Source organism: Pelobates fuscus, chromosome 6 (genome assembly GCF_036172605.1).
Source record: "Pelobates fuscus isolate aPelFus1 chromosome 6, aPelFus1.pri, whole genome shotgun sequence".
Lineage (NCBI taxonomy): Eukaryota > Metazoa > Chordata > Amphibia > Anura > Pelobatidae > Pelobates > Pelobates fuscus.
Genome location: NC_086322.1, coordinates 283,428,316 through 283,572,494, shown reverse-complemented (window position 1 = coordinate 283,572,494; position 144,179 = coordinate 283,428,316). Strand labels below are relative to the sequence as shown.

At 43.9% G+C, this 144,179-nt stretch overlaps 1 protein-coding gene across 1 annotated transcript; it reads left to right on the top strand.

Annotated features, from left to right (window-relative positions):
• The first annotated feature begins 29,175 nt into the window (after positions 1–29,175).
• Positions 29,176–138,056, top strand: C1QL1 (complement C1q like 1). Its single transcript, XM_063459317.1, has 2 exons — positions 29,176–30,181; positions 137,068–138,056. The coding sequence occupies exons 1-2, from the start codon at positions 29,573–29,575 to the stop codon at positions 137,245–137,247; spliced, it is 789 nt and encodes a 262-aa protein (XP_063315387.1). The 5' UTR covers positions 29,176–29,572; the 3' UTR covers positions 137,248–138,056.
• Positions 138,057–144,179: the final 6,123 nt, after the last annotated feature.

The window sequence follows — 144,179 nt, the reverse complement described above, 5'->3', positions numbered from 1 at the left end:
AATCCTTGTTACGTCCCCTATCAGGGGACGTGTATGTAAGGCATCAATTTTAGGAAGCGGGAGATGGAAAAAGATGCTTGGTCGGTCCTCCTACTTCAAATTTGGGGCACTGCGCGTGCAATCTAATGTGCCACCAGATAGGAGTAGTGTGTTAAGTAGTACTATTCCTATCAGTTTAATCCCTGTTACGTCCCCTATCAGGGGACGTGTATATAAGGCATCAATTTTAGGAAGCGGGAGATGGAAAAAGATGCTTGGTCGGTCCTCCTACTTCAAATTTGGGGCACTGCGCGTGCAATCTAATGTGCCACCAGATAGGAGTGGTGTGTTAAGTAGTACTATTCCTATCAGTTTAATCCCTGTTACGTCCCCTATCAGGGGACGTGTATATAAGGCATCAATTTTAGGAAGCGGGAGATGGAAAAAGATGCTTGGTCGGTCCTCCTACTTCAAATTTGGGGCACTGCGCGTGCAATCTAATGTGCCACCAGATAGGAGTAGTGTGTTAAGTAGTACTATTCCTATCAGTTTAATCCTTGTTACGTCCCCTATCAGGGGACGTGTATATAAGGCATCAATTTTAGGAAGCGGGAGATGGAAAAAGATGCTTGGTCGGTCCTCCTACTTCAAATTTGGGGCACTGCGCGTGCAATCTAATGTGCCACCAGATAGGAGTGGTGTGTTAAGTAGTACTATTCCTATCAGTTTAATCCCTGTTACGTCCCCTATCAGGGGACGTGTATATAAGGCATCAATTTTAGGAAGCGGGAGATGGAAAAAGATGCTTGGTCGGTCCTCCTACTTCAAATTTGGGGCACTGCGCGTGCAATCTAATGTGCCACCAGATAGGAGTGGTGTGTTAAGTAGTACTATTCCTATCAGTTTAATCCCTGTTACGTCCGCTATCAGGGGACGTGTATATAAGTCATCGAATTTAGGAAGCGGGAGATGGAAAAAGATGCTTGGTCGGTCCTCCTACTTCAAATTTGGGGCTCTGCGCGTGCAATCTAATGTGCCACCAGATAGGAGTAGTGTGTCAAGTAGTACTATTCTTTTCAGTTTAATCCCTGTTACGTCCCCTATCAGGGGACGTGTATATAAGGCATCGAATTTAGGAAGCGGGAGATGGAAAAAGATGCTTGGTCGGTCCTCCTACTTCAAATTTGGGGCTCTGCGCGTGCAATCTAATGTGCCACCAGATAGGAGTAGTGTGTCAAGTAGTACTATTCTTATCAGTTTAATCCCTGTTACGTCCCCTATCAGGGGACGTGTATATAAGGCATCGATTTTAGGAAGCGGGAGATGGAAAAAGATGCTTGGTCGGTCCTCCTACTTCAAATTTGGGGCACTGCGCGTGCAATCAGTGGCGTACATACCAGGGTCGCAGGGGTCGCGGCTGCGACCGGGCCCGGCCCACCAGGGGGCCCGGCCGCCCCTGCGACCCGGTATGTAGCCACTGGGCCAGCCTCTTCTCCTGGGGGGCCCTAGAGCCGGCCACCTCCGGGCCCCCCCGAGGCTGGCCCTGCTGCCAGCCGGCTGGCCGGTCCTGCGGACGCGCGACGGAGCACTCTCCCCTGAGTGCTTCCTCTTCAGCTCCCTCGCGCGCCGCGTAGGGATGCCGGCGCCGGAAGATGACGTCATCTTCTGGCGCCGGTATCAGTACGCGGCGCGCGAGGGAGCTGAAGAGGAAGCACTCAGGAGAGAGTGCTCCCTCGCGCGTCCGCCAGCCTGACTGCCCGCCGGGTGACCGGACCCCCAGGAGCCCAGCAGCACCACTGGACCCCAGGGAATCCCCTCAGCACTCCAAAAGGTTAGGAGGCTGGGGGGATTAAATACAAAAAAACGTTAGTGTTAGTGTGTGAGTGTTAGTGTGTGTTAGTGTTAGTGTGTGTGTGTGTGTGTGTGTGTTAGTGTTAGTGTGTGTGAGTGTTAGTGTGTGTTAGTGTAAGTGTGTGTTAGTGTAAGTGTTAGTGTGAGTGTGAGTGTTAGTGTGTGTTAGTGTGAGTTTTAGTGTGTGTTAGTGTTAGTGTGTGAGTGTTAGTGTGTGTTAGTGTTAGTGTGTGTGTGTGTTAGTGTTAGTGTGTGTGAGTGTTAGTGTGTGTTAGTGTAAGTGTTAGTGTGAGTGTTAGTGTTAGTGTGTGTTAGTGTGAGTGTTAGTGTGTGTTAGTGTGAGTGTGTGTGTTAGTGTTTGTGTCTGCTAGTGAGTGTCTGTGAGTGTGTTACTGTGTGTGACTGTTACTGTGTGTGTTTGTGTGTGTGTGTTAGAGTGTGTGTGTCTGCTAGTGTCAGTGAGTGAGTGTGTGTCTGCTAGTGAGTGTCAGTGATTGTGTTACTGTGTGTGTCTGTTACTGAGTGTGTTTGTGTGTGTGTTAGTGAGTCTGTTTGATGTCTGTTAGTGAGTGTGTGTTTGTCAGTGAGAGTGTATGTTTTGTAAGTGAGTGTGTATGTATGTCTGTCGCTGAGTGTGTCTCTGTCAGTAAATGTGTGTGTCTGTTAGCTAGTGTGTATGCGTCTGTTCGTGAGAGTGTGTGTGTGTCTTCAGCACTTACCTTTCTCCAGCGCAGGGGAACCCTCCGCCTCTCAGTTTCGAATGCGCATGCGCGGCAAGAGCCGCGCACGCATTCAAACGGCCCATAGGAAAGCATTACTCAATGCTTTTCTATGGACGTTCAGTGTCTTAGAATCGCGGAAGCGCCTCTAGCGGCTGTCAGTGAGACAGCCACTAGAGGCTGGATTAACCCTCAGTGAAACATAGCAGTTTCTCTGAAACTGCTATGTTTTCAGCTGCAGGGTTAAAACCAGAGGGACCTGACACCCAGACCACTTCATTGAGCTGATGTGATCTGGGTGTCTGTAGTGGTCCTTTAAGTGTGTGCATCTGTATGCACTGGCGTACATACCGCGGTCGCAGGGTTCGCAGCCCTGCAACCCCTGCGACCAGGTGCCCGCCGGCCCCGGTCCGCCAGAGTAAGCGCAGGGGGTTGGGGGGGGCCCACGGATCAATTTTCGCACCGGGGCCCCATGGGTCATGTGTACGCCACTGCGTGCAATCTAATGTGCCACCACATAGGAGTAGTGTGTTAAGTAGTACTATTCTTATCAGTTTAATCCCTGTTACGTCCCCTATCAGGGGACTTGTATATAAGGCATCGATTTTAGGAAGCGGGAGATGGAAAAAGATGCTTGGTCGGTCCTCCTACTTCAAATTTGGGGCACTGCGCGTGCAATCTAATGTGCCACCAGATAGGAGTAGTGTGTTAAGTAGTACTATTCCTATCAGTTTAATCCCTGTTACGTCCCCTATCAGGGGACGTGTATATAAGGCATCAATTTTAGGAAGCGGGAGATGGAAAAAGATGCTTGGTTGGTCCTCCTACTTCAAATTTGGGGCACTGCGCGTGCAATCTAATGTGCCACCAGATAGGAGTAGTGTGTTAAGTAGTACTATTCTTATCAGTTTAATCCCTGTTACGTCCCCTATCAGGGGACGTGTATATAAGGCATCGATTTTAGGAAGCGGGAGATGGAAAAAGATGCTTGGTCGGTCCTCCTACTTCAAATTTGGGGCACTGCGCGTCCAATCTAATGTGCCACAAGATAGGAGTAGTGTGTTAAGTAGTACTATTCTTATCAGTTTAATCCCTGTTACGTCCCCTATCAGGGGACGTGTATATAAGGCATCGATTTTAGGAAGCGGGAGATGGAAAAAGATGCTTGGTCGGTCCTCCTACTTCAAATTTGGGGCACTGCGCGTGCAATCTAATGTGCCACCAGATAGGAGTAGTGTGTTAAGTAGTACTATTCCTATCAGTTTAATCCCTGTTACGTCCCCTATCAGGGGACGTGTATATAAGGCATCAATTTTAGGAAGCGGGAGATGGAAAAAGATGCTTGGTCGGTCCTCCTACTTCAAATTTGGGGCACTGCGCGGGCAATCTAATGTGCCACCAGATAGGAGTAGTGTGTTAAGTAGTACTATTCTTATCAGTTTAATCCCTGTTACGTCCCCTATCAGGGGACGTGTATATAAGGCATCGATTTTAGGAAGCGGGAGATGGAAAAAGATGCTTGGTCGGTCCTCCTACTTCAAATTTGGGGCACTGCGCGTGCAATCTAATGTGCCACCAGATAGGAGTGGTGTGTTAAGTAGTACTATTCCTATCAGTTTAATCCCTGTTACGTCCCCTATCAGGGGACGTGTATATAAGGCATCAATTTTAGGAAGCGGGAGATGGAAAAAGATGCTTGGTTGGTCCTCCTACTTCAAATTTGGGGCACTGCGCGTGCAATCTAATGTGCCACCAGATAGGAGTAGTGTGTTAAGTAGTACTATTCTTATCAGTTTAATCCCTGTTACGTCCCCTATCAGGGGACGTGTATATAAGGCATCAATTTTAGGAAGCGGGAGATGGAAAAAGATGCTTGGTCGGTCCTCCTACTTCAAATTTGGGGCACTGCGCGTGCAATCTAATGTGCCACCAGATAGGAGTGGTGTGTTAAGTAGTACTATTCCTATCAGTTTAATCCCTGTTACGTCCGCTATCAGGGGACGTGTATATAAGGCATCGAATTTAGGAAGCGGGAGATGGAAAAAGATGCTTGGTCGGTCCTCCTACTTCAAATTTGGGGCACTGCGCGTGCAATCTAATGTGCCACCAGATAGGAGTAGTGTGTTAAGTAGTACTATTCCTATCAGTTTAATCCCTGTTACGTCCCCTATCAGGGGAAGTGTATATAAGGCATCGATTTTACGAAGCGGGAGATGGAAAAAGATGCTTGGTCGGTCCTCCTACTTCAAATTTGGGGCACTGCGCGTGCAATCTAATGTGCCACCAGATAGCAGTAGTGTGTCAAGTAGTACTATTCTTATCAGTTTAATCCCTGTTACGTCCCCTATCAGGGGACGTGTATATAAGGCATCGATTTTAGGAAGCGGGAGATGGAAAAAGATGCTTGGTCGGTCCTCCTACTTCAAATTTGGGGCACTGCGCGTGCAATCTAATGTGCCACCACATAGGAGTAGTGTGTTAAGTAGTACTATTCTTATCAGTTTAATCCCTGTTACGTCCCCTATCAGGGGACGTGTATATAAGGCATCAATTTTAGGAAGCGGGAGATGGAAAAAGATGCTTGGTCGGTCCTCCTACTTCAAATTTGGGGCACTGCGCGTGCAATCTAATGTGCCACCAGATAGGAGTGGTGTGTTAAGTAGTCCCCCTCATCAGGCCTTTTTAGTCGAATGTATCGCCCACTGTCAGTCCCTTCGGGATCCATCCCTCATTCATCTTAATAAAGGTGAGGTAATTTAGACTTTTTTGACCTAGGCGACTTCTCTTCTCAGTGACAATACCTCCTGCTGCACTGAAGGTCCTTTCTGACAGGACACTTGAAGCGGGGCAGGCCAGAAGTTCTATCGCAAATTGGGATAGCTCAGGCCACAGGTCAAGCCTGCACACCCAGTAGTCAAGGGGTTCATCGCTCCTCAGAGTGTCGATATCTGCAGTTAAGGCGAGGTAGTCTGCTACCTGTCGGTCGAGTCGTTCTCTGAGGGTGAACCCCGAAGGGCTGTGGCAATGCGTAGGACTTAAAAAGCTCTGCATGTCCTCCATCAACAACACGTCTGTAAAGCGTCCTGTCCTTGCCGGCGTGGTCGTGGGAGGAGGAGGATTACTTTCACCTCTTCCCCTGTTAGATTCCCGTTGTGCTGTGACATCACCCTTATACGCTGTGTAAAGCATACTTTTTAATTGATTTTGGAACTGCTGCTTCCTTTCCGACTTGCCGTAATTCGGTAACATTTCAGGCACTTTCTGCTTATACCGGGGGTCTAGTAGCGTGGACACCCAGTACAGGTCGTTCTCCTTCAGCCTTTTTATACGAGGGTCCCTCAACAGGCACGACAGCATGAAAGACCCCATTTGCACAAGGTTGGATGCCGAGCTACTCATGTCCTGTTCCTCGTCCTCAGTGATCTCTCTGAAGGTATGTTCCCCCCAGCCACGTACAACACCACGGGTACCAGATAGGTGACAACGAGCACCCTGGGATGCCTGTTGTGGTTGGTCTTCCTCCTCCTCCTCAAAGCCACATTCCTCCTCTGACTCCTCTTCTTCACAATCCTCTTCCAGCGTGGCCGCAGGTCCAGCAAGCGATGCTGATAAGGCTGTTTCTGGTGGTGATGGTGACCACAACTCTTCCTCTTCACGCTCATCTACGGCCTGATCCAGCACTCTTCGCAGGGCACGCTCCAGGAAGAAAACAAATGGTATGATGTCGCTGATGGTGCTTTCGGTGCGACTGACTAGGTTTGTCACCTCCTCAAAAGGACGCATGAGCCTACAGGCATTGCGCATGAGCGTCCAGTAACGTGGCAAAAAAAATCCCAGCCCAAATGCAATGCCGCCAACAAATTTCTTCCGTTGTCACAAACCACTTTGCCGATCTCCAGTTGGTGCGGAGTCAGCCACTGATCCACCTGTGCGTTAAGGGCGGACAGGAGTGCTGGTCCGATGTGACTCTCTGCTTTCAGGCAAGTCAACCCCAAGACGGCGTGACACTGCCGTATCCGGGATGTGGAACAGTACCTGGGGAGCTGGGGGGGTGCCGTTGATGTGGAGCAAGACGCAGCAGCAGAAGAGGACTCAGCCGAGGAGGTTATGGAAGAGGATGGAGTAGGAGGAGTAGAGGAGGTGGCAGCAGGCCTGCCTGCAAGTCGTGGCGGTGTCACCAACTCCTCTGCAGAGCCACGCATTCCATGCTTGGCAGCCGTCAGCAGGTTTACCCAATGCGCAGTGTAGGTGATATACCTGCCCTGACCATGCTTTGCAGACCAGGTATCAGTGGTCAGATGGACCCTTGCCCCAACACTGTGTGCCAGACATGCCATTACTTTCTTTTGCACAATCGAGTACAGGTTGGGGATTGCCTTTTGTGCAAAGAAATTTCGTCCGTCTTCCACTGCGGTGTCCCAATTGCTACAAATTTTTTGAACGCCTCAGACTCCACCAGCTTGTATGGTAAAAGCTGGCGGGCTAAGAGTTCAGTCAAGCCAGCTGTCAGACGCCGGGCAAGGGGGTGACTTTGTGACATTGGCTTCTTACGCTCAAACATGTCCTTGACAGACACCTGACTGTGGGCAGATGAGCAGGAACTGCTCAAGGCGAGAGACGGAGGGGCAGATGGTTGAGAGGGGGCAAGGAGGACAGCAGTGGTTAACGTGGCTGAACATGCTGGACCAGGAGGAGGATGGTGGCTTTGAGTTTGTGTGCTGCTTGTTCTCATGTGTTGATCCCATAGGCGTTTGTAATGTGCGATCATGTGCCTTTGCAAAGCAGTTGTACCTAGGTGGGTGTTGGACTTCCCACGACTCAGTTTCTTTTGGCACAGGTTGCAAATGGCATCGCTGTTGTCAGAGGCAGACACACAAAAAAAACGCCACACTGCTGAGCTCTGCAATGACGGCATTCTGGTGGTGGCAACAGCATGCGTTGATTGGCGTGCTGTCTGGCTGACCCCGGGTGCCGATGCATGCTGTCTGACTGTGCCACTAGCTCCTTGCGACGACCTCCCCCTGCTTCCAACTCGTCTCCTCCTCCTCCTCTCTGTCTCCCCATCTGAACTTTCCCCCTGTTCTTCTTCTCTTCTAGCGGGCACCCACGTGACATCCACGGACGCATCGTCATCATCAACCGCTTCACTTGTATCTGACAACTCAGCAAAGGAAGCAGCAGCGGGTACAACATCATCATCATCACACCGTACGTGTGTAATGCTGCCTGACTGAGACATATCCCTGTTATCTACATCCTCTGGCAATAATGGATGCGCATCACTCATTTCTTCTAACTGATGTGTAAATAACTCCTCTGACAGATCAAGTGAAGCGGCTGTTGTGCTAGTGTTGGTGGTGGCGGCAGGCGGGCGAGTGGTAACTTGAGAGGTGCCCAAAGCTAAGCTGGAGGAGGATGGTGCGTCAAGGTTCTGAGCGGAAGCTGTAGAAGATTGGGTGTCCTGTGTTAGCCAGTCAACTATGTCCTCAGAACTTTTCAAGTTCAGGGTACGTGGCCTCTGAACACTGGGCATTATTCTAGGGCCAAAGGGAATCACAGCACCACGACCACGACAGCTCCTGCGGGGTGGCCTGCCTCTGCCTGTCATTTTTTTTTCGATTAGTGGTACTATGCGTGCAAGCTACTGTGACAACATATATGAGTGGCACTGGTGTGACACTGTGCCCTGGCAGGCCCTGAAACGCACACTCGTGAAGGAAACTGACTGTTATTATATTACAGTCCAAAAAGTTTCGTTTTTTTTAAATGCAAGCTATTGGGACACCAGATATGAGTGAGTGGTGGCACTGGGCAGGCCCTGAAACGCACACTAGTGAAGGAAACTGACTGCTATTATATTACAGTCCAAAAAGTTTAGTTTTTTTTAAATGCAAGCTATTGGGACACCAGATATGAGTGAGTGGTGGCACTGGGCAGGCCCTGAAACGCACACTAGTGAAGGAAACTGACTGCTATTATATTACAGTCCAAAAAGTTTTGTTTTTTTTAAATGCAAGCTATTGTGACACCAGATATGAGTGGTGGCACTGGGCAAGTGGGCACAGTATACGCTGTGAGCCTGACACACACGCTGGCAGACAACTAACTGCTATTCAATCTATTACAATCCAAATTTTATTTTTTTTAAATGTACACTACTGTTACATTAGATATGAGTTGCACTGGTGTGACACTGTGCCCTGGCAGGCCCTGAAACGCACACTAGTGAAGGAAACTGACTGCTATTATATTACAGTCCAAAAAGTTTTTGTTTTTTTTTAAATGCAAGCTATTGGGACACCAGATATGAGTGAGTGGTGGCACTGGGCAGGCCCTGAAACACACACTAGTGAAGGAATCTGACTGCTATTATATTACAGTCCAAAAAGTTATTTTTTTGTTAAATGCAAGCTATTGTGATACCAGATATGAGTGGTGGCACTGGGCAAGTGGGCACAGTATACGCTGTGAGCCTGACACACACGCCGGCAGACAAGTAACTGCTATTCAATCTATTACACGAAAGAAGAAAGGACCACAGGCACTCCAAATTGAAACCGTATGCAGATTTATTAGGAAAAAATGCAACGCCAAGCAACATTTCGACCAACAAAGGTCTTTTTCAAGCACACTAGTGAAGGAAACTGACTGCTATTATATTACAGTCCAAAAAGTTATTTTTTTGTTAAATGCAAGCTATTGGGACACCAGTGAGTGAGTGGTGGCACTGGGAAAGTGGGCACAGTATACGCTGTGAGCCTGACACACACGCTGGCAGACAACTAACTGCTATTCAATCTATTACAGTCAAATTATTATTATTTTTTTTAAATGTACACTACTGTTACACCAGATATGAGTTGCACTGGTGTGACACTGTGCCCTGGCAGGCCCTGAAACGCACACTAGTGAAGGAAACTGACTGCTATTATATTACAGTCCAAAAAGTTTTTTTTGTTAAATGCAAGCTATTGTGACAGCAGATATGAGTGGTGGCACTGGGCAAGTGGGCACAGTATACGCTGTGAGCCTGACACACACGCTGGCAGACAGCTAACTGATATTGAATCTATTACAGTCAAAATTGTATTTTTTATTTTTTTTAAATGTACACTACTGTTACACCAGATATGAGTTGCACTGGTGTGACACTGTGCCCTGGCAGGCCCTGAAACGCACACTCGTGAAGGAAACTGACTGCTATTATATTACAGTCCAAAAAGTTTGTATTTGTTAAATGCAAGCTATTGTGACACCAGTGAGTGAGTGGTGGCACTGGGCAGGCCCTGAAACGCACACTAGTGAAGGAAACTGACTGCTATTATATGACAGTCAAAAACGTTTTTGTTTTTTTAAATGCAAGCTATTGTGACACCAGTGAGTGAGTGGTGGCACTGGGCAAGTGGGCACAGTATATGCTGTGAGCCTGACACACAGGCTGGCAGGCAGGCAACTGCAATTACATTAAATGAAAAAAAAAAAAAAGCAGACTGATGTTCTAGCCCTAAAAAGGGCTTTTTGGGGTGCTGTCCTTACAGCAGAGATCAGATGAGTCCTTCACGACTGTAGTGGACACTGAATACACTAGCCTAGCTATCAATCTCCCTATCAAATCAGCAGCAGCTACACTGTCCCTACTCTCACTAAGAATGCAGCTTCACAATGAATGTAAAATGGATGCTGTCCAGGAGGTGGGAGGGTCTGGGAGGGAGGGTCTGCTGCTGATTGGCTGGAATGTGTCTGCTGACTGTGAGGCACAGGGTCAAAGTTCACTCAATGATGACGAATAGGGGCGGACCGAACAGCGCATGTGTTCGCCATCTGTGGCGAACGCGAACAAGCGAGGTTCGCCAGGAACTATTCGCCAGCGAACAGATCGGGACATCACTAATTAGATGTGATAATTATCTAGACAGTAATTATCCAGTTAATCAGCTATGTTTCCTGTAGGAGTCTTCTTTCTATAATGAATTAATATTCTAGCTCTTCTTTTTTTTCTACTTTAATGACCAGATATAGAACAAACAAAAACATAAATAAATAAATTTAAAAAAAAACAAAAAAACAAGAAAATCAAACTTTATGTCTGGCCACTCTGATCAATCCATAAAATATTGATTATTTTGTGTGTAAGCAGAAAATAAATAAATAAATAAATAAGAGGGCATGTTGTGCACCCTGCTGCATCCCCCATCTCTGCCTTTAACTGTCCTCCTTAGAGTCTTGTACTCCTCCAGTCTCATAATAGGAATTTCAACTCTCAATAAAGTCTTAGCACCTAGCCAAACCCTCTCTCTCCTACTGCAATCTGAATATTCTCCTGTTTACAAAAATTGCTTACTGCATAGCTATTTCCTAGCTGAATTTCGACATCACTCTATTTTCGTTTTGTTTTTCCAGTTATTTCTCTTTACTTACCTCTGTCACATAAAGATCTCAATTCTTCATTTGTTTCCCCACTTGCCTGGTTTAGCTCCTTCAGAGTCTGTGACACCCCTCCTTTTCTCTGATTGCATTTCTATTATTTATTAGTTCCCGTGCGTTTCATAAGAAAGGGTGGATGAGACTTCTGAGCGTATTCTTTACCAAAGTGTAATTCAAAGTAGACAGGGCTTCTTCAGTCATGAAAGCCCAACCTCCAGTTAAAGGGAGAGGTATCATCTAATCTAAAGGTTTTTGTGTATATATTTATTTTTGATTGACAGTCTTGTATCAGTATATTTTTTGATCGGTGGTTATGTGCAACAGACTCAAGTTATGACTGCAGATAAACTACACACATAGTTCTTTTTAAACAGAGTGCCCTGAAATCGGAACACCCTTTCACTTAAATATGTTGGGCAGTATTCAGGGAAAAAACGTTATTTCAGGCCGTATAGCCAGAGACAATCCTAGACTGGTATGATAGAATTTTGCCCTGCAGCTTTTTCAACTTAACCATGCAATATCGACCAGGCAAACAGTAATAATGCAGATGGATTGTCCCAGTAAATGGAATTGGAAACCTAAAGACAATTATTCCAGGACATTCCCAAGACAACCTGTCTGGATTTAGCTGCGTCTAGCGACTATAGATCAAAGGGGGAGTCAAGTAGCCCCATGTAGCTAGAGCACAGCTGAGCGGAAAAGGGCCTTGACAGGGGTTAGGAGGCGGGCATAGGAGGAAGTAAGCAAGGAGTGGAGTTATGGGTAAGTAGGTTTGGCTATTTAAATAGACAGCCATTTTAGGTGAGTCATTTCTAATTTCCTACCTGGTCGAGTTTGTCCCACCCACCCTCCCTGGTGTTTTGTTTTATGTGTAGGGGTTATCCCGTTTTTTCACAGCTGTGGGATAGGGAGCTGAAGGAGAAGAAATTGGCTCCCCAGGATGAACGTGATGGAAACAAAAAATTTGTGGTCATTGGTGGTTGGTAGGTTTCGAGTCCTGTCGGTGGCTCAGAACCTGGTGGGGTAGGGGTATCCGGGTATACCCCTGCCGTGGTTAATGTATGGTTGGCACTTTAAGTTGGTATGTTTAAATAATGTTGGTGTATGTTATATATATATATATGTGTTATTTATATGGGGGTCGTTGCCTTTTATATTAACAGAGGGATTCGGATGCGAGGGCGGAGTATGGGGGGCATGACCCATGTTCTACTTGTTAAGTTATTATTATTATTATTATTATTATAATTATTAAAATGGTTATTACTTAAGGTTGTTTAATAAAGCTGTGGACAAATTTTCCCATATACCCTAGTGTCTGTGCGTTATTGGGTTAGGTATGTGGGGTGATTGTCCTGGATTCCGACTGCCCAGATGGCGACTATACACCGGTCATGTGAACAAACTGCATAAAATCAGGCAAAATAATTATTAATCACCCAGTTATGGCTCCTTACACCCATCTGCAGACACTTCCAGTCCAAACGCCCTGAAGTCCGACCACCCGGTCACTTAAATATGTCAGAAAGTGTTCCGGGGAAAAATCACTAACTTAGACTGGCTGAAGGGTAATAGTACTTGGAGTAAAGCTCAGCCGTGGCCTATCAAATCTGGGTTGCACTTCTACCACAAATATGGGATCAGGGTGCGATTTTGACAAGATAGGGCACTCGGGGACGAGCTATCTGGGGATACCAAATGTGTGGGGGTGTTTACTGTTTCTTGTGTTGTTTTGGGGGATATTCGGGTTATTCAACTGGGTCTGTCTAAGAGAAGAGCAGAACAAGTCCTGCTGATCTAATCAACCTTCAGAGGCTCCTGGGTTGGATCTCTATTGTTGAGTTAACTACCTCCTGCCAGAATTCTGTGAAAAAAAATGTGCAAAACCCAATAAAATGTTCTTGTTTTCACCCTTTAGAATGTCTCGACTGATGTTTGGGTGGGCTACTATAATTCACAAACTTGTTTGCGGGACAAGGAGAGAGGTTCTGGCAGAGATGCTCTGATTGAATATTGAAGCTCCACGACATTTATGTCTGTATTGGACAATCTGACTAATTACCTCTGCTATTTTCCCTCTCAGCCGGACTGGAACCTCATGTGATTGTAGCTCTTTTTCACCTAGTAACTATACGAGACATAGTTTTGGGAGTCATCTGGATTATTCAAGCACAGCATGCTCAATATACACACAGTCCCCCAGCATGGGTTCTTTATACAAGAATATAACAAGCTACTTCCTGGCATCCCTGTGTCTGGGAGATAATTGAGTCAGGAAACTGCAACTCAATTATCTCTCAGTTATAGGTAAACATACAAAACATATTCAAAATCCCCCAAAAGTACCCCAAATATTCACAGGAACCCTACATGCCTTTTATCCCCGGATAGCCCGGATCCGAGTGCCCAAGTTGACCAAATAGTGCTCAGATCCGTTCAGTAGAAGAGAATCGCCACCGGGTTCCATGGAAAGTGGGTCAAAGGCCAGTTTAAGGTTGGGAGTTCCTGTACGAAAGGTATCCCCTTGCTTCCTTGGAGAAAATGCTCCCCCTGGTAGATGGAATCATTCTCTTGAAGACCATTCTCCAAGCTGGTCAGGGCTCGGAGCAGTTAGCTGTAAAGTTTCCCCAATGTTCGCGATGTCGTCTATACGAAAAGGGTTCCAGGTGGTCGACGACCACGTCCTGCTACCTGTGTTCGGGAGACAAAATAGCCGCCATTCCTTCGATCACGTGTGTTCAGTTATGCAAAATGCCACCCAGGGGAAGCACTAATTAATTGGTCCTCTTGAGGTTAACATGTAAGGGGGTGGTCAGTGTTCGAATGTTATAACAAGCTGCAGGGGAGTCCCTGTTTGAGAGCTGAACCAGGTGGGTTTGGGAAAAATAACTCTTGAATATAGTAAAATTCTAACAGTACCAAAAATGGTACCTTCCGTGACAATGTCCAACTTTTCCAAATCAGGTGGGAATGTACAATATGTGGCCTTTCTTCCTTATAATTACACTGGATTATACAGCACTTTAGCAAAGCTCTGTGTACGCGAACACCTGGCCTTTCCAGCCACCTGCCATCATAGGGCATCGGGTCACTAATTTCCACCCACTCTAGCCCATCACTTCCTACCACGGTTTTATTACTTCCTATACAACTGTCTCTCTGGGTCTCTCAGTCTTCCTTACATCTTATAACATCATATGTCTCAGAGTTAGTATCTACGGAAGGACACTTAGAACTAGTGATAATGCAGTATTAGGCCTTTCTTATGTAGATTAAACAGAATGCATTTAGAACACAACTGTTAGTTTAAAACAGCAGCCAACACACCGACTAAAAAAAAGGAAGGGCTATAGAGAGCAAAACAGAACTTCCTTTATGTGAATAGACCAACAAGTTCACAGGCCTACACAAACAGTATTGTTTGTGTGATGGTTTCACGTTTCAATAGTATCGGTGAAATATATAGGGAAGTATTTTCGTAATGTGAGAAAAAAAAAAAGAAAAAAGAAAATGCACTTACAAATGAGTGGAGCTATCAAGAGCTCCACTTATAGGCACGTGAGTGGTAAGATTTCTGCTTAAGGATGCTTGTAGTGTCCCTTGGTTCCGCTTACCAATCCAGGGTTTATGCTGAAGAGAGCTGTTTAGTCCTCTTTTCAAGCTTTAAAAGTTTTTTCAGCACAAATTTATGTTCAGCTATGGCTTCTCTCCCATGTCCTTACACCTCTTGGGGTACTATGTATTATGCACCACATATATGGGGCACTATGTATTATGCACCACATATATGGGGCACTATGTATTATGCACCACATATATGGGGTACTATGTATTATGCACCACATGCGGGTCATGTGACCTTTAAACTAGCGCATTTTGGAACAGCGTATTACTTGTTTTTAACTTATATTAGGTTCGTTTTATATGAAAGTGTAACTCTAAAGGTTATACACTATGCATTTTCTATGCTATATTGTCTATTCTCTGTTTTATGTGTATGCAAATGCTATGTTTGTTCTGGTCATGTGGCCAATCTTAAATTTGTTTGTTTGCTATGTAAGAAATGTTTGTCCAGTCAGCTGTAACAATTTGAAAAAGTCTATTCTGGTGAAATGCGTCAGTGTTGCACGTTTTTTATATTAGGTTTTACTATTGTTTTCAAAGAGAATGAGAATAGATTATTCATTTTTAAATTCAGTTTGCCTTTTTGACACCACTTTTCCTTGGTAGGGAATATACCACCCCTGCTATATGGGTTGAGCAAAGCTTACATTTTGTAAGTCATTTTCCATTTGTTAGAACCTACCTTACATCACAGTGTGCACTATATATTTTTTTCTGTTTTATTATATATGCAATACGGAGAAGAATTGAGCGTGCCAGTAATTCCAGAGTGAGGATTGTACCACCCTTCGCCACACCTTAAGAGCTATTTTTTAGGCTCTATGCAACGGGAGTGTAATTTCGCTTCTATATTTTTTTACTACATTTGAATATATTACACTATATTATAATTTTCTGTTTTTGTTGCATGAACCCTGGATTGGCAAGAATAACCAAAGGACACTACAAGCACCCTTAAGCAGTAATTATACAGCTCACATGCCTATAAGTGGAACTTTTGATGGCTCCACTCATTTGTATGTGCACTTCCTTTTTTAATCGTTTCTCACATTACGAAAATACTGCACTATATATATATTTCTTAATTTGTCATCTTTTTACTCTATAACACCTGAGTATGTGCTAGACGTGCAATTCGAAGTGCCGAAGATCCGAAGTTCCGAAGCACAGTATTGCCTAAGTACTAATATACTTACCCAGTGAAAGAAGAAGAATGCTACATTGTATAAAATTTTAAATAAAAAGTATACAAATATAGCCAGGATTCACCTGTAAGCATTTGCAACACTTACAACAATCAAGTAACATACATTCAAATCAAATGTAAGTTACTTGGCCAGTCAGTGTAATGACAGGAATGAATAAGTAGATAACTCCCTAATTCCCACGGTATTAGGGAGCTATCTACTAAAATGCTGAAAGACCTGAATTGGTCTTTCAGCCAAATTTACTAATACTAAGTAAAGATTACTTAGTATTAGTAAATTATGCCCCTACTCGCTATACCGCGAGTAGGGGCATGTCTATATAACCCCTGAGTGGCGGGTGGGGGCCCTAAATCAGAATGGGGGGGGACCTAATGTCCTCCCCCTGGCCCCCACCCCTGAGCGGTGGGTGGGGGCCCTAAATTATAATAAGGGGGGGACCTAATGTCCTCCCCCCTGGCCCCCACCCCTGAGCGGTGGGTGGGGGCCCTAAATGCTAATAAGGGGGGGACCTAATATACTCCCCCCTGGCCCCCACCCCTGAGCGGTGGGTGGGGGCCCTAAATACTAATAAGGGGGGGTGACCTAATGTCCTCTCCCCTGGCCCCCACCCCTGAGCGGTGGGTGGGGGCCATACAGTAAAATAAGGGGGGGCTAATGTCCTCCCCCCTGGCCCCCACCCCTGAGTGGTGGATCGGGGCCCTAAATACTAATGGGGGGGACCTAATGTACTCCCCCCTGGCCCCCACCCCTGAGTGGTGGGTGGGGGCCCTACAGCAAAATAAGGGGGGGACCTAATGTCCTCCTCTCTGGCCCACACCCCTGAGCGGTGGGTGGGGGCCCTAAATACTAAAAAGGGGGGGACCTATGTCCTCCCCCCTGCCCCCACCCCTGAGCGGTGGGTGGGGGCCCTACAGTAAAATAAGGGGGGAGGACCTAATTTCCTCCCCCCTGGCCCTCACCCCTGAGCGGCGGGTGGGGGCCCTAAATACCAATGGGGGGGGCCTATTGTCCTCTCCTCCGGCCCCCACCTCTGAGCGGCAGGTGGGGGCCCTAAAACATTTTTACCCCCCCCCTCCGAGGTGACTAGGTGACTAATTAAAAAAATTTACCCCCTACCTACCCCCCTCACCCTAAAAATTATGAGGGGGGGACCTTTAACTAAGTACCTGTAAAAAACAAATAAAACTTACCATTCGATGTTTTCTTTCTTCTAAAATCTTATTTTTTCAGCCCCAAAAAAGGCCAAATAAAAAAACATAATAACCGACGCAATAAAAAAAAAAAAAAAATTCAAAAAAACGAGCGCAAAAAAAATAATCCTTCTTCACCCATGGAGAACTCCGCGCAGACTAAGCTCTGCAGGGTGGGGGAAGGCTTATAAAGCCTAGCCCCTCCCTGCAATTAGGCTCAGAGCACTCTGATTGGTGGGTTTAAGCCATCCAATCAGAGTGCTCTGACAGGTAAATGAAGAGACTGACAGGTAAGTCTCTACATTTATCTGTCACAGCACTCTGATTGGTTGATTTGAAATCCACCAATCAGAGTGCCCTGTGTCATTTTACACAGCGTGGGAAAATTATTTGGAATTTTACTTTACTTTAGGGCCCCCACCCGCCACCAGGCTGCTCACTGTTTACTAGACATTCCCCTACTTGCGGTATAGCGAGTAGGGGCAAAATTTACCAATACTAAGTCATTTTTACTTAGTATTAGTACATTTGTCTGAAAGACCAATTTAGGGCTTTCAGCCATTTGGTAGATAACTCCCTAATACCGTGGGAATTAGGGAGTCAACTACTAAGCGGCTGCAATAGAAGTCCCGAAGTCCCTCCCATGCCTCACTTCCCTGATCTATAGGCTGCCCCCCATGCCTCACTTCCCTGATCTATAGGCTTCCCCCCATGCCTCACTTCCCTGATCTATAGGCTGCCCCCTATGCCTCACTTCTCTGATCTATACGCTGCCCCCCATGCCTCACTTACCTGATCTACAGGCTGCCCCCCTATTCCTAACTTCCCTGATCTATAGGCTGCCCCCCTATGCCTCTCTTCCCTGATCTATAGGCTGCCCCCCTATGCCTCTCTTCCCTGATCTATAGGCTGCCCCCCTATGCCTCACTTCCCTGATCTATATGCTGCCCCCTATGCCTCACTTCCATGATCTATAGATCACTTCCCTGATCTATAGGCTGCCCCTCTATGCCTCACTTCCATGATCTATAGATCACTTCCCTGATCTATAGACTGCACCTCCGTGCCTCATTTCACTGATCTATAGGCTGCCCCCCTATTCCTAACTTCCCTGATCTATAGGCTGCCCCCCTATGCCTCTCTTCCCTGATCTATAGGCTGCCCCCCATGCCTCTCTTCCCTGATCTATAGGCTGCCCCCCATGCCTCACTTCCCTGATCTATAGGCTGCCCCCCATGCCTCATTTCCCTGATCTATATGCTGCCCCCTCTATGCCTCACTTCCCTGATCTATAGGCTGCCCCCCATGCCGCAATTCCCTGATCTATAGGCTGCCCCACCATGCCTCACTTACCTGATCTATAGGCTGCCCCCCATGCCTCACTTCCCTGATCTATAGGCTGCCCCCCATGCCTCACTTCCCTGATCTATAGGCTGCCCCCCATGTCTCACGTCTCTGATCTATAGGCTGCCCCCCATGTCTCACTTCCCTGATCTATAGGCTGCCCCCCCATGCCTCACTTCTCTGATCTATAGGCTGCCCCCCCATGCCTCACTTCTCTGATATATAGGCTTCCCCCCCACCCCCCATGCCTCACTTACCTGATCTGTAGGCTGTCTCTGGCTGCATGTGCTGCTCCCCTGCGGATTCAGTCAGGAGAGAGAACCTGGGATAAGTTGTAGCTTCCTATTTTAACACAGTAAAGGAGTTTAAGCATGCGTGGCATAGGCATAAGGCTATCCTAACTATAAGATAAGGCCAGGGACTAATGAAAGTCTTTAGAAAATTGGACAGACTAGATGGGCCGAATGGTTCTTATCTGCCGTCACATTCTATGTTTCTATGTTTCTATCCCTGTCTCTCTCCATGCGCCGTTATTGCACTGTATTTTCAATCTCACACGAAAAATAGCAGAACAAGCTGAAAAATCCATGGGTGAGGCAAGTGCCCCCCCTTGCTGATGCCCATGCATGTTTGTCCTTGCTTGCCTCCTAATCACCACGCCATATTATTATTGCCATTTATATAGCGCCAGCAGATTCCGTAGCGCTTCACAATATTATAAGAGGGGGGATTTAACTATATATAGGACAATTACAACAAATCTTACAGGAACTATAGGTTGAAGAGGACCCTGCTCAAACGAGCTTAGTCTAGAGGGATAATCTGTCTCCCCAAATCGGTTTGTCTCTGGCCCTTCTTGTCCGAGTTCTCCTCCTTTTCTCTGTCTTATATCTCTCACCCTGGGAGGGGGACCAAATTAGGAAGAGGTGACATTTGGACTTGACTTGCTCAGAACTTATACCAACATCAACATGGCAGGAACCCACAGTTAAATTATTTGATTGTAGTCTTTCAAAATTTACATAGTAATAGGTTTAACCGGGAAAGAACTGGGGGAAGGGGATTTATTGATCAGTAAGTGGATAAGCTATATAATGCCCACCAACCATCCACAATTCAGGCTAATTAGACTTACCATTTATCCATTGATTTGACAATGTTCCTTTAAACACAGGAATATACACTTGATCAATCATTGCATGTCACAGGGCAATGTTTTGTAAAACCTTTTAAGTTAACTAATTGTTCTGATTGCTTCCTACACACACTAATTGGACGCCCTATTATGACAATATGGGATCTGTGTAACTGCATTCAATGTGCATAAAAATAAATAAATACATTTTTAAAAAAAAAAAAAGCCAACATGATTAATTACTTGTATTTCTGCCATGCAACCGTCAGAGCGAGGCTACCTTAGCGTAGGAGAGAAAGTTACCTGTTGATAAAATGCTTCCGTGGTAAGACATACAAATTCCAGAAATTAGTTTGCCTTATTGCCTGTGATCTTTAGTAACTACCTATAACTTGCCCCATGCTCCTCTAAATGAGAGAAAAGGCTCTACTGCAGCAAAACTGCCTAAATTGCCCTCTAATTCAGAACACTGATAGGATTGTAGTTTAATTAGATAAACTATAGGAATCCCATGGACTGTAAGGAAGCTGGACAATAACTGCTGCCCCACAGTAAGGAGAGGACAGGGCCCCCTGTGGGGCAGTTGCGACCCCTGCGACCGCGGTATGTAAGCCAGTGCCCAGTCTTCCCTATGAGTTGATGGGAGTGGAGCAACAGGCAGCAGAGGGCCCATGTCTGGCCAGCGGTAGGAGGCCGGGGTGGTACAGACCTCCTACACGCCTTTCACCGAGTCCGGTTTGATGCAGCAGCGGAGCGGAGGTCGGAAGGCAGTCTGCACTCATCAGTGGCGTGGTGAGTGGAGGATCCCGGGCTGCCAGGAGGCAGTAGGGAATCAGGCCCAAGATGGCGGAGCACGGGAAGAGCGATTGAAGAGTCCCCCTTCTTTTCCGGCTGGGGCGGAAGTGACGGTGAGATGCAGGACGACTCCAAGCTCCGCGTCCTACCCGGTTGGGAGTTCAGTGAATGATGACATTGACAAGGAGTTCGGTAGGGTTCGGTACGCCTCCTTCGATCGGGTGCTGTTGCTGGTTAGAAGAGCGGGGGCATCGGACATTGAATCAGCATTTCGGGTGTTGCCGTTCACCCGGAATGTTTTCACCTTCTGGGTTGTCATTTTTAGGGCTCGTATTTCTTTGACATGTGCCTCCCCATGGGCTGCTCCATTTCGTGTTCATATTTTGAACTGTTTGCTTTGTTTTTGGAGTGGCTAGTGGTTCAGTGATTTAGACGTCATGTGTAACCTAACAATTTTGTAACTTTCCCATAGTGGTCGCTCTGGCATTATGGGGAGAGGATCTCCGGGATCGTGTGGTGGTTTTGCACACAGACAATATAAGTGTGGTCCATGTGATTAACCGTCTGTCGTCTGTGTCTCCTCCAGTTCTGGCTCTCTTGCAACATCTGGTGCTGCTAAGTTTAAGGTTTAATGTGTGGATGCAGGCCCAGCATGTCCTGGGGGAGTTGAAAGTAGTGGCTGACTCTCTCTTGGTTTGGGGAGACCCTAAAAGCACCACTGAAGAGATGCAATCAAGAACCCATCTAGTCCCCACTCCAAGTTCCTCTTTAACCCCTTAAGGACACATGACATGTCTGACACGTCATGATTCCCTTTTATTCCAGAAGTTTGGTCCTTAAGGGGTTAAAGGAACACTATAGTCACCTAAATTACTTTAGCTAAATAAAGCAGTTTTAGTGTATAGAACATTACTCTGCAATTTCACTGCTCAATTCACTGTCATTTAGGAGTTAAATCACTTTTTTTCTGTTTATGCAGCCCTAGCCACAACTCCCCTGGCTATGATTGACAGAACCTGCATGGAAAAAAAAACTGGTTTCACTTTCAAACAGATGTAATTTACCTTAAATAATTCTATCTCAATCTCTAAATTGAACTTTAATCACATACAGGAGGCTCTTGCAGGGTCTAGCAAGCTATTAACATAGCAGGGGATAAGAAAATCTAAATTAAACAGAACTTGCAATAAAGAAAGCCTAAATAGGGCTCTCTTTACAGGAAGTGTTTATGGAAGGCTGTGCAAGTCACATGCAGGGAGGTGTGACTAGGGTTCATAAACAAAGGGATGTAACTCCTAAATGGCAGAGGATTGAGCAGAGAGGCTGCAGGGGCATGTTCTATACACCAAAACTGCTTCATTAAGCTAAAGTTGTTCAACACTCACAGGCCTGCAGAACAATATATAGATAAATATGTTTCAGTTAAAATATTGATCACCCTAATATGATGAGCCCCTCTTTTCGGCCACTTTGTTCGTGGGTGGTAAGATGACAAATGAAACAAGCAAGTTTACCCCCCAGTAAACCAGACACAAATTGAGTGGCTTCCCACCCCATCTCTAACCTATAAAAGATGGATGAAGATGTCTATAAAAAATATAATAATTCCTATTTACTTAACCAGTGAATAAGGTATGAATGTGGAGAGGAAAAGATGTTGAGGTTTGGATGAAAGCATTGAGAGCGGTGTAGCAAAAAAAATAAAAATAAAAAAAAAAGTAAAATTTGGCAGACTCTATAGAACTGGAACAGTTAAATATAATGCATTCATTTGTTATTTTGCAATATTTCCCAATTAGACATGACAGTCGTGATATTATCTAAAAGATTCATCTAATTGTTTTCATAGAAGTGTACGTAATAGTCAGCTAGTTAATCTGTGTGCTAACATTTTCACTAGTCAGCTAGTCATCGACTAGCTAGCACACGTAACATTAGTAAAAGACGGTTCGGTTCAACATGCATCATGATACAACACCTGGGAACTCTACAATTTTGGCATCAGCTGCTATTTTTATGTTTCACAAATTATCTTCTTGATAAATCTAATTCTGAAATAATAATTAGTACATCCGCAAGGCTGTGCTACCTCTGTATAGAAGTAAAAAAAAAAAAAAAAAAAAAAGTAACTTCAAATAAAATTGGCAAGGGAAAGAGATTATATTTTCAAGAGTCTCAGTGTGAGCTTAGTTGAATAGTTCTCAGGAATGCTTAACTTCAAGGATCGAGATATATATGATTTAATACAGCAAAGTGACCTACATTGGTGAAAACCCAGAGAAAAAGAAATTAAAAAAAAAAATAGAAATGTACCGACAGATGTTTCAGGCCAATAATATTTAGTAGAAACATCATGAAAAAAAAAATAGCTCACTTTTATTTAAAGATGTTTATAAATTTGCATACCTAATATTTTGAGATGGGAGACATAGGTTCCTCAGGGAGGTGGCATCTGCATCCTAAGGAGGAATGTCAGCAAACTGTATGTGAATGTACAGGGTCACAAACACCCCAAAATAGAGAGAATTCAAGTACAGAAAGATTTGAGTTTGATAGAGAAATATTATGACTAAAAAGTACAAGTGCGATTATTGCAAAAGTATGTCAACACACACAAAACATGTGACTGAATTCTAGAATTAAAGTAATAGCTTAACACATGTTCCAAAAAAAGCATTGATGATCAGATGTCAATCTGCAGTCTGGAGGTAAAGGTTCCTTGGAAATTCTGGTCCGTGCTGCTCCGATAGCATCATATAATTGATGCAAACTTGTCCACTGTGCAATGATGCTCCAAAATCCCCAATTTCACCACATCCTAAATAAAGTCTGGTGACAGTGGATACCTTTGGACTACACTGAACTCATTGTCATATTCACAGATAATATATTCCCAAACCATTACCATCACCACAACCAGCCAGAGGTGTAGGAACTTGAAGGGGATAGGGGGGTGATAGAAGCTCCTTTAAAGGGACATTATAGGCTTCTGGACCATTATAGGCATCTCATTCATAGAAACTGCAGTGTTTATATTGCAGTGTTAAGACTGCCTATTGTCGCGGTCTCCCATTTTCACTAAGTTTACACGGAGTTTACCACCATGACAAGACGCTGGACGTCCTCACTCTTTGCACTAACTCATAGGAAAGCATTGTCTTACGCCTATCTTCTGTCCGTATACCCACCTCTGATGCTCGCCTTCAAGACTTCTCGAGGGCTGCACCGTTCCTGTGGAACTTGCTTCCCTCCTCCGTTAGATGCTCACCCAGTCTCCACTCCTTCAAAAAATTGTTAAAAACCCACTTCATAAAAGCATATCAATTAAACTGTTAATAGCTCCCGACTAATTCCTCTCTTGAAATTGTCATTAGTCTAATACTATCCTTACCTTTTTGTGTCATTTTACCCCACTCCCTCTAGAATGTAAGCTCATTGAGCAGGGCCCTCAACCCCTCTGATCCTGTGTGTCCAACTTGTCTGGTTACAACTACATGTTTGTTCGTCCACACATTGTAAAGCGCTGCGGAATTTGTTGGCGCTATATAAATAATAACATAATAATAATTGTTTTAGTAAAGGCCTAATGCGGGTGCTGATCTTACCGTGCATGCAGGTTCGCTTTTCCACCATTGCCAAGGTCAGAGGAGGTGGAGACAAAGCCAGTGCCAAGGGACCTCAGCGCTGGAATGATGTAATTGTAATGGGTTTATAGACCCTTTCCACCGCCGAGCGGAGGCGGGGCAGACAATAGCCTAATGGCTGACAGACACTATATTGTTCGCTTCAGTATTCCTAACGCTATGGTGTTCCTTTAAGGACAAGAAAGCATTGTCACTACAACAAAACGTGGCAAAACTGAGAACAACAAATGTCCACATTATTATTGTTAAAGAAACCCACACTGCAATGCTAGTATGGAACAGAATGGGTTAATGACATACATCACATCATCATTAAACCTGGTTTCTATATGGAAAAGCATTGGATTGGCTGAGATCGTCAGTGTTGATGATCTCAGCCTTGAAGGTGGAACGGCATCATGGAGGCCAGCCCTGCAAGGGAGAAAGGATAAGTAAAATGTCTTTATTTTGTTGAAGGGAGGGGGGTGGGCAGTCACTATATATTTAGGAATACGTGTTTGAATGTGCCATTTGCCTTTAAGTAGGCAAATAACAAGAAAGCACAACATCGGAAATAGTCTAAAAAGTAAAGGCTATTTATTATCTGCTCCTGTGTAAGCAACTTTGGCCTTGATCACAATTTATCATTTAATAATTCATTATTGTACATGTTAATGGCTGTCGATGAGCCATTAATAATGTTGATGCAGTCACGATCATAACATTTGTTGTTTTTAGAGAACACGTTTGGCATTACTGGTTCGACAAAAAAGGGCCTCACACCTTACGTTAATCAGTCAAGCTTAAGTGATCACAATTACTCCAGATAAGATTTATCAACACATTAATGGAGGCATCTTTCATTTATCGGATGCAAGTACGAAAAAAAATGCTCAATAAACCACTGACAACACTTGAGAAGCTACTAAGAACTCAACAAATAACCCCAAAATAATCAAACATAACAATGTGCATAAATAGAACAAATATGACATATACATTGCCATATTTCATGAGCATACGACTGTTTATTCCTGATTACAAAAATGTCCACTTTGAATTCAATGTTGAAACACAACAGGTTAATTTCACATGTCACCTTTAATCATCACTACTGTGACATAATTGCTAACACTGTGAAATCTCCATTCTAATTATTGTAGACCTTACTGTAAGGACTTTACCTGGAGGTGGGAGTCCGAAGTGGTGAGTTAAGGCACACCCTCGCAGTTTAACACAAACTGAGAAGACTCTATGAAGAAATCTCCAAGGTTGTGAAACAATGCACTGAGGCTTTGCAGGAAAAGTAATCCTGGATACGCAGAACAGACAAGGAAAATCCAACAGAGTAGTCAGGTACAGTTCCAATGGTCAGGGCTTGCGGAAATCAGGCAAATACAATAAACAGTTCTGAAGGTCTTATAAAGGTAGCTAATTAGCTACTTAACCAGGAACCACGAGCGGGTGTGAAGCAGTCCAGGCTTAGAGATGCAGATACCATGGCATTAGAAATGATGGTGAACCTATGGCACGCGTGCCACAGGTGGCACGCTGGGCCCTCTCTGTGGGCACGCGGCCATAGGTTCACCATCAATGCAGAGTAGGCACCTGCCTGTGTGTTTTGGGCAGGCGCCTACTCTGCTTCCGTGTCGGGAGGCAGGGGGAGGGATCTGTGAAGCAGCTCCCCTGTCCTCCCGCACGATGCTGTGTGGAGCGTTGCTGAGCGTTACCATGGCAACGCTCCACACAGCATCGCGCGGGAGGACAGGGGAGCTGCTTCACAGATCCCTCCACCTGCAGTGCTTACCACCACCGGACCACCAGGGATGGCTGTCCCCCCCCCCCCCTACTTCATTAAAGGTAAGAAGGAAGGAGGGGGGGATACTGACATACAGCACCCCTACCCCCCCAGAAGTACCCTTACCCCCCAGAAGTATCCCTACCCCCCCACAGCACCACCCCTACCCCCCAGCAGTACCCCTACCCCCCCAGCACCCCTACTTCCCCACAGACCGTACCCCTACCCTCCACACACAGAACCCCTACCCCCCACAGCAGTACCCCTACCCCCCACAGCAGTACCTGTACCCCCCACAGCAGTACCCCTACCCCCCACAGCAGTACCTGTACCCCCCAGCAGTACCCCTAACCCCCCACAGCACCCCTACCCCCCACAGCACCTCTACCCCCCCAGCAGTACCCCTACCCCCCCACAGCACCCCTTCCCCCCCACAGCACCCCTACCCCCCAGCAGTACCCCTACCCCCCACAGCACCCCTACCCCCCAGCAGTACCCCTACCCCCCTAGCAGTACCCCTACCCCCCACAGCACCCCTACCCCCCACAGCAGTATCCCTACCCCCCACAGCAGTATCCCTACCCCCCACAGCAGTACCCCTACCCCCCACAGAAGTACCCCTCCCCCCCACAGCAGGACCCCCCCTACACACACAGCACCCCTACCCCCCATACACAGCACCCCTACCCCCCACAGCAGTACCCCTACCCCCCACAGTACCCCTACCCCCCACAGCACCCCTTCCCCCCCTGACCCTTACCCCCGCCCAGCACCCCTACCCCCCACACAGCACAGCACCCCTCTCACACACACATTACCCCTCATACACACACATACAGCACCCCCCCACACACACACAGCACCCCCCACAAACACACTCAGCACCCCCCACACCTCCATGCAGTATGTGTGTGTATTCAGGAGTCTGTGTGTGTATTCAGCAGTCTGTGTGTGTGCGTGTATTCAGCAGTCTGTGTGTGTGTGCGTGTATTCAGCAGTCTGTGTGTGTGTGCGTGTATTCAGCAGTCTGTGTGTGTGCGTGTATTCAGCAGTCTGTGTGTGTATTCAGCAGTCTGTGTGCGTATTCAGCGGACTGTGTGTGTGTATTCAGCGGACTGTGTGTATACTCAGCAGTCTGTGTGTGTGTACTCAGAAGTCTGTCTGTATGTGTATTCAGCAGACTGTGTGTGTATCCATCAGTCTCTGTATTCAGCAGTCTTGTGTGTGTGTGTATATTCAGCAGACTGTGTGTATGTATTCAGCAGTCTGTGCATGTATTGCATTTGTTGGAGATACTAATACATATAAGCTTAATTTTATCTATTTATATTATTATTTATAATTTGTATCATTGAACTCTCTGTGTTCTTTTAAAACAAAAGTTATTAGTTCAGACAACAGTACGAGTTGTTTTTTCTAAACTTAAACCTCAGTATTTGGATTTAATTGCCGTGTTGGCACTTTAAGGAAAAAAAAGTTGGCATGTATTGCGGTTTGGGCACTCGGGCTCAAAAAGGTTCGCCATCACTGATCTAAAAATTTAAAATTGTAAAAACAAAATATTTTTTCACAGTCTTGCTTATAATAATGTTTACAGACCAAGTGCAACTAAAGAAAAATAACTCAAGCAAAGCAACATGCGAGATCCATGGTAGTCCACAACATCTGGAGTGCCGAAGTTTGGCTACCCTTGCCCTACACTAACCTTAATCAATCTCAGAGGGATTCCCTCTCTTGACTTCTTTGCTGACATCAGCAGAGGGATTTCCCGGCTCACACAATACAGAGCGCAGAGAGAGATCTCCCTCTCACACTGCAGCTCCTGCATGCTGTCCCTGCCAATATTATTGTGATCTAGGTGGTGGGCAGCTGGTAAAGCTCCGTGTCGGTCACTGTTGGCAAGGTAATACCAGTGATCTCCCTCAGTATGAAGCTGAACACAATTGTTCAGCCGCAGTGATTTAGAGTAATCAAAAGTGCTATATGAGACATTTACTTAGAGCACTGCATACAGATCTGTCAGTCTGGGACCACTAAATATGGCCCCAGCTGACAGAATGGAGCCCCGTTTAACGATTAATATCTAAACAGAAATTTAACATTGCCCACAAGAGAACTACAGGACGCCCCACGCTGTCCTAACGTCTTTAATGGGTTAAAAGACATCAAGCTCAGTTTTAAGCTCATGCCTAACTTATTTGGATTGTGATTGTATTAAAACCCAAACACCCAATAGCGGCCGAAATTCAGAAACCGTTTTCAAACAAAAAACAAGCGTGGGATTGTAATAAAGTTTCATTAGTGTAACAGTAAAAATAATGAATATAACCAAAAATTTGTTTATTTTGTAGAAAACAAAACTTGTTTTTGAAATTAACTTGAAAAAACAATGTGCTTTTTTTTTTTTTTTTTTTTTTTTTGCCTTGCATGAGTCACAAGTGATCGGCTAATTGAGAGATGCCAGAACAAAAAATGCCTAATTAAGATTTCCTCTACTGAATGTAAGTGACATCCCACTGCTTCTGTGCTATCCCGGATTCGCAAATTCAACTATCCTATCTAAGAAGCAAAGAAGAAAAAAAAAAGAAAGAAAGAAAAAGCCAGCTCCTCTCCAAAAAAAATGAAAGAAAAACGTGGGTCTTTGTTACTCAACCTCAACTTTTCTCATAAAAATCCCATGTGTCATATGATCCCATTACTACATCTCCATGGCATTTCTAGTTTTTCCTATTCTGTACCTGATTCGGCATGAATAATAATAATGAATATTATTAACCCTGCGTGTACCATAGCGGTTCCAGAAACACGTGGCATTTAAAGGATTAACCTAACCTGCTGTGCATTAGTACGAACGTATTCAACAGGGCAAACTTCAGGTTTCTCTGAAAGCTGCATAAATATACATTTTTAACAATTTAAATAAAGCTGTAATTTTACATTCAACTATTTTTTTGTAAATTTCTCAGTCTATCTGCTGCGTCCCCCCCGAACGAAACCTGTGCTTACATATACCTGTGTTTGCACCTGTATCGGAGTGTACCTGTAAGTTTATGTCTCTGTATCTCTGTACAGCTGTATCACCTGTTTTATCCTCTAGGGGGCACTGCTCTCTCTCTCATATATAAGACTCAGTGTCCCCAGACCATCCTTTCACAAGTTACATTCCCTGCTGCCTTCCTGACTTCCTTCTGTTTCGACGGATTCCTCCCTCTTTTCTAATCTCCCTCCTTCCAGCTCTATCTTCTCTCCCTGTCCGATATAGCTGCTGCTTCTCCCTCTGTGTCATATACTTCTGACTTACATACTCATTTTCTCTTTAAATATTCACAGCCTCCCTCTTCATTCTTTTTGTGCTCTTCGCATTTTATTTATTTTATATATCCCTGTCTCATTCTATTCCCTATCTCACTGTCTTATGTGCTAGAAATTTACTTTTTTTTTTCCTCTTACGACTTTTTAGCCTTTTCTCTTTATCTTTTCTCCCCCACATAGTTTTTTTTATTTGTTTCTTCTTTCAAATTTTCTCCAAATTTTCCCATTTCAGTTTTTTGCTTAAAAAAACTTACTTGAAAAAGGTAGAAGAAAATATTTAGTTTTCTTTACTTTTTTACAAACCTCGCAGTCACTTATTTCCACAATCTTTTTCTCTCTCTACCTAATCTACTTTATATTCTATCGCTTGTACTTTTCAGATTTGAAACTTTGCAGCTGTAAGTCTCTACCACTCTCTGCCCTTCTCTCCTGGGGAGGGCCATTTTGTTTTGACCCCACTTTTTCCTCCTCGGCACCATAGCTCCCCCCAGCCGTTCACCCCCCCGCCCCCTGGCCCCTTTCGGCCTTGGGAGGAAGACTTTGATTGCAGTGGCTATTGGTGTGGTGATGGTCCTAATATTGGTAATCCTTATTCCAGTGTTGGTCAATTCAGTGGGCTCTGATGGCCATTATGAGATGTTGGGCACTTGCCGCATGGTGTGTGACCCCTACCTCAGCAAAACTGGGGCCACCACCACCAGTACCAGTATCCGGGCTGGTACTGGAGCTGAACCGCTGAGCGACAGAGGACAGTCAGCACCTTCAACCTTGGTCCAAGGTCCTCAAGGCAAAGCTGGACGTCCTGGGAAGCCCGGGCCACCTGGAGAGCCTGGAGAACCAGGTCCACCTGGGCCAGTTGGACCTCCAGGAGAACGAGGGGAGCCAGGCAAGCCTGGACCACCAGGATTGCCCGGAGGAGGCGTTAATGGTGCCATCAGCACAGCAACGTACACCACTATTCCACGAGTGGCATTCTACGCTGGGCTGAAGAACCCTCATGAAGGTTATGAGATTCTCAAATTTGACGATGTAGTCACCAACCTTGGGAACAACTACGACGCAGCAAGTGGCCGTTTCAGCTGTACTGTACCAGGGACATATTTCTTCACGTACCATGTGCTGATGAGAGGTGGTGATGGTACAAGCATGTGGGCAGACCTATGCAAGAATGGACAGGTGAGTGTATCAGAACCGGGGGTATTCAAGTCTCTGCTGGATTTACCCACATCTTTTATTCATGTTTTTTTGCCATTTTTCTCATCATTCTATTGTGCAGTGGCTCGAAAATTTGAAATATAAGAACCAAGTCAAATCCTCTGGCTTCTTTATTTAACAGAGATTTTAAGCTGTTGGCTGCAAAGTATAAAATCCTGTGTGTCAATTTTCTTTCACAAAATAATTACTATAGGGGAATGTTATAATATTATGATGGTGGTTGAATTATCTCCCCATCGATTTCTAAATATTAGACTTGTGTAGTAATTTAGAATTTTTTTTAATTATGTTAACTGATAGGACTTTAAGAAGTTAATAAGGCGAGGATGCTGAGTGTGTGTCTTTGTTTATTATACACACATGTGTATATAGTATGTGTGTTTATATAATATATAGTACATTATATATATCAACTCACGTACATATATAATATTACTGGTGAAAACTTCAATCAACCTCTGCTCTTCTCAATTTTCACATTTTCTTTCTTCTGAAGTTTTTATTCAAAAAATACATCTAATTTTAGAAAATGTACTTATGGACTTCTAAGGTTAAATGTTATTTTTTTTTTTTTCAAAGTAGCCAGGCTGGTATATTTACAACTGGTGTCAGGTGATGCTAAATCCTAACATCCGTAGGAGTTTTTTATTCTGGAATATTGCCCTGACTGGCACTATCAGACTTAATTACCATGAAAGAGATTTATGCCAGAGACATCCGAGGTAGGACGTATAATGAAGACAAATAAGGACCTCGATACTAAAGTTAAATGCGGCTAAGTCATCAATAAATATGCGGTACCCATCAGACGTGTTAGAATGTCGCGATACTTACCCAAATGTTATAATTAGGGGTTAATTTCTTTCTTAGAACTTTGCTAGGTGCCCATAGCTCTCCAGCTGGTGTTGGACAAAAATCATTTTAGTTCTCTTCTGGTCTCACAGTACTTTAACAGCAGCTTAATGGAAACAGATACAAGGATGCTAAATCACATTTTTTAGGGGTAGTTTCTGTCAATTGTCAATTAAAAATCAAAATGTCCAGGGACACATTTGTTTTGAGAAGATGCAATGAAGAATCAGTTATCATGTTTTCTATTTTACCATTTTGATTTTCATGTCCCTAATTTAACCTAACCATGGCTTAAAGTTTTTGGGAATCAAGAAAGCACAATACAGTAATGGTAGCTTATAGAGATGAATATTTATGATATTATCATATACAAGGTGGGGATTTATGTGTTTGTGGCAAAACAGCAGGTTTGCAGCAATGTGATTGTACCTTGTATACTTTGCACTAGTATCACCCTGTCTTTATAGTGATAATTTGTTTCCTTAAAAGTTTAAGACTTAGAGCAAATAAGAAGTGGTTTGTCCATTCGGCTTTTTGTTCTTCGTTTTTGATACACAATTTTGTTTTGTGGCTATGCAGTTTGGGTACTAAATCCCTGTACTTTATTGTTGAGAAATATTAAAAGTATTCAAAGCTGTGTGACTGTTTCGATTTGTGAGCTTCAGCAGTAGAATTTACAGTGAGAGAAAGTTTATCCCATATATGAAAAGAAGTAAAAAAAGGAATCCGTAATCTTGAAAAATTAAAAAAAAATGTAAAATATTTATTTTTGTAGTGGACAGAGAGTTAAACAGTTGGAAAAAGGAATCGAGCAAATCAAAATTCAGTGGAGAAAATGCATGTACACATTGTAGACGAGGGATTCTGTTGAAAGAGCAAAGTTGGATAAACAAAGCAGGGGATCATGTCTCGAAAACGTGATACAAAGCCAGTTAAAATGTCGAAGATGGTCGAAGAAGCTGATTTCTGGAGAAGAAACAAGCATCAGGAAGCGGAGAAAAACATTTATTCTGGATGTGGTGTAAATAGACAACTTATTAAACGCAACTCAAAAAGGATAAATTAAAGAGATGCACATGGGAACACATTCTAAAAGGATAAGAGTTTATTTTACACAGAAAGTCTAGTGGAGAAAAGAAGGGTGATAACGAAGAAAAATATATAGTAAGGAAGAAGTAAAGAAAATGTGTTTTTAGGACGTGGTGATTAGCTTAGGTGAAAATAGCACGTGGTGAAAAGGCCGTAAGAGTAGGAAGAAAAAGTAAAGGAGAAAATGAGATTTAGCCTAAGGAGATATGTGAAAAAATCTAGAAGAAGAGTGGTTCTAGCCTAAACGAGTGGATACAAAACCCCCGGAGGGAAGACATGCAGCCTAGAGGTTGAGAGAAAAATGACCAAACGGAAGATGGATCTACCTTACAAGAGAGGAGAGATATTGACTAGAGAGACAACTAGCCTTTAAAGGGGGAGAGAGTTTTGCCCAGACGAGATAGGAACTCATCACAAGAAATGGCTGGCTTAATAGGGTAAAGTGTTCTAGAATGAAAAAGATAGATAGACTAGAGAATAAATGGCTTGTTGGGGTACAGTGGAGAGAGGAAACCGAGATGAGAGGAGAAAATGATCATGGAAGACACGGAAAACAGATCTATATTAAAAAAAATTAAAGGTCAATAGAGCATAAATATCTAAATGTTAATGAAACATAGTAAACATACTTTATTAACCCCTTAAGGACCAAACTTCTGGAATAAAAGGGAATCATGACATGTCACACATGTCATGTGTCCTTAAGGGGTTAAATAAATGTATATTTAAAGAAATGTATTACCCTATTATGCATAGTCCATAAAAAGGGGAGAACATTTGCCAAAAAATAAGAGAGAGAGTGTCAGCCTCTAGAAATATGTTGGAGGGGGACAGAAAAAATCCCCCCCCCCCCCCCCCCTGGTCCCCCTCCTCCCCAGGAGAAACAGAGGGAACAGCTTAGAGAAGACACACGGGGAAAAGGGAAGTCTGAGGGATCAAACATCAATTTAAATTATTATAATCAAACTCCATTAATTATATTCATATAAAAAAAATATATGATATTCTACATCCTCATGCCCCTTGTCCGTTTTATTCCCATTTGTTCTTTTGAAATCTCGGGTCATGCGGACTTTAACCTCTTTTTCTGCGTATCATAATGCACCAAGACTTAAGGAATATAGACTTTAGAACCTAAGGGAGGAGAGAAATCATACAATCCATAAATTGGAATTGCAGCAAAGAGTGTAACATTTAAACGAGAAAAAAAAAAAAAAGAAAGAAAGAGACTCTAATAGCAATCTACGTGGGTTCTAGACAGACAGAGAATCAATCCATGTTTTCTCCTATGGGGATCTGCAAAAAAAAGACATATTGGTCATCAATCAGCTATATCTGACTGTCTATTAAGTATACCCAAATGGCTCCAAGGTATCTGCTAATTCTGCTGTAACATAGGAGATACCATCTAATAGTTATGTATGTCCATCTTTTGTATGTTTGGGAATACATATAAATATATATATTTTTTCATTTTACTATATATATGTATACATGTATATGTTTTTTTGCCTGTTTTATAATTGCTACCCCATCTATTGTTTCTGTAAAGATGACTATTATATAGGTTTATTTATTATGCATATCTCTGTGGGCCTTCATTAAATATTTCCTGTGCGTTAATATATTAAATATCTGTTCCCATCTGTCAGTTTTGTCTGTGTTGCCATTCATTAACGATCAGTTATTCCGCCTGACAGATATGTCCACGTGTCCATCTATCATATGTTCACAGATATCTATCAAATATCTGACTATCTATCAAATGTGTCTGTTTGCCCATCGATGAACGCCGTAAAATGTCTTGTTAGGGTAACTACCCAGTCTGCGCTTTGTTCACTAAAAAATGAGTTGCGACGAAGCGTTAACTGAATGAGAAATTCAAAGCTGTGACTTTCGCTGGGTTAAGAGACTATTCCAGACAATATTTTGCAATTTGATTTTCAGTTTACTACAACTTGATGTAATCAGGAAATAAACCAGTTTGTGCAGGAGTGGAAATATCTATAAAATAGCAGGTGGTATTTTTGTGTATTCCTCATTCTCGGGCTCTCTTCCAGAGCCCTGCGAGTCTGAGGGTTCCGTTCTGTGTCTTTGCTGTTCCAAGAACTGCACTCTTCTGGACAGCGATCTCAGATGTCCCACCTGGAATCTGTTGAAGCCACTCCCTCAACTTCAAGGTCACAGCCCCGAGTACTCCTATCACCACTGGGACTACTACTGCCTTCACTTTCCATATTCTTTTGAGCTCTTCTTTCAGTCCTTGGTATTTGTCCACCTTCTCATGTTCTTTCTTCTTGATGTGATAGCCACATTCACCACCTTTGTAGTCTTCCTTTTCTTGTCTACCAACCACGATGTCAGGCTGGTTGGCCACACACACAAACAGACACACACACACGAAGAATGTATCAATATCTGTGAATAATCAAGTACATATATAATGTATGTATTAGATTTAATATGAATAGAGTCCCCTGTTGCAGAGCGTGTTGGCATTTTATAAATAAATTATTATATATGTGTGTGTGTAGTTTTATATATTGTACGTGCATTATGCAGAACCCTTATTATTCACACAGGCACCGACATGGGAATGTCATGTATAATTTACATAGTACTTCCATATTCCTTGGTGTAATTTACAGTTAGGTCTGAGGTTACAAGCTAAATGACAATACCAACTAAAATAGTCCAGGCTTATGGGACTAGATATGGAAATCGGTGGATATCCATAAAAGAAAACTAATTGGTGATAAGGTCAAACACTATTAAAACATATTTCATGAAGAGAGCAATCCAAAACTGAAGTGTTAACTCGACACCCATTATCTACCCACAAAACCTTCTTCTGACATTTAAAGAATTAACGTTTTTTTTTGGCTAAAAGCCGAATTCTAGTGTATTGAAAAACAAATTGCAGAATTAAGACCGAGCTGTAACTTTGAGCAACGTGAATGTTTCCAAACAAGTTAATATTGTGGTGGTCAGAGGTCACAAAGAACCTTGTTTACTAGGATGTGGTTGTAAATGTCCAAAGTATCCTATTTAGGAAATAAATTCTTCACATGGGCAAGTCAAGAGGTCTTTGACAATGTGATTTAACTTAACCCATTTTGGCCCTGGCGAAGACTATTTGTATATATTTTTTTAACTGCTTTAGTGATCTCCCATCCACCAGCAGACATACATATACTGCTTTGTGATTGGTTGTTTGAGGACAACAGGATATTCTGCTTCCTGGTCTGTCGGCACTAAAATGAATCAAAATTATCATATCCAGCCAGTATTTAGCTGTGCGTATTTAGCTGTACCTTAAAGAATGGCTGTCAGTTTTAAGCAATTGGTGATAGAGAAACCTGGTATTTGTAGGTCATTGTCATTGGGAATTTCATCCCCAATGCTATACATAAAATAGTACTTGCCAGATATCCCAAACTAATGACGACAATTATAGCATCAGGGAATGTGTTGAGTGCCCTGTCCATGGTCCTGAATTTGCAATTTTACAGCAACTTTTTATGTGCATTTGGGTGGACATAGGATACTGTGGTTTTCATTCCATCACAACATGGCTACTTGATGTAGGGAAGATCGATGAATGATGCAGACCCCCCCAACAGTCCCTCTCTGGTGGGACAGTATTTAGTTACCTGATGTCCCTCATTAGGTAAGTTAATCATTAGATGCACTTGCACTGTGCACTAGTCTTAAGACCCTATAGAGAGCACCTCAGCAGCAATCTCTGCAAGGTCATGTAGGCTGGGGGCCAGACAAAAGTCCCCTTCAGTCCTACAGTGGGAGGGCACACCCATTATGGGCATCACCTGCGATGCAAATCTCATCACTGGCAATGCCCTCTCTCATGCTTCCCCACCCATCCCAATCTGTGTAACTTCCAATGTTGGGAGGTACAATGAGGTCATTCTTAGAGAGTGTTTTAAGAAGCCCCTCTTGATTTCCTTCCCTAAATTAAATTCAGAAGTATTAATTCATCAATGACATCCGACTTCAAAACAGGGTAAGATCTATTCCATCAAATGGTAGTATGGAAACCTAGCAAATTTATTATGCTCTGATCTGAGGAGCGTTTAGACATAGAAGCACAAGAGACTGGTCGATGATCCCGCAGTAATGTTACATGGTGATGAGTTGGTTTAATTATATTATATTTGGTATGAACATTTTACTAACATAATTTAAACCAAACTAGTTGCAAAAACAAAAAATCTAAACATTCTAAATTTTTACTAATAAATTATAATATTTTAATACATTATACCGGATTTACATATCTCATGTATCTATATACTTTTCTTTTGGTCTAGACCAGGCACACGCCAACTGCTCTTAAAGGGGCACTTTAGGCAGTGTAAGTGTTCCATCCCCTGGAAGTAGTTATAGTGTATTGCGTCCCCTGATGTCATGCTTCCATCAATATTTAATGTTTTAAAGCCCAAGGATAGTTCCCACACACCCATTCCCTACTGTGCTGCTTTGGACGAATGAGAAAGCCTTAGCTTGAGCAGCAAAGGGTGGTTGTGATAGGCTGAGAGTTTCCGCTAATTGTTTTCAGCCAATCAGAGTGCCCACTGCCTTTAGCTACATCGACCATCAAGATAAGCCATAATCAAAAAGTTAGATCTGTTGAGGTTATCTGTAACATCAATAATCTTATCTGAATTCTTGACAATGCACACTATTGTGAATTACCCTGTGGATATATTGTAGTAGAGAATTGTTTTTAAAAATCAGAACGTTCAGGAATTACACTGTACTAAGGCAAACCAATTTATGCACTGTAGGTACTAGTAATAACAGTGATGTGAAAAGTCTATACCAGCGGATGGCAACCTTCGGCACTCCATATGTTGTGGACTACATCCCCCATAATGCTCTTACAACCATAATGCTGGCAAAGCATCATGGGAGGTGTAGTCCGAAAAATCTGAAGTGCCAAAGTTTGCCTACCCCTGGTCTATACATTCACACACATATAAAAAATATATAAATATAATATATAAAACATAGTTTTACATTTTTTTTTTTTTTTTTAATGCCTATGTCAAATCTAAACTTGGCAAAATAATTAAGGGCTTTAGTGCTTTCAATGCCACCTTAAAGAATATAAATACCAATTTTAAAGTGAATAAGTGTGTGCAAAGTTAATTAAACAAAAAAAATAAACAAACAACAAGTGTTTTATAAACTGCATAAAACAAACTGACCATTTAAAAAAATAGCTGGTATTTAATAGTGTTTGATGAGGGGGACGATTTACGTAGACGTCCCTAGGGTTTACTATGTACAAATTAGGGATACAGTAGTAAATATGTAAAGCTAGCCACTATAAATATGATCTAAAAAGACAAAAACATGCCATTCCTAGTAAATCTGTTATTCAAATTATAGCATGTACATTATGTATACTTGGCAATGTTTCTTTGCTCTGAAACACTACTCACTTTGAAAGGTTATATAGATTAATACGAGGAGTTACAGGTAGATTTTATATAGAGTAACAGGAGGAGTTATAGGGAGAGGTTATATGGAGTAATACGAGGAGTTATAGGGAGAGGTTATATGGAGTAATAGGAGGAGTTATTGAGAGAGGTTATATGGAGTAATAGGAGGAGTTATTGAGAGAGGTTATATGGAGTAATAGGAGGAGTTATAGAGAGAGGTTATATGGAGTAATAGGAGGAGTTATAGGGAGAGGTTATATGGAGTAATAGGAGGAGTTATTGAGAGAGGTTATATGGAGTAATAGGAGGAGTTATAGAGAGAGGTTATATGGAGTAATAGGAGGAGTTATAGAGAGAGGTTATATGGAGTAATAGGAGGAGTTATAGGGAGAGGTTATATGGAGTAACAGGAGGAGTTATAGAGAGAGGTTATATGGAGTAACAGGAAGAGTTATAGAGAGAGTTTATATGGAGTAATAGGAGGAGTTATTGAGAGAGGTTATATGGAGTAATAGGAGGAGTTATTGAGAGAGGTTATATGGAGTAATAGGAGGAGTTATAGGGAGAGGTTATATGGAGTAATTGGAGGAGTTATAGGGAGAGGTTATATGGAGTAACAGGAGGAGTTATAGAGAGAGGTTATATGGAGTAACAGGAAGAGTTATAGAGAGAGGTTATATGGAGTAATAGGATGAGTTATAGAGAGAGGTTATATGGAGTAATAGGAGGAGGTATAGGGAGAGGTTAAATGGAGTAAAAGGAGGAGTTATAGAGAGAGGTTATATGGAGTAATAGGCTGAGTTATAGGGAGAGATTATATGGAGTAATAGGAGGAGTTATAGGGAGAGGTTATATGGAGTAATAGGAGGAGTTATAGGGAGAGGTTATATGGAGTAATAGGAGGAGTTATAGGGAGAGGTTATATGGAGTAATAGGAGGAGTTATAGGGAGAGGTTATATGGAGTAATAGGAGGAGTTATAGAGAGAGGTTATATGGAATAATAGGAGGAGTTATAGAGAGAGGTTATATGGAGTAACAGGAAGAGTTATAGAGAGAGGTTATATGGAGTAATAGGAGGAGTTATAGGGAGAGGTTATATGGAGTAATAGGAGGAGTTATAGGGAGAGGTTATATGGAGTAATAGGAGGAGTTATAGGGAGAGGTTATATGGAGTAATAGGAGGAGTTATAGGGAGAGGTTATATGGAGTAATAGGATGAGTTATAGAGAGAGGTTATATGGAGTAATAGGAGGAGGTATAGGGAGAGGTTAAATGGAGTAATATGAGGAGTTATAGAGAGAGGTTATATGGAGTAATAGGCTGAGTTATAGGGAGAGGTTATATGGAGTAATAGGAGGAGTTATAGGGAGAGGTTATATGGAGTAATAGGAGGAGTTATAGGGAGAGGTTATATGGAGTAATAGGAGGAGTTATAGGGAGAGGTTATATGGAGTAATAGGAGGAGTTATAGGGAGAGGTTATATGGAGTAATAGGAGGAGTTATAGGGAGAGATTATATGGAGTAATAGGAGGAGTTATAGAGAGAGGTTATATGGAGTAATAGGAGGAGTTATAGGGAGAGGTTATATGGAGTAATAGGAGGAGTTATAGGGAGAGGTTATATGGAGTAATAGGAGGAGTTATAGGGAGAGGTTATATGGAGTAATAGGAGGAGTTATAGGGAGAGATTATATGGAGTAATAGGAGGAGTTATAGAGAGAGGTTATATGGAGTAATAGGAGGAGTTATAGGGAGAGGTTATATGGAGTAATAGGAGGAGTTATAGGGAGAGGTTATATGGAGTAATAGGAGGAGTTATAGAGAGAGGTTATATGGAGTAATAGGAGGAGTTATAGGGAGAGGTTATATGGAGTAATAGGAGGAGTAATAGAGAGAGGATATATGGAGTAATAGGAGGAGTTATAGGGAGAGGTTATATGGAGTAATAGGAGGAGGTATAGGGAGAGGTTATATGGAGTAATTGGAGGAGTTATAGAGAGAGGATATATGGAGTAATAGGAGGAGTTATAGGGAGAGGTTATATGGAGTAATAGGAGGAGTTATAGAGAGAGGTTATATGGAGGGAGAGGATGTATTTTGTGTAGCAGGAATACTGGTTACAAACACTGAGGAGTTAATTTCTCTCTTTTTCCTTCTTTTGGTTTATTTTCCCTCTGCTTCTCAGTGTGCTGTCTCCTTCCATAATTCTGCTTATCTCATCTATTTCCCTCTGTCACTTGTTATCTTTCTGTGTGTTTCTCTCTCCGTTTTTCTTTCTCTATCTGTCCGTTTCCTTCTGCCTGTTCACATCTGTCACTTTCTCTTTCCCTTTTCTCCCTCCAGCCTCTTTCCATTTTATTTCTCTCCTCTCTCCCAACACCTCCCTTTCTCATGTCTGCACCCCTAACGTCCCAAATTCTCTCCCTCATTATGTGAGCTTTGTCTCTTGCTTCCTAAATTGGCATCTCTGTGTTTTACATCTACGTTATCCCACACATAGCTTTATTTCCGGCTCCCGTTCAACCGTGTCTAAAAAAATAAATATATATATATATATATATTTTTTTTTTAAATTATATATATAAATATATATGCACAAGCATACTCTCGTTTTTGAGTCAGGTGTACAGCACCGTGTATAATTGCCAACATTAAGGAGTATGGGGTCATAAAAAGAAACACAACAAGAGTCACTAGCAGTACTCATTGCTAGTGACCCCAGTGGTCATAAAATGGACATGCCATTGTGATGCACCATAAGATGGGAGTGTCAGGCGGGTACTCCATGAAATGGGCGTGTCAGGCTGGTACTCCATGAAATGGGCGTGTCAGGCTGGTACTCCATGAAATGGGAGTGTCAGGCTGGTAGTCCATAAAATGGGCGTGTCAGGCTGGTACTCCATTAAAAGGGGAGTGTCAGGCTGGTACTCCATTAAAAGGGGCGCGTCAGGCTGGTAGTCCATAAAATGGGCGTGTCAGGCTGGTACTCCATTAAAAGGGGAGTGTCAGGCTGGTAGTCCATAAAATGGGCGTGTCAGGCTGGTAATCCATTAAAAGGGGCGTGTCAGGCTGATGCTCATGTTAAACACGATGACCGCTTATGTGCAGATGACGACTGAAGCTTTCTAATATTGGCAGAAGTGCCCTTCACAGACTTTGTGAAGCCTCAGGGACTTACCTCAGACGCAGGGCATCAGAAAAAACACGTAGGAAGGGGGCCCCTAAATTCTGACTTCACCTCCAGTTTTGGGGTAGCTTACACGCATGCATCAAACACCGTTCCTCACTTAGAATTAACGATGGCCAATGGTAGCCAGTATTAGATTGCATGCTCTGTGGGTAAGAGGAGCTCATTATGCCTGCAGCTCTTTAGAAGACATATTATATTTGGTTAGTTTGCTGTATGCAACGCCAGCGCTTTGGAAAATTAGGAGGCAAAGAAAGGATGGCCTGCAGGAGCTTGTGTCTGTTTGATAAAGACATGGAGCCCCTTGCGTGTTAGGGAGATGTGACAGGCAGAGCAGATACATGCTGATCTCCGCTGAAGCTCAGGAGGGGGATTTGCTGTATTTCAGGGAGGTGAAGGAGGGATTCTCAGCACAGAAACACACAGAGAAAAGAAACAGATATTCACATAACCGTCTTAATAATTCACTTTGTTACCGTGCGCGCCTGCTGCATAAAACCTCTTATGGTTAACTCCTATCACCCCATCCAACCCTTCATTATAGCAAACATGTATATTATTCCATATAACCTCTCTCTATAACTCCTCCTATTACTCCATATAACCTCTCTCTATAACTCCTCCTATTACTCCATATAACCTCTCTCTATAACTCCTCCTATTACTCCATATAACCTCTCTCTGTAACTCCTCCTATTACTCCATATAACCTCTCTCTATAACTCCTCCTATTACTCCATATAACCTCTCTCTATAACTCCTCCTATTACTCCATATAACCTCTCTCTATAACTCCACCTATTACTCCATATAACCTCTGCCTATAACTCCTCCTATTACTCCATATAACCTCTCCCTATAACTCCTCCTATTACTCCATATAACCTCTCTCTATAACTCCTCCTATTACTCCATATAACCTATCTCTATAACTCCTCCTATTACTCCATATAACCTCTCCCTAGAACTCCTCCTATTACTCCATATAACCTCTCCCTATAACTCCTCCAATTACTCCATATAACCTCTCTCTATATCTCCTCCTATTACTCCATATAACCTCTCCCTATAACTCCTCCTATTGTTCCATATAACCTCTCCCTGTAACTCCTCCTATTACTCCATATAACCTCTCCCTATAACTCCTCCTATTACTCCATATAACCTCTCTCTATAATTCCTCCTATTACTCCATATAACCTCTCCCTATAACTCCTCCTATTACTCTATATAACCTCTCCCTATAACTCCCCCTATTACTCCATATAATCTCTCACTATAACTCCTCCTATTACTCCATATAACCTCTCTCTATATCTCCTCCTATTACTCCATATAACCTCTCTCTATAACTCCTCCTATTACTCCATATAATCTCTCTCTATAACTCCTCCTATTACTCCATATAACCTCTCTCTATATCTCCTCCTATTACTCCATATAACCTCTCTCTATTTCTCCTCGTATTGCTCCATATAACCTCTCTCTATAAGTACGTATGTAGACTTTTACTTTATGTGTATTGCTGTAGGTCATGCAATGAAATTAGAATTATAAAGCCTTATCAAAGACCTCGGAGCCTTCCAGTGATGACTGGGTTTAGAATCGTGCCCGTGGCATGAAATCCTGTCCGATAAGCCAGGCCAGTGACTCATAACAGCCAAGGTTATCAGTCACTGGGCGATGGTATCAATGTCATTTCTAGAAGACTGTCATGGTCACAATTCCATCGTTACAACTCTAGAAAAATCAAGGTTTACTCACATTCAGTTGTAATAAAATAAAATAACAATTTTAAATAACGGAAAATACAAAATAAAATAGCCATGTTGTGACTATATGCAAGTTGCTCATTTATTTTGGTCAGAATTTCACAATTTGGTTTCCCATTCACCAAAATTCATGGTTTTGTGAATAAACTCTTAAACGTCAATATTTTCAAGGGCCTCATTTTTAACTTGTAGTTTAATGATAAACTAGTGGCTCAGTTAAATAAATGTTAGCTCTTACTTAGCAGTCAAACAGAGTTATTCACTAAATTGAGAATCCACATTTTTCAAATGTAAGGCGAAAATAGTCAAATGGAACTCATAACATGCTTGGTCAATTTTTCTGTTGTGACTATTTTGGTCTGAATTTGAAAATGTACTTTATAATCACCCACAGATCTTGCACTCAAGGACTTTAATTCTATCTTGCCCGGTGCAAAGTTTAGCAGATAATCCACCTTCCAAACATACGGCACTCCAAGGACTTTTAAATTAAAGGGACACTCCAGGCACCCAGACCTCTTCTACCCATTGGAGTGGTCAGGGTGTCAACTCCCATCACCCTTAACCCTGCAGGTGTAATTATTGCAGTTTTTATAAACTGCAATAATTACCTTGCAGGGTTAACTCCACCTCTAGTGGCTGTCTATCAGACAGCCACTAGAGGGACTTCTGGGTTCTTAAAACAAGAAAAGTGTTTTAAACTACGCTGGACGTCCTCAACCCATGCATTAGGACCTCCAGCGTTGCCTGAATTCCCTTAGGAAAGCATTGAATAATGCTTTGGTATGGGAGGTCTAATGCGTGGGCGCAGCCATTGTTGCGCATGCGCATTAGGTCTCCCCCGCCGGCTGACGTCGGCGGGGGAGGAGCGTGGGCGGAGCCTGACCCAGTGCAGAGGGACATTAACCCCTTCAGCAATATGGGATGGGGGGGCGGGAGGGAGGGGGGCACTGCAGGAGTCTGCAGTGCCAGGAAAACGGATTTGTTTTCCTGGTACTGGAGAGTCCCTTTAATATATAACTTCTAGTTTCTTGCCAACGTTTCAGTTAGACTAAGCTAACTGAAGAAATGTATCCTAGTCTAACTGAAACGTTGACAATAAACTAGAAGTTATGTATGAATTTAAAAGTCCTTGGAGTGCCGTTTGTTTAAAAACACTTTAAAAAATAAAATGTAAATACCCCCTGTCACTTGGCCTGAAGTTATATTTTATTGTCGTGAGTGTTCATTTGCGCGCAGTTATCCAGAACTGCCTGGGGATTTTTTAAAATAAAATTATGCCCTGTGTACGTTTTTTTTAGCATCGATTTCTTTTACGAGTTACAGATGTTTTAAGTTGTAACATAGCTTCCAACCTGCCTAGCGGCTGTGTTTAAAAGCTACGTATACAGCAGAGATGAGCCTGCAGGTATTCAAGTGCAATGAAGGATACGATCAGACAGCCCTTGGGAAGAGCTAATTTCAATGAAGTTTGCCCTGAACCTCTAGATGCAATAGAGTCACTGAAAAGCCTATGTAATTGAGTTTTTTTGTTGTTTGTTTAATTATCTAAAATCATGTTTTGGAGTTTTTGTCCTGTTGAGAAACACGATCTATGGACCAATAAATATGATTTTATTATATTTGTATTTATTTTAGGAGAGTTGGGAGTATAACTGTATAAACAAAATGGATCGAGTGTTATTTTATTTAATTTCCTCTAGATATGCTGACTGCCATTGTATGTCCAGAATGATATGTTTTTCTGGATGAGGTGCTATTAAAATTCTGGATTCATACCGTAACGACAGACACATACAATAATGATGGATCTGCAAATATTGACTATTGATTTGTTAACCTGTACTTAGCATTAGTTTTCAATGGACATCTGAGGCTGAAATTGACACATTTTTAGTAACATTGTATTGATGTGTAAAAATATGCTTAAAAATATGCTCCTACTTTTTGTGCCAATTTCCAACATATTACATCATCAGCCTTGTATTTTTCCTGCTCCAGGAAGTAGGTTGGGCATCCTGGAGCTTCTTAACGTTTGTACATGTTAAACCCGGCACGGCAAGTGTTAAAGTGTAAGGAGGACGGCAGGGCTGTATCTATTACAAGGCTAACAAGGCATTTGCCTTGAGCGGCACCTTTAAGGGGGGGCGTCAAAAAATGCCACCCTCAAACACCAGTTCAGACGCAACTGTAACTGCCTATTGAGCCCATGCGCGATGCCCCCACAAGGCCACAACTCTAACCTGCTCCTTCCTCTGCCGACGTCAGATTCGAATGCGCATTCGCGGCAAGAGCCGCGCACACATTCAAACCGCCCATAGGAAAGCATTACTAAATGCTTTCCTATGGACGTCCAGCTTGTCTTCTTGCTGTGATTTTCACAGTGAGAATCGCGGAAGCGCCTCTAACGAACTGTCAGTGAGACCGCCACTAGAAGCTGGATTAACCCTTAGTGAAACATAGCAGTTTCTCTGAAACTGCTATGTTTTCAGCTGCAGGGTTAAAACTAGAGGAACCTGGCACCCAGACCACTTCATTGAGCTGAAGTGGTCTGGGTGCCTATAGTGGTCCTTTAAGGACTAAGTAAATGTTAAAAATAATTTTAAAGTAAGTAGTCAAACCGTTTGAGAACAGTTTGACAACTTACCTGGGGTCTGCTGGGACATGAGGCTGTAGTAGGGCATAGGAGCAGTGGTGTGTGTGAGTGGTGCAGTGTGTGTGAAAGGTTCAGTGTGTGTGTGGGGGGGGGGTGTAGTGAGTGAATGTGTAGGGTGTGTGTGTGTTTTGGCAGTGTATGTGTGTATGGGGGGCAGTGTGTGAATGTGTATGGTGTGGGGGCAGTGTGTGTATGGGGAGGGTAGTGTGTGGGGGCAATGTATGTATGTGTATGGTGTGTGTGGGGGCAGTGTATGTGTGGGCGGGCCGTGTGTGTGTATGGTGTATATATAGGTGGGCAGTGTATGCAGTGTGTGTGTGTGTGCATATATATATGGGTGGGCAGTGTGTGTGTGTATATATGGTTGGGCAGTGTGTGTGTGTGTGTGTGTGTATATGGTTGGGCAGTGTGTGTGTGTGTATATGGGTGGGCAGTGTATGTGTATATATGGGTGGGCAGTGTATGTGTATATATGGGTGGGCAATGTGTGTGTATATATGGGTGGGTAGTGTATGCAGTGTGTGTATATGTGTGGGCAGCGTATGCAGTCGGTGTGTATATAACGGTGGGCAGTGTATGTAGTGTGTGTGTGTGTGTGTGTGTATATATTGGTGGGCAGTGTATGTAGTGTGTGTATATCAATGGGTGGGCAGTGTATGTATATGGATGGGCAGTGTATATATATATATATATATATGGGTGGGCAGTGTATATATATATATATATATATGGGTGGGCAGTGTATATATACACTGTGTGCAGAATTATTAGGCAAATTAGTATTTTGACCACATCATCCTCTTTATGCATGTTGTCTTACTCCAAGCTGTATAGGCTCAAAAGCCTACTACCAATTAAGCATATTAGGTGATGTGCATCTCTGTAATGAGAAGGGGTGTGGTCTAATGACATCAACACCCTATATCAGGTGTGCATAATTATTAGGCAACTTCCTTTCTTTTGGCAAAATGGGTCAAAAGAAGGACTTGACAGGCTCAGAAAAGTCAAAAATAGTGAGATATCTTGCAGAGGGATGCAGCACTCTTAAAATTGCAAAGCTTCTGAAGCGTGATCATCGAACAATCAAGCGTTTCATTCAAAATAGTCAACAGGGTCGCAAGAAGCGTGTGGAGAAACCAAGGCGCAAAATAACTGCCCATGAACTGAGAAAAGTCAAGCGTGCAGCTGCCAAGATGCGACTTGCCACCAGTTTGGCCATATTTCAGAGCTGCAACATCACTGGAGTGCCCGAAAGCACAAGGTGTGCAATACTCAGAGACATGGCCAAGGTAAGAAAGGCTGAAAGATGACCACCACTGAACAAGACACACATGGTGAAACGTCAAGACTGGGCCAAGAAATATCTCAAGACTGATTTTTCTAAGGTTTTATGGACTGATGAAATGAGAGTGAGTCTTGATGGGCCAGATGGATGGATTGGTAAAGGGCAGAGAGCTCCAGTCCGATTCAGATGCCAGCAAGGTGGAGGTGGAGTACTGGTTTGGGCTGGTATAATCAAAGATGAGCTTGTGGGGCCTTTTCGGGTTGAGGATGGAGTCAAGCTCAACTCCCAGTTTCTGGAAGACACCTTCTTCAAGCAGTGGTACAGGAAGAAGTCTGCATCCTTCAAGAAAAACATGATTTTCATGCAGGACAATGCTCCATCACACGCGTCCAAGTACTCCACAGCGTGGCTGGCAAGAAAGGGTATAAAAGAAGAAAATCTAATGACATGGCCTCCTTGTTCACCTGATCTGAACCCCATTGAGAACCTGTGGTCCATCATCAAATGTGAGATTTACAAGGAGGGAAAACAGTACACCTCTCTGAACAGTGTCTGGGAGGCTGTGGTTGCTGCTGCACGCAATGTTGATGGTGAACAGATCAAAACACTGACATAATCCATGGATGGCAGGCTTTTGAGTGTCCTTGCAAAGAAAGGTGGCTATATTGGTCACTGATTAGTATTTGTTATGTTTTTGAATGTCAGAAATGTATATTTGTGAATGTTGAGATGTTATATTGGTTTCACTGGTAAAAATAAATAATTGAAATGGGTATATATTTGTTTTTTGTTAAGTTGCCTAATAATTATGCACAGTAATAGTCACCTGCACACACAGATATCCCCCTAAAATAGCTATAACTAAAAACAAACTAAAAACTACTTCCAAAAATATTCAGCTTTGATATTAATGAGTTTTTTGGGTTCATTGAGAACATGGTTGTTGTTCAATAATAAAATTAATCCTCAAAAATACAACTTGCCTAATAATTCTGCACTCCCTGTAGGTGGGCAGTGTATATATATATATATGGGTGGGCAGTGTATATATATATATATATATATATATATATATATATATATATATATATATGGGTGGGCAGTGTATATGTATATGGGTGGGCAGTGTATATGTATATGGGTGGGCAGTGTGTATATATGGGTGGGCAGTGTATGTACATGGGTGGGCAGTGTATGTACATGGGTGGGCAGTGTATGTATATGGGTGGGCAGTATATATGTATATATGGGTGGGCAGTGTATGTGTATGGGTGGGCAGTGTATGTGTATGGGTGGGCAGTGTATGTGTATGGGGGGCAGTGTATGTGTATGGGGGGCAGTGTGTGTATGTGGGGCAGTGTGTGTATGTGGGGCAGTGTGTGTATGTGGGGGCAGTGTGTGTATGGGGGGAAGTGTGTGTATATATGGTTGGGCAGTGTATGTGTATGGGTGGGCAGTATATGTATATGGGTGGGCAGTGTGTGTATGGGGGGGGGCAGTGTGTGTATGGGGGGGACAGTGTGTGTATGGGGGGGCAGTGTGTGTATGGGGGGAAGTGTGTGTATGGGGGGGAAGTGTGTGTATGGGGGGGGCAGTGTGTGTATGGGGGGGCAGTGTGTGTATGGGGGGGCAGTGTTTGTATGGGGGGAGGGCAGTGTGTGTATGGGGGGGAGGGCAGTGTGTGTATGGGGGGGAGGGCAGTGTGTGTATGGGGGGGAGGGCAGTGTGTGTATGGGGGGAGGGCAGTGTGTGTATGGGGGGAGGGCAGTGTGTGTATATGGGGGGGCAGTGTGTGTATGGGGGGGGGCAGTGTGTGTATGGGGGGGGGCAGTGTGTGTATGGGGAGGCAGTGTGTGTATGGGGGGGCAGTGTGTGTATGAGGGGGGCAGTGTGTGTAAGGGGGGGCAGTGTGTGTAAGGGGGGGCAGTGTGTGTATGGGGGGGCAGTGTGTGTATGGGGGGCAGTGTGTGTATGGGGGGGCGCAGTGTGTGTATGGGGGGGCAGTGTGTGTATGGGGGGCAGTGTGTGTATGGGGGGGCAGTGTGTGTATGGGGGGGCGCAGTGTGTGTATGGGGGGGCAGTGTGTGTATGGGGGGGCAGTGTGTGTATGGGGGGGCAGTGTGTGTATGGGGGGGGTAGTGTGTGTATGGGGGGGGCAGTGTGTGTATGGGGGGGGCAGTGTGTGTATGGGGGGGCAGTGTGTGTATGGGGGGGGCAGTGTGTGTATGGGGGGGGGCAGTGTGTGTATGGGGGGGGCAGTGTGTGTATGGGGGGGGGCAGTGTGTGTATGGGGGGGGCAGTGTGTGTATGGGGGGGCAGTGTGTGTATGGGGGGGGGCAGTGTGTGTATGGGGGGGGGGGGCAGTGTGGGCCTGCTTACCTGTACAATGTGATGGTTTTCTCCCTCCATCTCCTGAAGCAGCACTTGTCAGGCCAGGCTCCTCTTCTCACCCTCCATCCATGCTGTGAGTGCTCCGTGTGAGAGGGAAGCAGCGGGTGATGTCACTTCCTGCCCCCCTCCCATCCTCACACGGAGCACTGAGCAGGCAGAGATAGAGGAGACCTGGCAGAGTGACAGTGAGAGGTATGCTGCCAGGTCTCTCACTGAATGATGGGAGGGAGGTATTAGCAGATTGATGGGTTGAAGGGGCCCTTCGACTCATTATGGGCCCCTGCAACCTTCTTACAGCACTTTCTTTAACTTCCTTCTGCTGTGGAGATCACAGCAGAAGCATGGCTGTGCTGCCGGGCCCCCTGACTGACTCGGGCCCTCGGTCAGTGACCGATCTGCCCGACCTGTCAGTCCGCCCCTGGGCAGGGCTAAGCTTGATCGAAGCCCTCACATTACTAGATTTGTATGAGCCCATAAGTCAGGTAAACTGGATAGCTAGGGTTAATAGTGTGTTAGGGTTCGGAGGGTTGAGTGCGCTTAGGGCGTTTTCACACTTCCATTTTACCCTGGGGTTCCCGTGCGGCTATTCTCACCCTGTGTGCTACTTGCCCCTAGTACATTGCAATTTTTAACTGTGCTAAATAAAATGAGACTAAATAAAACGAAAACAGTAGAGACCATTGCCGACCACATGACTTGCAAAATTGGGTTCAACCATTCCTCGCCGGGATCAGCCGACGCCCTGCTGGGGTGTTACAGTGTCCCGTAATGACGCTTGGAGCTTGTCCAGTGGCATGTTCGAGGGTATCGTTAAGTCCGTGTGGCGTGGGTGGATGAGACTCGGAGAGTGCCACCTGGGTCCCTTCGACAATGCCTGTTCCCGTCGTTGGGCTAGATGTGGAGTTTGGAGGGTCCACTCCGTTTGCCAGGTTCTTGGGATGGGTTGTTCAGGGCGTTTTTCTTGACGGTGCCCCGTCTTTGGCAGGGTATGTCGCTTGGGTGTGCGCGCCCGCCGGGAGCCCCGTTTGGTCGGGCGCCATTTTCTGGCTCTCTTTGTAGGAGGACATTTACTTCTGCATGGTGAAATTGATGGCGGTACCTTCAGCGGGCTTTTAGTCTGCCTGTGTGCCTCCGCGTGTCGTACCTTGGTTGCCATTTTCTGCCAGAACTTTGCCAGTATAGACTCTAGCTTGTCCATGAGGTCAGGTATTTCCACGGCCTGAGCACACGTGGCGGCGGCCATATTGCGGGACCGCGCCTCGTCTCGCTGCTCGCATGCCTCTCTCATCAGGATCTCTGCCCGTGTGTGTCTTCTCGGGGTTGGACCGGGATAACCCCCACCGGTCCGGAGAAGGGAACAGGGTGCCTGCGGGTCCACGGCTCTGGTCTGTGGACTGGGAGAGCGGCCGTCTCTCCCCGTCTCCTTCGACTGCAGGCCACGGCTAGCCATCGTGGGCTCCCGATCACCAGAACGCTTGGGTAAAGTGGCAGGCTTATCACCAGGTCCTCCTGTATTCAGGTAGCGGATCCCGGTTCAGTGTATCTCTCGATTTTGGCGAGTATTCATAGATAATCGGTTAGTAAAGCAGGAGCTCAGCTTTCATGCCTCTGCTCCGCTTGCTGACTTGGCCCCACCCCTATACTAGAGATTTTTATGTGTAGCCCACCATTATAAGGCCTCCCTAACAGTGCTGATTTAGGGTTATCTCCTGCCATTCTGGGTTGGTTTTCTGACATCTTACTTTTGGTGACACCAGGGTACTGTCTCACAAAAATATAGTGTGAGCACATCATTAGACAAGTTGCACCACGCTCAGGGCATTAGGACCAGGGAAAGAACCCAGATATAGCATGTCCCGCCCTCAGTGGGCAGGCCCGTGTGATTGGCAGGCAGTCTCGCATGCACTCTAGTCACCTTTCCCTGTGTGAGCAGCACCAACAGCATTATGGCCACCGTTGCCCAGCCCTCTTTTACCCCACCCACCAACGTTACGTTTCACAGGACGCCAATGTTGGGGGTACGAAGTACGAAGACTTGTGTACCCAGAAAATCATAACGGATTTAGCAGCCCTTTGAATGAGCCATTATAGTCAATGATAATAAATCAGTTACTAATGCCCAAATATGTGCAAATCGTTTTTTATTTCATTACAGACTGTTAATTAGTAAAAAAAAAAAAAACATGATACGAAAGGTTGTTATATTTACACCTGAAAGATAACGTATCCTGTTTGGCTGGGGATTAATTCCCTCAATTGTGAACTGCTTTGAATAAAGAAGGAAATTGCAAAATGTAGGCCAGAATAGTTGCACTGAATAAGGATTTTCTTTTATAACTACTACTTTGACCTAGAGATTTCATTTCTTAACTAATTGTTTAGTGATGCCTTTGCATATTATTGGTTTGTGTATACTTTTCCTTTTTCACATGCGGTAATTTTGGGAGCAGATCTAGGTGGGAGGCAGAAATATAATAAACATTCAAAGTGTCGACTCTTAGATAGGGAATGGAGAATCCTTATGGACCAATTTATTTTATTTTTCTTTAGTAGATATGTTTATTTGATTATATGGGGTTGCAGTGCCAGCAGAACTATGGCAGATTTTCTTGATTTAGATTAATAATACCTTGTGGAAAGAAAGTTACAAAATATGTAAATACTAGTCAAATGTCCACAAATATGAAAGGGACACGTTTTCCCCCGTTATCATTTGCCCACGTATATTGATTTACACCATCTACTCTTGGTGAATCTCTGCAAATACTCATAGCGGTTTATTTACTAAACAAGGAGTTGCAGATAATTGCCACTAGAATTGGAAATTTTACTCCCCGTTCCTTGCCAATTCTCCACAATTTCCAATGGAGAAGAGAATGAACTAACCAGGCATTTCACCAATTGTTAAAGGGAAACTATAGTGCTAGTAGTTTGTTCTAGCAATATAGTGACTTATAGTGCCCTCCTCCCTTGTGCCCACTCCCCCTTCCCCCGTGGGGGTGAAGGGACTAAAAACCCCTTTATCACTCACTCCCTCTGTTTAGGCTTCGCCTCTACTCCTCCTCCACCGATGACAGCTGGTGGGGGGGACTTAATGTGCATGCGCAGAGAGCACTGTAATCACATTTGCACTTCCCTCATAGGAAAGTATTGTATAATGCATTCCTGTAGGGTTTTGGGTGATGCTGGATGTCCTCATACAAAGCGTGAGGACATCCAGCATCAGTTAGGCAACCAAAAGTTGCCTAACCACCGGAAAGTCCCTCTAGAGGCTGCCTGGTAGACAGACACTGGAGGTGGAGTTAACCCAGCAAGGTAATTATTTGCAAGCTTGAGGGACCTGGGACTATGTACCCAGACTACTTCAATGAGCTGAAGTGGTCTTGGTGCCTATGGTGTCCCTTTAACTGTATCCCAGCTAGCCATTCCACTGACAGAACATCATACATTACACAATAACTGGCTGTCCATGACTGTGCTAATAGTTGCCATAATGCAAGACATTCATAAGATTTATAGAAGGCATTTTAGAATTTGTACAGGGTTTCCAAAAATTAATTACAGCAGCTACGGATTAGGAATTTACAATCTATTCCCTTGTTGGTGGTACTCACAGTCGGAGACGAGCAAACCATTTCATTAAGGTTGGTAATTCAATCAGAATGTTTCGTTAAGCGCGAAACGATTTGCAAAAACAAGATGGCTCGTGCCTCATTTCACCCAGAAAGGGTTGCAGGATAAGCAATCACATCGTTTCAGAAACACAATATCACACAAGAACATTTTAACTTACACCTTGCTGAGTGAGAGAAGGGGCGCTCGGAGACTGTGTGCACGGTAAAAAAAAATAGCAAGGTAAGCGATTAGACATTTATTGTTTTTTTAACAATTTCCTTACGTGACGAAAGAAAATTCTTATTAGCACGGGTGGACCTGCGTTATGTTACCTGACGCTAAAGCGTGTGTCGTCTGCTATTCTGGTTCCTCTAACACTGTGTGACATTCTGATAACATGTCTGTCAAGGGGACTCTGTTCTGAATCTTCCTTTTATCCCACAAGAATATGTGCCATTTTCTAGAAAGCATTCTATGGCATCCTCCCTAGGTCAACACATATATTGGGCACACATAAATGACATATCAGAGTGTATATATATTTTCTGTCTAGTTTTGGTATTCTGATTCATCTTGTTCTCATTTATCTTGTTTTCTGATACCATGACTTTTATTGGCTTCTCAATTCTATGATATTGACATTCCTTTGACCTTGAGTGCTCCTGACTATCCATCTGCTAGCAGACCCATTATTTTGCCAGTGTATAAGCGATGAGTTAATCCTGGCCACTCCAAGGAATGGTAATACATATCTATCCTATTCTTCATCGCCGTTAGGATATTAGATTTAAGTCCTTTGTGTTGTGTTGAGTCACTGCTAAGAAAAACTGACAAACAGTTGGAACTTAGTTGTATCCAATTAATCATCAAACTAGTACTGCTGTTTTTGTTTTTTAAGGGACTGCGAAGGCTATAAACCAAATATAAACTGGTCTTTTGAACCCCAACACCAGTGTATTCCATTCAGTCATGAATATAGTGGTAGTTATTTAATGGATCTCAGTTGAGGATCCCAAGGCCACAGCTGGGGTCAACCCAATTATGTAGCAAGCAGTGCTTTGAATGCTCGTTGCGGAGTATATTTCCTGTCCTGCTCTGCCAGCATTTGGCTTGGTGAGCAAACGGAGCTCACAGTCTAAAACAGCTAGAATGGTAAAGGCCATCTCTAACAATCTAAAAGATTGAAAATAAATATTTATACATTTCAGTTGCTTGGACCACATATTCTAATTAGTAGACCACTTCAGCTGATCTTTTCTCTTGACAATTTGAATCATGCAGTTATTTTCAGGTACAGCAGGTTGGCAGGATCAAATACAGGCCACTTTATCATCTGGGTACCAACATGTCCCATGTCCAAGATAGCAGTACGGCTGCATGTCCTGATATTTGTCTAATTACAGCTCTAGACTTGCATGGGCTTCACTACACTGGAGAAAATGAATTTACATTATAATGTACAACAGTACATTTTAACTTTATAACAATAATTACATTATAATATTCCTCAAAGAAATTAAATATGTATGTGGCGAACAGAACCTCGCCACGGGCTCCTGGAGGAGCCTGCTTGCCAGCCTCCTGCCTCAGGACTATGGGCCCTGCAATATACCTTGCCCAATGCACTTTAAAAGGCTCTGTCCATGTGATTTATGTACTTTTGTACTCCAGAAAGAGAGACTGACCGTTATCCCTGATTCCCTGGAACTGTTTGGGGCATAGGACCATGTGCACGGTCGGTCAAAATGATGACTTCCATGGCAATCCCGAACCCCAGAACCGATCTGGGTGATTTTTGGATATGTTGGTCCCCCAGATCAGGGCTATCAGGGCATGTGACATTTGTTGGGGTTTCCATGTGTTTTACGGGTGCTTTCGGGATGTTGTTAAAATGTATGTTTTCTGTGCCTGGCGATAGTTGAGTTTAGCTCAGTTCCTGACTCAATTATCTCTCAGGCACAGGGGAGAGATTACCCTGTTTTGTGTGGGAGTGTCCTGGACCTGAGAGCCAATGTAATTATGTGTATGTTTTACTGTAGTCTCCTCTCAGGTCCAGAATGGAATGCCCCTGAAATATGTATCCGGAAACCCCTTGCATGGGGAGTTGCATATAAGGCTACATGTGGCTCCCATTAAACCAGTTCCTCTTCACCCTCAACATAGAGCCTTGTCTCATGTGTGGAGGGGACAGCTATATTCACTCTGGGGACTGCTACACTCATTGTGCTCCCTTGGATTATAATCACCTGCTCTTGTAAAAGCTATCCTGCTTTACGCTCTGCATTGGAAGAGGTCTACCCACTGGAAGCTGGATCCTGGTCTTGGGTCCAGGGTGGGTGGAGGACAGCGAGACCCCAACCAAGCTGTAACACTGGCTACGGGTTTTACGGTGGTTATGGTGCCTGATGGAGTGCTTAGAGTACTCGGTGAACACTAGGAAGCATCGATTGGCGGAGGCACCCAGTAAGGGTGCCAGGCGGTCCGCCACAATGTATATAGTGTTATTCACTAAAGAGAGAATTTTAGAAAATTCAGAGATTCTGAGATTCTGAGATTCAAAGCGCCGATGGGGTTTTGGGTTATGATGGATGTCCTCAGGCATAGCGTGAGGACGTCCAGCAGGCCCGGACTGGCCATCGGGCATACCGGGCAAATGCCCGGTGGGCCGCGATGGCTGTGGGGCCGAGGCCGGCCTGCCAGCCCCTGCAGGGCCAGCACGCTACCCAAGCACCGGCCCTGCAAAGTGCCTCCATGGGCCGGTGGGAGATCAAAGATCTCCCTCACCGGCCCAGAGGCAGTTACAGGCGGCCGCCGGCAGGAGAGGGTGTGAGGGAGGGAGGCAGGAGAGAGGACCGGCAGAGCTCTATCCAGCAGCTCTGCCGGGTCCTCTCGTGAGGTCTGAGCATTACCGCGGTTACCACGGCAACGCTCAGATCTCGCGAGAGTGAACTCTAGCCTACAGGCTAAAGTTCACTCTCACCACTGGACCACCAGGGAAGGATGGCAGCACGGAATCCCCCCACCCCCAAGGCAGAATGGATCCCCCCAGGCAGAACGGATCCCCCCTCCCCCCAGGCAGAACGGATCCCCCCTCCCCCCAGGCAGAACGGATTCCCCCCTCCCCCCAGGCAGAACGGATTCCCCCCTCCCCCCAGGCAGAACGGATCCCCCCCTCCTTCCAGGCTAAAATTATTAATTATTATTTATTAATAAAAAAATATTTCAATTTAAATAAAATATACATTCACACTCACACACACAGCACCCCCAGACACACAGCACCCCCAGACACACACAGCACCCCCAGACACCCACAGCACCCCCAAAAGCACATAGCACCCCCAAACACACACAGCACCCCCAAACACACACAGCACCCAGACGCACGCAGCACCCTCAGACACACACAGCACCCAGACACGCACAGCACCCAGACACACACAACACCCAGACACACACAACACCCAGACACACACAGCACCCCCAAAAGCACATAGCACACAAGAGAACGAATGATGAATAGGGTAGATGCAATAATTCACATAACCATATGTAAAATATTGAAAAAAACCCTATGCATAGCCTACCTCAAAGCTGCGAGATAGGGGGTAACATATAAAAAATACACAGAAAAAGGGGGAGACCCTTGAAACAAGGGGATCCTGAGAAGCAGCTTTGGACACGGAAAGGGCACTTGAATGCCTGGTAACAGGAAAGAGAGAGAGAGTAGTAGGAGAGAAAGCAGGTAAAAAAAACCTATGCGATACCCCCAACTTCCTTAATATACCATACTTATACAGATTAGTAATAAGTAGCCCAACACAGGGACTATAAGGAGGTAACAGACGAAAAAAAAACCCAAAAACCTCTCCAATAGCTGCCTAATATAGTATAGCCTGTGGAAACATCCACCTGGACTAAGGCAAGCTAGCTAAATACCTGATACCACTAGCAAACTAAAGGGTCACCTAATGAAAAACTACTAAAGTGCTACCTAAATAAAGTGTAAAGCAAACATAAGAAAAAAAAAATAAAGTGAAGGAAACGCTCGACGCGCGTTTCAGCGTGAATACACGCCGTCGTCAGGAGCCAGTCAACCACTGTGTGTTCACAAGCTTCTTAAATACCTGACATATCATGACCAAACAGCCTACAGCTGATCGGAGCAAATTAGAGGGGCGTGTGTATGGATGCCGTTCTGTCCCGCCTCCTATACCGCGTCATAGCCAGCTAGTGGCTGTACATTGGTGGTTATGTGGGTCAATCAAAGTTGATCGCACGAAGAGTCCGCCTCTCCTTGCTGCAGCACACACTCGACGGCGGTCATAGGTTAATCGACACGTCCGTCAAGTGTGGGCAAAGGAGGAGGGGGGATGCAATTACTGGCGAGCTGCTCGCCATGTATCCTCTAGCACTGGGGTGTCCGAACGAGTGAGAGTGTAAAGCCCCGTCTGGAGGGTGGGGCTTAATGTCACTCACTATGGACCGGTCAGTGGGAATTACTCACCAAAGTAGCATATCGCATATACACCTTGAAAGGTGTTTAGCGGAGGCTAATATGTAATTGGTGGGTCACATACCAGTGCCCAGGGATAGAAGGTCAGATAATTTCGGCATGTTCCCCAAAACTGAAGATAATAAAACAAACGCTGCAGACCCAATTCTATAGCTCCACTGTCCAAAGGTGTTATGTTAATGCATACTAAGGATTAATAAAACAACCCCATATGCTGCAAACATAGGACTGAAGAAAAAAGAGGCTATGAGTTAGACTGCGTTAAATTACGATCCCAATTTAAAGGGGTAGTCAGTAAAATTGCTGTTTAGTCAGGTAAGGCTAATGATTACACACAGTGTTGTTCAAAGGAACAAAGGACAAAAAACAAAAAAACTTTATTATTTACATATATACACCATTGCACGGTCAGCAATTTAAAAATTAAAAATAGTCAAAAAAAGGTGACCAGCCTATTAACCGTGGATGTTAAGTACCCTTTATACTATAAAAATGACGTGAATGAGAACCCTTCATTGAGTCCTTTGGGGGAGAGTGTTTTTAATTTATAAATCCAATAGGACTCTCTTTGTCTCAATTTACGGTCCCAATCGCCTTTACGTTGGGTCTGAGGTATTAGTTCTATACCCATAAAACGTAGCCTACTAGATGAGTTGGCATGATGTATCTTCAAATGTCTGGAGATAGGGGTTTCCAATCTCCTTCTGACAGAATTCACATGCTCCCTAATGCGGAATTTAAAGGGGCGAAAGGTCTTCCCAACATATTTAATTCCACATGAGCACGTCAGAAGGTAGATGACCCCCTCCGTACGACAATTAAAGAAAGATTGTACGCAATGGGAATCTTGATTGGAACTATCTGAGAACATCCTAGTTTCTTTGGGTATGTATTGACAGGCGCTACAGTGTCCGCACCTATACGTGCCTTTAGGGAGATATGGTTTGGCTAGATTGCCAATTGGTCCGAAATGACTAGGTACCAATAGGTCCCTAAGGTTTTTACCCCTCCGAGCTGTAACTGACGGAAAGGGGGAGACCACCGATTTTAACTGTTCATCTGCCGTCAGGATGGGCCAGTATCTGCCGAGAATCAACAGCATAGTGTGCCAGCCTGCATCAAAGGTTCCGATACAACGGATTTGGTGACTAATTATTGGACTGTTGTCTTTAAGAAGATCGCTTCTTTCGGACTTTAAGGCCCTTGAGTAAGCCCTTTTTAATACCCTATTGGGGTACCCTTTATCTTTGAATGATTTTCTTAGGTTAGCTGCTTTAATTTTGAAATCTTCCACCGTAGAACAGTTCCTGCGTAAACGCAGGTACTGTCCGGTCGGTATGCCAGCCTTTGAAGGGTAGGGATGGTGACTCTGCCAGTTCAAAAAGCTGTTTGTGGCAGTCTTTTTGCGAAATAGGGTGGTGGATATGTGGTCATCTTGCAAGGACAAAGTAATGTCCAGGAAATTTTACTGTTTGCCCCCAATTTCACTAGTAAAATGTAGATTTAAATCATTATCATTAAGCAGTTGCACAAACTTATTGAAGTCTTCTGTGGACCCCAACCACACTACCAGCACATCGTCAATATAGCGTTTCCAACAATGTATCTGAGTCATATATTGGGTCAAGCGTACGTCAGTTGACAGACTATGCTCCCATGTGCCCAAGTATAAATTGGCATAAGATGGGGCACAGGATGTGCCCATTGCTGTGCCCACAATTTGATGGTAGATAACCCCATTAAACAGAAAGATGTTTTTGGTGAGTACAAAATTCAGAATGGCACAGACAAAATCAATATATTCTTGAGCGAATTTAGATTGTTGTTGTAGAATTAGTCTTAGGTTCTTAATACCAAGGTTATGTGGAATAGAACTATAGAGAGCCTCCACGTCCAGGCTGCATAGTACTGCATCTTTGGGGACTGTGAGACTCTCCATAGTCTGGAGCATCTGTTTGGTGTCCCTTACATACGAGGGAAGTGCTAGGACAAACAGGCTCATTACTTTGTCAAGATAAATACTCATGTTTTGGGTTAAGTTTCCTGTACCGGAAACTATTGGACGTCCCGTAGGGTTCGTCATAGATTTATGAAGTTTTGGCAAACTATAAAAAGTTGATATCATGGGATGCCTCGTAAACATGAAGTCAAGCTCATCTTTGGTGATAAGTTTGTTATCAAATGCTTGGGACAAAAGCACTTTCACCTCTAGGGTATATTCCCCCGTAGGGTCTGTCTGTAAAGTACGATAAGTTTTGGTATCGCTCAGTAGTTGGTTAACCATGGCTATATAATAAGAGCGGTCCATTATTACAATGTTACCGCCCTTATCCGAAGGTTTAATGATTATGTGCGAGTTAGTGCGGAGAGATTTAAGGGCATTCATTTCGGCATATGTTAAATTGCCGTTTGTTTTAAAATCCAAGTCATTAGGATTAATACGTTCAATGTCCCTGCATACCATTTCCAGAAAAACCTCTATGCTTTTATAGTCCTTAAAATGGGGAGTAAAGGTACTCCTGGGTTTCAAGTCCGTATGAGATACGTCAAACTGTCCACCTTCCTCATTGCACTGCAACAAATCGACTAGCATGTCTAGACATTCTAAATATTTTACCGTCAGCCCTAGATTCTGTGCTTTATGCTCTTTCCTAGTGGTGTGATATTTAAATAGGGCTAATTTACGGGCAAAAAGATTTAAATCTTTAGTCCAAATAAATTTATTGAATGAAGGGATAGGTACAAACGTGAGGCCCTTCTGTAGGACAAAGAGTTCTATTGCTGATAAAGTGGTGGAGGACAAATTGACCACTTTAAGATCATCGGAACCTAATTTCGGTACTTCCGTTGGCCCCTGCCCCTTTGAGATTGTCTGGTGTTTGGACCTTTGAGTTCCTTGGCCTGTCTTAGGCCTAAAAAATCCACACCTTTGCGTAATATGCTTTTTGGAACCTGGGTTTGTGATGTCTGGCTAGAGGAAGTAGACGGGTCTGATTCGTCATTGTCAGTTGACTCATATTCTGAGGTACTAAATCGGTCAGAATCCGTTCTTATTCTTTTTTTGAAATGACGGTATATTCTGCCGGTATCAAAATCATTAGTATCTCTTAAGAATTTCTGATGTTTCTTGGTCTTAATTTGATATGAGAACTTGTCAAGGTTATTTTTTAATTTGACTTCCAGGCCTTGGAACAGAGGATCCACATTAAAATTCTGGATTGCCTCTATCTCAGTGTCTAGTTCCTTTTGTATTTTGTCAAGTTGTAAGTTCTCATATTTACAAATGATAGTCATAAATGTAGTCGAACATTTAGATGCTGCCTCCTCCCACTCTTTATTAAAACCATCAATCTCTATATTCCTAGAGGGTGGCACAAGAACTCTTAGGCCCCTCGGGATGATTTTTTTGGAAATATATGTATTAAGTGTCGAAATTTCCCAGCTGGTCTTAATTTGTTTCTTAAAGGTCCTAGTTAATCTATTGAAACTTGTATGAATGTTAGGAGCAAAGGGGGATGACAGGGAGGCACTATTGGAAAAAAACCACATCTGCATCAGTGCACCACTGTTGAGCATCAGGTTTGTTGGACAGGAAGCCTGCCATATAAAGAGACTATATACAATACCTCTGGTACAATACCTCTGGTATACCATCTTTACCAGAGGTATTGTATATAGTCTCTTTATATGGCAGGCTTCCTGTCCAACAAACCTGATGCTCAACAGTAGAGACTTAGCTGTTCCTCCATCCAGACAGCGTGCTGGCTCTTTTCTCCACGGTCTATCCGGTCATGCAAGGCCGGCCGCGAGGGAGTGACTGCCTTTTACAGCATCTAGGCAGGAAGTTGTCATCAGGACACTCCTCCGGAACGACCTGTCACTCAATTGCTGCAGGACCAATCAGGACGCCTCGGAGGCGTGGTTACTGCTCTGAACAGGGTATTTAACAGAGCTTCTTTCATTAGCTCATTGCCCTGTCGTGGTTCTAGCTTGTTCTAGTCACTCAGTGCTTGTGTATTCTATTATCCCTTTTGGTTTTGACCCGGCTTGTTTACCTTACTCTGCTTATCTCTGTTACCCTTGATTCAGCTTGTCTCTCGCTTACCTGTCTTCTGTTACCCTCGACCTCGGCTTGTCTTTGACCATTCTATACTGTACTACTTACGTTAGTCCGGCCATTCTAAGGTCCGGTATACGTATCTGGCTACTGTTTGTACTCTGCGTGTTGGATCCCTGTCCCGATCCTGACATCTAGTAGGCTACGTTTTATGGGTATAGAACTAATACCTCAGACCCAACGTAAAGGCGATTGGGACCGTAAATTGAGACAAAGAGAGTCCTATTGGATTTATAAATTAAAAACACTCTCCCCCCAAGGACTCAATGAAGGGTTCTCATTCACGTCATTTTTATAGTATAAAGGGTACTTAACATCCACGGTTAATAGGCTGGTCACCTTTTTTTGACTATTTTTAATTTTTAAATTGCTGACCGTGCAATGGTGTATATATGTAAATAATAAAGTTTTTTTGTTTTTTGTCCTTTGTTCCTTTGAACAACACTGTGTGTAATCATTAGCCTTACCTGACTAAACAGCAATTTTACTGACTACCCCTTTAAATTGGGATCGTAATTTAACGCAGTCTAACTCATAGCCTCTTTTTTCTTCAGTCCTATGTTTGCAGCATATGGGGTTGTTTTATTAATCCTTAATATGCATTAACATAACTCCTTTGGACAGTGGAGCTATAGAATTGGGTCTGCAGCTTTGTTTTATTATCTTCAGTTTTGGGGAACATGCCGAAATTATCTGACCTTCTATCCCTGGGCACTGGTATGTGACCCACCAATTACATATTAGCCTCCGCTAAACACCTTTCAAGGTGTATATGCGATATGCTACTTTGGTGAGTAATTCCCACTGACCGGTCCATAGTGAGTGACATTAAGCCCCGCCCTCCAGACGGGGCTTTACACTCTCACTCGTTCGGACACCCCAGTGCTAGAGGATACATGGCGAGCAGCTCGCCAGTAATTGCATCCCCCCTCCTCCTTTGCCCACACTTGACGGACGTGTCGATTAACCTATGACCGCCGTCGAGTGTGTGCTGCAGCAAGGAGAGGCGGACTCTTCGTGCGATCAACTTTGATTGACCCACATAACCACCAATGTACAGCCACTAGCTGGCTATGACGCGGTATAGGAGGCGGGACAGAACGGCATCCATACACACGCCCCTCTAATTTGCTCCGATCAGCTGTAGGCTGTTTGGTCATGATATGTCAGGTATTTAAGAAGCTTGTGAACACACAGTGGTTGACTGGCTCCTGACGCTGAAACGCGCGTCGAGCGTTTCCTTCACTTTATTTTTTATTTTTTATTTTTTTTCTTATATTTTTATTTTTTTCTTATTTTTGCTTTACACTTTATTTAGGTAGCACTTTAGTAGTTTTTCATTAGGTGACCCTTTAGTTTGCTAGTGGTATCAGGTATTTAGCTAGCTTGCCTTAGTCCAGGTGGATGTTTCCACAGGCTATACTATATTAGGCAGCTATTGGAGAGGTTTTTGGGGTTTTTTTTGGGGTTTTTTTTCGTCTGTTACCTCCTTATAGTCCCTGTGTTGGGCTACTTATTACTAATCTGTATAAGTATGGTATATTAAGGAAGTTGGGGGTATCGCATAGGTTTTTTTTACCTGCTTTCTCTCCTACTACTCTCTCTCTCTTTCCTGTTACCAGGCATTCAAGTGCCCTTTCCGTGTCCAAAGCTGCTTCTCAGGATCCCCTTGTTTCAAGGGTCTCCCATTTTCTGTGTATTCTCTAAACACACCCTCTCTACAACCCTTACACACACTACGTCACCTATACACACACTACAACCCGTATGCACACACTCGCTACATCCCCTATAACACTATGCTCCCTATACACACACTCTCTACAGCCCCTAGCCACACATATTACACCACAAACACAAATTAAATTTACCTATTTACGCAATACCACACCACACTCTACACACACGCAATCCCACAAGCAGGCTCCAAACATATGCACCATGCACTTTCCTGGCCCTTTTGTCCTCTGGTATCCCACTTGTGGAGACACCAGAGACAATTTAAAAGCAAACTCAGCGCAAGCCTGTTAATAAATTTGCTTGCGCTGCGCAGAACAAATTCAGGGCCTTTTTCTAAAGCCAGAGCTCTTCAGCTGGGCTCTGTGCATCGAACTAACATGCTCACTTTGAGAGGGGGCGTGATTGTCATTAGTGATGACAAAACACACCCTCTCTGGCCCCGCCCCCTTCTTAGGGGGCCGCTCTGATTGAAAAATGCCCGGGCCTAATTTTTTTCCCAGTCCGGCCCTGACGTCCAGCATCAGTTAGGTGACCAAAAGTTGCCTAACAGCCTGAAAGTCCCTTTAATAGCTGTCTGGTAGAAAGCCACTAGAGGTGGAGTTAACCCTGGATAGTAATTATTACAATTTCTCAATAACTGCAATCATTGTTATTGCATGGTTAAGAGGACTGGGACAGTGCACCCAGACCACTTCAATGAGCTGAGATAAGGCAATATAGCAGTGAAATATAGCAGTTGCTGATGAATGATAATTCATCTTGCATTATGCTGGTGGGCCTTGCTACTGCAACAGTAACAACACCTTATTAACTTCAACTTTAACTGGAACTTAAAGGAACACTCCAACTACCATAACCACTTCTGTTCTCTGTAGTACTTATGCCAAGAATTCCCATGAACGCCCCCCTTCCCACATCATAAGTAGTCTAACCCTTTTAGTTTATCCACTACTAATGCCGCAGAGACAGACGTTCCTAGACAGGAATGTTTGTTTGCTCTCCTGCAGTGTTTAGGAACTTTTGTCGCTCTGTGCATTATTTGTGGTGGCAGGTAGTAAAGCAGTGGTCCCAAAAAGGAAGATCCCCAGATGTTTTAAAACTACAGCTTCCACAATGCATTGCCATACAAAAGGCATTCCAAAGGCATGCAAAGCATCATGGGAATTGAAGTTCTACAACATCTGAGGATCTACCTTTTGGGCATCCCTGGAGTAGCGCCCCAAGTAAGACATCAATCTCCTTACAATGATGAGGGAGGGATGCCAGGGCACCTTCAGTGTTCCTTTAATGTTTCTACCTGCAGGGTGCATCCGTCATTACATTGCAAACCAGCTTTAATTTCTCTTAAGTTACAAGAAAAAATTGTGTTTATTACCTTGGGGTTATTCACAATCAAAGAAATGGCAAGTATAAATTGTATGGCAAAATCGCCAGAGAATCTTTCCTGTTTGGCTAGATTATTATAAAATTTGCCAAAAGTGTTTAAGATAGTAAACAAGTTAAGTGGAAAAATAAAGTCGAATTTGGAACCATCAGCTGAGGAAGAAAACATATAGTTAAAAAGAAGAGCTAATCGATTTTTCAAAGAAAAATAGAGAAATTCACAAAATAGAGAGAAAAATACGAATCATAAAAAGTTTTAATGAAGAGGTGGTAGGAGGCAGAATCACGCCTTGAAGATCCAAAACCATCCAAATATTGAAAACACCTCTAAGTCGTTAAGAACAAGTAATTAGCTAATTAAGCCAAAGACAAGCACTTGTTTCCAGCACCGGGGGCGTGGGATTCAAAACATGCTATCCCTGGAGATTTTCTGTAGTTCTATATCTAAAAAAATGCAGGAACGTTTCCAAAGAACAGATGTCTTGGAAGAAATAGGGTGATGGGGGGAGGTTAGTGATGAATGATATGGAGGTGGGAAGGAGAGAAAACTGCAAATGACAAACTCACTGGGACATGATAGGAGACTGGGTTAAGTCTTTGGCTTGGTCACAGAGCAACCCAATGATAAGGTAAAAGAAGAAGACGGACAATCATACAAAATGATATATTGAAAAGAATAGAGCTAGCACACTCTCTTACATAGACTTTTCATACTCAGTCACACTAATATCAACACAATGATTTGTCAGCCCTCCCACACGCATATTGAATAATCCATCTAGTCACACTCTTACATGCTGACGCTATTTCTCCATGTCCCATGTTCTCAGTTTTTACTCACAGGATTATTTGCTAAAGTGAGAATTTAAGGATGGGTTCAAAGTGGATTTCACATTTAACCCCTTAAGGACCAAACTTCTGGAATAAAAGGGAATCATGACGTGTCACACACGTCATGTGTCCTTAAGGGGTTAAATGAACACTATAGTCACCAAAACAACTTAAGCATAATGAAGCAGTTTACAGTCCCCTGGAAGAGCCTTTTTCGTTGAAACGCGCGTCGGGACGTTTACTGTATGTCGGTGGTGGAGTTATGTGGGACGATACTCTTTAACCCCTTAAGGACACATGACATGTGTGACATGTCATGATTCCCTTTTATTCCAGAAGTTTGGTCCTTAAGGGGTTCCATTATTAGGGACATTACCACCCCATACTCTTGATTTTAGTTAGTTTATTATCTACTATTCAGTTATTTCACTTTCATTCTTTACTTGTTTGTTTTTTTACTCACAGTGTGGTTGGCCTTTTTTTTAGTCCTACTTAGTGAGGGGTGGGGAGAAGAGCCTTTTTTAAGGGGTGCCCTCGAAGGCACAGCAGTGTAGACACAGTCTGTTCCTATATCTCATACTCAATAGTTTTCTAATCTGCTTTCTAATCCCATTGGCAATAGTTACATTTGTTTTCCCCTCTTTGGCTAATTCTTTTTTTACATTAACTTTATCGCTACTATTTTGTTACCTTTCATTTTGTAACTTTCCAGTTTGACTGACTCATACAGACCACAGTTTAATAGTGGACAGTCTCTTTATATAAATATTTTGTTTTTGTTTGTATATTTTTTTAATTTTATTGTTATTATTTAAAATGTATCTGTAACTATAGATATTAATGCAATTTTCTTTATTGAGACAAAGGTTTTAATACTTGTATTTATATTAAAAGTTATGTTTTATTAGGGTTACTCTCTATCTATGAGGGTTTATCCCTTACATGATTTCTGTGATTTTTTTTTTCTATTTATCCTGGGTGTTACCCCCCTCCTGTAACCTGACACCCTCTCCCTAGAATGTTTATTTTGTTTGTTTTCTCGATATGTTTTACTGTTTTGAAAAACTAATATTTGTGTTCAGCGAAGTCTACTGAGTAAAACATTACCCCCCATGTACAGGTTTTAGGGTGTCGTAGAAAGTTACAGGGTTAAATATAGTGCTAGCAAATTTAATTCTCTGGACTTTCGGCCTGGGTTGTCAGGCAGGTCCTCCAAATTGCAATCAATAAAATTACTTAATTATGTAAAAATATGACATAAATATGCACGTAGAATTTAAATATATATGTACATATTTATATATTTGAAGTCTACGTGTATATTTATGAAATTATTTATGTAATTATGTATATGGACATATGTATATTTTGTATTATTTTTATTTATTTATATATACAAAGATATATATATATATATATATATGAATTAATTCTAAGTGTATTTTGATATAAATATATATATGTATATATGTATATTAATATCAAAATACAGTTAGATTAAAATTACACACATATATATATGTAACTTTCTAAAAATTTTGTTCTTATTTTTACATCTTTTTATTTATTTGTAATTAATTATTATTTATTTTGTACAATATATATACAATATATATATTTATTATATATATAAATATATATATATATATATATATATATATATATATATACACGTGTGTAATTTTACTCTAAGTGTATTTTTATAATAATATATGTATAAAAAATTACACATAGTATGACGTTATATATATGATATATATATGTATACATATATAGAAAAGTTAAATAATCCCAATAATCATAGAAAGTGACCAATGGGATAAAAACCCAGTCCAATCTGAAAAAAAAAGTCTTGGAAAATAACAAAATCTTTATTTATATCTCTCTAAAATGCCGTAGGGAGACATACAAAATAGGGATAAAGTAGTGAATATACCCCAAGAAAAAAAAGGCAGAAAAAGGGGAGGAGGATGCTATTAGTATATACCTACAGCTATGTGTACAACATGTGTCCAGTAAAGCAACTCTTAATTAAATAAAGCTGTTAGAAAGGAAATGGACACAGATTGCAGAAGGGGCGGTAGGACGAAAACACTTGCTATAATTAACACCCCAAGTCCTATCCATGTCTGTTAGATTCAGAGTACAGCTGTATTAGTATGGCTAAACAGAGCCTTATAGTTATTGCTGAAATCGGATGACAGGATAAATGGTAAATTAAAGGTTCACTAAACAGTGAACTGTATGGTCATAGAGCAACTATTAGCAAAAGGAAACAAAAATACCAAAAAACAAAAACAAAAAAAAAAAACAGAATAGTGTATATAAGGGCAATGGGAATATAGCTTATATCCTAAAGTTATTAAACATAGAACTTGCCAGGAAACGTTCTTACGTACCATAAGTACCCTGGGTTTTTCACCTCACTGATGTGGAGCACCTTAGCACTATGCACTAATTGCACTTATTTATTTCTGTATATGTATATTTTTCTCGCAGTATTTGCTGTGGTAGACTATAGGCTATTTAACTAAGATGAGGCATTAGCATAGAACACCCACGAAGGTGTTTTTTAGGAGACATAGGGTTCAGTAGCAAGGGTTATGTGACTGGATTGCTTTGAATGATTAGTGGCTCTCCTCTTCCGTAGCTATGAAAGGTGCTTATTTTGGGCTGTTTGAGGGGTAATGTTACCTGCACTAATTATGGTATTTTAATTGCTATGAGTAGTTATCAAAGTAATTAAGCACTTTGCCTGGCAAGTTCTAGGTTAAGGTGAAAGTAGCTGAATTGGGAGAATTCTCTAGATCAGCTATGCTTTCAGTTCGGATACTATGGTCTTAAATTTGGAATTCACATTGTTTTCTCACGTTAGTAAATAACCCTGTCAGTCTTCTGCTCCTTTTATGGCCCACCTAATAGTTTACTTCTTACAGACTTGGCGCATCTGTGGCATTTAATTGCACATTGGTTTTGTACTCCTGATTGCAAACTTGCACACTTAGTGCAGTGTTTGCCATCTGCATTCAGCCACACTCACTCATGCACTCTGCAATTAACTTGAATTTTTATTGCTCTTTGAGGCTCGTCAACACTGTACATTACTGTTAGCCGTATTGCTGAGGAGCTCTGTGATGCATTCCTACACTCTGCACTCTGCATATACTTGTGAGTTTTATTGCCGTGGAGCTCTCTGATACACTGGTAAACACACTGCACATCACTGCTGTGAATTTTATTGCTTTGGGTCTCTGTGATACACTCAAACACTGTACATTATTGTGCGTTTTATTGCAGTGGAACTCTGTGATACACTTAAACATTGTACCTTACTGTTTTAGTGGAGCTCTTGACACATTCACACATTACTCTGAGTGTTTTTTTACATCTGTTCAACTGATTTACAAACCGTAGGTAGGATTTTGTTTACCTCCCAATTTCCAACTGCTCTTGAAAGGGCGGGGGAATGGATTGAAGAAACTGGCATTCGGGCAGCAGAGGGTACGAATAGACACTTAGAGTATGCCCTTCTTTCTGGAGAAACACAGCTTTTCAGGTATACTTACTGCAACAGTTTAACTTAGCCCTTCTTGTTTTCTGTTTATGTTAGTGGATAAAACTCTTTCATGTACTATATATTGTGGTTGGCTGAATGCTAAATGTGACGTAGCACCAGGTCACCTAGGACTAATACAAGTCTCCCAACCACCACTTCCCTCCAACCCGTGCCTCTCAACCCAGAGCCCTTTCATGTGGAGTCCTTGTTGGCCAGCCAGGAACCCACAGATGCACGGCGCACTAGACCGGGAGGAACCTACAAACCTTCTGGAACTCTTGATCGGATTGAGGAGTTGCTGTGTTCTGGCAAAACTTTGTCGAGGGTGCTCTCGGTTTCCAGAGTCACCTATCAGAGCACTATTTGGAGGGGTGATAGAGGAGGTGGTGAGACATCGAACAACATCAAAGACTTGAGGGAGCTCCATGTACTGATGGAAATCGCCATCGTTATAGGTGACCGGGATTTCCTACCCAGTGCTAAGGAACTTTGCACCGGATCATATGATACCCGGTCAAAACATTGACTTTTAGCTAACTTGGGCTAGACACCTCCGATCCGGGCACTTTTTGAACAGAGTGGGTGCTCCAGAGTCCTCACTTACAGCTCCAATCCTCTTCTTATGAAGTCATCATTAATAGTTATTTTTGTCCAATCAGGGGCTTCATACTGAGGATAGGGACACCCAGTACAAAGTTGCCAATCACCGCTATTCGACAACAATGCTTCTCATAGAGACAAGCAACCACTTCCGCTTTGAGCTACAGTTCTAAGTCGGTGATACATGAAGCCCTGAGTAAAACTAGTTACTAAGGGGATTTATTAAGATGCTAATATTTCTTTAAATAGACACTCTATTATAAGAAGCCTGCAGAGACATGCAGTTACACCCGTAATGCACTTCAGTATTCGTTTAAACCCATCAAAACCAACTAATACGTCTAGGTTCCATCATCCCATTCACTCATGCAGATGCATATGCACACTGTGTTGAGCTGTATCCTAGGAAATCACGTCTCCGTCTTATGGCACCACTAATTAAATGACTGACACTTTATGCGTGGCAGTGAGATCAGAAGCTACTAATGTGATAAAGTTATTCTGCAGTTCTTAAGTGATCATTAGATTACAACATTTCACTCAAAATAGCAATATGGGTAACATTACATTATCTGAATATCTTTGCTATAAACGCCGATATGGAGCAATTAGGAAGTCATTACTAATGTGGGACAGGTGATTGCTTGGTAGTAATTTTATGAGCTTGTTAATGTCCTATTTAATGCACTAGTACTAGGTGAAATCAAAGGCACATAAATTATCTCAAAATACACACTCCGAAAAAATGTCACTTAGAGTGCAACTGCTTATATACGTACAAGAAAAGGCAAAAAAAAAAAAAAAACTCCTAAAATTAGTTAACGTGCAGTAACCATACACAATCCTGGCAAATCAAATTCTACAAAGAGTAACAAAAAAAAAAAAAAACATAAAATATGGTGCACTAAAATTAAGTGAAATATAATCATAATACCTATAAATTACTTTCCCAAACGTTCTTCAATACCCATAATCCTTTTTAATGAATTAAAATGAACCAATGCCTATTAAAGAAAATGATTAATATCCACGATCAATTGCTATCCATTGTACGACTACTATCCATTCTAAACAATAACCGAGGGATAAACTGCTAAATTTTGCATTCTCGAAAATTACAAAACATTTGTTGTTGTTTTTTTAACACTTAACGAATAACCGTGTGTGAGTAACCCTTAGTAAATAATGTGTGTGATTACAATCTCATACATTTTACTTTGTTTTGCCCTATTAGTAGATAAGGCAGCATTTATTAGATGAGGCACAATAAGAAAATTAAAAAACAAAATATTTGATATTGTATGAAAGTATATTTTTAAACTGAAGGCAGGAAACTTATTTCTAATATAACACAGCTATAATTCCATTTCCTGAACATTCTTAAAAAAAAAAAAACTAGACACATAATATGTACCTTATCGAGAACTGTTTGCAGTTTACTTTTATATGAAAATAAGCCTAAATGTTGTATTGTATTGAAATTCCAATGAGTTTAAAGGTCATGCAGTAGACAAAGCAGGGACTACGTTGTCTCAAGTTTCTAGCAGAACTTACTTTTGCTTATGAGTGAAGGTCGATGTCAAAGACAATGTATACCTTCTCCCTCTGTCTGTTTATATGCAAAATATTCTGTGAAAAATCTTGCTGATGTCAGCCATTTTGTGGTACCATGTACAAAATGGCATTTTGGATTCTTGCACATGGGTAAAATGCAATTGTTCAAGAACCGAAGAGAGCAGATAGTGGTGCAGAAGTACGGAGTTTGTCGTGTTTTATATCAAGGGTTTCCAACTTTGTTTTTGGCCATGGCACGCTTCGACAAGTTTTTTTTTTCTTTTTACTTTCATCAGTAGCTTATGAATGTAATTTACTTTAAGTCATATTAGTGAGATATGCAATACTTCTATCCAAACTGACTGCTTAGCTTTAATTATATGCCAGGTGGGAAACATAATTATAATGGTGACACATTTTTAGGTCTGTATTGAATCTATAATAGCCCCGACTTCAAACTATTTATGAAACAAGCAGAAGATGTGAGAACATAGAGAACGGGCAAAACATGAATAGGTTGACCTTTAGTTAGTCCCCACTCAGGTCACATTTTTGCTCATATTTGTCCTTATAGAGAGAACCTACAGGTAGGTCTGCCATATATCTTACCGATTGTAAATCCCGGCAGGCAACCTACGCACGAGCGATACATCAACTCCAGACAAGCCTTTCAGCCTCTTTTAGGGAAACACTATGAGGTGACCTGAGGTATAACAAGAACGTCACTGCATGTTCATGACTATGATAGTGGTAGAGTGTAACTTGTGGAATGTAGCGTTTTAACTAAATCATTCACTTTTCCCTGCAGGATGAACCTTTATGAAGTTGCCTCTAGGATTTTCCCCAAACTATGGCAAAACAACATAACAAGTAGTCAGTCCTGAGGGGAGGTCCGTAAAGAGAATCTGGCTTTAGGTCAGTTCATTAATGATAATATGAGTTGTTTTGTCTTGTGATATCATACAAGTTCAGTAACAATAATCGGGCTGGAGGAACAGATTCTGTAATAAATACCAGGACGTTAGTCAAGGCTGGTGGCACAGGTTCAGTAACGATAATTAGTCAGTAGGTCAGGACTGGAGGAACAGGTTCAATAACAGTAAGACAAGCAATGCTGCACAGACAATCAATACGCAGAAACCTGAGCTGCAAAATAGCTCCAAGGGACTGATAGTGTCAATCTGAATTAAAACAATGCATATGCACTCCCAATCCATGTACCATGTAGGTATGTGTATGTATGTGTCTCTCGTTTGTACCTTTTCACAATAAATAGTTACTTTAACATACCTCCTAAAAGTTCTGCTTATTATATTATTATATTCCCAAATGTTGTGTCCTCCCCAGCCACTTTAGTTTCTCTCTGATGTCCCTAAGTCCTCAGAAAGTGTAAGCTGTTGTCCAAGCTATGGACCCCCTGTTGGGGTCGTGTGCATAAAAGTGCGCATTGTTCCTAATAGAATCAGTTCTTATTCACCCTTTACTAAGTCTTGGCTAGTGTTTGGTCGAGACAGCTATAATCACTCCATATATATAGTGCTAAAAGAGAGGGACCCTTGACAGAGACACTCAAGCTGAGCTCCGTCACAGATATTTTAATTTGCTTGTTTCATTTTTTTTTTTACGATTCTGATTTTGAGTTCACGGTGTAATGTCTTATTTTACAGTCGAAAAAATTAAATAAAACCTACTCCAAACAAACTAACAAAAAAAAATATATATATATAATGTAAACAATACATAGCAGTTAAGCATGTGTTAGAGTAATATAACGTCCGAATTGTAGAGATCTTGTCTTGTGATTTATTAACTGCTTAAATTGATACTATAGTCACCCAAACCACTTCAGCTCATTGCAGTGGTCTAAGTTCCGTGTCCCAGGTCCCTTAACCCTGCAGTAATAATTATTGCAGTTTTTAATAAACTACAATAGTTACCTGCTGCGGTTAACTTTAATATGAATAAAATCTAAAAAAAAAGTGTGAGGAATTGAGTTCGGCATGGCATTTTAACTGTGCATGTCATAATGCTGTTAGCTTTTATGGCAATAAAATACACAAATTTGTGTTCAGTGATGTTTCACAAATATAACAGTAGCCCCTTATACAGGTTTTATAGAGTTTTGGAAAGGGGCTTTCCCACTTTTCAGTTTTTACACATTGAAATTTTCTAGATTTTTTTGGGGGGTCTACGTTGCCTTTAAAACTATACGGCAGCCCCATCATGGCATATCATTTGCAAAAGTAGACAACCCAGGGTATTAAAAATGGGGCATATCCAGTATTTTTTAGTAGCAACTTAGTGACCATCTCCGGCCAAAGTTAGCATTTATATTTGTGTTTTGCAATTTTCACAAAGAAACTGCTTATATCATCAGCATCATACATTTTACTTCTCTAAAACACTCATATTGTGTTGAGCGATGTCTCACGAGTACAACAGTACCCTCCATGTACAGGTTTTATGATTTTTTGGAAAGTCAAATATAAGGCTTGCCCATTTCGGTTTTCACACATTGTAATTTGGCAGATTGGTTATTGGTTGTCAGGCAGTACCCAGGGACTGGATCGCCATGTAGGGAAGTACTCAGAGGAACAATGGTTGCACACAGTTACGCCGTACTATGCTGCAGTAACGGCTTTTAAGCATAGAACGCCGTAACGGCATTATGGGGCCAATATGTCACCAGAACCACTTGATGGCTTATTTTCGCATTTTATAATACACAATTCACCATTACGTATTCCAACTGCTCTGAAATAAAAAAAAAAAAGACTTAAAAAGAGACTTAACTTAGTCATCATTGTTAATCGCATGATTGTGATGTCAACTACAAACAAAATAGCCCCATCTTAGATCTGATCTGCCAGTTTAATTCATTTTATAGCGCAGTAGTTATGTTAATAGGTGACATGTGTCATTAACCTGTTGTATTCCAAAACAAAATTCAACATTGATAGGTGTGTATGTTTCATTAAAGGGACACTATAGTCACCTGAACAACTTCAGCTTAATGAGGTTGTTCAGGTGAGAACTATAGCTCCCTGCAGCCTTTCTCGTGCAAACACTGTATTTTCTGAGAAAATACAGTGTTTACATTGAAAGCTAGGAACACCTCCAGTTGCAGTCACTCAGAGTGAACCAGAGGGACTTCTGAGTTGATGGAGGCATATTATGCCTCCATCCACTCAGATCTGCTGTGCACGAGCATCCGGTGATTCAGTATCTCCTCCCACTGCATGCAGACACTGAACTTTCCTCATACAGATTCATTGATTCAATTCCTCTCTATGAGGAGATGCTGATTGGCCAGGGCTGTGTTTGAATCATGCTGGCTCTGCCCCTGATCTGCCTCCTTGTCAGTCTCAGCCAATCCTATGGGGAAGCACTGTGATTGGATCAGGCTATCACATGTAAGCAGACTGCTTGTTTTTCCTGAGACCAACAGCATGCAGATTTACAGCTTCTGGCTTGAATACAGTAAGATTTTTACTATATTTATGGAGGCATGAGGGGCCCAGAGGGGCTAGATGGTCGTGTTAGCACTATAGGGTCAGGAATACATGTAGTTGCACTGGTGACTATAGTGTCCCTTTAAGTATGTACAAATTGGACATTTTTCATTACAGTATATCTATGTATTTGTTTTATCGATTTCGCTGTCATTTTGCAGTTCTTATTTTTCCTTTATTTGCTTTAATTGGATACTTGAGGAATCATTTGTACAAGTTTGAGTATTATTTAAATTTGAGGAAAAAACGATTTCAAGGAGTACAATGGTTCAGTTATTGTGTCGATAAATCTTTTTCGGAAGGATCGTAATTGCTTTATCTTGACTGTCTAATGCAAGGTAGAGGACTCGTTCTTCACTGAACTGATAATGGCAACAGTGTTGCATAAATAGTGAATTGGCTGAGTCAGACAATGATTGTCTACCTCGGGGGGCCAGATAGGGTGTGTTTTGTCATCACCAATGACAAGCACGCCCCATCACAAAGTGAGCATGTTGGTTCAATGCTCTTCCAGGGTAGACCATGCACAGAGCTTTGCTGAAGAGCTCTGGCATGAGAAAAAGACCCTGTATTTGTTCTGCACAGCGCAAGCAAATTTAATAACATGCTTGCACTGTGTTTGCTTGAAATTTGTCTCTGGTGTCTCCATAGTTGGGATACCAGGAGACAAAAATGCTCGGAAAGCATATTGTGCAGTGTGTGTGTGTGTGTGTGTGTGTAAGGGGTGTAGTGTGTGTGTGTGTGTGTGTGTGTGAGTGATGGGTGCTGTTTGCGTGAGGGTGCTATGTGGGTAAGGGTGCTGTGTGTGTGATGGGTGCAGTATGTCTGTGCTGTGTGTGTGAGTGGGTGCTGTGTTTGCGTGAGTGTGCTATGTGTGTGAGTGGGTGCTATGTGCGTGTGAGGAAGCTGTGTGTGAGGGTGCAGTGTGTGTGCGTGTGAGGAAGCTGTGAGTGTCAGGGGTGCAGTGTGTGTGTGAGGGTACTGTGAGTGTCAGGGGTGCAGTGTGTGTGTAAGGGGGCTGTGAGTGTCAGGGGTGCAATGTGTGAGTGAGGGTGCAGTGTGTGTGCAGTGAGTGTCAGGGGTGCAGTGTGTGTGTGTGTGTGGGTGCTGTCAGTGTCAGGGGTGCAGTGTGCGTATGTTTGAGGGTGCTGTGAGTGTCAGGGGTGCAGTGTGTGTGTGTGTGTGAGTGAGGGTGCTGTGAGTGTCGGGGTGCAGTGTGTGTGTGAGTAAGGGTGCTGTGAGTGTCAGGGGTGCAGTGTGTGTGTGTGTGTGAGTGAGGGTGCTGTGAGTGTCAGGGGTGCAGTGTGTGTGTGAGTGAGGGTGCTGTGAGTGTCAGGGGTGCAGTGTGTGTGTGTGTGTGTGTGAGAGTGAGGGTGCTGTGAGTGTCAGGGGTGCAGTGTGTGTGTGAGTGAGGGTGCTGTGAGTGTCAGGGGTGCAGTGTGTGTGAGTAAGGGTGCTGTGAGTGTCAGGGGTGCAGTGTGTGTGTGTGAGTGAGGGTGCTGTGAGTGTCAGGGGTGCAGTGTGTGTGTGTGAGTGAGGGTGCTGTGAGTGTCAGGGGTGCAGTGTGTGTGTGAAGGAGGGTGCTGTGAGTGTCAGGGGTGTAGTGTGTGTGAGTAAGGGTGCTGTGAGTGTCAGGGGTGCAGTGTGTGTGTGTGTGTGAGTGAGGGTGCTGTGAGTGTCAGGGGTGCAGTGTGTATGTGATTGAGGGTGCTGTGAGTGTCAGGGGTGCAGTGTGTGTGTGAGTAAGGGTGCTGTGAGTGTCAGGGGTGCAGTGTGTGTGTGTGAGTGAGGGTGCTGTGAGTGTCAGGGGTGCAGTGTGTGTGTATGAGTGAGGGTGCTGTGAGTGTCAGGGGTGCAGTGTGTGTGTGAGTGAGGGTGCTGTGAGTGTCAGGGGTGCAGTGTTTGTGTGAGTGAGGGTGCTGTGAGTGTCAGGGGTGTAGTGTGTGTGAGTAAGGGTGCTGTGAGTGGCAGGGGTGCAGTGTGTGTGTGTGTGAGTGAGGGTGCTGTGAGTGTCAGGGGTGCAGTGTGTATGTGAGTGAGGGTGCTGTGAGTGTCAGGGATGCAGTGTGTGTGTGAGTAAGGGTGCTGTGAGTGTCAGGGGTGCAGTGTGTATGTGAGTGAGGGTGCTGTGAGTGTCAGGGGTGCAGTGTGTGTGTGTGAGTAAGGGTGCTGTGAGTGTCAGGGGTGCAGTGTGTGTGTGTGAGTGAGGGTGCTCTGAGTGCAAAGTGTGCAGGGTGTGTGAGAGCAAGTGAGGCTGATGTGACTTGGGTGATTATTTCCCCCCTCCCTGCTTACCTTTAGCCTGGGAGGGGGGAATCCTGCTGCTGGCATCCATCCCTGGTGGTCCTCGTGGTGAGTGAATCAGATCCCCCCTGTCTCGTCTTTCCTCCAAGCTATACATTATGCCTATCCCATGCATGCTTACGCTCCTTTACTGTGTTAACCTCTACCACTTCAGCTGGAAGGCTATTCCATGCATCTAAAACAAATATATATAATTGAGGTGGCATGCCATCATCTTCTCTTAGGAGCACGTGAAGGGTTTTGCTATATAAATTAAACACAGTTCAAAGTTACGTGCTTCTAAAGAGAAACACCAAACAGCATGATGAATGTTTGGGCTCGTCCGGGATTTGAACCCGGGAAGCAAGAATCATACCCCTAGACCAGTGATGGCGAACCTATGGCACACGTGCCACAGGTGGCACGCCGGGCCCTTTCTGTGGGCACGCGGCCATAGGTTTGCCATCGCTGCAGAGTAGGCACCTGCCTGCCCGAAATGGCAGGCGCCTACTCTGCTTCCGGTTCGGGAGGCAGGGGAAGGATCTTTGAAGCAGCTCCCCTTTCCTCCCGCGAGCAAGCTGTGTGGAGCGTTGCCGCGCATTACCATGGCAACGCTCCACACAGCATCGCGCGGGAGGACAGGGGAGCTGCTTCAAAGATCCCTCCTCTGCCTCCCGAACCGGAAGCAGTACTTGCCACCACCGGACCACCAGGGATGACTGTGTCCCCCCCTCCTTCATTAAAGGTAAGAAGGGTGGGGGGGCGAAGATTATAATTTAATGTACTTTTTTTTTTTTCAAACGTTTACCCTCCCCCACACCCCATCCCCCCACACACAGCACCCCTACCCCCCAGCAGTTCCCCTACCCCACACACACACATCACCCCTACCCCCTCAGCAGTACTCCTACCCCCCACACTCACAGCACCCCTACCCCCCAGCAGTACCCCTATCCCCCCACACACCCAGCACCCCTACCCCCCAGCAGTACCCCTACCCCCCCCCACAGGGCCGTTTGAAGGAATTTGGGGGCCCCAAGCAAAACAGACATGGAGGCCCCCCCAAACTCCAACCCCACCCCCCACATGCACGCTCAAGGTCTGGGCCCCCCGGCGCCTGCACCCGGGATCTCCCCCCCCCCCCCCCGAGTCCGCCCACAGGGATGCAGTGTTTGCAGGGCCGGTGCAAGGATTTTTGCCGCCCTAGGCAAAAGTAAAGTTTGCCGCCCCCATGTGACATCACAGTGCCCCACCCATATGATCTGCCATGTTAACTAACACAGTGCTGCAGTGCCGCCGTGTTTACAATAAAAGGCCTGCAGGGACAGGCTATAGACACCAGAACCACTACATTAAGCTGCAGTGGTTCTGGGGACTATAGTGTCCCTTTAATGTGAGGTTAATTAGAGATTAGTGCCACGAATAATATACTAGATTGCCTACTTACAACCAGATGAGGATGATGATGGGCTTCAGCTGCCGTCTGGCTCCACTGGTCTGGTGTAGAACAGGCTCTCTGGAGGCGGTTTGTAACTGTGGTCACAAAAATCAATGTTCTGGGAGAACGGGAAGCAGCTCCATTTTTTGAGGGCCATTTACACAGCTCAAGGTCTGGGTCCCAGGGTCCACCTTCATGTTCCACCAATGAGTTTGTTCACAGGGGTGTGTGTGTGGGGGGGGGGGGGGGGATGTCCTGATGTGTGTAAGGAATGCATTGTGTGAATCTGTGTTTGTATGTGTAAGGGCTGCAAGGTGAGTTTGTGTATGTATGGGATGCAGTGTGTGTGTCTGTAAGGCAGTGTTTCCCAACCCAGTCCTGAAGGCACACCTACCAGTCCAGGATTTAAGGATTACCCAGTTTTGTCTAAGGTGTTTTTAGAAAAAAAAGAAAAAAACACCTTAGACACAACTGGGTCACCCCTAAATCCTGGACTGGTAGGTGTGCCTTCAGGACTGGGTTGGGAAACACTGCTGTAAGGGATGCACTGAGTGTGTGGAAGGGGTGCATTGTGTGTTGCTGTGTGTAAGGGATGCATTGCTTGTGTATGTGTGTCTGTGTGTAATGCATTGTGTGTTTTTCTGTGTGCAAGGGGTGCATTGTGTGTGTGTGTGTGATGGATGTCAATCTCTCCCTCTACCCCCGTCAATTTCCTTCTTCTCCCCCCCTCTCCAATTTCCTTCTTCTCTCCCTCCCTCTCATTGCCTTCTCCCCCTCCAATTTCCTTCTTCTCTCCTCCCTCTCATTTCCTTCTTCTCCCCCTCCCTCTCATTTCCTTCCTTCTCCCCCCCTCCAATTTCCTTCCTCTCCCCCCTCAAATTTCTCCCCTTCCTCTCCCCCCTCAAATTTCTCCCCTTCCTCTCCCCCCTCAAATTTCTCCCCTTCCTCTCCCCCCTCAAATTTCTCCCCTTCCTCTCCCCCCTCCCTCAAATGTCCTCCCTTCCTCTCTCCCTCAAATTTCCTCCCTTCCTCTCCCCCCTCAAATTCCTACCTCTCCCTCCCTCAAATTTCCTTCCTCTCCCCCCCTTCAAATTTCCTCCCTTCCTCTCCCCCCCAAATTTCCTTCCTCTCCCCCTTCAAATTCCCTCCCTTCCTCCCCCCCCAAATTTCCTCCCTCCCTCTCCCCCCACCCACTCAAATTTCCTCCCTCCCCCCCACTTCTCAAATTTCCTCCCTCCCTCTCCCCCCCACCCACTCAAATTTCCTCCCTGTCCCCCCCTCCCACTCAAATGTCCTCCCTCTCCCCCCCACTCACTCAAATTTCCTCCCTCCCTCTCCCCCCCACCCACTCAAATTTCCTCCCTCCCCCACCACTTCTCAAATTTCCTCCCTCCCTCTCCCCCCACCCACTCAAATGTCCTCCCTCTCCCCCCCACTCACTCAAATTTTCTCCCTCCCTCCCCCCACCCCCACTCACTTAAATTTTCTCCCTCCCTCCCCCCCACCCCCACTCACTTAAATTTTCTCCCTCCCTCCCTCCCCCCACCCCCACTCCCTTAAATTTTCTCCCTCCCTCCCCCCCACCCCCACTCACTTAAATTTTCTCCCTCCCTCCCCCTCACCCCCACTCACTTAAATGTTCTCCCTCCCTCCCCCTCACCCCCACTCACTTAAATGTTCTCCCTCCCCCCCACCCCCACTCACTTAAATTTTCTCCCTCCCTCCCCCCCACCCCCACTCACTTAAATTTTCTCCCTCCCTCCCCCCACCCACTTAAATATTCTCCCTCCCTCCCCCCCACCCCTACTCACTTAAATTTTCTCCCTCCCTCTCCCCCCACCCACTCAAATTTCCTCCCTCTCCCCCCCTCCCACTCAAATGTCCTCCCTCTCCCCCCCACTCACTCAAATTTCCTCCCTCCCTCCCCCCCCCACCCACTCAAATTTCCTCCCTCCCCCACCACTTCTCAAATTTCCTCCCTCCCTCTCCCCCCACCCACTCAAATGTCCTCCCTCTCCCCCCCACTCACTCAAATTTTCTCCCTCACTCCCTCCCCCCCACCCCCACTCACTTAAATTTTCTCCCTCCCTCCCCCCCACCCCCACTCACTTAAATTTTCTCCCTCCCTCCCCCCCCACCCCCACTCACTTAAATTTTCTCCCTCCCTCCCTCCCCCCACCCCCACTCACTTAAATTTTCTCCCTCCCTCCCCCTCACCCCCACTCACCCCCACTCACTTAAATGTTCTCCCTCCCTCCCCCTCACCCCCACTCACTTAAATGTTCTCCCTCCCCCCACCCCCACTCACTTAAATTTTCTCCCTCCCCCCCACCCCCACTCACTTACATTTTCTCCCTCCCTCCCCCCCACCCACTTAAATATTCTCCCTCCCTCCCCCCACCCCCACTCACTGAATTTTCTCCCTCCCCCCCACCCCCACTCACTTAAATTTTCTCCCTCCCTCCCCCCCACCCACTTAAATTTTCTCCCTCCCTCCATCCCCCCCACCCCCACTCACTTAAATTTTCTCCCTCCCTCCCCCTCACCCCCACTCACTTAAATGTTCTCCCTCCCTCCCCCTCACCCCCACTCACTTAAATGTTCTCCCTCCCCCCACCCCCACTCACTTAAATGTTCTCCCTCCCTCCCCCCCACCCCCACTCACTTAAATTTTCTCCCTCCCTCCCCCCCCACCCCTACTCACTTAAATTTTCTCCCTCCCTCTCCCCCCACCCACTCAAATTTCCTCCCTCTCCCCCCCTCCCACTCAAATGTCCTCCCTCTCCCCCCCACTCACTCAAATTTCCTCCCTCCCTCCCCCCCCCCACCCACTCAAATTTCCTCCCTCCCCCACCACTTCTCAAATTTCCTCCCTCCCTCTCCCCCCACCCACTCAAATGTCCTCCCTCTCCCCCCACTCACTCAAATTTTCTCCCTCCCTCCCCCCACCCCCACTCACTTAAATTTTCTCCCTCCCTCCCCCCCACCCCCACTCACTTAAATTTTCTCCCTCCCTCTCTCCCCCCACCCCCACTCCCTTAAATTTTCTCCCTCCCTCCCCCCCACCCCCACTCACTTAAATTTTCTCCCTCCCTCCCCCTCACCCCCACTCACTTAAATGTTCTCCCTCCCTCCCCCTCACCCCCACTCACTTAAATGTTCTCCCTCCCCCCCACCCCCACTCACTTAAATTTTCTCCCTCCCTCCCCCCCCACCCCTACTCACTTAAATTTTCTCCCTCCCTCTCCCCCCACCCACTCAAATTTCCTCCCTCTCCCCCCCTCCCACTCAAATGTCCTCCCTCTCCCCCCCACTCACTCAAATTTCCTCCCTCCCTCCCCCCCCCCACCCACTCAAATTTCCTCCCTCCCCCACCACTTCTCAAATTTCCTCCCTCCCTCTCCCCCCACCCACTCAAATGTCCTCCCTCTCCCCCCCACTCACTCAAATTTTCTCCCTCACTCCCTCCCCCCCACCCCCACTCACTTAAATTTTCTCCCTCCCTCCCCCCCACCCCCACTCACTTAAATTTTCTCCCTCCCTCCCCCCCCACCCCCACTCACTTAAATTTTCTCCCTCCCTCCCTCCCCCCACCCCCACTCACTTAAATTTTCTCCCTCCCTCCCCCTCACCCCCACTCACCCCCACTCACTTAAATGTTCTCCCTCCCTCCCCCTCACCCCCACTCACTTAAATGTTCTCCCTCCCCCCACCCCCACTCACTTAAATTTTCTCCCTCCCCCCCACCCCCACTCACTTACATTTTCTCCCTCCCTCCCCCCCACCCACTTAAATATTCTCCCTCCCTCCCCCCACCCCCACTCACTGAAATTTTCTCCCTCCCCCCCACCCCCACTCACTTAAATTTTCTCCCTCCCTCCCCCCCACCCACTTAAATTTTCTCCCTCCCTCCATCCCCCCCACCCCCACTCACTTAAATTTTCTCCCTCCCTCCCCCTCACCCCCACTCACTTAAATGTTCTCCCTCCCTCCCCCTCACCCCCACTCACTTAAATGTTCTCCCTCCCCCCACCCCCACTCACTTAAATGTTCTCCCTCCCTCCCCCCCACCCCCACTCACTTAAATTTTCTCCCTCCCTCCCCCCCCACCCCTACTCACTTAAATTTTCTCCCTCCCTCTCCCCCCACCCACTCAAATTTCCTCCCTCTCCCCCCCTCCCACTCAAATGTCCTCCCTCTCCCCCCCACTCACTCAAATTTCCTCCCTCCCTCCCCCCCCACCCACTCAAATTTCCTCCCTCCCCCACCACTTCTCAAATTTCCTCCCTCCCTCTCCCCCCACCCACTCAAATGTCCTCCCTCTCCCCCCCACTCACTCAAATTTTCTCCCTCACTCCCTCCCCCCCACCCCCACTCACTTAAATTTTCTCCCTCCCTCCCCCCCACCCCCACTCACTTAAATTTTCTCCCTCCCTCCCCCCCCACCCCCACTCACTTAAATTTTCTCCCTCCCTCCCTCCCCCCACCCCCACTCACTTAAATTTTCTCCCTCCCTCCCCCTCACCCCCACTCACCCCCACTCACTTAAATGTTCTCCCTCCCTCCCCCTCACCCCCACTCACTTAAATGTTCTCCCTCCCCCCACCCCCACTCACTTAAATTTTCTCCCTCCCCCCCACCCCCACTCACTTACATTTTCTCCCTCCCTCCCCCCCACCCACTTAAATATTCTCCCTCCCTCCCCCCACCCCCACTCACTGAAATTTTCTCCCTCCCCCCCACCCCCACTCACTTAAATTTTCTCCCTCCCTCCCCCCCACCCACTTAAATTTTCTCCCTCCCTCCATCCCCCCCACCCCCACTCACTTAAATTTTCTCCCTCCCTCCCCCTCACCCCCACTCACTTAAATGTTCTCCCTCCCTCCCCCTCACCCCCACTCACTTAAATGTTCTCCCTCCCCCCACCCCCACTCACTTAAATGTTCTCCCTCCCTCCCCCCCACCCCCACTCACTTAAATATTCTCCCTCCCTCCCCCCTGTTTGTCTGTGTACTCAGCAGACTGTTTTTCTGTGTACTCAGCAGACTGTTTGTCTGTGTACTCAGCAGACTGTGTCTGTGTACTCAGCAGACTGTCTGTATGTGTATTCATCAGTCTCTATATTCAGCAGTCTTGTGTGTGTGTGTATTCAGCAGACTGTGTGTGTATTCAGCAGTCTGTGTATGTATTCAGCAGTTTGTATAATTTAACTCTCTGTTGTTGTGTTCTTTTAAAACAAAAGTTGTTAATTAGTTCGGACAACAGTCCGAGTTGTTTTTTCTAAACTTAAACCTCAATATTCAGGTTTAATTGTCGTGTTGGCACTTTAAGGAAAAAATGTTGGCATGTGTTGCGGTTTGGGCACTCGGGCTCAAAAAGGTTCGCCATCACTGCCCTAGACCAACAAACCAGTATAAACAGTCTGTTCTTCTCTTCCCCTGGTTTTTCACTAACCTTTCTCAATCACATGACCCGTCTGCTCCAGGTATTCAATCCGTTTACCAAACTTCTATCACCTCTTGATCAAAATAAATTGAAAAGAAAAAAACACACAGACACAAAAGCTTTTGTGTGGTTGCCATGTCAGTATTTATTGTATTATGCCACATGCCCAAAAACGTGTTTAATTGAAGCCTTAGGTCTGTCTATTTGCTATAATGCTACCCTACCTCAGGAGTAGGCAACCTTTGGCACTTCTGATGTTGTGGACTCTAATGCTCTAATAGCCATGATCCTGACAAAGCATCAGGGGTCTGTAGCCACAACATCCGGAGTGCTGAACGTTGCTTATCCCTTCACTAACTATTTATTTGTCTGTGTTTAAAATGTAGATTTCAACAAACCTTTACACCAATGCCGTGTTAGTCTCACTGCAGCTGCCCCGTCTCCCTTGCTGAAATCATCAAGATTGATGATCTCAGCCAATCAACGCTTCCCCATAGAGAAGCATTGTGAGGCTAGTGCGCATGCGAAGCAAAAGCAGCATTTGATTGAATAACCAAGTTTGACTCGGTTATTTGACAGAAGCACTAGAGGTGTGATTAAACCTGCAATCAGAACAGTGCCGGAACTACTAAAAGGCAATGTTATAGATTGCAGGGGTTAAAACTAAAGTGTACCTGCAGCCAGACCACGTAATTGAAACTAAGTGGTCTGGGTGCCTTTAGTGGTCCTTTTTTTATTTTATTATTATTAAATCTAGTTGGCTTGGAATTAGCTTTTTACAGGATTTTAGATTCATACAGTATAAATGTGTGTCTTCTTTTTTCATTTTACAAATTCTGTATTCTGATTTCAATAGAAATTGGCACTTTTATAAATAAACCTTGTTACACCCTCTGGCTGTCAATCAGACTGCTGGTCCTGTTACCAGGGCCGGCACACTAGGGGGCCAGTGCGCCTGCAAACGAGAACGCTCCTCCCGCGAGCAGGCAGGTTGGAGCATTGCCGTGCATTACCATGGCAACGCTCCGACCTGCCTGCTGTTCTCGCGGGAGGAGAGTGAAGTCAGCCTGCAGCCAGAGGAGCTGCAGGCTGAACAGCATGCGCCACCACTGGACCACCAGGGATTAAAGAGTAACCGTTCCCCCTCTCCCCTGACCAAAGGTAAGGGGGAGGGGGGTAATATAAAGCTTTTTTTTTTTTAATATAAATATATCAATGCTATAACCCCCCCCCCCCCCATACACACACACTACACTCCTCCCCCCCACCAACAGCACCCCTCCACACACAGAACCCCCCCACACACACTCAGAACCCCCCACACACACAGAACCACTTCACGCACACAGAACTCCCCACGCACACAGAACCCCTCCACGCACACAGAACCCCTTCACGCACACAGAACCCCTCCACACATAAACAGCACAGCACCCCTTCACACATAAACAGCACCCCTCCACATACACAGAACCCCTTCACGCACACAGAACTCCTCCACGCACACAGCACCCCTTCACGCACACAGCACCCCTTCACACACACAGCACCCCTTCACGCACACAGCACCCCTTCACGCACACAGCACCCCTTCACGCACACAGCACCCCTTCACACACACAGCACCCCTTCACGCACACAGCACCCCTTCACGCACACAGAACCCCTTCACGCACACAGCACCCCTTCACGCACACAGCATCCCTTCACGCACACAGAACTCCTTCACGCACACACAACTCCTTCACGCACACAGAACCCCTCCACACATAAAAAACACCCCTCCACACACAGAACCCCTCCACGCACACAGAACCCCTTCACACACACAGCACCCCTTCACGCACACAGCACCCCTTCACGCACACAGCACCCCTTCACGCACACAGCACCCCTTAACGCACACAGAACCCCTTCACGCACACAGCACCCCTTCACGGCACTCTCTCCACGCACAAACGGCACTCTCTCCACGCACAAAAGATGTCTTTCATGTTTGAGTGATAGTTTTCAGTTTTCAGTTTTTTTCCCGCTTCCATATCTGCGCACTATGCTGGCGCGATGGATTACGGGGCTGGTATGGAATTTTTTTCCAGGGCTGCTTTTCATTCCCAGTCCGGCCCTGTCTGTTACTTCCTGGTTGTTTAGCTTGGTGGAGCTAAATTCAAGAGGCGGCAATTGCCCAGAGCACCGGCCTTGTAAAGATTTCTCATTCACCTGCATAAAATAAAATGTGCACACACTCATGTCATTGTTAAACCTGTATGACTAGATCAGTACGCTGTTGTGGCGTTTGTGAATGACATGTACCTACCCACACAACAAAAATAAAGAATTTATAAAAAAAAAAATATGAAAGAGGTAAATTATGGTGAACAGACATATAGTTTAAATTCTAGGTTTTGTCTTGAACTTGTACAATTGCCTCCGTCCTTAAGGGGTTAAATGCATGCATGTCTTCATTGGGCTATATCTACTGAATTGTTTAAAAAAAAGTGTGTAGCTCCTGCCTGAGACCGATTTCTGCTGGTTTTGTGCCCGAGTGGCAAATAAAAGATGGCCGCATCATTGGGTCCTCCGCTACAACCAGCATAACCAGACTGGGTGAAGCGTTTCAAAGTCAGATTCGATGAGCTGTGCCGGGATTTCTGGTCCCGTGTGGCCTTCAGCTCCCACACTCCTGCCTTACCTGCAGGGATCCACCGACGCACAGAGGGGACAAGTGCTACGGCATCGCTCCTACCACTCCCACTGCGAGACAATGCCAAGCTGAGACCCGCTGGGCAAAGACACAGCACAACACCGGCGGTGAGGAAGTCGAAGAGGTTATCTCAGCCCAGTCCTGCTGTGAGCCCTTGTCCACCTGGACAGTTTGCCAACAGGATGTGGGGAGAGGTGCGTGGAGTAGTAGCCACTTGCACTGCCAACTGGCTACAGTCCACAAACAGGAGTCCTCAACACCGAATGGGGTGAGGGCCCCGAGATGGCGATGAGGCAAGCGGCAAGGTCCAAAGAACCACCAGGTGACACATAGGCAGTTGCAGACACAGGCCAAGATTGGATCTTCTGAGGAGATGGAAACACTGCGGGGAGCCCCGTTTCTGATGACAACTTGGTCTGTTTTCAAGGGCCCAAAGTATCCCTCCTTGTTGATGGACAATGCTTGGCCTATTAAGGGGAATCAGGTGAAGTTAGACCTTGGGACTGACCTACACAGAGCTCCAAGCATGCTTAGGTGTGATAATACTAGGTTGGGGGCAAGTTGTATGCTAAACATATGCTGAGAGTATACACCAACCTGAATTTGTAGGATTCTGCTTGACGGTGGTTCACACCTTTTCTTAATGGCTTGTGATATGGCTGAACATAATTTGTCTAGCATGATTTCACTCAGCATGTTCACCTCTTTAGCTTGTGCATTCATTTATTTTCATTTTTATTCTCATTTATTATCTATACGTCTAGCACAGGCTTCCCCAAACTCCGGCCCTCCAGATGTTGCTGAACTACAACTCCCATGATTCTATAAATGAAATAGATAGGCTGAGAATCATGGGAGTTGTAGTTCAGCAACATCTGGAGGGCCGGAGTTTGGGGAAGTCTATATAGTTGCAGGCACGCAATCCCAGCTAGGACTATACATGATTATTCAGAGTGTTGACAAGCCTGTTTGAATTGTGCTATTACTCTTATTTTATATATAAAAAAAAAAAAGTGCAGCATATCATGATTACCCAAAGCGATATATTGTTATTCTCTCTTATGGTATGTGACATTGCTAAAACGTGTATTTAACTCTGCGCTCAAAAAAAAGAATATAAAAAAAAAAAAAAAGAAAAAGTGTATAATATATTTTGTCCACTTTAAAATATACAAACTCTCAGAATGAACTATGATACATAGAGCATAATATATATACCAGAATATTTGTCTGTCAGACTGGAGCAAAGCGCTCCAAATGATCATTTGTTAGTACATCTCCCCAAATGTCTAAATATGTACTTAAATCATAAACAGCCAACTCGGCAGAGTTTCGAGCGGTTACTATAGTAACTGTTGCCAGACTTTGCAAAGTACAACATAACTTTTCACACTCCTAATTATTTCCTATCTGACTGATGAGTGAAACTCACCCTGCTCTGATCACAGACTCCCCCCCCCCATTTTACATTTTATAAATATAAACCCCCCATTACAAGTTGACTCATCCACCAAACATAACTTTTACCCTGTCATTTTACCTAATCATAATGCTGCTATATCTTAGTTACACTGTCTTCTTTCTTGGTGTGTTAAAAGTGATGCTGTCACCGACATCTCAAACACACAAAGTTTATGCTGAAAAACAACTATATATATTTTTCAGCGTGTAGATCATATTTCTTTTTCAAACCCCGCACTGTGTGGCGGGTATCGTCATTCAAGCGTTGTTCTCCGGAATGTGCAGTTTGATTGGCACTGCGCAGTGTGGAGGCCTGTAATCTCAGGACGTAATGTCCCCATCTGCCTGAGGGTAGTGGGAGTTATGGTTATGGACAGTACTTCGGTACCTGATATTTCCAGCTGCAGCGGCATAACTACCTTGGTCTCAGAGGGTCTCAGCTGCGACCACGGGCCAGCATAACGAGGACCTGGGGTGCGCGGTCGATGGGTGACCATCAGGAGGAGGGAGCACAGCACTCCCCTCCTGTCGGTCACTATATGTAGCATGGCTGAGCGGAACGCTTCCTGTCAGACCGGGTACCTCTCAGTCATGCTACATGGAGTCAGAAGGTACGGGGGAAGGGGGTTTCAGAATTGGGGAATAACATACATGAAGGGGGGAATAAGATGGGGAGGAGAATGGGGGATAAGATACATGGAGGGGGAAATGGGGGAAAATGACACATGGAGTGGTGGAGAATGGGGGAATAAGATACAAGGAGGGGGAGAAGGGGGGAATAAGATACATGGAGGGGGAGAAGGGGGGAATAAGATACATGGAGGGGGGGGAATAAGATACATGGAGGGGGGAGAATGGGGGAATAAGATACATGGAGTGGTGGAGAATGGGGGAATAAGATACAAGGAGGGGGAGAAGGGGGGAATAAGATACATGGAGGGGGAGAAGGGGGGAATAAGATACATGGAGGGGGGAGAATGGGGGGAATAAGATACATGGAGGGGGAGAATGGGGGAATAAGATACATGGAGGGGGAGAATGGGGGGGAATAAGATACATGGAGGGGGAGAATGGGGGAATAAGATACATGGAGGGGGGAGAATGGGGAATAAGATACATGGAGGAGGGAGAATGGGAGAATAAGATACAAGGAGGGGGACAATAGGGGATAAGATACATGGAGGGGGAGAATGGGGGAATAAGATACATGGAGGGGGAGAATGGGGGGAATAAGATACACGGAGGGGGGAGAATGTGGGAATAAGATACATGGAGGGGGGAGAATGGAAAATAAGATACATGGAGGGGGGAGAATGGGGAATAAGATACATGGAGGAGGGAGAATGGGGGAATAAGATACAAGGATGGGGAGAAGGGGGGATAAGATACATGGAGGGGGAGAAGGGGGGAATAAGATACATGGAGGGGGAGAATGGGGGAATAAGATACATGGAGGGGGAGAACGGGGGAATAAGATACATGGAGGGGGGAGAATGGGGGAATAAGATACATGGAGGGGGGAGAATGGGGGAATAAGATACATGGAGGAGGGAGAATGGTGGAATAAGATACATGGAGGAGGGAGAATGGGGGAATAAGATACACGGAGGCGAGAGAAGGGGGGAATAAGATACATGGAGGAGGGAGAATGGTGGAATAAGATACATGGAGGAGGGAGAATGGGAGAATAAGATACACAGAGGCAAGAGAAGGGGGAATAAGATACATGGAGTGGGGGAGAATGGGGGAACAAGATACATGGAGGGGGAGAATGGGGGAATAAGATACATGGAGGAGGGAGAATGGGGGAATAAGATACATGGAGGGGGAGAAGGGGGGAATAAGATACATGAGGGGGGAGAATGGGGGAATAAGATACATGGAGGGGAGAATGGGGGGAATAAGATACATGGAGGGGGGAAATGGGGGAATAAGATACATGGAGTGGTGGAGAATGGGGGAATAAGACACATGGAGGGGGAAATGGGGGAATATGACACATGGAGTGGTGGAGAATGGGGGAATAAGATACATGGAGGGGGAGAAGGGGGGATAAGATACATTGAGGGGGAGAAGGGGGGAATAAGATACATGGAGGGGGAGAATAGGGGGGAATAAGATACATGGAGGGGGAGAATGGGGGAATAAGATACATGGAGGAGGGAGAATGGGGGAATAAGATACATGGAGGAGGGAGAATGGGGGAATAAGATACATGGAGGAGGGAGAATGGGGGAATAAGATACAAGGAGGGGGGATAAGATACATGGAGGGGGAGAAGGGGGGAATAAGATACATGGAGGGGGAGAATGGGGGAATAAGATACATGGAGGGGGAGAACGGGGGGAATAAGATACATGGAGGAGGGAGAATGGGGGAATAAGATACATGGAGGGGGGAGAATGGGGAATAAGATACATGGAGGAGGGAGAATGGGGGAATACGATACACGGAGGCGAGAGAAGGGGGGAATAAGATACATGGAGGAGGGAGAATGGTGGAATAAGATAGATGGAGGAGGTAGAATGGGGGAATAAGATACACGGAGGCGAGAGAAGGGGGGAATAAGATACATGGAGTGGGGGAGAATGGGGGAATAAGATACATGGAGGGGGGAGAATGGGGGAATAAGATACATGGAGGAGGGAGAATGGGGGAATAAGATACATGGAGTGGAGGAGAATGGGGGAATAAGATACATGGAGTGGGGGAGAATGGGGGAATAAGATACATGGAGGGGGAGAATGGTGGAATAAGATACATGGAGTGGGGGAGAATGGGGGAATAAGATACATGGAGGAGGGAGAATGGGGGAATAAGATACATGGAGGAGGGAGAATGGGGGAATAAGATACATGGAGGAGGGAGAATAAGATACATGGAGGAGGGAGAATGGGGGAATAAGATACAAGGAGGGGGGATAAGATACATGGAGGGGGAGAAGGGGGGAATAAGATACATGGAGGGGGAGAATGGGGGAATAAGATACATGGAGGGGGAGAACGGGGGGAATAAGATACATGGTGGAGGGAGAATGGGGGAATAAGATACATGGAGGGGGGAGAATGGGGAATAAGATACATGGAGGAGGGAGAATGGGGGAATACGATACACGGAGGCGAGAGAAGGGGGGAATAAGATACATGGAGGAGGGAGAATGGTGGAACAAGATAGATGGAGGAGGTAGAATGGGGGAATAAGATACACGGAGGCGAGAGAAGGGGGGAATAAGATACATGGAGTGGGGGAGAATGGGGGAATAAGATACATGGAGGGGGGAGAATGGGGGAATAAGATACATGGAGGAGGGAGAATGGGGGAATAAGATACATGGAGTGGGGGAGAATGGGGGAATAAGATACATGGAGTGGGGGAGAATGGGGGAATAAGATACATGGAGGGGGAGAATGGTGGAATAAGATACATGGAGTGGGGGAGAATGGGGGAATAAGATACATGGAGGGGGAGAATGGGGGAATAAGATACATGGAGGAGGGAGAATGGGGGAATACGATACATGGAGGAGGGAGAATGGGGGAATAAGATACATGGAGGAGGGAGAATGGGGGAATAAGATACATGGAGGAGGGAGAATGGGGGAATAAGATACAAGGAGGGGGGATAAGATACAAAGAGGGGGAGAAGGGGGGAATAAGATACATGGAGGGGGAGAATGGGGGAATAAGATACATGGAGGGGGAGAACGGGGGGAATAAGATACATGGAGGAGGGAGAATGGGGGAATAAGATACATGGAGGGGGGAGAATGGGGAATAAGATACATGGAGGAGGGAGAATGGGGGAATACGATACACGGAGGCGAGAGAAGGGGGGAATAAGATACATGGAGGAGGGAGAATGGTGGAATAAGATAGATGGAGGAGGTAGAATGGGGGAATAAGATACACGGAGGCGAGAGAAGGGGGGAATAAGATACATGGAGTGGGGGAGAATGGGGGAATAAGATACATGGAGGGGGGAGAATGGGGGAATAAGATACATGGAGGAGGGAGAATGGGGGAATAAGATACATGGAGTGGGGGAGAATGGGGGAATAAGATACATGGAGGGGGAGAATGGTGGAATAAGATACATGGAGTGGGGGAGAATGGGGGAATAAGATACATGGAGGGGGAGAATGGGGGAATAAGATACATGGAGGGGGAGAAGGGGGAATAAGATACATGGAGTGGGGGAGAATAGGGGGAAAAAGATACATGGAGAATGGGGGAATAAGATACATGGAGGGGGAGAATGGAGGAATAAGATACATGGAGGGTGTAGAAGGGGGGAATAAGATACGTGGAGGGCTTGGGGGGCAGAATGGGAGAATAAGGCATGGAGGGGCTGGAGGAGAAAAATGGGGAAATAAGACACATGGAATGGCTGGGGGAAGAATGGGGGGATAAGACACATGGAGGAGCTGGGGAGGGTAGAATAGGGCATTAACACACATGGAGGAGCTGGGGAGTAGAATGGGGAAATAACACACATGGAATGGCTGGGGCAAGAATGGCGGGATAAGACACATGGAGGGGCTAGAGAGGATGAGACACAGGAAAGGGCTGGGGGGGGAAATGAGACACATGGGGGGACCTGGGGCAATTTTCGCACTGAGACCCGGATGTTTCTAGATACGCCCCTGTCCAGCTGCCATCATTTAACTCAGTCTTCTCCTGTCAAGTTGGGAGAATGGTTGCAGAGACGATGCTGTCTCCCCAGCTCCTTTTTTGGGCTGCCCTAAGATTAAAGAGAAATGATGGTACTGTGCGAAGGTGGTTGCTCAGTTTGACATCATTCATGACAACGTCAGCAGCCGTTAATTTGTTGATAATTAGTACAAGACAGGTTGTAATTTAACCTTTTGTTAAAATAAAATATGGACCATTCCCACATGTCTTGCAACATTTCATACTCCAGGATTTCACATTTGCTTAGCTACTAGTTCCAAATATCGCTACAACTCCACTGGTGGTTCTAGAACGAAAAAGGGCTATTGGGGATATATTGTACTTTCTAGCCATGTAGGTACTTATCTGGGAACTACCGTTGCCTCCTCTAAATGGCTCTCGGCTTTATATGAGAATGAATTTCTTGAGTGCCACTGTCTTGGGCCACTGATGAAAAACACCAATGGAAATACAGATAAGGTGTCAGAAGACAAATTGTAGCAATTGAATGTATTTTATAAATAAATCAAATAACTACTTAGTGGGAAACTACATTTCTCTTTAACCCCTGATGCATATAGTTTGTGGGGGTTAGGGCTGCCGCAAAATTTTAGCTACATTCTGCTATGAGAGCTACAAAAGCAATGCAGGAACTTCAAAGTAGGGTTTTTTTTTTCCAATATTTTACTTTTTTTTTTAATTTTAAATAGATTATCTAGAATTGTAATTGGCAGTCCTCTACAGCCGTAACTGTCGCTTTAACATAATTCTGTTAAAATAGCTGTATTCAATATACATATTTCTACATGTACACACATACATGATATGATCACAGGTGCCTCATTCCAGGGCCCTATTTAAACTTGCCCTGCTGAGAGCCCCAGGAGGAAGGATTTCCCAAGTAAGTGGATTAATCTCCTAAGAGCAGGCATTAGATTGCTAGGATAGGACCTGCCAAAAATGGGGTACATTGACGTTGTGGCAGGCTTATGCAGTGTATGATCATATACTGTAACTAAACCCCCATTACTTTGCCTAGTTTAGGTGTTTCAAAAAAAAAAAAAAAATATTAAAATTTGTGATCCTTGACATTTCTGTTTAATGAATGAGTGAGTGCACTGGATTTTGTATGTTCTGTGTATTGGCCCTAGTAGCACCCTTATAGTGTATGCATGTCCAGGGGAGTGTAGCCTCCAAAGTCGTAGTTTGCATGCCTTCGATATAATGATTTTATACTCTAATGCTTGTGACGTACACTTTATATGCATAAAATAAATACATATGCTACCATGCTCCTTTCAATCGTCATCTCTATAACACTGGGAACAAATTCTGGAAAGTCAAGCAGTTTATATAGATATGAGTCATATAGTCAATCCAATATGAAACCAGAGCCCTGGCTATGCTGTTGGCACCTAGTGTCATCCTTGCCAGATATGTTATATGTCAATTAGTTTGAGTGTCCTGGGCTGCCGGGAGATTGCCAATCACATTTATTTAGTTGATGACCGTTTCATACTGAGAATCCCTAGCAGCTTAGCCTTCCAGGAGAATATGCGTGCCGCGAATAGTATTCTGCAAGTTAAAGAAGGGCACGCTGTATTTAGGCAAACCTGGTTAGGAGTTAATGGAAGCAGAAGAGTCATAATAAACTACTGACGTTGCTAAATAGTTGAATCAGCATTTTAACAGGGGACCAATCAGAAATAGGGATATGGGGAATCACCAGATGCTTCAACTTCCAGGAACAAATTCATGTTTATTGGCATATAATTCTCTTCCTTGTTTTTAGTTTACTTTGACACAAGTTCTACTGGAAGCACATCTTTCCAGTGCTACTGGAGCTACTACCTGGTAATAGTAGAAAATAGAACCTGTATCTCCAACATCCGCGGTGGCTGGTCCATAGGGGCCAGTTTTTGTTTTTGCAATTAAAAAAATCTATTGGCATAGTAGGTGTAACATGACAGCTGCATAGTCGCCATATGGACAGGGGAGGGATCTTTGAACCTGAACCCAAACCCATCCAGTAAGACACCGACACTCTGATGTATGGGTCAACAATGTCCACAGCTTTAATAATAATAAATATAATAAATTATCATGTACAAATATATAAAGGTCATTACCCGCAACACCCCCTATATTATACCATCTCCCCATCCTTAAATCAAAGGCAATGACCCCCAACATAACATAACTTAGCCACTTAAGGACACATGACGAAAATTTTCCGTCACGATTCCCTTTTATTCCAGAAGGTGTGTCCTTAAGGGGTTAACCATATATAACAACCACATAAATATGAACATGTAAAGTGCCAACATTCTTTAGTTTAATCCTGGTAAGGGTATACCCGGATACCCCTACACCACCGAGGTTCTGAGCCACCGACGGTCTCGAATCCTACTAAAACTTGTACGTACAGTGTAACCTTTTAACCACTCAACTAACTGCCCTTACTCCTACATTAACCCATTTTCCCCTTAATCTTACTTACCCCACCCCGCCACTTAAACTTAACGGGGAAAAACCTACAAAAAGGGAGGGAGGGACCAACTCAGTAAGGTAAGGAATTAGAATCAGGGATCCAAAATGGCCGACCATTTATATCAACCAACCCCCATACACTAGCCCACCAAGCCCCTAGCCCGCCTCCTAGCCCTGCCCAAAATGACAATAGGATGGGGGACCTACTGCCTCCTCCCCCGGCCCCCGCTCGTGAGCAGATTGTGGGGGCCCAAAATGACAATAGAGGGGGACCTATTGTCCCCCTTCCAGCCCCCACCAATGGGGGGGCTGGTGGGGGCTAAATGTAAAAGCAACACCCCACCCCCTCAAGGTGACTAGGGGTCCCTAAGCCCCTAGTAACCCCCCTCAAATAAAATTCCTTCCTACCCCCCTCACCCTAAAAATAGTGAAGGGAGAATAAAAAGCTAAATACATATAAATAAAAAATCATACTTAACATTAGATGTCTTCTTTTTTCTCAAACCTGCTTTTTTCAGCCCCAAAAAAGGACAAATAAAAACCCATGCTCATGGGTGGGGGATGGGGGAGGTGAGGCTGTAGGCCCCCCACTATTGTATGCCCCCACCCACCACTCATGGGTAGGGGCCAGGGGGGGGGGGACAATAGGTGTCTCCCCCTATTTTCAATAGGGGCCCCACACCTGCTGCTCATGGGTGGGGGTTGCGGGGGAGGCAGTATTGGTCCCCCCTCCTATTTTCAATAGGGGCCCCACACCTGCCGCTCATGGGTGGGGGATGCAGGGGAGGCAGTATGTCTCCACCCTATTGTATCTTTGGGCCCCCACCCGCCACTCATGGGTGGGGGCCATGGAAGGGGGACAATAGATCCTCCCCCCTATTTTCACTAGGGCCCCCACCCGGGGGAGGCAGTAGGTCGTCCCCCCATTGTATCTGAGGGGGGATTATTTTTAAAGGTGCCCCACTAAGGGGCACTTTATTAGAATGTTGTGTTTTTTTTTGTAGTTTCCTAGATAGGTTTATCTATATGTTTTTGATATTAAAAAGGGTATGATTTGTCATTGGATCAGGATTTAACTAGAAGGACTTACTTGGCAGGGTCAGATATCAGGAATTGAGTCTAGTGCCCCAGTCACCACTGTGCACCACACTTTGTCTGCTAAAATGTTGAAGGTCATATGATATATAGCCCATTAAAACCTAAAGTAAAGGAGTTTAAGCATGCGTGGGATAGGCATAAGGCTATCCTAACTATAAGATAAGGCCAGGGACTAATGAAAGTATTTAGAAAACTGGGCAGACTAGATGGGCCGAATGGTTCTTATCCAGGGCCGGACTGGGAATGAAAAGCAGCCCTGGAAAAAAATTCCATACCAGCCCCGTAATACATCGCGCCAGCATAGTGCGCAGATATGGAAGCGGGAAAAAAACTCAAAACTATCACTCAAACATGAAAGACATCGTTTGTGTGTGGAGAGAGTGTCGTTTGTGCGTGGAGAGAGTGCTGTTTGTGCGTGAAGGGGTGCTGTGTGCGTGAAGGGGTGCTGTGTGCGTGAAGGGGTGCTGTGTGCGTGAAGGGGTGCTGTGTGTGAAGGGGTTCTGTGTGCGTGGAGGGGTTCTGTGTGTGTGAAGGGGTGCTGTTTATGTGTGGAGGGGTTCTGTGTGCATGAAGGAGTTCTGTGTGCGTGAAGGAGTTCTGTGTGTGTGAAGGGGTGCTGTGTGTGTGAAGGGGTGCTGTGTGCGTGAAGGGGTGCTGTGTGTGTGTGAAGGGGTGCTGTGTGCGTGATGGGGTGCTGTGTGCGTGGAGGGGTTCTGTGTGCGTGGAGGGGTTCTGTGTGTGTGGAGGGGTTCTGTGTGCGTGAAGGGGTTCTGTGTGCGTGAAGGGATTCTGTGTACGTGGAGGGGTTCTGTGTGCGTGGAGGGGTTCTGTGTGCGTGGAGGGGTTCTGTGTGCGTGGAGGGGTGCTGTGTGTGGAGGGGTGCTGTTTGTGGGGGGGGAGGAGTGTAGTGTGTATGGGGGGGGGTTATAGCATTGATATATTTATGTTAAGAAAAAAAGCTTAATATTACCCCCCTCCCCCCTTAGGGGAACGGTTACTCTTCAATCCCTGGTGGTCCAGTGGTGGCGCGTGCTGTTCAGCCTGCAGCTCCTCTGGCTGCAGGCTGACTTCACTCTCCTCCCGCGAGAACAGCAGGCAGGTCGGAGCGTTGCCATGGTAACGCACAGCAACGCTCCAACCTGCCTGCTCACGGGAGGAGTGTTCTCGTTTGCAGGTTCCTGTCAGACCAGGTAGGGGAACAGAAGCTCCCCTACCCGGTCTGCCTGCTCGGCCACGCTACATTCTGTGACCGTCAGGAGGCGAGCACATGATCACATCCCCTCCTGCCGGTCACCCTGTAATTGAGGCCCGGGCTGGTGCACACTAGGCGGCCGCGCACCGGCCCCCTAGAGTGCCGGCCCACCGGGATATTTCTCGGTATCCCGGTGGGCCAGTCCGGCCCTGTTCTTATCTGCCGTCACATTCTATGTTTCTATGTTTCTAAATGACAGCTATTTACCAACATTCGATTATATCAAATATGGAAAAGAACGAACAAATGAAATGAGAGAGAAAGCTAAAGCGGAAGTGAAAACAGGACGCTAAAAAAGGAGGCACTGAATGATAGGAAGGTTAGATGAGAGTGACGGTCAGGATGGATGAGAGCGACGGTCAGGATGGATGAGAGCGACGGTCAGGATGGATGAGAGCGACGGTCAGGATGGATGAGAGCGAACATTAGGGAAGATGAAAAGTAAAGCAGATAAAAGGGAAGAGGGCGAGAGGGTTACAGAAGAAGTGAAGGATAAGCTAGTTGTTTTGTTTGTTATATATAAATACATGCGCGAACAAAAGCTACCAGTCATTAATTACATGGATTGATTAGCTGTTCCTATAGAGGCGTAAAGTGTGAACTTATGCCAGTATCATGATGGTGCTGAATTTAATGTGAATTGAAAACACTCTTGTGCATATACGATTTGTAATTGTAATGTATAGCCAATGTGATTAGCATTATTATTCTTGTTGCATATACAGACTGTTTTAATACAATAATATTTCTAAATCATGTGAAATACTCAATAAAAAAATTGTAAATTACATTCCCCAGTTTAATGAAATGGATTTTTGTTCGAAGTGGTTATAGTGCCTGGAGTCCTGGGCCACTGTGACAAAAGTGCCTATGCCACGAGCTCCTGGAGGAGCCTGCTAGCTGGCCTCCTGCCCCAGGACTATGGACCATATACAAGGACCCTGTCTCCAACCGCTATTAGTAGCTTGCCCTGGGTTCCCCTGGTTCTGCATTTTCCATTCCTGCGAATGGAACCGAAAGTTGGCTCTATGGCAGCCGTTCGCATGAACCAAACCCACAAATTGTCCTCAGCAATACTTAGCCACAATTGTTATGGAAATAATGTTGTCATGAGGACTTTGTGGGTTCCCGGTCACGTCAGCGGGACTTAGTTGCCAATGTTATGGAACTGTTTTCAGCATGAGGTGACTGTGCGGTTCCTGGACAACTTGGTTCGCAGTTTTGAACCACTTTGAAATCCGCCAGGAGTGGCTTTTTGGAGGGAAGATGCCTGAGACTAAGGGGAACCAACGCTTCCTATGAGCCAGCCAGAGCACCCCATATTGCGGCCGCAGGAGCTCCCGAAATTTGACCAGCAAATACACCAAACACCCGTCAGAACTTTGAGACGGTGGCGTTTCCCATACACTGCATGGATCTGAGCGCTATTTGGAGAACTTAAGCGCTCAGATCAGGGCTATTTAAGGATGTTTGCCCCCTTACCCGGGTTCCTGGTTGTCTGGTGTTGTACTTCTGCAGAAATGGCCGGTCTCAGACAATGACTGACACTCTGTCAGTGGTAGAACTGCAAGGGTTGCTGGTGTTGCCAGTGAGACAGGGCCGCTGTGTTCCACCTGTCATAGGGTACTCAGGAGGTCGCCAGCTGGCCATCTTAGGCCAGCCATCTGAGAGCCACTAGAGGCTTAACCCTGCAATATAAACATTGTAGTTTCTCTAAAACTGCAATGTTTTCAGCTGCAGAACAAAGGGGGACATGGACACTGCACCCAGACCACTTCAATGAGATGAAGTGGTCTGGGTGCCTATAGGGTCCCTTTAAAATCTATTCTTCTTTCCACTGCTCAATTTATGTTACTCATTCGTTATCTGACTGGAAATGGAATGAATGTTACATATGTGTCTATGTAATGACTTTTCAGCAACTTTTCTCTTACTTATCCTCTGTTTCTCACTCGTGTATATAAGTTTATATCTTCTCTGTTATTCTCTCTCTTATACATTTGTCTCTTCTCTATCCCTCTAACTCATGTAAGGCCATAATATAATATAGTAGATTTTAAAATGCTGTTTTGAAACAAATTTGTTACAACTTGATTTGAAATGTACCATATTTTTCAGAATATATGACACATTGGAACATAGGATTCACCTATATATTTTGACTCGATATCAAAGAAAAAATAAACAGCACAACCCATAATTACAGTAAACCTTATATGTAGCATGTGAGCAGTGGCGTATCAAGGGGGCATCTGCGTCATTACAGTGCAACCGAGGGATCCCAGCAGCAACCACTGCAGGATGCTGGCATCAGACAGCCAATGGCAGCATATTACCCTATCCCCTAGTGAAATGTTTTTTTGCCTCCACCACCCGCCCACCAGTTTTGACTGTGGTATCTTATGTGCCCCCCACCCATATATTGTTCCAAGAGTCGCCTCTGTGTTTGCATATGTGTCAGTGTGTCTATGTATCTGCATGTGTGTCAGTGTGTATATGTGCATACATCTCAGAATCTCACCAACACAACACACAAATACACCCCTGCATTTTAACGTCAACACTACATACAAACACACCCCTACATTCACTCAAACATACTCCATACAAAAACATGCTAACATTCAAACACACAAACACTGCTCAGTGCTACATACATTAAAAAATTATGGTTGTCTTTTACATTTTAAAGTGGTGGTGGGGGGTGCCAAGAATAGAACCTGCCCCGGGTGCCAAATGCCCTGCGTGTGAGGGTATAGAAGGCTATAGCAAGTGTTTGTGTGTATAGGGGACGTGGTGTGTGTTTTGGGGATCTAGCATATTTGTGTAGGGGATGTAGTGTGTGTGCAGTGCCGGTGCACGATTATTTTGTGCCCTAGGCAAGACCAGCTACTTGCACCCTCCTAACCAAAACAAAAAATTGCCATCTTTATGTGCCTCTTTCTTCCCTCAGCCCCTTTTTGTGTCTTTTTGGCTCCTTCCCCAGCCCCTCTGTGTGTTTCCCCCCCAGCACCTTTTTGGGTCTCTTTCTCCCCCTAGCCCCTCTTTCTGTCTCTTTGCCCCCCAGACCCTCTGAGTTTATCTTTGCCTCCTAGACCCTCTATGTCTCTCTTTGCCCCCCAGACCCTCTGTGTGTCTCTTTGCCACGCAGCCCCTTTGTGTGTCTCTTTGTTCTCCCCCAGACCCTCTGTGTGTCTCTTTGTCATCCTAACCCCTCTGTTTGTCTCTTTGTCCCCCAGGCCCTCTGTGTGTCTCATTCTCCTCCCAGTCCCTATGTGTTTCTTTGTCACATACTGACCTTGCTAGGCCTCATGTAATAGGTATAACCAGTATACCCTAATTACAGCACACACTGACCACGTCAGGCCCCATGTAATATATATCCAGTATATCCTAATTACAGCACACACCAACCTTAGTAGGCCCCATGTAATGTATATCCAGTATTCCCTAATTACAGCACACACTGACCTCGTCAAGCCTCAGGATATATATATATCTAGTGGACAATAAGTAAAGCACACACTGACCTCGGAAGACCCCATACAATATATATCTATATATATCCAGTATACCCTAAATATAGCACACACAACTCCATGTAATATATTATTATTATTATTATTATTATTGATATAGCACCAACATATTTTGCAGCACTTTACAAGTATAGAAAGGTTATGTTCAGAGGTGACGAAGACCCTGGTCAAACAATATATACCATAAACCCTAATTACAGCACACACTGACCTCTGAGAACCCCATGTAATATAGATTCCATATACCCTAATTACAGCACACACTGACCTCTGAGAACCCCATGTAATACAGATTCCAAATACGCTAGTTACAGCACACACTGACCTCTGAGAACCCCATGTAATATAGATTCCATATACCCTAATTACAGCACAAACTGACCTCTGAGAACCCCATGAAATACATATTCCATATACCCTAATTACAGCACACACTGACCTCTGAGAACCCCATGTAATATAGATTCCATATACCCTAATTACAGCACACACTGACCTCTGAGAACCCCATGTAATACAGATTCCATATACCCTAGTTACAGCACACACTGACCTCTGAGAACCCCATGTAATATAGATTCCATATACCCTAATTACAGCACAAACTGACCTCTGAGAACCCCATGAAATACATATTCCATATACCCTAATTACAGCACACACTGACCTCTGAGAACCCCATGTAATATAGATTTCATATACCATAATTACAGCACACACTGACCTCTGAGAACCCCATGTAATATAGATTTCATATACCATAATTACAGCACACACTGACCTCTGAGAACCCCATGAAATACATATTCCATATACCCTAATTACAGCACACACTGACCTCTGAGAACCCCATGTAATATAGATTCCATATACCCTAATTACAGCACACACTGACCTCTGAGAACCCCATGTAATATAGATTCCATATACCCTAATTACAGCACACACTGACCTCTGAGAACCCCATGTAATATAGATTCCATACACCCTAATTACAACACACACTGACCTCTGAGAACCCCATGTAATATAGATTCCATATACCCTAATTACAACACACACTGACCTCTGAGAACCCCATGTAATACATATTCCATATACCTTAATTACATCACACACTGACCTCTGAGAACCCCGTGTAATATAGATTCCATATACCCTAGTTACAGCACACACTGACCTCTGGGAACCCCATGTAATATAGATTGAATATACCCTAATTACAGCACACACTGACCTCTGAGAACCCCATGTAATATAGATTCCATATACCCTAATTACAGCACACACTGACCACTGAGAACCCCATGTAATATAGATTTCATACACCCTAATTACAGCACACACTGACCACTGAGAACCCCATGTAATATAGATTCCATATACCCTAATTACAGCACACACTGACCTCTGAGAACCCCGTGTAATATAGATTCCATATACCCTAATTACAACACACACTGACCACTGAGAACCCCACGTAATATAGATTCCATATACCCTAATTACCACACTGACCTCTGTGAAACCCATATAATATAGATTCCATATACCCTAATTACAGCACACACTGACCACTGAGAACCCCATGTAATATAGATTCCATATACCCTAATTACAGCACACACTGACCACTGAGAACCCCATGTAATACAGATTCCATATACCCTAATTACAGCACACACTGACCTCTGAGAACCCCGTGTAATATAGATTCCATATACCCTAATTACAGCACACACTGACCTCTGAGAACCCCGTGTAATATAGATTTCATATACCCTAGTTACAGCACACACTGACCTCTGAGAACCCCATGTAATATAGATTTCATATACCCTAGTTACAGCACACACTGACCTCTGGGAACCCCATGTAATATAGATTTCATATACCCTAATTACCACACTGACCTCTGAGAACCCCATGTAATATAGATTCCTTATGCCCTAATTACAACACACACTGACCTCTGAGAACCCCATGTAATATAAATTCCATATAACCTAATTACAACACACACTGACCTCTGAGAACCCCATGTAATATATATTCCATATACCCTAATTATAGCACACACTGACCTCTGAGAACCCCATGTAATATAGATTCCATATACCCTAATTACAGCACACACTGACCTCTGAGAACCCTGTGTAATATAGATTCCATATACCCTAATTACAGCACACACTGACCTCTGAGAACCCCATGTAATATAGATTCCATATACCTTAATTACATCACACACTGACCTCTGAGAACCCCATGTAATATAGATTCCATATACCCTAGTTACAGCACACACTGACCTCTGGGAACCCCATGTAATATAGATTCCATATACCCTAATTACAACACACACTGACCTCTGAGAACCCCATGTAATATAGATTCCATATACCCTAATTACAACACACACGGACCTCTGAGAACCCCACGTAATATAGATTCCATATACCCTAATTACCACACTGACCTCTGTGAAACCCATGTAATATAGATTCCATATACCCTAATTACAACACACACTGACCACTGAGAACCCCAAGTAATATAGATGCTATATACCCTAATTACAGCACACACTGACCACTGAGAACCCCATGTAATATAGATTCCATATACCCTAATTACAACACACACTGACCTCTGAGAACCCCGTGTAATATAGATTCCATATACCCTAATTACAGCACACACTGACCTCTGAGAACCCCATGTAATATAGATTTCATATACCCTAGTTACAGCACACACTGACCTCTGAGAACCCCATGTAATATAGATTTCATATACCCTAGTTACAGCACACACTGACCTCTGGGAACCCCATGTAATATAGATTTCATATACCCTAATTACCACACTGACCTCTGAGAACCCCATGTAATATAGATTCCATATACCCTAATTACAACACACACTGACCTCTGAGAACCCCATGTAATATAAATTCCATATAACCTAATTACAACACACATTGACCTCTGAGAACCCCATGTAATATATATTCCATATACCCTAATTATAGCACACACTGACCTCTGAGAACCCTATGTAATATAGATTCCATATACCCTAATTACAACACACACTGACCTCTGAGAACCCCATGTAATATAGATTCCATATACCCTAATTACAGCACACACTGACCTCTGAGAACCCCGTATAATATAGATTCCATTTACCCTAATTACAGCACACACTGACCTCTGAGAACCCCATGTAATATAGATTCCATATACCCTAGTTACAGCACACACTGACCTCTGAGAACCACATGTAATATAGATTCCATATACCCTAATTACAGCACACACTGACCACTGAGAACCCCATGTAATATATAGATTCCATATACCATAATTACAACTCACACTGACCTCTGAGAACCCCATGTAATATAGATTCCATATACCCTAATTACAACACACACTGACCTCTGAGAACCCCGTGTAATATAGATTCCATATACCCTAATTATAGCACACACTGACCTCTGAGAACCCCATGTAATATAGATTCCATATACCCTAATTACAGCACACACTGACCTCTGAGAACCCCGTGTAATATAGATTCCATATACCCTAATTACAGCACACACTGACCTCTGAGAACCCCATGTAATATAGATTTCATATACCCTAGTTACAGCACACACTGACCTCTGAGAACCCCATGTAATATAGATTCCATATACCCTAATTCCAACACTGACCTCTGAGAACCCCATGAAATATAGATTTCATATACCCTAATTACAGCACACACTGACCTCTGAGAACCCCATGTAATATAGATTCCCTATACCCTAGTTACAGCACACACTGACCTCTGAGAACCCCATGTAATATAGATTCCATATACCCTAATTCCAACACTGACCTCTGAGAACCCCATGTAATATAGATTTCATATACCCTAATTACAGCACACACTGACCACTGAGAACCCCATGTAATATAGATTCCATATACCCTAATTACAACACACACTGACCACTGAGAACCCCACGTAATATAGATTCCATATACCCTAATTACCACACTGACTTCTGTGAAACCATTGTAATATAGATTCCATATACCCTAATTACAGCACACACTGACCACTGAGAACCCCATGTAATATAGATTCCATATACCTGTCAGGATCGGGTCAGGGATCCAACACGCAAAGTACAAACAGGTACAGGGTACGTATACCGGACCTTAGAATGGCCGGACTAACGTACAGAGAGTATAGAGAATGGTCAGAGACAAGCCGAGGTCGAGGGAACGAGAGGACAGGTAAGCGAGTAACAAGCCGGGTTAAGGATAACAGAGGTAAACAGAGTAAGTCAAACAAGCCGGGTCGTAACCAAAAGGATAACTGAAAAACACCAGAGCACTGTGTGACTAGACAGGCTAGAACCACGACAGGGCAATGAGCAACAGGGCGAAGTATGTTTAAATACCCTGGCTAGAGAGGATAGACACGCCTCCGACGAGTCCTGATTGGTCTCCAACGGATTGAGTGACAGGTCGTTCCGGATTGGCGTCATGACGTCGGTCTCCGGGCACCATGCTACATAAGGAAGTAACTCCCTCGCGGCCGGCGTTTATGTGAACGGGTTGACCGCGAGGAACAGGAGAAACATGGCGTCCGGACGGATAAACGTCTAAGTCTCTACCTCTCTCGGAGGTAGAGACCTCAGGTACCCTGACAGTACCCCCCCTCTCAGATACGCCCACCGGGCGGAAGGAACCGGGACGAGATGGGAAGCGGGAGTGATACGCCCTGCGGAGACGAGGAGCATGAACATCCTCTTGAGGTACCCAACTCCTCTCCTCAGGACCATACCCCTTCCAATCGACCAGATATTGAACCTTCCCACGTGAGATTCGAGAATCAATAATAGAGTTAACCTCATACTCCTCCTGACCCTCCACTGTAGTGGAGGAAAATCTGTTGCATATAAGTGGTTTCAGCAATGAAACATGAAACGAGTTAGGGATGCGTAAGGTAGTAGGAAGAGCTAGACGGTACGCAACTGGATTGATTCGAGTCAGTACCCTGTAAGGACCAATAAAACGGGGAGCGAACTTCATGGAGGGCACTTTTAAACGGATGTTCCTTGTGCTCAGCCATACCCTATCACCCGGAACAAAGAGCGGAGCCGCCCTTCTACGTTTATCAGCGTGTTTCTTAACCAGCATAGAGTTGTGCATAAGGATTTGTCGAGTTTGGTCCCACAACTTCCTCAAATTGGCCACATGAACATCAACCGACGGCACCCCCTGGGAAGGAGAAGCCGAAGGAAGAATAGACGGATGAAAGCCATAATTCATGAAGAAGGGGCTTGAATGAGTAGAATCGCAGACGAGATTGTTGTGTGCAAACTCCGCCCAAGGAATCAAACCGACCCAATCGTCCTGGTGTTCGGAAACAAAACATCGTAAATATTGTTCAATTTTCTGGTTGGTACGTTCAGCAGCTCCGTTAGACTGAGGATGATAGGCAGAAGAAAAGTTCAACTTGATACCTAGTTGTGAACAGAAAGCCCTCCAAAATCGGGAAATAAATTGAGAGCCTCTGTCAGATACAATTTGGGAGGGTATCCCATGTAGACGAAAAATCTCCCTAGCGAATATCTCTGCCAATTCGGGAGAAGACGGTAGTTTAGGCAGAGGAATGAAGTGAGCCATCTTAGTGAATCTGTCAACCACGGTGAGAATAACAGTCTGTTTTTTAGAGATAGGTAGATCGACAATAAAGTCCATGGCCAAACAGGACCATGGTTTCTCTGGAACCTCTAAGGGATGCAGGAATCCACAAGGGAGTGTATGGGGTTGTTTGGTTTTAGTACAAATCTCACAAGCAGCGATGAAATCTTTAGTATCTTTACGTAAAGCAGGCCACCAGAAGTCTTTGGAGATCAAAGCAAATGTTTTGCGAATACCAGGATGTCCCGCGATCTTGCTGTTATGGAGACACTGCAACAGTTCCAGTTGAAGAGCAGGAGGAACGAAATGTCGACCCGCAGGAGTCTGTTTAGGTGCTAGATGTTGCAGCTTAATGATCTTGGCCAGTAACGGAGAGTGAATCCTGAGATTCGTATTAGCAACAATATTGCATTTCGGAACTATAGAAGAAAGAACCGGTTCCGGTATAGTAGAAGGTTCATATTGGCGAGATAAAGCATCGGCTTTAGAGTTCTTAGAACCAGGTCTGTAAGTCAGCACATAATTGAAGTGAGTCAGGAATAAGGACCAACGCGCTTGCCTAGAAGACAGACGCTTGGCCTCCCCAATATAGGACAAGTTTTTGTGGTCCGTCAAAATAGTAATAGGGTGTAAGGTCCCCTCCAATAGATGTCTCCACTCCTTTAAGGCTTTAATGACCGCTAACAGTTCCCTGTCTCCGATGTCATATCTGCTCTCAGGCCCAGAAAGTTTCTTGGAAAAAAAAACACACGGGTGTAGTGGTTTATCCACCCCTAACCTTTGTGACAGAACCGCACCTACTCCTGTCTCAGAGGCATCGACCTCGAGTAGAAACGGCAAAGTCGTATCAGGATGGACTAAAATTGGGGCAGAGGCAAAAAGTTCTTTGAGATTCTTGAAAGCAGCGAGAGCTTCAGTAGACCACGTCTTAGTATCCGCCCCCTGTTTGGTCATATTGGTAATGGGCGCAATAATAGACGAGTAACCCTTAATGAAGCGCCTATAATAATTGGAGAACCCAATAAACCTCTGAATAGCCTTGAGTCCCTTAGGCAATGGCCAATCTAGAATAGACTGGAGTTTGTCAGGATCCATCTTAAAGCCTTCCCCAGAAATCACGTATCCCAGAAAGTCTATCTGGGTCTGGTCGAAACTGCATTTCTCCAACTTACAGTATAAACCGTGTTGCAGAAGTTTGTGTAACACCTTTCTGACTTGTCTATGGTGAGTCTCAATCTCTCTAGAGTGTATGAGTATGTCATCCAGGTAGACAATAACACAATCATGTTGGAATTCCCTAAGAACTTCGTTAATCAAATCTTGAAAAACTGCAGGTGCGTTGCAAAGACCAAAGGGCATGACCGTGTACTCATAATGACCATAGCGGGTATTAAACGCTGACTTCCACTCGTGACCTTGCTGAATTCTCACCAAGTTATATGCCCCTCTGAGATCCAACTTGGTGAAAATTTTAGAATCCTTTAGCCGGTCAAAGAGCTCGGTAATCAGGGGAATAGGATAGGCATTTCTGATGGTTATTTTATTCAAACCTCGGTAATCGATGCAAGGTCTGAGTGAACCATCCTTCTTTTTAACAAAAAAAAATCCAGCCCTGGCAGGAGAGGAAGATCTCCTAATGAATCCCTTGTCTAAATTCTCCTGAATATACTCCTCTAAAACAGCATTCTCTTTAGTGGATAGAGGGTATACATGACCCCTGGGTGGCATGGTACCAGGCAATAGATTAATTTTACAATCAAATGTCCTGTGTGGGGGTAGCGTATCAGCGTTCTTCTTGTCGAACACTGCTTTTAAATCCAGGTATAGAGGAGGTATCTGTATCCCCTTAGACTGGGTAGAACTGTCTGGTGTGTTAATTACAGCCAATGGGGATACCCTGCGTAAACACCTCTCCTGACAACCCTGACCCCATGAGAGTATTTCCCCTAACTCCCAATCGATGATAGGATTATGTCTCCTTAACCATGGGTACCCCAGAACTATGGGAACAGAAGGAGACGAAATGAGCATAAGTGATAAGTTCTCCTCGTGTAAGATACCAACAGTTAAGTTAATAGGTATAGTCTCACGCGAGATAACAGGCTCGAGTAGCGGTCTACCATCTATGGCCTCAACGGCCAAAGGTATCTTACTTAACTGGGATGGGATAGTGTGTTTAGTAGCAAAGGCTTGGTCGATAAAATTCTCAGCAGCACCGGAATCTATCAAGGCCATGGTCTTTAGCACTCCCTTCTCCCACGTTAAAGAAACTGGTAACTGCAACCTGTGATTTTTATAATCATGAGTAGAGGACAAAATAGAAACACCCAAGGCCTGTCCTCTAGAGAAACTTAGGTGCGGGCATTTCCCGAGCGAATAGGACAATTCAGGCGCAAGTGTCCTCTGACTCCACAATACATACATAATCCCTCTCTTCTCCTGTACTGTTTCTCCTCCTCTGAAAGGCGAGTATTGCCTATCTGCATAGGTTCAGGAAACAGTGAGGTATTGGAATCAGGACTTTGAAATGCGGGTGCTAACTTAAAGGTAGGTCTAAGATTCCTCTCTCGAGTGTTCTGTCTCTCTCTTAAACGCTCATCAATGCGAGAAATGAACGAAATTAAGTCCTCTAAATTCTCAGGCAGCTCCCTAGTAGCAACTTCGTCAAGGATAACATCTGATAACCCGTTCAAAAATACATCTATATAAGCCTGCTCATTCCACTTGACTTCTGCCGCCAGAGACCTGAACTCTAGTGCATAATCCACAAGTGTTTAGTTCTCCTGTCTCAGGCGCAACAGTAATCTGGCTGCATTGACCTTCCTACCAGGCGGGTCAAAAGTTCTTCTAAAGGCAGCTACAAAGGCATTATAATTATATACCAACGGGTTATCGTTCTCCCATAATGGGTTGGCCCATCTCAGAGCTTTCTCAATGAGTAAGGTGATAATAAATCCAACCTTTGCCCTATCGGTAGGATAGGAGCGAGGTTGCAATTCAAAATGAATACTGATCTGGTTTTAAAAACCACGACACTTCTCCGGTGAACCACCATAACGTACTGGTGGGGTAATACGGGAAGAGGCACCTACAGTGGCTACCTCTAGGCCTGAATTTAGAGAGGAAATTGGAGTAGTACGCGTCTCCTCTGGTGGGTTATTAGCACGAGATAATAACGCCTGTAGTGCTAAGGCCATTTGGTCCATTCTGTGTTCCATGGCATCAAACCTGGAATCAGAGGGACAAACCTGACTGTTTGTACCTGCAGGATCCATTGGCCCTGTCGTAATGTCAGGATCGGGTCAGGGATCCAACACGCAAAGTACAAACAGGTACAGGGTACGTATACCGGACCTTAGAATGGCCGGACTAACGTACAGAGAGTATAGAGAATGGTCAGAGACAAGCCGAGGTCGAGGGAACGAGAGGACAGGTAAGCGAGTAACAAGCCGGGTCAAGGATAACAGAGGTAAACAGAGTAAGTCAAACAAGCCGGGTCGTAACCAAAAGGATAACTGAAAAACACCAGAGCACTGCGTGACTAGACAGGCTAGAACCACGACAGGGCAATGAGCAACAGGGCGAAGTATGTTTAAATACCCTGGCTAGAGAGGATAGACACGCCTCCGACGAGTCCTGATTGGTCTCCAACGGATTGAGTGACAGGTCGTTCCGGATTGGCGTCATGACGTCGGTCTCCGGGCACCATGCTACATAAGGAAGTAACTCCCTCGCGGCCGGCGTTTATGTGAACGGGTCGACCGCGAGGAACAGGAGAAACATGGCGTCCGGACGGATAAACGTCTAAGTCTCTACCTCTCTCGGAGGTAGAGACCTCAGGTACCCGGACAATACCCTAATAACAGCACACACTGACCACTGAGAACCCCATGTAATACAGATTCCATATACCCTAATTACAGCACACACTGACCTCTGAGAACCCCATGTAATATAGATTTCATATACCCTAGTTACAGCACACACTGACCTCTGAGAACCCCATGTTATATAGATTTCATATACCCTAGTTACAGCACACACTGACCTCTGGGAACCCCATGTAATATAGATTTCATATAACCTAATTACCACACTGACCTCTGAGAACCCCATGTAATATAGATTCCATATACCCTAATTACAACACACACTGACCTCTGAGAACCCCATGTAATATAAATTCCATATAACCTAATTACAACACACACTGACCTCTGAGAACCCCATGTAATATATATTCCATATACCCTAATTATAGCACACACTGACCTCTGAGAACCCCATGTAATATAGATTCCATATACCCTAATTACAGCACACACTGACCTCTGAGAACCCCGTGTAATATAGATTCCATATACCCTAATTACAGAACACACACTGACCTCTGAGAACCCCAATGTAATATATATTTCATATACCATAATTACAACACACACTGACCTCTGAGAACCCTATGTAATATAGATTCCATATACCCTAATTACAACACACACTGACCTCTGAGAACCCCATGTAATATAGATTCCATATACCATAATTACAGCACACACTGACCTCTGAGAACCCCATGTAATATAGATTCCATATACCCTAATTACAGCACACACTGACCTCTGAGAACCCCATGTAATATAGATTTCATATACCCTAATTACAGCACACACTGACCACTGAGAACCCCATGTAATATAGATTCCATATACCCTAATTACAACACACACTGACCACTGAGAACCCCACGTAATATAGATTCCATATACCCTAATTACCACACTGACTTCTGTGAAACCCATGTAATATAGATTCCATATACCCTAATTACAGCACACACTGACCACTGAGAACCCCATGTAATATAGATTCCATATACCCTAATTACAGCACACACTGACCACTGAGAACCCCATGTAATACAGATTCCATATACCCTAATTACAGCACACACTGACCTCTGAGAACCCCGTGTAATATAGATTCCATATACCCTAATTACAGCACACACTGACCTCTGAGAACCCCATGTAATATAGATTTCATATACCCTAGTTACAGCACACACTGACCTCTGAGAACCCCATGTAATATAGATTTCATATACCCTAATTACTACACTGACCTCTGAGAACCCCATGTAATATAGATTCCATATACCCTAATTACCACACTGACCTCTGAGAACCCCATGTAATATAGATTCCATATACCCTAATTACAACACACACTGACCTCTGAGAACCCCATGTAATATAAATTCCATATAACCTAATTACAACACACACTGACTTCTGAGAACCCCATGTAATATATATTCCATATACCCTAATTATAGCACACACTGACCTCTGAGAACCCCATGTAATATAGATTCCATATACCCTAATTACAGCACACACTGACCTCTGAGAACCCCGTGTAATATAGATTCCATATACCCTAATTACAGCACACACTGACCTCTGAGAACCCCAATGTAATATAGATTTCATATACCATAATTACAACACACACTGACCTCTGAGAACCCTATGTAATATAGATTCCATATACCCTAATTACAACACACACTGACCTCTGAGAACCCCATGTAATATAGATTCCATATACCCTAATTACAGCACACACTGACCTCTGAGAACCCCATGTAATATAGATTCCATATACCCTAATTACAGCACACACTGACCTCTGAGAACCCCATGTAATATAGATTCCATATACCATAATTACTAGACACACTGACCTCTGAGAACCCCATGTAATATAGATTCCATATACCCTAGTTACAGCACACACTGACCTCTGAGAACCAAATGTAATATAGATTCCATATACCCTAATTACAGCACACACTGGCCACTGACAACCCCATGTAATATATAGATTCCATATACCATAATTACAACACACACTGACCTCTGAGAACCCCATGTAATATAGATTCCATATACCCTAATTACAACACACACTGACCTCTGAGAACCCCGTGTAATATAGATTCCATATACCCTAATTATAGCACACACTGACCTCTGAGAACCCCATGTAATATAGATTCCATATACCCTAATTACAGCACACACTGACCTCTGAGAACCCCATGTAATATAGATTCCATATACCATAATTACTAGACACACTGACCTCTGAGAACCCCATGTAATATAGATTCCATATACCCTAGTTACAGCACACACTGACCTCTGAGAACCCCATGTAATATAGACTCCATATACCCTAATTACAACACACACTGACCTCTGAGAACCCCATGTAATATATATTCCATATACCCTAATTATAGCACACACTGACCTATGAGAACCCCATGTAATATAGATTCCATATACCCTAATTACAGCACACACTGACCTCTGAGAACCCCATGTAATATAGATTCCATATTCCCTAATTACAGCACACACTGACCTCTGTGAACCCCATGTAATATAGATTCCATATACCCTAATTACAGCACACACTGACCACTGAGAACCCCATGTAATATATATTCCATATACCCTAATTACAGCACACAGTGACCTCTGAGAACCCCATGTAATATAGATTCCATATACCCTAATTACCACACTGACCTCTGAGAACCCCATGTAATATAGATTCCATATACCCTAATTACAACACACACTGACCTCTGAGAACCCCATGTAATATAAATTCCACATACCCTAATTACAACACACACACTGACCTCTGAGAACCCCATGTAATATATATTCCATATACCCTAATTATAGCACACACTGACCTCTGAGAACCCCATGTAATATAGATTTCATATACCCTAATTACAGCACACACTGACCTCTGAGAACCCCGTGTAATATAGATTCCATATACCCTAATTACAGCACACACTGACCTCTGAGAACCCCATGTGATATAGATTCCATATACCCTAGTTACAGCACACACTGACCTCTGAGAACCCCATGTAATATAGATTTCATATACCCTAGTTACAGCACACACTGACCTCTGAGTACCACATGTAATATAGATTCCATATACCCTAATTACAGCACACACTGACCTCTGAGAACCCCATGTAATATAGATTCCATATACCCTAATTACAGCACACACTGACCTCTGAGAACCCCATGTAATATATAGATTCCATATACCATAATTACAACACACACTGACCTCTGAGAACCCCATGTAATATAGATTCCATATACCCTAATTACAACACACACTGACCTCTGAGAACCCCGTGTAATATAGATTCCATATACCCTAATTATAGCACACACTGACCTCTGAGAACCCCATGTAATATAGATTCCATATACCCTAATTACAGCACACACTGACCTCTGAGAACCCAGTGTAATATAGATTCCATATACCCTAATTGCAGCACACACTGACCTCTGAGAACCCCATGTAATATAGATTTCATATACCCTAGTTACAGCACACACTGACCTCTGAGAACCCCATGTAATATAGATTTCATATACCCTAATTACAGCACACACTGACCTCTGAGAACCCCGTGTAATATAGATTTCATATACCCTAATTACAGCACACACTGACCTCTGAGAACCCCATGTAATATAGATTTCATATACCCTAATTACAGCACACACTGACCTCTGAGAACCCCATGTAATATAGATTCCATATACCCTAATTACAGCACGCACTGACCTCTGAGAACCCCATGTAATATAGATTCCATACACCCTAATTACAACACACACTGACCTCTGAGAACCCCGTGTAATATAGATTTCATATACCCTAATTACAGCACACACTGACCTCTGAGAACCCCATGTAATATAGATTTCATATACCATAATTACTAGACACACTGACCTCTGAGAACCCCATGTAATATAGATTCCATATACCCTAGTTACAGCACACACTGACCTCTGAGAACCCCATGTAATATAGATTCCATACACCCTAATTACAACACACACTGACCTCTGAGAACCCCATGTAATATATATTCCATATACCCTAATTATAGCACACACTGACCTATGAGAACCCCATGTAATATAGATTCCATATACCCTAATTACAGCACACACTGACCTCTGAGAACCCCATTTAATATAGATTCCATATACCCTAATTACAGCACACACTGACCACTGAGAACCCCATGTAATATAGATTCCATATACCCTAATTACAGCACACAGTGACCTCTGAGAACCCCATGTAATATAGATTTCATATACCCTAATTACAACACACACTGACCTCTGAGAACCCCATGTAATATATATTCCATATACCCTAATTATAGCACACACTGACCTATGAGAACCCCATGTAATATAGATTCCATATACCATAATTACAGCACACACTGACATCTGAGAACCCCATGTAATATAGATTCCATATACCCTAATTACAGCACACACTGACCTCTGAGAACCCCATGTAATATATATTCCATATACCCTAATTATAGCACACACTGACCTATGAGAAGCCCATGTAATATAGATTCCATATACCATAATTACAGCACACACTGACATCTGAGAACCCCATGTAATATAGATTCCATATACCCTAATTACAGCACACACTGACCTCTGTGAACCCCATGTAATATAGATTCCATATACCCTAATTACAGCACACACTGACCTCTGAGAACCCCATGTAATATAGATTCCATATACCCTAATTACCACACTGACCTCTGAGAACCCCATGTAATATAGATTCCATATACCCTAATTACAACACACACTGACCTCTGAGAACCCCATGTAAGATATATTCCATATACCCTAATTATAGCACACACTGACCTCTGAGAACCCCATGTAATATAGATTCCATATACCCTAATTACAGCACACACTGACCTCTGAGAACCCCGTGTAATATAGATTCCATATACCCTCATTACAGCACACACTGACCTCTGAGAACCCCATGTAATATAGATTCCATATACCCTAATTACAGCACACACTGACCTCTGAGAACCCCATGTAATATAGATTCCATATACCCTAATTACAACACACACTGACCTCTGAGAACCCCGTGTAATATAGATTCCATATACCCTAATCATAGCACACACTGACCTCTGAGAACCCCATGTAATATAGATTCCATATACCCTAATTACAGCACACACTGACCTCTGAGAACCCCATGTAATATAGATTCCCTATACCCTAGTTACAGCACACAGTGACCTCTGAGAACCCCATGTAATATAGATTCCATATACCATAATTACAGCACACACTGACCTCTGAGAACCCCATGTAATACAGATTCCATATACCCTAGTTACAACACACACTGACCTCTGCTGGCCGTATGCAATATGCGCATTATTCCCTAGTTTATGTACACACGGTCCTCGGTGGTACCCATCCTACTCCTTCTGCCCTTTTCTCATATTTTTTTCACTAATTTATTTCCATCGCTCCAGCTGTTCTTGAATTTCTCCCTCCCTACCTTCTATTCACACCATATAACAAGCAGTGACTTTCTGTCCCTTAATAATAAAAATGTTTTGTTTTTTTTAAATACATTCCCAACACATACATGTGATTGGGGGGGGGGGGGGGAGGGGGACTTTTATCTGCCAGGGAGGGCATCTCTGTGCCCTCCCCCCACTTTACCATTGCATAAAATGAATACATCTGCTCCGCACAAACACACTGGCAGCTGCTGGGACAAATCCACCTCTTCAAATGTCGCTTCTGATTAGCTTGTCTTGGCAAAGCTCAGTCATTCTCCACAATGACAGAAGATGCCTCTTCTTCTCGTTCCACGCTGCAATCCCTCCTTCTACCACCTTCCTTGTTATTTCATCTTTCATTCTCTTTTCAGAACGCGGATATTAATTTGCATTCTTATACATGAAAGGAATTAACCTAAATGAGGGTTGTATTGTTCCGAACAAGGCAACACGTGCAGGCAGAAGGCTCAGCGCTTACATTTATATAAATATACACACAGTCAACGGCTGCTTCTTTATATACACCTTTCTTGTACTGCGTAGGATCCTTATTTGCACCCAGAACTGCCTGAACTATTTGTGCCATGGATTCAACAAGCAGAACTGTGACGAATTCAGGATCCTGCCCCACTGTCCCATGTATTTTCTCTGGTGTCCTACATTTAGGGACACCAGCGTACTGCCCCAGAAAGCGTATCGTTAGACTTGCTCACACTATACTAATAGCGCTTTCTGCAGTTATCCTGGAGTGAGCATTTACCCCTCTAAATATCACCAGTAATGCAGACCACGTTACTATCCCACACCATTTTGGCCTTTTTGCCAATGTTGGTGGGTATATCTATTAGAAAATAGGTCAATTTTTGGCTAAAAAGGGATAGACATAGTCAGAAATAATACATCAGTCTGAACCGTAAACAAAAAGAATGATGTGCCACTCCCCATCTCTACTACTTCAGATCTTCCGTTAACTCTCATGTTCATTGGCTCATATGGTCCTTGTAGTGTTCTTTTAATAAATAAATACAGGGTATTTTACAAATGATATGCAAAATATTATTCACAATAATATAACTTCATTAATGCGGTCTAAAAAATTCTGCAAGCTTTGAGGTTTTTTTCTTTGTGGGGCCATTATCTTATCTCACACAGGAGTCTGCTGGCAGGAAGTAAATCTTTATGCTGGCATTAGCAGACATTTTCAGAAATCTGAACATTGAAAAAATAAAGACACACACACCCTGTAAGCCCTAAAGGCAAGCCCACACAGCTACTGACAGTGAATGGAAATATGTTTTCAGGAAATGTGTGTTTCACAGCCAGAGGAGGTATGGCTAGGGCTGCAAAAAAAGTAGTTTGCATCCTAAACTGCATAGAATTGAGCAGTGACCTCTGTATCAAAACCACATGCATCCAATAACTGTGGTAAACACAATTAACATTTTGGAGTGATGTGCCTAATTTGGAGCTCATCGCAGCAAATTAGTCAGTTTCATAAAAAGTCCATGGGGCCAATGTTTCTCCAAAAGCAACTCAAGGTGGCTTTGTGTATATTTATGAATGACAAATCTTTTTTGGAATTGAGACTTTTAAATGCAAAAGACCACTTCAGCTCAATGAAGCCATTTAGGTGGCAGGCCCCCATTGTTTTAACCCTGCAGCTGAAAACACAGCAGTTTCAGAGAAACTGCTATGTTTACACTTCAGGGCTAATCCAACCTCTAGTGGCTGTCTCCCTGACAGCCACTAGGGGCAGCTTCCGTGATTTACACTGAGTAAATCACACTTATTTGACGCATGGAGTACAGCGCCAAATAAGATCCCCGTAGGAAAGTATTGAGTAATGCTTTCCTATGGGCGGGTTTGAATGCACGCGCCTCTGGCGGCGCATGTGCATTCGGCTCCACTCGGGAGCTGACGTCTGCGGGAGAGGAGAGGTCACAAGCGCCGAGGGAGCCCGGGGCTGGATTAAGGTAAGTGGCTGACGGGGTTTTAACCCCATCAGTGCCGAGGGAGGGGGTCCCAGAGTGAGGGGGGCTCTCCAAGAGCCTATAGTGCCAGGAAAACGGGTTTGTTTTCCTGGCACTATAGGATCCCTTTAATGAAAGCAGATAGCCATGGCTTAATGTTAGCCCCACAAATTATTGGCCATATCCATCTATTTTTCCAGACATATTTTTTAATTCTTAAGCACGATAACTTTGCATAAGTTTTTTTTAAGTGTGCTTGTTTAAGTGTATTGGCCCGGGACTGTAGGTTGTTGCTCCGAGAGCCTGTGATATAAATTAAGGCACAGATGGGATGCAACTTGAAGCCCTATGGGAGTTGGAAGAAATTTGATCAGCGTTGAAAAGTGTGTGACAGTGATATGTAGCGAAAATGAATCTCTTTACTTTATAATTCCTGAGTCCCAACGTTGAAATAGCATAAATTCCGACTGGCATGGATTAAGGGATAATCTTAGATAGGGATCCTTGTTCAACAGTTTGAGGGCTTCCTCTAAAATGTTATAGTTGCCCATCACTAAAGGGACACTATACGCTCCATAATAACTTTAGCTTAAAGGGACTCTCCAGTGCCAGGAAAACAAACCGTTTTCCTGGCACTGTAGGTCCCCTCTCCCTCCCTTCCCCCATCCTAGGTTGCTGAAGGGGTTAAAACCCTGTCAGTGGGGGGGGCGGGGCTTAGCAACCAAGCAGCCCAGACGTGTCCAGCGAGAGCTCCCACGTCTGGGGACAAAAAAACGGGGATTTCTGCCCATAAATCAAGGCTGACAGCCTGCAAACCACGACGACTGCAACGGGGAGAGGCTGCTGCATCGATCGGTGCCTCTCCCAAGCTCCGGCACAATCCAACAGACACGCCGAGGCTTGCGGCCTACCAGGGACTGAGCCACGGGGAGACGGCCGCTCTCCGGGCACAGACACGGCGACTGCGACCTCGTCTACACACCTCCCCCCCCCCCGGCCCAGTGGGGGTTATCCTGGACCATATAGCGACTGCCTAAACAAGCGACAAGACACCTACCTCCAAACCTGCAACGGGGCCTAACCAAGCATAGAGCTTCAAACCAAGATGGCGCCTGCGACCTGGCCGAGTGGGACGGCTCACACAGCAGCCCTCAGCTCTGTAGACCGTGTACTGCAGCGGCTGAATAAGCATTTCCGAAAGCTATGGGAAACCCTGGAGAGCTACCAGCTCACTGTGCCGACCCAACACAGAGCGGATGAGCGGAGGGGCGAGGGCCGGAGAGCGGGGAGGACCCCCTCGGGCCTAGCACTAGCTGAAAAGCCTGCACCGCATGGTACCGGCCTACCTGGGCCGAGAGCCACCAGGGGCATGCCCCAAAGACACCGCCTACACAGAAAGAGGGACGCCCACCACAGACGACGGCTAAACACCATGTCCCCCCGCCACCCCCGCTCTGGAAGAGTCTTGGGCCACAAAGGAGACCGGGTCCGTGGACTAAAGGTGACAACCCTCATACAGGCCTGGGGCAGGAGGGTGAACCTACCTCGCCCTCGACGAGCCGTCGCCTCTGCGTCCTACCCTGTTTTCACGGACGCTGGCCGCACACGGAGATTGGACCGAAGCCGCGCTACTCACTACCGCGACATACAAGCATGGATACAAGGCACTGGAGCACGGCAGGAAAGCCTCATAGACGTTCATCCCAGAGCTGCAGGCAAGACCCCCAGACTGGGCATCGGCTAGGCGCATATGGACTGGCATGCAGGACTTCTCACACTCTTTGCCCACATACATGCCAAGTGAACTTTACAAATGACTATCAGCAGGTTTATAATTAAGGCACAGCAACTCCTGAGCGAATTTTGCTTATACCTATATTGCCAGCTAAACGTTTAGCATTTCTGTGATGTGTTATTTACCTGCAACCTATCTTTATACCAGCCAATTGACGCCTTAGTATGCAGTAAGTTAGACAACGCCTGTGCGACATAGCCAGAATAGCGATCACACAAAGCTAACTGTCTAGATACACCAGCGAAGTTACCCCTAAGCCAAGCTATAGAATTAACTGTTGATCCCTCTAAGGTACGCGGAAACAGACGAGTTACTTAGCAAATTGTTTTATTGTAGCTCATTCCTCTCTACTTAACCTATTACTATGCCCTTCGAAAAAAAAATTTGTGCACTTTCTTTCAGCCACTGTATTACTCGCATATGTTCCAGTATAAATGCACGCTGTTGTGGCGTATGTCAATCCTATGTACTCCCTTTGCACACCAAAAATAAAGAATTAAAAAAAAAAAAAAAAAAACCCTGTCAGTGACTTACCTGTATCCAGCGTTGATGTCCCTCGGCTCTGGTTCAGGGTCCGCCTACGCTCCTCCCCCGCCGATGTCATCCGACGGGGGAGACCTAATGCTCATGCGCGGCAATGCCGCGCACGCGCATTAGACCGCCCCATAGGAAAGCATTGAAAATGCTTTCAATGCTTTCCTTTGGAGATTTCAGCAACGCTGGAGGTCGTCACGTGAGGACGTTGTCAGGATCAGGACAGGGATCCAACACGCAGAGTACAAACAGTAGCCAGATACGTATACCGGACCTTAGAATGGCCGGACTAACGTAAGTAGTACAGTATAGAATGGTCAAAGACAAGCCGAGGTCGAGGGTAACAGAAGACAGGTAAGCGAGAGACAAGCCGAATCAAGGGTAACAGAGATAAGCAGAGTAAGGTAAACAAGCCGGGTCAAAACCAAAAGGGATAATAGAATACACAAGCACTGAGTGACTAGAACAAGCTAGAACCACGACAGGGCAATGAGCTAATGAAAGAAGCTCTGTTAAATACCCTGTTCAGAGCAATAACCACGCCTCCGAGGCGTCCTGATTGGTCCTGCAGCAATTGACTGACAGGTCGTTCCGGGGGAGTGTCCTGATGACTACTTCCTGCCTAGATGCTGTAAAAGGCAGTCACTCCCTCGCGGCCGGCCTAGCATGACCGGATAGACCGCGGGGAAGGGAGCCATCAGACCGTCTGGATGGAGGAACAGCTAAGTCTCTACCTCTTTCGGAGGTAGAGACCACAGGTACCCTGACAGTACCCCCCCTCTCAGATACGCCCACCGGGCGGAATGAACCGGGACGAGATGGGAAGCGAGAGTGATACGCCCTGCGGAGACGGGGAGCATGAACATCCTCCTGAGGTACCCAACTCCTCTCCTCAGGACCATATCCCTTCCAATCAACCAGATATTGTACTCTCCCCCGGGAGATTCGAGAATCAATAATAGAGTTAACCTCATACTCCTCCTGACCCTTCACCTGAACGGAGCGAGGAGGGGCTATTGTGGAGGAAAATCTGTTACATATGAGTGGTTTCAGCAATGAAACGTGAAACGAGTTCGGGATGCGTAAGGTATTAGGAAGAGCTAAACGATACGCAACTGGATTGATACGGGTCAGCACCCTGTAGGGTCCAATATAACGAGGAGCGAACTTCATGGAGGGCACTTTTAAACGGATGTTCCTCGTGCTCAGCCATACCCTATCACCTGGAACAAAGACCGGAGCCGCCCTTCTACGTTTATCAGCGTGTTTCTTGACCAACATAGAGTTGTGCACAAGGATTTGTCGAGTTTGATCCCACAACTTCCTCAAATTGGCAACATGAACATCAACCGACGGCACCCCCTGGGAAGGAGAATCCGAAGGAAGAATTGACGGATGAAAACCATAATTCATGAAGAAGGGGCTTGAATGAGTAGAATCGCAAACGAGATTGTTGTGTGCAAACTCCGCCCAAGGAATCAAACCGACCCAATCATCCTGGTGTTCAGAAACAAAGCATCGTAAATATTGTTCAATTTTCTGATTGGTACGTTCAGCAGCTCCGTTAGACTGAGGATGATAGGCAGAAGAAAAGTTTAATTTAATACCAAGTTGAGAGCAGAAGGACCTCCAAAAGCGGGAAACAAATTGGGAGCCTCTGTCCGATACAATTTGAGAGGGTATCCCATGTAGGCGAAAAATCTCCTTAGCGAATATCTCTGCCAATTCGGGAGAAGACGGGAGTTTAGGCAGGGGAATGAAGTGTGCCATCTTAGTAAACCTGTCAACCACGGTGAGGATAACAGTCTGTCTTTTAGAGATAGGTAGATCGACAATAAAGTCCATGGCCAAACAGGACCATGGTTTTTCTGGAACCTCCAAGGGGTGCAGGAATCCACATGGAAGCGTATGGGGTTGTTTGGTTTTAGTACAAACTTCACATGCAGCGATGAACTCCTAACGCTCCTAACGCGTAAGTTTTGCGAATACCAGGATGTCCCGCCATCTTGCTATTATGTAAACACTGTAAAAGTTCCTGTTGAAGAGCAGGAGGAACGAAATGACGGCCCGCAGGAGTCTGTTTAGGTGCTAGATGTTGCAACTTAATGATCTCGGCCAGTAATGGAGAATGAATCCTGAGATTCGTATTAGCAATGATATTGCATTTCGGAACTATAGAAGAAAGAACTGGTTCAGGTACAGTAGAAGGTTCATATTGGCGAGATAATGCATCGGCTTTAGAGTTTTTAGAACCAGGTCTGTAAGTCAGTACATAATTGAAGTGAGCCAGGAATAAGGACCAACAAGCTTGTCTAGAGGATAAGCGCTTAGCCTCCCCAATATAGGACAAGTTTTTGTGGTCCGTCAAAATCGTAATAGGGTGTAGGGTCCCCTCCAACAAATGTCTCCACTCCTTTAAGGCTTTAATGACTGCTAACAGTTCCCTTTCCCCGATGTCATATCTGCTCTCAGGCCCAGAAAATTTCTTAGAGAAGAAACCACAAGGGTGTAACGGTTTATCCACCCCTAACCTTTGAGACAGAACAGCCCCAACTGCTGTCTCAGAGGCATCGACCTCGAGCAGGAAAGGCAGAGTCGTATCAGGATGGACTAGAATGGGAGCCGAGGCAAAAAGTTCCTTGAGAGTCATGAAAGCACCAAGAACTAGACCAGAACTTAGTATCAGCCCCTTGTTTGGTCATATTGGTAATAGGCGCAATGATAGAGGAGTATCCTTTAATGAAGCGCCTATAGTAGTTGGAAAAACCAATAAACCTTTGGATAGCCTTGAGTCCTTTGGGCAAGGGCCAGTCTAAAATAGATTGAAGTTTTACAGGATCCATTTTAAAACCCTCCCCAGAAATCACGTATCCAAGAAAGTCTACCTGAGACTGATCAAAACTGCACTTCTCCAATTTGCAGTATAGACCATGTTGCAGCAGCTTGTGTAATACCTTTCTGACCTGTCTATGGTGAGTCTCAATCTCCTTAGAGTGTATTAGTATGTCGTCCAGGTAAACAATAACACAATCATGCTGAAACTCCCTAAGTACCTCATTAATCAAATCTTGAAATACTGCAGGAGCATTGCATAGTCCAAATGGCATAACAGTGTATTCGTAATGGCCATACCGGGTATTGAATGCCGTCATCCACTCGTGACCTTGCTGGATTCTCACCAAATTGTAAGCCCCTCTGAGATCTAACTTGGTGAAGATTTTGGAGCCCTTAAGACGATCAAATAACTCGGTAATCAGTGGGATAGGATAGGCATTTCTGACAGTTATTTTATTCAAGCCTCGGTAATCGATACAAGGTCTCAGCGTGCCATCCTTCTTCTTAATGAAAAAGAACCCAGCCCCGGCCGGAGAAGAAGACCTCCTGATGAATCCCTTTTCTAAATTCTCCCGAATATACTCCTCTAGAACCGAGTTTTCCTGAACAGACAAAGGATATACATGGCCCCTCGGAGGCATAGTGCCGGGTAGAAGCTTAATCTTACAGTCAAATGACCTGTGTGGAGGCAAAGAATCGGCATTCTTCTTGTCAAACACTGCCCTTAAGTCTAGGTAAAGGTCTGGTATTGGTCTTTCTGTGGACTGAGTAGGATTCTCCGGTATGTTAATATTAGCTAATGGGGAAACCTTGCACAAACACCGATCCTGGCAGCCCTGGCCCCACGAGAGTATCTCTCCTAACTCCCAATCGATAATAGGGTTATGTTTTTTTCAACCATGGGTACCCCAGAACTATGGGAACGGAAGGAGACGAAATGAGCATAAGAGATAAATTCTCCACGTGTAGGATACCAACATTTAAATCAATGGGTATGGTCTCACGAAAGATAACAGGGTCTAGTAGTGGTCTACCATCTATGGCCTCAACGGCCAAAGGTGTCTCCGTTAGCTGGGATGGGAAATTGTTCTTACTAGCAAAGGCTTGGTCGATTAAAATTCTCGGCAGCACCGGAATCTATCAATGCCATAGCCCTTACTACTTCCTTCCCCCAAGTTAAGGAAACTGGTAGCAGAAGCCTGTGATCTTTATAATTAGGAGTAGAGGACAAAATAGAAACACCCAAGGCCTGTCCTCTAGAGAGACTTAGGTGCGAGCGTTTCCCGGGCGGTTAGAACAGTTCGAGAGTAAATGACCCTTGGCTCCACAATACATACACAAACCCTCTCTTCTCCTGTGCTGTCTTTCCTCCTCAGAGAGGCGGGTATACCCTATCTGCATAGGTTCAGTAAGCAAAGATATCGTGGAGTCAGGACTTGGAAAAGCGGGAGCTAACCTAAAAGAAGGTCTCTGGTTCCTCTCTCGAGTGTTCTGTCTCTCTCTTAGACGTTCATCTATATGAGAGATGAACGAAATTAAATCCTCTAAATTCTCAGGGAGTTCTCTGGTAGCAACCTCATCCAGGATTACATCAGATAGGCCATTCAAAAATACATCCATATACGCCTGCTCATTCCACTTGATTTCTGCCGCCAGAGACCTCAACTCTAGTGCATAATCCACCAGTGTTCGGTTCTCCTGTCTCAGGCGCAACAGTAATCTGGCTGCATTAACCTTTCTACCTGGAGGGTCAAATGTTCTTCTAAAAGCAGCTACAAATGCGTTATAGTTATAAACTAATGGGTTATCGTTCTCCCATAGTGGGTTGGCCCATCTCAGAGCTTTCTCAATTAGTAGGGTGATAATAAATCCTACTTTTGCCCTATCTGTAGGATAAGAGCGAGGTTGCAATTCAAAGTGGATACTAATTTGGTTTAAAAAACCACGACACTTCTCAGGAGCCCCACCATAGCGTACTGGGGGGGTAATGTGAGAAGAAGCACCCACTGTGGCTACCTCTAGACCTGAACCGACAGGAGAAACAGGGGTATTACGTATCTCCTCTGGTGGGTTATTGGCACAAGCTTATAGAGCCTGTAGCGCAAGCGCCATCTGATCCATTCTGTGATCCATGGCTTCAAACCTAGGATCAGGAGCAGCCAGGCGACTGTTTGTACTTGCAGGATCCATTGGCCCTGTCGTAATGTCAGGATCGGGACAGGGATCCAACACGCAGAGTACAAACAGTAGCCAGACACATAAACCGGACCTTAGAATGGCCGGACTAACGTAAGTAGTACAGTATAGAATGGTCAAAGACAAGCCGAGGTCGAGGGTAACAGAAGACAGGTAAGCGAGAGACAAGCCGAATCAAGGGTAACAGAGATAAGCAGAGTAAGGTAAACAAGCCGGGTCAAAACCAAAAGGGATGATAGAATACACAAGCACTGAGTGACTAGAACAAGCTAGAACCACGACAGGGCAATGAGCTAATGAAAGAAGCTCTGTTAAATACCCTGTTCAGAGCAATAACCACGCCTCCGAGGCGTCCTGATTGGTCCTGCAGCAATTGACTGACAGGTCGTTCCGGGGGAGTGTCCTGATGACTACTTCCTGCCTAGATGCTGTAAAAGGCAGTCACTCCCTCGCGGCCGGCCTAGCATGACCGGATAGACCGCGGGGAAGGGAGCCATCAGACCGTCTGGATGGAGGAACAGCTAAGTCTCTACCTCTTTCGGAGGTAGAGACCACAGGTACCCTGACAGACGTCCAGCGATGCTATAGCACAGAATCTGTGCTATAAACCCGGAAGTGCCCTCTAGTGGCTGTCTAGTAGACAGCCACTAGAGGAAGAGTTAACCCTGCAAGGTTAATATTGCAGTTTATGAAAACTGCAATATTTACAGTTGCAGGGTTAAGGGTAGTGGGAGTTGACACCCAGACCACTCCAATGGGCAGAAGTGGTCTAGGTGCCTGTAGTGTCCCTTTAATGAAGCAGTTCTGGTGTATAGATCTTGCCCGTGTATTCTATATGCTAATTTCTCATTTAGGAGTTTAATAACTTTGTTTATGCAGCCCTAGCCACACCTTCCTGCATGTGACTTACAGAGCCTTCCTAAAAACTTCCTGTAAAGAGAGATCTAATTTTTAAACTTCCTTTATTGCACAATCCATTTAATTTAGACTTTCTTATCTCATGCTCTGTTAATAGCCTTCTGTTAATAGAGGACACAGGAGCCTCCTGTGTGTGATTAAAGTTCAATTTACAGAGCAGTAGTAAAAAACAATTCTACAGTAAACACACTGTGCTTATTGAAAATTATATATTAATTTTAAAAGGCTGTGTGAGTTCTGTCAGGGGATGCATGGCTATGGCTGCATAAACATAAGAGTAAAAGTCATTTAACGCTTAAATGGTAGTGGACTGAGCAGTGAGACTGCAGGGGCATGATCTATACACTAAAACTGCTTCATCAAGTTAAAGTTGAAGAGTATCCCTTTAATAAATGATCATGATTGCACAAGGATCTTCCAGCGAACATCTATACCTCCCAACATTTCATATGGACAAAGAGGAACATTTTGATTTTAGGGGGAGTCAGTGTTGGTGTGGCCAGAGGCAAGGCTGTTCTTATTTTTAACCCCTTAAGGACCAAACTTCTGGAATAACAGGGAATCATGACATGTCACACATGTCATGTGTCCTTAAGGGGTTAAACAACTAAAATGCAATTTAGAACAAGAACAATGTATCCTATTTACACAGAATGATTTCGAAACCCATTACCTTTAAAGACACATTACTGGGAGTATTATTGCTTTGGAGCTCTGTTATACACTCAGACACATTACTGGGAGTATTATTGCTGTGGAGCTCTGTTATACACTCAGTCACATTACTGGGAGTATTATTGCTGTGGAGCTCTGTTATACACTCAGACACATTACTGGGAGTATTATTACCGTGGAGCTCTGTTATACACTCAGACACATTACTGGGAGTATTATTGCTGTGGAGCTCTGTTATACACTCAGTCACATTACTGGGAGTATTATTGCTGTGGAGCTCTGTTATACACTCAGTCACATTACTGGGAGTATTATTGCTGTGGAGCTCTGTTATACACTCAGACACATTACTGGGAGTATTATTGCTGTGGAGCTCTGTTATACACTCAGACACATTACTGGGAGTATTATTGCTGTGGAGCTCTGTTATACACTCAGACACATTACTGGGATTATTATTGCTGTGGAGCTCTGTTATACACTCAGACACATTACTGGGAGTATTATTGCTGTGGAGCTCTGTTATACACTCACATCACACTAACAATATGGAGCTCATAGAATAGAGGGACATAATGATGGAAAAAAGGGACAGATGGATTTTGGCTCAAAACAGGGACTGTCCCTGCTAAATAGGGACACTTGGGAGGTATGAATTTCATACACACTCCCTTTATAGCCTGCAATGACTTAAATGCCTGTTAATCTACGGATGAACAAATAGATTAATTAGATAAAACCCGAACGAATCCATTCTATCGTGTGTAGATTGACAGGCATTCATTCAACGCAGCTAAACGGGATTTGTGTACATGTCTAGCCTCATCTGATTATTTGGCGTCCATCTTTGCAGCATAGAAATTCTGCTCGCTCTATGGAAGCACTTTTCATGCAATGCCCATTAGAATAAAGACATGAACGCGATGTGCCCAGGAAAACATGCAGGATTATTCACTAATTATGGCAAAAGAAAATCAAAATGGCAGGAATGTAGCTAAATTAGCCAAGCTGTGACTACAGCTGAATTGGAGAATTCACAGTTTAGTAAATAAACCCTATAGGGAATCATGCAACCCTTTGTTTAAGTCCCAGCTGGCCGTCGGGCTGCATGTTTAACAAGCAATCCATATTTAAGGGGCAGTATTGTATAATATGAGTAAGAATATTGAGTGCAAAGCAATTTCTTTAAAGGCCATCAGAGTTTTGAAAATGCTAATTTAACTGTTTCTCTGCCTGACACCTTCCCTGGCAGTGATCCGTGAAGGTTCGATTCCGACAAATGAAAAAAACATGGATTTTTTTTTTTTTACTTCTTATTCTTCTGGGGGAGACATGGCACTTTTAATGAGTCACCACACTCTTCCGTTCTCTAACACGCTCTCTTTTTCTTTCCCCGTCTCTCCTTATTTTCTTGGCAGCGAAGCCTCTGACTTGAGATGTTAATTATCAGCGCAGTATGTTTATTCTGGTTATTAACACACCTGTGCTGGTGGTTGTGTTTGTGAGCCTGTCTCTGCACTCACGTGTGTGTGTGTGCTCATCCTGTCAAGGCCTCTGCCGATACAGCTGAAATAAGAGATTAATAATTAACCCCTTTGGAACTATGGGATAATGTATATTGCAGATTATCTGCGACAGGGAGGTGGGGGATTCGGAATTTGAAGTGTTAGGAGTGTCTGTTGGAAGCTGACGTCTGTACTCTCTAGCGAAAATTATGTCTTTCTGTCGTGTTAAGTGTATTGAATTTGGGTTTTTTCTCACTCATTTATTTTATTTATTTTTAAAGAGAAATGTTTGTTAAAATTGAATGTTAATCATTTCATTAAATACGGCCAATGGGGCATCATTTTATTTACTCTATGTGTTTTGGGGGAACAGATCAACTGTGCTTTAGTGTTCCCCAGGACTGAATGATGTGATGATGTTAATTAAAATGTTTGATACTGTTACCCATGTACTGTGTTTAGAGAGGTTGTGCCAGCATTGTATTAAAGGGACAGTCACCTCTGTGAGAATTGCACTCCCAAATAAAACATTGACAGGATATTCACTAACGTGAGAATTGTCATGAATTTCAAAGTTAAGACCAGAATAGACGAAATGGAAAAAATGTCCAAATCTGTTATGCCTCCTGTTAAGGCTGTTAGCCTTTAGTTGGAAATGTACTTTACATTGCTGACAATTTGACTTTAATTAACCCTTAAAAATTACTTATAACTTTTGTTAAAATGTTTTACTCCATTTTATTTTAAATGTATATTTACCATTTACCAAGTCACATCACATTCCATTTTTTACATTTTCATTTGACATTTTTACTGTTTTTGCATCTTTTCTTTGTCTTTTTAAAAAAAAAAAAAAAATAGTTTACAGCAATAGCGACACTGTGTATGTATAAAAATGAGGTGCAATTTGGTGCTCTTTTTTTATTTATTTTTTCTGTAATTTAAATATGCTGTATTCAGTCAGCCTTTGCTGTGGTTGGTAGATTATCTGAGAGAGACAAAAGCAACCCGATGTATAAAAAGTGACTTAACGGCTTACTTCAAACATTGATTTGAAGTGGGTATGGTTTTCGGAGTCTGTATGCACAGCGTTTCGCTTTGAAACCCTGCACATACAGAGATTAACCCCTAAGGTGCCAAAGGTGTAAATCTACTTCTGGCGGCGTCATCAGCAAGTCCGTAACATGAGTTCTGGGCCGGCTAATGTCAAACCTATGCAAAATTGGCATCTGACACCAGCATGCCCAGCATCCTGCACCATACAGTCGATAGTGGCACCCCCCACACTCTGTGCCGCCTCTGTCCCCCCATCAGCCTGTCCTACCTAGCCTCCCTCCACCTCTGGCAAGCAGAGCGACATGATTCAAGGATAATTGTGCTCCTGGGAATACTTAATATCTTCAGTGATTGCAAAAGGCAAAACTTATAACAATGATTGACAAGAAGCCAATATAAAGGTATTGCGTTCCAAGATAGAATGTCTTGAATCTCAACATTTCATTTTATTTTAAAACACCTAACAAACACATATTTGCTAACAGTTTACTCCAAGCACCATGCCCACTTCAGTAAGTCTGTATTTGCAGCGTTACACTGTTCTGGCTGGCTGATATCAATTCTGTGCAAAATTGGCGTTTGACACCAGCATGCTGGCACTGGACAGCCAATGGTGGCACAGCCCCCTCCCATGATGTCTCTGTCTTCCCCTAAGTCTGCCCTCATTAACATCCTTCCCTCTCTGGCGAGGGGGGGTGATGTAATGGAGGGAGATTGGGCTGAGCTTTGCGCTGAAAAAAGCTAAATTTAAGCCTTTTCATTTATTGTATAGAGGTGTGGGGTTGACCATCACAAAAAGCCTAGAGCAGGCGTAGGCAACCTTCGGCACTCCAGATGTTTTGGACTACACCTCCCATGATGCTTTACCAGCATTATGGGTGTAAGAGCGCCATGGGGGATGTAGTCCACAACATCTGGAGTGCCGAAGGTTGCCTATCCCTGGCCTAGAGTATTCCTTTACACTGCGTGCAGAATTATTAGGCAAATGAGTATTTTGACCACATCATCCTCTTTATGCATGTTGTCTTACTCCAAGCTGTATAGGCTCGAAAGCCTACTACCAATTAAGCATATTAGGTGATGTGCATCTCTGTAATGAGAAGGGGTGTGGTCTAATGACATCAACACCCTATATCAGGTGTGCATAATTATTAGGCAACTTCCTTTCCTTTGGCAAAATGGGTCAAAAGAAGGACTTGACAGGCTCAGAAAAGTCAAAAATAGTGAGATATCTTGCAGAGGGATGCAGCACTCTTAAAATTGCAAAGCTTCTGAAGCGTGATCATCGAACAATCAAGCGTTTCATTCAAAATAGTCAACAGGGTCGCAAGAAGCGTGTGGAGAAACCAAGGCGCAAAATAACTGCCCATGAACTGAGAAAAGTCAAGCGTGCAGCTGCCAAGATGCCACTTGCCACCAGTCTGGCCATATTTCAGAGCTGCAACATCACTGGAGTGCCCGAAAGCACAAGGTGTGCAATACTCAGAGACATGGCCAAGGTAAGAAAGGCTGAAAGACGACCACCACTGAACAAGACACACAAGCTGAAACGTCAAGACTGGGCCAAGAAATATCTCAAGACTGATTTTTCTAAGCTTTTATGGACTGATGAAATGAGAGTGAGTCTTGATGGGCCAGATGGATGGATTGGTAAAGGGCAGAGAGCTCCAGTCTGACTCAGACGCCAGCAAGGTGGAGGTGGAGTACTGGTTTGGGCTGGTATCATCAAAGATGAGCTTGTGGGGCCTTTTCGGGTTGAGGATGGAGTCAAGCTCAACTCCCAGTTTCTGGAAGACACCTTCTTCAAGCAGCGGTACAGGAAGAAGTCTGCATCCTTCAAGAAAAACATGATTTTCATGCAGGACAATGCTCCATCACACGCGTCCAAGTACTCCACAGCGTGGCTGGCAAGAAAGGGTATAAAAGAAGAAAATCTAATGACATGGCCTCCTTGTTCACCTGATCTGAACCCCATTGAGAACCTGTGGTCCATCATCAAATGTGAGATTTACAAGGAGGGAAAACAGTACACCTCTCTGAACAGTGTCTGGGAGGCTGTGGTTGCTGCTGCACGCAATGTTGATGGTGAACAGATCAAAACACTGACAGAATCCATGGATGGCAGGCTTTTGAGTGTCCTTGCAAAGAAAGGTGGCTATATTGGTCACTGATTTGTTTTTGTTATGTTTTTGAATGTCAGAAATGTATATTTGTGAATGTTGAGATGTTATATTGGTTTCACTGGTAAAAATAAATAATTGAAATGGGTATATATTTGTTTTTTGTTAAGTTGCCTAATAATTATGCACAGTAATAGTCACCTGCACACACAGATATCCCCCTAAAATAGCTATAACTAAAAACAAACTAAAAACTACTTCCAAAAATATTCAGCTTTGATATTAATGAGTTTTTTGGGTTCATTGAGAACATGGTTGTTGTTCAATAATAAAATTAATCCTCAAAAATACAACTTGCCTAATAATTCTGCACTCCCTGTACATATAGATTAAAAAATTACCATATTAAAGAATTATGGAAGTGACAGGTCCCCCATAAAGGGTTTTTCCAACAAAAAGCAGTGTTTTAGTAAGAAAAACACCATATAGAATTAATATGCTGCTGTATGTAAGGCAGAGCTTACGGACTCCCTTATTGACTTACTTCTTACCTGCAGCATATGAACTGTACATACTGCAGGGCTGCAATTGCATAACCCCAGGCTGGAGCATGGTGAATTAATGTGTCCATGGAGTGATGACACATTTGGTACTCCAACACGCAGACCAGCATTGCCTAGTGATATCAGAGCACTGGGAAATATTCCTGTGTATTGCTGAAAAGGTAGAAAAGTAATGAAAACGAGAAGAGTGGATTATGACATGCACCTGTCATGGAATAAGACACAGACGCACTTCATAGATAATAAATTTTCATATCTACACCGTGCTAGCCAATTTGCCAGCAAATGTATAGATACAATTTTATTCTCGCTTGAGGATTAAGGCGTAGGTTCCTCTGCTGCAGTTATTATATACATGCACGTAATATTTGTATTTCAGACAAATCTTAGTAACATACTGACACTTCTGGGTTTATTTACTATAGTGAGAAATCCAGGTGAATTGAAAGTGAATTTCAAATTTAAGGCCAGAGTAGCGGAACTGGGAACATTCTCTAAGCTACCTATCCTTTCAGTTTGACTACTTTGGCCTTAAATTTTAATTTCACTTTGAATTCTTGATTTAGTAAAAATCTATTACTAGCTTACATGTTTGCACACATATCACCAAATGCCCTTTTTTATGTAATATTAATTACGGAAAAGAAAGGTAAATGGTTCAATACAAAAAAAGGTGCACTTGAATATTCTGCTGCCACAACAAGTCAAAGGAACATTATAGGGTTAGGAACGCAAACATGTATTCCTGACCCTATAGTGTTGAAAAACCATCTAGCCACCTTGTGCCTGCTTGCCCCCCCCCCCCCTAAATATAGTAAAATCTTACCTGCATGGCTGACATCATCAGAAGTGATGATTTTAGCCAATCACAATGCTTTTTTTTATAGGAAAAGCATTGGATTGGCTGAAATTGTAAATTCTAATGATCTCAGCCAAGGAGGCGGAGCGAGATGCCAGCCTGGCCAATCAGGATCTCCTCACAGAGATGCATTGAATCAAGTTCAGTGTCTCCATGCAGAGGGTGGAGACACTGAATGGTAGTCACACTGTGCAGCACTGCCCCAGGAAGCACCTCTAGCAGCCATCTGAGGAGTGGCCAGTTGAGTTATCATGAGGCTGTAATGTAAACACTGCTTTTTCTCTGAAAAAAAACTGTGTTTACTGCAAAAAGCCAAAAAGGAATGATTATACTTACCAGAACAAATACAATAAGCTGATAAATATAGTGTCCCTTTAAGTACTCAAAAACGTAACTCCAAAATAAATACAAAAAGCCTCCGCAGGGCACGTGAAAAAAGTGCAAGAAATGATAGTAAAAGACAACCCTGCGAATGTAGAGTCATACAAATAACATGCCAAATGATATAATGAAAGTTTAATCCTGATTAAGTATTTCAGTATCAAAGTAGACAATTTATTGTCTAGAAGAAAAAAAACTAATCAGAGGGTACCACTGCATAGATCCAAAATATGGCCAATGCGCATAACAACATAACTAAATATAAAAACTTAGCTGCTCTGCTGGAGACTTTCTCTCTCCTCCACCTCCATATATAGCGTTTATTTTTTTAATTATGGTGTTATCTATGTAATAATCACAATGTTTAATTCCCTAAACACCAAACTGCAGGGCATTGAAATCTGAAATGCAAAATGTTTGCCTAAAATAGCCAAGCTGTGACTATAGTAAGTGACAGATATTTTTCCAAATCTACATTTTGTCATTTGATGGCCAATCAACAGTTAATTTAATAAAACCCACATGGTTATATACTAAAGCGTGAAGTGTCAGGATTTCAAAGAGAATGTCTAATTTTATATCAGCTTTTTCAGTTCAAATATAATTTGGAATTTAGTTTGGGGTTTATTCATAGAAGGCACGCTGTAGACACTATAACTATTTCATCTAATTGAATTTGTTATAGTGCTTGGAGTCCCTCCATTCAGCTTAAAACCCTTTTTGAGCAGTTTAACGTTAAATAAGTGTTCCTCTACACTCATAGTCCAACTCCTACTGGAGGAATGGATAAGACCGAGTTCACACACTTCCTTCTAGCCATATCAATTCATAGCAGCAATGAATGCTGTGACAGGCTGAAAGTGTTCGTCGGACTCTTTTAAACAATGACAGCAATGGGCACCCGTTGCTGCTCAAGCTAAGGCTTATTTATTAGTCCAAGCAGCACAGAGGAGAGTGACTGTTGGAGACTCATTTAGCATTAGAAAACTAAAAATGGTTTTATGCTGAATGGAAGGATGTTGTTAAGGGACTCCAGAAACTATAACCACTTCAATGAGTTAAAGCAGTTGCAGTGGCTACAGTGTCCCTTTAAGCAATTTTTAAATTGAAAACCAATTTGCAAAATGAAGCTCTGCTGTAGTCACACTTTAGCTATTTTCTGTATTCAGTTCACTACAATTCAGTGATTGGTGCGTATATCTTTGAATTCCCTACAATTAATGCTTTCGTAAATAACAATGTCACTATTTCCTATTGGTAGAATATAATATCTGGATGCACATCAAGAGAATAATCCTCAATAGTTTAATAAAATGTAAAACTCCAAAAAGTGTTCAAAAACGTTGTCTTGTTGCAAGATGGAAAAGTGCAAGAGAGTTCTGCTACAACAGTTCGGCTGTTTACCTATCTAAGCTACCCCTGAAATCTATTATATCAAAACTCACAAGAGGTATGCTAAGAAGCCCCTGCCATCTAAAGTATCAGTGCCTACGAGAGCAGAACTAAGCTGTCCCACCACTCGATGTATAACTCACAGAAGCAGAGCTTGTTCACCCCTTCCACCCAATAAATGAAAGGGATATGTATTAATTTCAGATAACTGTCTCATTCAAAAGCTTTAGGGGGCGGAGCTAAGCGGCCATGCCGAGCGGTCGCACTGGACATGAGCTCCGTGCAAATTCGCTCTTAAACCACCAAATACAGCGCAAATTTGACCACAGCGAAAGCTAGGAGACCCGGAGAAGGGAAACCAAGCGTTATAGCGCCCAGAGGCAAGCATCCCGACCGTAATCGGAGGCTCCTACCCGGGGATAGACCTGAGGCCTACCAGAGGCCTACCCAGATAAAGCGAGGAACTGCAGCCTCTCACCTGGAAGTCTCCCCGAAATCCGTTTCCCCCCCCTCGCCGGAGAGGGATATCCCGGCACCTAAAGCGACGATTGAAGCACAGAGGTGACAGACCTCCTGAGCCAACACGGCAACAGTAATCGCCAAGTCGGTGGAAAGCAACTAAAATGGCTGCCCAGCGACGCACACAAGCCCAATCGACCATGAACCCCCTCGGGGATTTCGACCGACTGTGTGCGAACTTCTGGGTGCTGCTGTGCGACCGCGGAATAGCCTACCATCTGGCCGTGAAAATGGTGTCCAAATGGGTCCGTCCAGTGACCAGGCGGCGCCATTACAGTTATCTTCCGCATGCACCTAAACAAGCGACTAGACCCCGCGAACGACGACAAGCTCAAGGGCGGGAAACAACGCCATACCGCATAGGCAAATTCCATGGCCCCCACACTCGAGAGACCACGACGGCTAAGATGGCCTCCCACACAAGCTACTCACCAGCTCCAAAAGCAGGCGCCCAGCAAGGGTTACATCCACCCCTCCACAGCACAGCCGCAAAACGGAGAGATGACTCACCGCCCAGCGCCTTCCTACGAGACCCAGAGACGGCAAGCCTTCGCACTCCGGGGAGCTGGCACCAAATACACCGACCACCGCTGGGAGCACACCCCACCGCTGGGAGCACACCCCTCGCAACCCCAACACGGCATCGGTTGATCCAGCAGAGACTTGGACTTAACACCAGGCACAGTACCCACTATAACTCTGCATCACATACCCCACACGAACTCCCACGAAACTCAGTCGAGAACGTTATATGTACCCACAGTTTTAGGTCTCTCTTTTCTTTTTAGGCGGCCATTGTTGGCCCTTGACACGCAGCGAACCAGCTTACCGTTCAGTTTACCGCATACCCACAGCATGCCAATGCAACACAAGCCCCAGCATAACATATAGCTTAAACATGTAGACACAAACTGACGGGTTTCTCTTGCCTATATCTAGTTGTTACACTTAAGGAGAAATGTGCAGTTCCCTCAGGATGTATTGAGTTGTAACTTTACGTCTATGCTGGTTTCACAAACTGTAGCAGCATGGTAAAATTATACCAATAGCTATGAGTGTATTACCTAATCTGTAAATAGTTTGTTCTTGCTAAATGATATGTGATATGTTAATACTAGACGTTTCTGATTCCATTATGCATCAATATAGCCAAAATATGCACTACTCAAAAGACGCACCCAACCCATCATTCAATATGTGTCACTTCTTGTGGACTTCATCTTGTAATAACCTATCACAAATACCAAAGCAACTAGAAAATTGTACCTAGCCTGTAGTAACCTTACTAAGCCTATTCTTCAGCGTTTGACAAATCATCTACTAACAAAAAAAAAATTGTGCAGATTCAACAATGCCACTTCAATGTATTACCCTGTAACAAATTTAGCCTGTTTATGCTGTTGTGGCATACCTGAGCAGCTTGTATTTTACGTTTGCACTACAAAAATAAAGAATTTAAAAAAAAAAAAAGCTTTAGCTGAAGAAACTCTCCTAGTTGAGAGGTGTGCCCAACAATGAAATCAGACCAAGTTTATAAACGTTTATCACATACTTTTAAAAGTTTTTCTTGCTCTAATTTAAATGATTTGTATATTTTGTTGAAAATTGTTTGGTTTAAATTGTAAGGTGATGCATTTAAGGCTCACAAGAGCAGAATTAAGCTGCCTCTGCCACTTAAAGTATCACTGTTCACATGATCAGGGTAAAGCCACCCCCGCTACGTAATATATCCCATCTATTTTCCCCCATATCACTTATTCCGATGTACCTATTGCCTTCCTTATCTAATTATATTTTTGTCCCATCTCTCTACCCTCCAGGTGCGGGCAAGTGCCATTGCTCAGGATGCCGATCAAAATTACGACTACGCCAGTAACAGTGTAATCCTCCACTTAGACGCAGGGGATGAAGTCTTCATCAAACTGGATGGTGGGAAAGCACACGGAGGAAACAATAACAAATACAGCACCTTCTCTGGATTCATTATCTACTCAGACTGAGGGTTTCTTCACTGCTAATTGCCCATCCAACTGCCACAACACTGCTAAGGACTGAGAAGCATGAGATAGCATTAAGAAACTATCTTACCTTTAAAGCCCCATGTGATCAGCTTAGTATGGTAACCTCATTCCAACACCTATTATGTATCAGTCCCACAAAGCTCAGTGCTGTACTTTCTCCTAACCTTCACGTTACATCTTTCTTCCAAACCTCACTCCTGTAACACTTTGCCAAAATTAAGTTTTACGGCAAGCCTCACTTTTATAACTTACCATAAAGCCTTACTCCCTTATTCCCGATCTCCATCTTAAATCTTACTCATCACTAAAAATATCAATCATCCATCTTTCGTTGACTGTCGGCAAAAAAAATGAAGTCTTATCCACAATTCAAATGTGGTGGTGGTGGAGCGGGTGGGGTACAAGTGTGCTTAGAATTTTTCTTTTAGCACAATAACCATACAATTGGTCAAACTTGTCTTAATGTGCATTTCCTATCAACCTATGTGAGAGTAAATAAACATAAGAATATACAAGGGTCAAAACAGTGCATGCATTCTCTAAAGTAGTTGGACATTAGCAGGTAAAAGTCACTCTGAAAAGAAAATTCAGAGTTTCAATATTAGAACAATTGCCTGCGTTATATTTTTTTTTAGTCTTTAGTAAGGCTTATTTTTAAACCTGGCCACATGCCTGGTTCCAAACTCATTTTCCTTAGTTCTGTAATGTTAAGCACTGCATAATATGTTGCAGTTATATAGCTCCTAAAATTTTATTCCTCAAATAATAAATATATATATATATATATATATATATATATAATGTGCATTGTGCGGTGATGCGTGACATATACATTTTTGAGTCCTGTTCATTTTCAGGTGATTCAGTGACTTAATAAACACTTATGTGTCACCTGCCCAAAGGTAGGTCATTCCCCCCGATGGCCTTCACTTTAGCATCTCTATGTTCAATCTGACATGAACCTAACTCTCCTTAATAAGACTCATTTGGAAACCCGTCAATTAGGCTGCATAGACTTATGAAGCTTTGTGAGTTTGGCATATTCAACATTCACATTGGTTCCACTGTCCATCTACAACAGAGTTGGCAAAAAATGGTTGATCCCAAGATGGTGCAGAGCTACAACTGCCATGATACTTTTCCTACCCTTAGAGTGTCAAAGTCTCATGGAGGTTGTAGTTCTTCAACATCTAAGGATCTACCTTTTTCCCAGCCCTAATAATCACTTTCTCATTATGGGATAGATTCTATTATAAGAGATAAGCAACTTTCCTGTACATGTCAATGTGAGACCGCTATTCAGTTGCCAGATGTATGTTTATCTCTTGCGATATCATCCAGTATCATGTGTCATGTCCCTCATCATCACTTGGACTTTTCCATCAAGTCATTTCTCCAAGAAATCAGCCAACAAAACCAACCAAAACCTTACCTCTGTATCTCCACGCACTTGTGTTTCTGTCTCTGTCAATTTAAACTCATGTACTAACCCAAATTGCCACTTCTATCCATTCCATTTGTCACACACTAGATCCTCAATAAACCTTACTCCCTTGTGACAAGTTATTGTGCCAACTAATTGCCCATCTTAGCTTTCTTTATCCCTTCTACCTCACATTCTTTGTCTAGAATTCCCAAATAAATTGTGTAATTGTATATACATATGTGTATATGAGATGTAAACATGTTGCTGTAGGACTATACACAGGACAAACTGCCTATATTTCCACGAAAACATGAAGACCATCCTATAGTCAACAACCCTTTCCACTAAATCATAGAATTTTATGTCATTGTTGTGCTTCCACAGGCAACAATGACTTCAGGTCTCTGAATTGTTGACTACTCTGTATGAGGTGTGTGTATTATTTTGTGTACTTACTGGTGCATTTACATCAGACGAAACTAAAATCAAGGACAGCTATTAAGTACAACGGCTATACTGGATCATGTCCTCTGAATTTACGCTGTGTCCGTGTCTCCTTCTTGAGGACTCTAAGATTTGTTTCATGTGTGCAGTTTTGGTGGAATTTTATTTGTGGGTAATTTTTTTTTTTTTTTTGCATTCCTCTCACTAGTGAAGCAAAGAGACTAATAACAGAAGATTTGGCCAAGTGTATCCTTCATAGTGGATTCTAAGGACTTTTAGCCAATGGCATGTGAAAGGAACCCCCAAAACTTATTTTCCGTTTAGAAGAAGAGTAACCTGAATTTGATACTTCCTAGCACTCAACAAGCTGAGGTCTCCTGTCCCCGGCAAGAATGATCAACAGCACCTGGAATGCCAGCGGTGGCCTGTCTCTGGGGGTGACCTTCTATAAATATATAAGCCATTAATGAAAAATGCATGCCCTCATTGGATTGGATTCTAACACTTGATATTTAATAGGCTTCTTATTTGTTGCAAGCTTAGCCTTCTTGTCCTGTAATGTTTTATTTTGTGGGATATCTGAAGAGCTAATTCCTTGTATAAAACATCCTTCCCTCAATTGTATAAGAGTGTGCATTTTCTTTCTCGTTTAATTGCTGACATGGCAATATATACTGAAGGGATGGTGACGCTACTGGGGACTTCTGTTTATTAGAAAGGTCTATAAGACATGCATTATTTTTTTTTACAATTTAATGTGATAAAAAACTAAAGCAGACAACCATTTAACCCATTAAACACATTACTGGTACAGGGCCGTCCTGGTCCTACATAAAACCAAACCTTTAACCCATGAAATATATCACTGGCAGGAGGCTACTGAACTGACACTTTAACCCAATAAACTTTGCTCCTTCTTGTAACTAAAACAGGTCACTGGCACTAGGTGATTTTGCGCCTACATGGGATTGACTCTCTAACCCATTGGGTCACGGGCATAAGGTCACATTGTTCCTACTTTAAGGGACACTTATAAAATAAAATAAACAAATAAATAAAAATTACTTTTCAGTAAGTATACCCGAAATTAAAACATGTTTGCATTTAATTATGCATTTTGTCATTAAAGGTATTTTTAAACACAGCTTTCAAAAAGTTGCAAATCTCCTGTCTGCAGACCTCCTCTTCTAACCCCGCCCAGATTTTCTGTGTTCTGTCCAATCACAAACTTCCCAATGTAGCTCAATGAGAAGTCTTTGCAAGGCAGGTGCTCTGGGCAATTGCTTCGTCTTGAGTTTAGCTCCACTGAGTTAACCGAACCAGGAAGTAACTTGACCTGTTGTCTGATTGACAATTTGGAGGTATACCTTTATTAATATTAATGTTATGTTGAATCAATTTCATTTACCTGAGTTGAAATCTCCTCAAATAAATGTTTTAGCATAATCTTTCTCTATGAGGAGTGTTTGGTGTCTTAACACTGAGCCTGAAGACACTGAATGTTAGACCTGCAAAGATTGCAGGACCGCAATAGGAAGTGCCTCTAGTGGCTGTCTGAGTGATAGCCACAAGAGGTGTCCTTACAGCTCAATGTAAATACTGACTTTTTTGAGAAAAGGTAGTATTACAATTGAGGTTGCAAGGACAGTATCTTTACACCCAAAACACCCAAAAGAGGGGATTGATTGCTGGGGACTCATTTAGCATGTCAAATCAGTGAAGAGACCAGGCGGAGCCCAGGCAGACAGGTGGTGGGTGTTACAGAAGTGTAACACGCACCTCTGTAATGAGATTGTGGTAGGGGAAGGGAGTGTCACATAAGTGATTATAGGTTCTCTTTAAATGGCCCGATTGTCATTTTTTGATAGATTATAATTCTCCAGGCCTTCCAACAGTCCCAATTTTGTCTGGACAGTCCAATTTCAGGGTCCTGCCCATTTATTGCAACTTTGTTCCTTGGTGTCCCGCCTTTGCGGGAACTGTCCCCAGGAAGCATAATACAAGCGCAACATTAGATGCACTTGTGCTATGCCAAGGGCATTCGGACCACACAGAGAGCACTGAAATTAAACCTTCATAACGATCCATTCCCTTGGTGGACTGGGCTGTTTGATTTGCAGACAGACCGTGTGAATTCACACCAGGCTGACCTACCAATTCTCCCTTTGGGCGACACCAGCACTGCAATTCACGTCACTGACCCTCCTCATTTCCCTCCCAGCCCACTTCACTGGACGCCCATATTGGAGGCATGATTCTCCACAAATGAATTAAATCATGACACACATCACATCGCTTCTACATGGGACATATATCCTTTAACCCTTTAAATGCAACTGGCATTAGACCACTGTGCCCTAACATGGGACAGACCCTCTAACCCATTAAAAATGTCACCGCATTAAAGTCACTCTGCTCATACACGGGACTGACAAATTAACATAATAAACATTCTATGGTCACAATGTTACTTTGTTCATGCACGGGACTGACGTTTAACCCATTATGTTTGTTACTGTTGCTAGGTAGGTAATGACCCTTTAAAAAAGAAAACCTTGGTCATTCATTGACCCGTGAAACTGTCCTTTGTCACTTGTTCCCCTTGAAGATAAGAAGCACCGCCACTTATGTGTTGATGAACTAGAGGCTGTTGTGTGCCAGCTCTTTGTCTGGCAGCAGCGGAGGGTGAGGTCGATGTCTGATTTGAAGAGAATGTGAGGTTTGCCGTTTCGCCGCCAAAGACAGAGGGCTGGAGCGCAGCTGTTTGCAAGGAGACAGTGACGCTCCGGAGAGTGAACGTAGACAGCAGTGAAGCTCTTCAGGGCTCTAGAAAATGTGGAGGGTTAGATGGATCTTGGTCTAACTCAGAGAGACAGCCTGATACATTCAAGACTCGGTCATGAGACCTTAACCCTTTGTTACGTCACCTAGCGGCTAATTCTCCTATTTGTTCATAGTCTCTTTCAAACCGATTCAGCCACTTCTGCTCAAGTCACTCTTATCGCTCCTATGAACATGATAATTACACAATTACATAGAAACAGAAACATAAAATGTGACGGCAGATAAGAACCGTTTGGCCCATCTAGTCTGCCCAATTTTCTAAATACTTTCATTAGTCTCTATCTAGGATAGCCTTATGCCTATCCCACGCATGCTTAAACTCCTTCACCCCGTTAACCTCTACCACTTCAGCTGGAAGGCTATTCCATGCATCCACTACCTTCTCTGCAAAGTAATACTCCCTGATATTATTTTTAAACCTTTGCCCCTCTAATTTAAGACCATGTCCTCTTGTTGTGGTAGTTTTCTTTGCTTTTAAATATAGTCTCTGCTTTTCTCTGTAATTATCCACACTAACGCCGCTATATCAGCCCCTATATATCACATCCCTATATCTCCCCCACTGTACTTTCCATAATTATTCTCAGTGACTCTGTTCCATTAAATCCTGTATAACCCTTCCCTACCGCAATTCCTCTTTGCAATTATCCCCAATGACTTTCTTCTATCAATCCCTATATAACTCTCCCCGCAGTTCTTCTGGTCGGCTCTCTGCAATTATTCCCATAGAATCTCTTCTATCAATTCTTATATAACTCTCAATAAAACACTTCTCTGCAGTTACTCCCAGTGACTTTAAATATCCATTCCCTATATAACTCTCCCTACAGCTCATCCTTTCTTCTGTCTGCAATTATTCCTAATAACTTCTATCAATTCTAGCAATCTATAAATTTCTTTCTACAAATCGCTCTGTCTGTTATCTGCGGTTCTCTGATTTTTTATTATCATTCCCCATGTAACTCTCCATAATTCTGAGTTCTCTTTAATTATTCTCTGTGTCTCTCTCCTATAAATCCCCATATAAGTTCTTACTATATATCACCTTGCTTTTTTCTCAATAATTATTCCCAGCAAATCCTGTCTTCGTCTATGCTCTCTGTAAATATTCCCACTGACTTTCCACTGGTAATCTCTATATAACCTCTCCCTACAACTACAACTATCGCAGGATAAAAGAGATAAAAGAGAGAAAAAAGGGAGACGAGAAAGAGGATGAAAAGGGAAAAAGTGGGAAAAAGATAAAGCAAAGGGGTAAGAAGGGGTAAGCACAAGGGGCGAAATTAATTGAAAAATATATACTCCATATACACCCCACACCCCAATATTTAAACAAAGGACTTATCCCCATACAATTCCGATAGCTCTAAAACAACTCCTTTCATAAAAAAAAAAAAAAAAAAAAGGAGCAAGAGACCAAGACGAAAAACAGTTAATGGACATATCGCCTAAATTGTTAAAAATTGCTAAAAATTTGCTAAATTGCTAAAAATTGTTAAAAATAATCGGAGAAACAATATAAAAGCAAGAAAATAAAGAAAATAAAGGAGAAGTCTATACAAAGACGAGTCCAGAACGGTAAACTCCACTCCAAAAAAAAAAAAAAAAAAAAACCTCGGATATTAAGTCTGAATTTAAAGCCATACCCACCTTAGTTTCCTCCTAAAATGGCTTCTAAACGATCGCAGGAACCTAAAGTTTCATCAAAAACTGAAAAGAAATCTTTAAAACAAGAAAAGAGACTTTCCACTTTTTTTTCTCCTCAAAAAATTCAAGATACCAACGAAGAACCTTCTCCAGACTCCTTCAATGAGATGATCCTGCCAGCTATAGAACCACCGATTATCTCTATAGAAATCATAAAATCACTGTTGGATAACACCTCAAAAGAGATAAAAAAAGAGATCCAGGATAATTCTATCGACCTTAAAAATGATATTTCTAAAGTACTAACTAGAATACAAACAATAGAAGAAAAACAGGATCATACAGAATTTCAGATCCAATCCTTTAAAGATTCTCATAAAGAAATGGAGCGCAAATTGGAACAACTGGAAGTCAAATTGGCAGACTTGGAAGATCGGACTCGAAGAACAAATTTAAAATTTAGAAATATTCCAGAAAGTATAACAAATGAAAAATTAAAGGATTTCCTTAAAGAATTATTCATTTCTCTCAAGATATCAACAGACCCCCA

Excerpts from the sequence above, each read along its gene's own strand:
- C1QL1 (XM_063459317.1), top strand. The coding sequence starts at position 29,573 with ATGGTCCTAATATTGGTAATCCTTATTCCAGTGTTGGTCAATTCAGTG. Across the intron at positions 30,182-137,067 it reads ACCTATGCAAGAATGGACAG|GTGCGGGCAAGTGCCATTGC; the intron begins GTGAGTGTATCA and ends TCTACCCTCCAG.